Consider the following 144,179-nt stretch of genomic DNA (forward strand, 5'->3'; position numbering starts at 1 on the left):
TGCGCATGCGTCGGTCATACCCATGTGACGTGACGCACTCGCAATCTGGAGGGAAAAGTTCGCTCATGCGCAGAGGTGTTAAAATGGCCGCTTGTCACTAATCATGCTTCATGCTATCTTAAGCCGCTTTTGTCTATGCATCTTTTCTGCACTAACTCTTAATGCTATAAGTATTATAAAATAAGGAATTAAGAGTAGTTGGTCATGGTGTACAGTGTATTCATTTTATTCTGTGTTATTAATTTGTTTTCGCTTACTTTTCATGTACCGCGTAAATGAGGGCCTTGAAGTGGGGATGGGATCCATTTTGAAGCTGACGTATCCCTCATCACGTGATCAAAGATCTGGGACGTGCAGCAATGGAACCTGGCCAGTTGGCCATTGAAAAGGGGACGGTCCTTTCCAGGCGCACCTTCGCCCTTGAAGACCTGCTATTTTTATTCTGAAATGCGCAACAACGTTGCAAACCTGTTCTTCACTATTGTACTTTCCCACACGTATGCCTGGGAACCCAGATGTTAGGGGGAGGGTAATGTCACGTGAAATACGTAATAAGAATATAGGTGGTACCTATGTCCTAACCACCTCCCTGGACCAATCAGAAGATGGGACTTTGTCATTTTGCAACATTTATGGGTGGTCTTGGGGACTTAAACCTGTATAAATAGCCTAGCTTAGCTTAGAGAAATTGTCCGACTTGTCCGAGTAGCAGACCTGTCACTGACCCTACGAACTCTATAGGTGCCTGATACAGAGTGCTGCGGAGCATTCTGCCTGAAACTTTCCACAAACTCCAAGGGGTGGAAATTAGTTCTAAGTGCTAAGCGAAGCACTTTGCTGGGAGATTCGAAAACCCAATCGGGGTTATTGGCGGATTCCGTGCAGAAGAGGGGGTAGCGCTGACGTTACATCCGAAGCTGTGAGGGGTTGGTCGTGCCTTGGTGAACCCAGTCCTGACCCAGACCTGAGGGGTATCCTGTCCTGACTGTCCATGAGCTGTACCTGCTCACCTTTTGGTATTCCCTGAATCCTTAAGGGTCCTTGTCCCGTTCTTTCCCAACTGACCTGTGGCCAGGGTTAGTCCTCATTCTCACCTAGGTAAATATTGGCATAGGTGTCTGTCTATACTATACCCTCAACTTTTCCTCCTCTGATTAAAGCAATCTTGCCTGTGATATTCTCCATGTCTCTTTTGAAATGTAATTTCATGCAATTGATTATTAGTAAATGTTCCACTTTTACCCTTCCTTTAGGACATTGTAGAACCCAACTGTTTATTCAGATTGTTCCACTTATTCCCTTTCCCTTAGTATGGTTGCCGTGAAGTTAGAAAGATAGCATAAGGTTTAGGAAGTAGTATAAAATTATTAGGTCACACATTAGGTCTTCCTCACGTCCTTGCCCTAGATTAAACTGTATTAGATAAATGTTCATTATGATTCATGCCCTATAGTGTTCCCTTTTACTCTATGATACTCACTCTCCTTCATAGTTACATCCTGGTTCTGATTTTAATCATCGATGTATTGCTTTGCATTTGCCTACTTGTAATGGCATTTTCGTCCTAAACATATACTATATAAAACCCTTAAAACCATCAAGGTGTCTGTGGTCATTATACATTAAAGTAATATTAAAGGTATTAAATGTGTAAATTAGAATTTTCTCCCTTTTAGGAAAACCCTTATCACCTGCCCACTGCTAGCTCCTGATCCGTCAGGAGTAATGTGCCTGTGGTAAGTCAGGTACATGAATAGTAAGTGGTGTAAGAGTCGCCCACCCGATTACTGATAGTAGCGTGATAGAGGTTTCACCCGGTTCATTGCAAACCACTGTCATCATATGCACGCCAGGGCCCAGTGCGTGGAAAATTTGGTAATCTAAGTGACCCGGGTGACCCGCGCGCTCTATCAGTAATTTCTGGTAAGCAGAGGAATGGTTAGGACTAGTAAGATAGGTAGATAAGATAGTTAGAAAATAAACCGTGAAAAATAAATGTGCTGCTAAAATTTTAATATTGATTATGTTACTTAATGTTTTATTGCGCAACTGTTTTTAAAATATTTTAATTGTTTTGAGATAATTTTATATATATGTATTGCTGCTAAATATTATATGTTTTAACCAATTGTGTGTGACTGTTGAGTGTTGTCTGAAATCCCCGGGGAATTGTATAACGGATGGTGAGTAGAATCCATCGCGTTCTGAGGTCATTTGTAGGGAGGAAAGGTTAGTGCATGGTTCAAGTGGAACTGGAAGCGCTAATTAGGTCTTTTTCGGAAAACTGTATGAATGACAGTGACGGGACTGCTGATAGAAACCTTGGTCTGATATCACCTAGTAAGGCTCACACTAAGGGAGTAATAGAGTCATCGAAGCTTGTATGATAGCAAAGGGAAACGCTGACGAACCCCAGGCTTAGTATATATCCCGGAAAGAAGTGGATGAGACTAGGTAATAGCAGGTTTTCTAATGCTTGCGTGAGGGTAGGCAAGAGAAGTCTATCCGAAGTGTATGAAAAGTAGACAGAAGTGGTTTACTTGCAGTAAAAGAAGAACTTTCTATCTCTTTAGAACACTCCTACACAATGGCGAATGTTACACGTTGTTGACTAAAATTAACAATAGCACCTTAGAGAAAATACAAAGTTTCCGTTAACTTGTGAAGGAGGGAGTCAGTCGAAGGGCTGCTCTGACGTCACTTCGTGCCGCGCTGGTATTGGTTAAACCAGCGGGTGTGTAGTGAAGCCGAAATTGTAAGGGAGGGGTGAGTGCCTGAGCGTGAGAACGCGTCTCGCGAAAAGGCCGCACACCCATTGGTCAAGAACCTTTGCAACCTCTGCACTGATTGGTTGTTGAGAAATTGGAGTCGCGCTAGCATTGGAAGCACAAACGAAGTAAAAATTTTCCGCACCGAGCTTATAGATTGTTACGAGCGGTGTATGTGGTACCCTGATTTTCTGCCTGATCCACGAAATCTAGGGTGTCATAAAGAGTTGATGAGCAGAGGCAGACCTCACAACATGTACGGAGGAAAGAGAAAAATGTCATTTGCCAGCAAAATAAAGAATTTCTTCAAAACTGACAAACCCGTACGAACTAGGGAGGGCGTGATCATTCCTCCGCCAAATACTCCAGCCTCTTTCATGATGTTAGAAAAAGGGTATCATATCTGTGTATGGTTAGAGAACTGGGTAAAGTACACTGCGGAGGATGGAGTTTTAGCTTTTCCCATTGATGGTACTTTTAACGGGAGAGTCCTATTTCACCTAAGGACCCGAATGAATGAATTACATCCCAGACCTAGATTAACTCAGTACGAAGCTTTAGAGGAATGGGAAATTGAGGCTCTAGAGCGAGACAGACCCCGGATGGACAAGGGAGTGACCCGATGGTATCCAAAAATGGTAAAGGAAACCAAGGAGCAGAAATTGAAACAGTGGAGACAAAATATGATGGTAGAAGGGTTATTCCCCATGTTCGGAGCTAATGAAATGACGGGAGGGAAGAAATGTACTGAGAAAACCCGGCACATGATGCCCCTGGGTGAATCGGAAGATGAGTTTTTAGAGGACTTATTTATGAAAGGTCCCCCGCCTTATAATGAAGACACCAGATCTCAAAACTTAATTACTCCATTAAGACCTTCAGGAAGAAGAAGCACTAGTGAAGCCGATTCCACAGGGATAGAACAGAAAAGAGCGGGAGGAGAGGGATTTGGTAGACCCGACCCCGTGGTCCCAAACTACAAACCCTTTGGCGAGGAAAGATCAGTTTTATCCACTCCATCTGCTCCGAATATATATCCTTCTCTAGTACCCCAAATGATACAGGATCCCCCCATGAATCGAGTATTACACGAGCAGGAAAGGGATGCCCTGAGAGGACAGCGGAATGATCTCATACATGCCATAGCTCAGATAAATCCAAATCCTGAAGCCCTGACGATTCCAGTAACCATTGGTCCAGTTTTTCCTCTATATGGGGACAGAATGAATACTCCTAAAACTCCAGTCATAACCCCGATGATGCCCCCGCTCAGAAGGGAACCACTCATTATTGATGACCAAGCAAGTGAATGTGAGTCCATGGCTTCCTTGATGGATCTGCCTAATAGGGAGCAGGGACCTAGTATGTCTCGAATGGGAACTCAGACTGGGAACAAAGACGTACTAATAGAGTCTTCATCAGGAACTCAAAGTGCGACAGTGGTAACTCCCGAGGAAATAGAAAGATGGACTCGAGAATTAGAAAAGGGAACCCCTCATCCGAAACCACTAGATATTTATAAGCTAAGAATAGAGCTAGAGGAACTGAGTGCAGGGAATGTGGGTTTAGAACGATTGAATGTCCGGGAAGAAGATGAGTTGTTGTTCATGTGCAAACACCTTACTCGGAACGCAAAAATATACTATGACAAATTAATGGACACGGCAGTATGTATGGGAATAGATATCAGCAGATCCAAGGTACTACAGAAATCCTATAGGGTAGAATTTTCAGACAAAGATCTAGAAAACCTGAATACCGCAGGGAAGAAGACGCAGATTAAAGAACTGATAAACTTAGCACAGAAATGGGGAGATCTAGACAAGTGGAAAGCCAGGTGGGCAAAGAAAAAGGAGGATAGCAAGGAGAGACCACGGACTGCTGAGTACGTCCTACAAGAAGCTGACAAACCAGAAAAATTATGTCCCATGAGAGAAGTCCCAGGGGGAAAATATGTCCATGTCCCTTGGTCCAGACAAGATATAGTATCATTTACCAATGACTTTCCAAAATTACGGGAGAAACCAGTCGATTGGTACCGACAGGTCGAACGCTTCATAAAAGTTCAGAAATGTCTTCTGAAAGACCTGGATGGTTTTTTCGACATTGTGGTCCCTGTAGATTTGTGGCCCGACTGCAAAATTGAAATTGATTGGCCTAGCGAAGAATATGCGAGAGACGAGAAAACAGGAGCTCCCGCACCTGAAGTAATGAGGAAGTATGAGCAAGTCATACAATACCTCAAGAAGAAGGTGCCCGCAAAAGAAACAGATTGGACCCGCATAGATAGAACTACCCAAGAGCGTGATGAATCAGTCCACTCCTATTATGAAAGGTTACTGCAGGTCTTCAAAACTTACAGTGGAATCGATAATGTGGACATGAAGAATATGACACATTTCTGTTATCGATTCGTGTTAGGATTGAGACCTGAAATATCCCAGTGGATTAGGGATAACAAAATCAGTTGGCAAGGGAAACCCATTGATGATGTTCTCAAATATGCCAAATACTGCGAAGATGAGATCGAGAACAAAAAGAAAGCCCTAAAGGAGAAGGTAAGGTGGGCTCAGGTGAAATTAGCTGAACAACAAGAAAAACAGTTAAGTAAAATGACTAATACTAATAATGCACCAAATCCGAATACTGGGGGTGGAGGCAGGCCCCGGGTAAAAATGAGTAGGGAAGAGGCTATGGAAAAATTCCCCTGTCACGGATGTGGTCATATGGGGCATTGGAGAGATAAATGTCCGCACTTGCAGGCTGGTAATGCCCCCGTAAATGGTTTAAATCCACAGGTGCAGAAAGAGGGGATCCGAAAGACCCAACAGCAGGTAAATCAACCCCCGGTGCCACGCGCTCCTAGACAGAATTTTAGGAATCAGGGTCAACAGAATGAAAGGGTCGAAGTGTGGGAAGGAGAGAATGAAAGAAATGCACCCATTCCACAGTACCTGTTAAATGATACTTTTCTCTGCGATGATCAATACTGACGGGGCCTGAGAGGGGAGGACAAGTAGTGCGTGCTTGGTGCCTCCTTACCGGTAGACCAGACTGGACCATACATTGAAGGAAAGGTTGAAGGGACAGATGTCACCTTTCTGTTGGACACTGGTGCTACCCGTTCCACTGTGAGAACAGCGGACGTTCCTAACCTACCCCTCTCGGGAGAAGCTATCCAAGTAGTGGGAGTTTCTAATCAAATAATCAGTACTCCGGTAACAGAACCTACGGAAATTTCCATAGGAAATTTCAAGGAAATGCACAGATTTGTGGTCTGTGATTCCAGTCCTGTAAACCTATTAGGACGAGATTTGCTGTGCAAAATGCGTTGCACCATCTTTTGCTCACCAAATGGTGTTGAAATTCAGACCCCAGATGAAGATGGCCTATATAAATTGATGTTACTAAGGCCCGACACAGAAATTAAGCCCATGTCCATTGAAAGTCTACCTGAAGAACTGCAATCAAGCGTAATACCTGAAGTTTGGGATTTTACTGGAAAAGATGTAGGCTTAATGGCAAATGTAGACCCAGTTAAAATAACTATAAAAGCAAATGCTGTATACCCAAATACCAAACAGTATAAAATGAGTGCAGAAGTGAAAGAAGGAGTCGCAAAGGAATTAAACAGATTGCTCAAAGCAAACATCATTCAGGAAGTGAAGAGCAGTCCCTGTAATTCACCCATACTTGGAATTAAGAAGCCTAGCGGAAAATATAGGGTAGTGCAGGACCTGCGCAAGGTAAACCAAATTGTCGTACCTTGCTGTCCCATAGTGCCTAACCCCGCAGTAATACTGTATCAAATTCCTTGGGATGCGGAATGGTTCACTGTCATAGACTTGTGCCATGCGTTCTTTTCCATCCCATTGCATCCAGAAAGCAAATTTCTTTTCAGTTTTGAATTCAACAGCCAGGTCTATGACTGGAATCGTGTCCCCCAGGGGTACACCGAAAGTCCATCGATTTTCAACCAGATTCTAAAGAAATGTCTTGAATCCTTAGTACTGCCTAAAGAGTCTGTCCTGGTACAGTACATAGATGACCTGCTGGTAGCATCTAGAAGTCAAGACGACTGTGTCACTGATACCATTGCCTTGCTGAATCACCTAGGAAAAGGAGGACATAAGGTCTCACCAGACAAACTACAGTTCTGCAAAACCTCAGTAAAATATCTGGGGCACCAGATAGAGAAAGGGATCCGGAAAGTCACTACAGAAAGAATTAAAATAATTCGAGAAATGTCACTACCAGTGACCCAGAAAGAAGTAAGAATGTTCCTAGGAGTTGTTGGGTACTGCAGACAGTGGATCGTGGGTTTCGCGGCTATAGCTAAACCCTTGATTAACATGACAAAGAAAGGAGCGGAAGACCCAGTTTGTTGGAATGATGAATGCATGACTGCTTGGGTAACATTGCGGAATTGTCTGTGCACAACTCCAGCCTTAGGAATGCCTGACTATTCCAAGAACTTTGAATTGTTCTGTGACACGAGAGACAATTGTGCGCTCTCGGTCCTAACCCAGGAACATGGTCTGATTAGACGTCCCGTGGCCTACTTTTCGGCCGCCCTAGATCCAGTGGCTGCTGGATTACCTGGGTGCCTGAAAGCAGTAGCTGCTACCTGTACAAGCCTAGAGCAGAGTGAGAACATTGTGATGGGACATCCTGTCACTGTATTTGTTCCACATTCAGTTGTGATCTTGCTCACCCGAACCAAGACACAGTATCTCACCCCTAGTCGGCTGACTAAGTATGAGAGGATTCTCATTGGTGCAGAAAATGTAATAATCTCCCGATGTAATACTCTAAACCCCGCCACTCTATTGCCCCTTCCCATTGATGTAGAGGCAGGAGATGAAATTGACCATAGCTGCATAGACTTGACTGAATTTAGCACAAAACCCCGTCCTGATATCAGAGAAGTAGCCTTGGTTGATGAAGACCTAAAAATGTTTGTGGATGGTTCATGCTTGAGACATGAGAATGGAGGTTTGAGTGCTGCCTTTGCTGTAGTCACTTTGGAAAAGACCCTGGAAGCTTCCTATCTTTGCGAAGTTAAATCTGCTCAAGTAGCGGAGCTCATTGCTCTAACAAGAGCTTGTAAAATTGAGAAAAACAAAAGGGTAACTGTTTATACTGACAGTCAGTACTGTTATGGGGTTGTTCATGACTTCGGCCAGCTCTGGTTGCAAAGAGAATTCATGACTTCCTCAGGTTCTCCTATCCGAAATGGAAAACCAGTACAAAACTTACTAGAAGCCATCCAATTGCCCAAAGAATTGGCTGTGGTCAAGTGTGCGGCTCACCGATCTGGAAATGACGAGGTGACAGCCGGAAACAGATATGCTGACCAAATTGCCCAGTACTGCGCCCGACACAAAATGTCCCTCCTAATTAAATTATGGGGAGGTGAAAGCAGCTGCCAACTGATGTTGTTTGAAAGATTGGGAACATGGGATGAATTGAGAGAACTACAACAGACCACAGACAGGAAAGAAAGGGACATGTGGAGGCAGGATGAATGTCGACCAAGGGAAGGAGATGGTGTTGTGGTCCACGTGACTGGTATGCCTGTACTACCTGAACGACTGGTTACCGCAATGGCACGGATAATACATGAACCAACACATATTGGGAGGGATGCCATGTGCCGTATGTTTGAAAAGGTGTTCTACAGTCCAAAATTCAGGAGCACAGCAGACAAACTTTGTCAGAGGTGTTTAGTGTGTCAACAATTTAATGCAGGAAAAAAGACAGTAGTGGAGCAAAGTACCATTGGGAGAGCAGAAGGTCCCTTCATTAGGATGCAGGCAGACTTCATAACAATGCCCCTGTGCAAAGGATATAGATATGTCCTGGTCATAGTTTGCTTGTTTTCCCGGTGGGTGGAGGCTTACCCAGCAAAGAAGAATGATGCCCTGACGGTAGCTAAATTGTTACTTAGGGAACTGATCCCCCGCTTTGGAATTCCTGAGACAATTGAAACAGACCAAGGTGGACATTTTTCAAACGAAGTCCTAAAAGAACTCTGCAAAGCATTCAAAATGGAGCAAAGGCTGCACTGTGCCTATCATCCAGAGGCTTCTGGAATAGTCGAGCAGATAAACGGCACTCTCAAGTCCAGGCTGGCAAAACTGTGTGACCCCACAAAAATGAATTGGATAGAAGCTTTGCCCATGGTGCTGATGAGCTTGAGAAGTATTCCAAACAGAAAGACAGGCCTGAGCCCCCATGAAGTGCTGATGGGAAGAATGATGCGACAGGCATGGGTACCTGGACACAAACTGCTAAGTATTTCTGATGATATGGTGCTAGAGTACTGCAGGCAGTTGGGTGACCAAGTGCGTTCTATCTCTCACCAGATTGGAGAGACTGCTGTCGAATGGCCTACAACTCCAGCACACAATCTGAGACCAGGTGATTGGGTGGTGTTAAAGAAACACACCCGGACGAGTTGCCTTGGACCGAAGTGGGGCAGGCCTCGACAAGTGATCCTTGTCACCACAACTGCTGTGAAGTGTGCTGGTGTACCAAAGTGGATCCATGCAAGTCACACGAAGAAGGTGACTGGAGAAAACGCGACTGAAGCCGAAGGTGGTCCAGCTGAGGAGACTCCAGAAGAGGGTCCGGATCCCGCTGACATCGAACTACCAGGCACAAGTCAAGAAGTTGAATGGTTTCCTGCAGATGACCAGGTTCTTGATCCACTAAGAACCAGAAAATACTCTTACCTAGGTAGTGAGTGGGACAGTGCGGGTGAGTCAGAACAAGAAGGAGAAGGTCAGATCATCAAAGCCATCATAAAATCTGATCAGGGAATAGGCCAAGTAGGGACAGACCAAGTCATCGACACTCCTTCTGAGACAGAGGAGACTGGAAAGGGACAGATAGTAGTCAAAGCAGAAGTTCATGCGGAAGAAAATCAAGAGATCGAAGAGCATGAACCAGGCCAGTTAGTAATAGATGAACGTGTTCAGGAAGAAGAGTCCAGTGAATCACTCACAAACGAAGATCAAATACAGTCTAAACCTGAACTAGGTCAGCTTAAGAACCAGGCAGAAGAAATAGATGAAAGACCTGGAACTAGTCAGACAGGAAGGGAAAAAGACACTGCTGAAGCAATAGTGCGACAAAGAAGAAAAAGCAAAAGAGTTCACGAGGAAGAGCAAGTTTCCTCGACTACAAACAGGATCCAAAAGAAGGATGAACCCCGATATGTAAAAAGACTAAGAATAAGAATAAAAAACAGTCGAAGAAAAATTAAAGGACCGAAAAAGGGCTGAAAGTGAAGGAAAAGAAGCCCGAGGAAAGTCCATCCGAAAGGGCGGCAGAGTAAAGAAACAGAACAGACTGTATCGAAGCCCTGAGTGGACCTATTTGGTGTTGGAAGAAATTGATGAACCCGAAGCCTGTGGCAAAGGCGACGAAGGGTCCATTACTGAGCGGAGTTCTGACGAAGACCCTCCTTGAGGTGAAGCAAAGTAAAACCTCTGCTGAGAAGAAACGACGAGGGGTTGGAAAACGCCACCTGTAAGATAAAATGTCTGATTCAAATGTCACTGGAAGGTCCAGATTTAGCTGTTGCAGAACTTGCTGTAAAATATGCATCTGTAGTGTAGTGGTGCTAGTAATGATATGGATAGGATTAACAGTGTTTATACCTTTTATGATAAGCAAAGACCCTAACATATATCCTACAGACTTGACGACACAAGACGCAGAAGTTGTACATACTGAAGAAACACCACGAAGAGTAGAAAGACGTGACAATGCAATGAGTCTGAGACATACACGACCCGACTTAGAAGCATCAGATGAGGGAGAACTACATTATCACCAAATGAAGAACAGGACGCACTTAAATGTTTTCGCAAACCTTTTAGTGCACTATATAGAAGCTATGGAAATAGAAGATTGCTATGTCTGCATGATGCTACCTACTTCAGTAGCTGAAGGCGTGACATACCACCATTTACCCCTGACCTATGGAATTTCCTGTAGTATTTTAGCTAGTTTATTCTATAGAAGCACTTTACAGTATTATTACACAAACACTGACGTTATCTTTTCAGAACTTCCTATTAGAGGGAATCTGAACCTTGTACATACCCTTGGTGGAGTGACTCGCTACATGGGAGAATACTTCCTGACAATAGGTGACATAGATCTGAATGAAGCTCGTAGAGACAACTTGACGTGTTCCTTACATACACAAGAGAAAATGTTCTTGAAGATGGCAGAGAAGAGAAGGGAAAAGTTTCAGAAAAAGGCAAATGACGAAAAGAACAGAACCCCTAGATGGGCAGAAAACATGGATAACACCTCACAAAGCGAAGTTACTCCTGCTCTGTTGCTGGATTTTGAACGGAAAGGGAAACTCTGTCTTCATAGAGAGAAGACTAGTTATTATAACAATGTATTCATTGGTTCCAGCGAGTGTGAACATAATTACAAGGTAATTGGAGGTTGGGGTTTCAAAAATGGGTCAGAACCTGTGTTTCCAGGAATTTATTATATATGTGGAAACAAGGCTTATTTCAAATTGCCGGATCACTGGTATGGAAGCTGCTACTTTGGCATTGTCTTTCCGAAAATATACCATGTGAACAATGCAGCTGGAAGCAATGAGATTACTAATGGCTTAGTGCGTAGAAAACGTGAAAGTGTAGGAGAAATTATAGGTGATATTTTTAGTGCACTGATACCTGGAATGGGGGTAGCTCTGAATACTCATAGAATCTGCAAATTATCTACAGTAGTGGATCGGTTATCAACTGACACTGCTGCTGGATTTCTGATGAACAATACCGAAATGGTTGCGATCAGATCAATGGTTTTACAGAATCGCCTTGCTCTTGATACCTTATTGGCAAAAGAGGGCGGAGTCTGCAGGATGCTGAGGGCACAACATTGTTGCACTTACATTCCTGATAAAAGTGTCGAAATTAAGAAGTATATAAGAAACATTACTAATTTGGAAAAAGAACTCAAACCATTAGAGGTTGACAGTGCCTGGAAGAGACTGACTGATGGTCTCTCCTCTGTAGGTAGTTGGTTCTCTAACTTAGGTAAAAGTCTTATATGGAAAATACTGATGCCACTAGCTGGAATAGGTTTGATTGTTCTGATCATATTCATCTGTTGCAAATGCCAGAAATGCAGAAAATATATAGTGAATAAAAGAGGAAAGCGAAAGGCTGAAGAATTAGAATTAGAAGAATTAAGAAACCAGATATATAAGAAAATAAAGAACAATCATACACACAGAGAGGCGGAGAGAAAGCTCAACAATAAGTTCATTGAGATTGAGATGGATGAATTGGATGAATGAAGTTGGCATCTGTTTTCATGTGTAGTGATGATAGTAAATATCATCAAAGAGGGGATTGATGGAGCAAGGATTCGCACGTAACGCGACTTGCTCTCTTTCATGAACCTCGCCTTAAATCATAACGGTACTAACTCCGATTGTTTGTCATTTATTTGTATTTCCCCAACACACGGGTGTGCCTAGGAGGCTTGCCTATGTGTTTTTCATCGTAATCAAGCTTGCACATTAATAAAATGGCCGCTTTGCAGAAATTCAGTCTGCGCATGCGTCGGTCATACCCATGTGACGAGACGCACTCGCAATCTGGAGGGAAAAGTTCGCTCATGCGCAGTGGTGTTAAAATGGCCGCTTGTCACTAATCATGCTTCATGCTATCTTAAGCCGCTTTTGTCTATGCATCTTTTCTGCACTAACTCTTAATGCTATAAGTATTATAAAATAAGGAATTAAGAGTAGTTGGTCATGGTGTACAGTGTATTCATTTTATTCTGTGTTATTAATTTGTTTTCGCTTACTTTTCATGTACCGCGTAAATGAGGGCCTTGAAGTGGGGATGGGATCCATTTTGAAGCTGGCGTATCCCTCATCACGTGATCAAAGATCTGGGACGTGCAGCAATGGAACCTGGCCAGTTGGCCATTGAAAAGGGGACGGTCCTTTCCAGGCGCACCTTCGCCCTTGAAGACCTGCTATTTTTATTCTGAAATGCGCAACAATGTTGCAAACCTGTTCTTCACTATTGTACTTTCCCACACGTATGCCTGGGAACCCAGATGTTAGGGGGAGGGTAATGTCACGTGAAATACGTAATAAGAATATAGGTGGTACCTATGTCCTAACCACCTCCCTGGACCAATCAGAAGATGGGACTTTGTCATTTTGCAACATTTATGGGTGGTCTTGGGGACTTAAACCTGTATAAATAGCCTAGCTTAGCTTAGAGAAATTGTCCGACTTGTCCGAGTAGCAGACCTGTCACTGACCCTACGAACTCTATAGGGGCCTGATACAGAGTGCTACGGAGCATTCTGCCTGAAACTTTCCACAAACTCCAAGGGGTGGAAATTAGTTCTAAGTGCTAAGCGAAGCACTTTGCTGGGAGATTCGAAAACCCAATCGGGGTTATTGGCGGATTCCGTGCAGAAGAGGGGGTAGCGCTGGCGTTACATCCGAAGCTGTGAGGGGTTGGTCGTGCCTTGGTGAACCCAGTCCTGACCCAGACCTGAGGGGTATCCTGTCCTGACTGTCCATGAGCTGTACCTGCTCACCTTCTGGTATTCCCTGAATCCTTGAGGGTCCTTGTCCTGTTCTTTCCCAACTGACCCGTGGCCAGGGTTAGTCCTCATTCTCACCTAGGTAAATATTGGCATAGGTGTCTGTCTATACTATACCCTCAACTTCTCCTCCTCTGATTAAAGCAATCTTGCCTGTGATATTCTCCATGTCTCTTTTGAAATGTAATTTCATGCAATCGATTATTAGTAAATGTTCCACTTTTACCCTTCCTTTAGGACATTGTAGAACCCAACTGTTTATTCAGATTGTTCCACTTATTCCCTTTCCCTTAGTATGGTTGCCGTGAAGTTAGAAAGATAGCATAAGGTTTAGAAAGTAGTATAAAATTATTAGGTCACACATTAGGTCTTCCTCACGTCCTTGCCCTAGATTAAACTGTATTAGATAAATGTTCATTATGATTCATGCCCTATAGTGTTCCCTTTTACTCTATGATACTCACTCTCCTTCATAGTTACATCCTGGTTCTGATTTTAATCATCGATGTATTGCTTTGCATTTGCCTACTTGTAATGGCATTTTCGTCCTAAACATATACTATATAAAACCCTTAAAACCATCAAGGTGTCTGTGGTCATTATACATTAAAGTAATATTAAAGGTATTAAATGTGTAAATTAGAATTTTCTCCCTTTTAGGAAAACCCTTATCACCTGTCCACTGCTAGCTCCTGATCCGTCAGGAGTAATGTGCCTGTGGTAAGTCAGGTACATGAATAGTAAGTGGTGTAAGAGTCGCCCACCCGATTACTGATAGTAGCGTGATAGAGGTTTCACCCGGTTCATTGCAAACCACTGTCATCATATGCACGCCAGGGCCCAGTGCGTGGAAAATTTGGTAATCTAAGTGACCCGGGTGACCCGCGCGCTCTATCACCGGGGACCAGTTTCTGGCATTTCAGCCTTCTTCGGCCCGGCTTGCTTGAATCCTGATGGAGCAGTGAGAAAGGGCCTCATGTCTGAGTATACCCTGCCACACCTATAGTGGCCAAAAACGATTTAGAAAAGGGGGTGGTGATGAACAGAGTGTCTGAGTTAAACAGACCACTCTTACCCAGTCCAAAGATCAGGGCTTGATCCATCACCGTTATTTATCTCACTGCCCCATCCCAGCTCAGAACCTGGCTATATGCAAATCAGTCTGTCCCTGGCCCAGTGCATCATGGGAACAGGGCAGACTAAACTACCAAGCCAATTCTTCACCAGAAAGGAGACAAGCTACCGGGGACCGGTTTCTGGCATTTCAGCCTTCTTCGGACCGGCTTGCTTGAATCCTGATGGAGCAGTGAGAAAGGGACTCATGTCTGAGTATACCCTGCCACACCTATAGTGGCCAAAAACGATTTAGAAAAGGGGGTGGTGATGAACAGAGTGTCTGAGTTAAACAGACCACTCTTACCCAGTCCAAAGATCAGGGCTTGATCCATCACCGTTATTTATCTCACTGCCCCATCCCAGCTCAGAACCTGGCTATATGCAAATCAGTCTGTCCCTGGCCCAGTGCATCATGGGAACAGGGCAGACTAAACTACCAAGCCAATTCTTCACCAGAAAGGAGACAAGCTACCGGGGACCGGTTTCTGGCATTTCAGCCTTCTTCGGCCCGGCTTGCTTGAATCCTGATGGAGCAGTGAGAAAGGGACTCATGTCTGAGTATACCCTGCCACACCTATAGTGGCCAAAAACGATTTAGAAAAGGGGGTGGTGATGAACAGAGTGTCTGAGTTAAACAGACCACTCTTACCCAGTCCAAAGATCAGGGCTTGATCCATCACCGTTATTTATCTCACTGCCCCATCCCAGCTCAGAACCTGGCTATATGCAAATCAGTCTGTCCCTGGCCCAGTGCATCATGGGAACAGGGCAGACTAAACTACCAAGCCAATTCTTCACCAGAAAGGAGACAAGCTACCGGGGACCGGTTTCTGGCATTTCAGCCTTCTTCGGCCCGGCTTGCTTGAATCCTGATGGAGCAGTGAGAAAGGGACTCATGTCTGAGTATACCCTGCCACACCTATAGTGGCCAAAAACGATTTAGAAAAGGGGGTGGTGATGAACAGAGTGTCTGAGTTAAACAGACCACTCTTACCCAGTCCAAAGATCAGGGCTTGATCCATCACCGTTATTTATCTCACTGCCCCATCCCAGCTCAGAACCTGGCTATATGCAAATCAGTCTGTCCCTGGCCCAGTGCATCATGGGAACAGGGCAGACTAAACTACCAAGCCAATTCTTCACCAGAAAGGAGACAAGCTACCGGGGACCGGTTTCTGGCATTTCAGCCGTCTTCGGCCCGGCTTGCTTGAATCCTGATGGAGCAGTGAGAAAGGGACTCATGTCTACCTTACCTGATCGGATCAATCAACCTCACTCGCTACAACTATGCAGATGACATGTAGATTATTCTAAAACTAGGAGACCCTACAAGCGTCAATAGTCTGATGTTCTGTCTTTAAGGCACTTTACAGTTCCATAGAGACCTTCAAGGGGAAGGCACACAGTAGCTACAAGTGAAATTCCAATGGTACAGAGAAGAACACTACTGTTGAAACTACCACCTCAGCTCATCACATCTGCTAATTAAAAAAAGACCACTGGTGGAGCTACATTCTCAGTACAGGTGGAAAACACTTGACCTTCTTGCCAGCAAAGATATGAAATCTACAAGTCCACCTTAATTTCAGAAAGGGAGTAAAAACCTGTTTCTTCCAAAAATGAAAACGACAATAAACGGGTCCCCTGACTTCAAAACTAATTAACAGGACAGAAGAGAACACTTTAGTCAAGCATTCCGAAAGTCACAGAAACACCACCATTAGATTGCATGAGGGGTGTCTGCACACCGCGCAGGGTACATGAGAATAGTCCTCAGGTAGCACTGGAGTCTGACGCAATTTGATTCTATCACTGCTGAGTGTAATGATTGCAGGCTGGATGCTAATTATACTCTCTCAGTGGTGCCAAAATGTCACAGGACCATAACCATTGCACTGGCAGTTGGAGACTGAATGGTAAGTATACGGATTGCACATGGTGATAAATCACTTGTAGTTCAGCTAAGTATTACCATAACAGATTGGAACTGCAATTGGACACTGTCTGGAAACCACCAATCCACCGGAACCAAACCACTCAATACCAAAGAGAACATGCGCCTAATGCGTGAAGAGATCTGCCATATGTGGCTGCCATCTTTGAAGACTTTAAGATATTCCTTCCAACCAGAAGCTTCACCCTTCCAGTCATCACTGACTCATAGGACATGAATGATAATAAGCAAACCAACCAGGCAGATCTCTTTCTTTGCTGTCTTTTCTTCCTCTTTACTAGACATACAGGATTAAACTAGGTTACTGAATTGCAATTAGGCTTTTGTTAATTTAAAAATGCCTTTTTGCATTCAAAAAAGCTTTAAGAGTGCGGAAGACCTAATTGGTATGCTCAACAGAGGAAGTTGAATGAAAATTGTTTGTAATCACCATATTCTACACACTGGGCTTCGAGAGTGAATTGTAGCTTTCAGCTATTTATAACAAAAGTCCTGTGCCTCACTTACCCCTTCTCTCTTCACACTGTAAAGAGCTGTGACATAAGACACCATAAGAGCATTATTCTGGTCACACACACAAACATGCTGCCCACATAGGCTCATAGAAAGCACATCCTTCCAGCCAAGCACTCCCCTATAGTGTTGTGTGCTACTCATCCGACATTGCAATATGGCATCCTAAAGGGCATGAAGCGCCATATAAATGCAGCTTTGATTTAATGCAATAGAACGCACTGTCTATCCATGTGGCACAAAGTCCTTGCACCATTTATTTATATGCCTCAAGCTACATCTTATCTGTCCTTGGGTGCAATGTTTATGTGGTGTGTGTGTGTGTATATATATATATATATATATATATATATATATATATATATATATATATATATATATATATATATATATATATATATATATATATATATATATATATATATATATATATATATATATATATACATATATATATATATATATATATATATATATATATATATATATATATATATATATATATATATATATATATATACACACACATACATACATATATACAGGAAAGTGACAACATTTTGGAACAGGGCAGTGGAAGATTTTGAAAATAAAATCATGGTAACCGATTTTCTCCTCTGACTACTAATGAAGCAGAAACAATTTTAGGAGTGAGACAGTTGAAATAAAGCCTTTTGGCTTTAAAATCTAGAGCCTCTCGCCTGAATCGGGTCGATTCTGTAGCATGCGTTTAACAGTTAATTCCATAACTATCTCTTCAATCCATGTTCGCTAGACAAACCACAAACAAATCACAGAATTCCCCAGTGTATTATATGAAATTTGTGTACTCTCGAGAGTGTTTTGCTAGTTGCAATTTGCTTTAAACTTGATATTAAAAACGTTTTTGTAAGGATGAAAGGCTGGCTGCTGAGGATGCCGCTCTGTTAATGCAGCCTCTTGCAAACAGGAGTTGGCACTCCTCGTTATGTGCGTGTCAAACACAAAACAAATATCACCTTACTGGTGCAGGTCCAGGGTACTGCTACTGCATTGCTCATCCTGTAGTCGACCCTGTGCTCCTCACACTGTAACGCATTGCCAGATGGAGGTCCTCTATTCATGAGGGACCCAGGGCCCTTATCCTCCACTGGCTCCGAATGTTCCCCTATGTTATTGGTTGAAAGTACTCTTACTTTTTGAGAGGCCTTGCTTGTTGCTCTTCCTCGTTTCCACATTGGTCCAGACTCTCTTGTGGGCAGGACAGCAGCATTCAGCAGGGCCGTCATAGGTAGCGCTCTCGCGCTATAGATGATTGACAGCCCTGCTCTGCTGCTAAGTTAGGGAGCTACAATCATTTGATTGGTGGCGGCACCGCCTCAGTCTACATTTTGCGCGCACAGGGCAAAATAAAAGCCCATGTTTCTGCATTTTGCCAGGAGAGTTATTTCCCCGCACAAATGGGTAAAGTATCGCCCATTTGTGCATGAACTAGCCTAGCCTGGAAATACTGTTAGAGGCCCGGGTGGGCTGCCGGCGGAGACGGCGAGGCCCGGGCTTGGAGACGAATGATTTATTAAGAGGCTGGGGCACCATTTAGGCTTGCTGTCTCTGCTCAGACTGAGGGGCCCCCAGGGGGCCCTGGAGCGCAGGGGCCCCCCCGCACCGCGTGGGCTGCGTGGGCCTGTGTTACGCCCCCGCTCCTGATCTCTCAGTTCACGGACGTCTTACAGCAGGACATCTTCATCCTGACTTCTTGGCAGAATGCCTTCGCTGCGCCTTTATGGCGGGTCAGCATTCCGGCGACCTGTTGGCAGGTCGGTAATCTTCTTTTTCCTTCACGGGCAATCATCTGGGTGATCGGCTTTTGCATTGGCGCACTTTTGTCTGTGCGTCGGCGCACTTCCTTCTGCGCTCTTCTTATGCTTTGCAGGTACCGGAGGGTTACGTCACCTCTCCTTGACTCTTCTCCCGTGGGCGTACTTGTCGCACGCGATTCTGGTGAGGCTCTTTAGCTTCTGGGGGCATTGACTGTGCGTGGTTTCTTTTGGCTGCGGGTAACTTTGCGTCACTCTCCCATTGCACGTCAGTGTGCATTGCGGTTACAAGTTCTTGCTTCACTTCGTACCGGGCGCGGTACATCTTCAGTGTAGCTTTGCGCTTCTTTAGCTCCTCTGGCGTTGTCGCTCTTCCACTTGCGTGTCGCACTTCTTTTCCTTCTTCAAACACTTGGGTACTTGCCTCGCACGTCTTCTGGTGCTTTGGGAGTGGCTTCCTCTCAGCTAGGCGCTGTCCTGTACCGTCCGCGTCCGGGGTACACTTGTGCGCTTCCAGTCTGTTGCCTTTGAATCTTGCTGCTTGCGGTGGACGTCTTGACTCTCCCTCGCCGTCCAGCGTGAGGTTGTTTTCTCTCCTGCGGTTGCAGTGAGCACCTGTGACGCCCAGGCGTCACCTCACCAGTGATGATGGGTCTTGTTCTTCGTCCGCATCGCTGCAGGCTTGCTTTCCCACGTAGGCTTGCCCTTGTGTTGACTTGTGCTTGTTTGCTGATTGGTTCTATTCCAGGCTGTGATTGCTGCAGGTTTGTTTTACTCTGGAGACCTTCCTTGGTTTGTCCAATGCTTGCTTTCTTCTTGTGCCTGCAGTTTTCCCCAATGTCCACTAGATGGCAGGGTAGGCTGTGAGTTCCCTTCAGCAGTAGCCTATTTCTTCTTGGTGCTTTCCTCCCATGTTGTCTGATTTCCTCCTGAAGTCCCGGGCTTGCAGAATCTGCTGTCTTCCCTGGAGTGTGTAGGAGAGGAGGGGGCCTTTCTTTTTGTTGACATTGGGGCTTTGTTGTGGACAGGGGGAAGACAGTCTCTCCGCATTGTCCCATTGATGCCCGACAGCTCTACCCACGCTGAGGGCCTTTTCCTCATTGCTGCCCCTCAGGAGAGAGGCTCATACCTATTTGAGCTGAGTGGGGTGAGCACCCACCAGCTCAGTTGCAGTGCGGCGGCATATCCTTTCACTCCTCCCGCAGGCTCTCAACACATGGGCTGTGCAGGGGGTTTAGACGCTGCCTCCTCCCCCTTCTCCCCGGTCGATGTTGTCCTCCGAGGAGGGGATTTCGCTGGTGCCGCGGGCCACACGCTTTCTCCCCTTGAGCTCCCCTCTCCCTTCTGCCTTTCTCTCACCCAGCCATCGCAGCCTCACACCCCACATGCTGCGCGGCGGGGGACGCTGGAGGCAGGCCGTGGTTAGCTCGTCCTTGGGTCTCCTTCTGTATCTCTCCTCTGCCGCCACCGCTCTTCTCTCCCATGCGGAGCGGCGTGGACAAGGGACACGGCGGTCAGGCTGCGGGTGGGCTCCGCTTGCCGGACTTTCACTTTTCCTCTCCCCCCCCACGGCAGCTTCTCTGCACACCCGCTGCGCAGGGCGGGGGACGGGGGACGATTCAGGCAGGCTGCGGGTGGGCTCCGTTGGCGCTGCTTTATTTAATGTTTATCTTTGGCCGTCTCGCGCCCTGGCCATGCGGGTGGGCTCCGCTTGCAGCTCGACTTCCTCACGTTGCGAAGGGGGTCGGGAGGCGGTTAGCTACTCCGCTCCCTCCCCCTCATTGTTCTTGCAGTCACGGAGGCGGGGTGGACTCCCGCGGACCTCCGGTCAGCCCCTGATGATTCCGGGTAGCCTACGGGCTCACCTCAAGTCCGGCTGGTGTCACGGCTGTCACGGGTGGGCTCCGCAAAGCCTCTTCTTGGCGGGGGTCAATGGTGGCCAGTGCAGGTGGGCTCTGGCCGGTCCGCTCCTTCTCTGTGGATCCTCCGGCGGACACGGCAGGGCTAGAGAGGTGCGGGGTGGGCTCTCGATCACCTCCTTATCAAAGGCTAGGCCCAGGGCACGGTACACACACCGTGGGCACTCGACGGCCGGCACTGCTTCCTCTGGGGATGCCCTTCGCTCGGGCAGGATTCTCTCCCCCTTCAACAATGGCTGTAGCACGCCGGGGCTCAGCCACTCCTCTTCGCCAAATGTTGTGATGCTAATGACTGCGACACGGACACCAGATGGATAGTGGGTTAGTGAGCCACGAGCACGTGCGCTCGGCTCCTTTTATTGACTGTGTCACGTGACTCGTGACACAGTGGTGGGTGGGTGTTAGGTGTATCATTACATGCAGAAAACAACTAGACTGTGTCTGCTAGGACACAACAGGGGACAGGGCTATTGCTTGCTTACATCAAAAGGTTCATTGCTCCGGCGTGATTAATATGTCCAGCGAGGCTTCCCACTATCTATGGGCCCTTGGGGTGCAGATGGGCGCTGAGCGCTGCATGTCAGAGTATAGTTGTGTAATCAGTTTGCGTGGTGAGGGATTTGTCAAGAAATGCTCAAGCACATGGAACGTTGGTGAAACTGCAGGGAAAGAAGCTATGTTATCAGGGAATGATGCACGAAGTTGAAAATAAGTCATTTTCTCTAAAGCTGTCAGTTCTACAACATTGCGCACCAGATGGAGCTCTACAAAGATCCCGTCTGAGAATGCGTCATATTGTATCGAATCATTGTAGTGAATCAAGCCTCCGCAGTTACGCCTACACTAGAGAGAGCTAAGCAGGATGCTTGGGCCGAGGGAAATAGGGGGTATACAGCATTTCCAACCCTTCACTGCAACGCAGTGCATGCCTTGCCCACACTATACATCTCTCACAGTGTCGAACTTCGATAAAGGCTGGACTTGCTTCAATCAATCAAGTGATTATAAAGCGCGCTACTCACCAAGAGGGTCTCAAGGTGCTGGGGGAGAGGTGTTTTGGGTGGCGTTCCATATCAGTCGAAGAGCCAGGTCTTGAGGTACTTCCCGAAATTTTGCAGGGTGGGGTAGTGTCTGTTGCGGACTTGGAGCTTGTTCCAGGCCTTTGCTGCGACGTAGGAGAAGGCTCTACCACCCGCTCTGGTTCAGCAGATGCATGGGGTCTCTGCCAGGGCGAGGTCGGAGGAGGTTCCTTTTGGGTACGTGGAAGAAGGCTCTTTCATTAAGGTATTCGGGTATGCGTGGATGAGTAGCTCGGATGTTACTCTTTTCTCGATGGGGAGCCAGTGGAGGTCTCGTGGGTACTAGGTCATGTGCTCGAGTTGTGGAGTTCCAAGGATGAGTCTGGCTGCGGTGTTCTAGATGGTCTGGAGCTTGTGCAGCAGGGTTTTTTTTATTTCTGGCATAGAGGGCATTGCTGTATTCCAATCTTCTGGTTATGAGTGTGTGGGTGATGGTCTTTCTGCATTTTGGGGCATCCACATGTAGGTCTTGTGGAGTATGCAGAGTAAGTTGTAGCAGGTGGAGGCGACGGCTTTGATCTGGTGGGTCAAGGTGAGGGAGGAGTATAGAATGATGTTGAGGTTCTGGGCGTGGTCCACAAGGGTGGGTGGGTTTCTGAGGGCAGGGTGCCAACAGGAGCTGTCCCACTCAGTGGTGGAGGGTCCAAGGACGAGGACCTCTGTCTTCTCCGAGTTCAGTTTTAGGCAGCTGTCACTCATCCAGGCTGCAACGTCTTACATTCGTTCTTGAAACTAGAGTTTGGTGTCTTCGGAGTACTTCGAGAGAGAGAGGATGAGCTGGGTGTCATTGGCAGAAGATACTATGCTGAGTCCATACTGTCTGATGAAGGTGGCGAGGGGGGCCATGTAGTTGTTGAAGAGTGTGGGGCTGAGCGAAGATCCTTGGGGTACTCCGCAGTTGATCTCAGTGGGTTCGGCGAGGAAGGAAGAGAGTCTGATCCTTTGGGTTCTGCCGGAGAGAAAGTAGCAGATTCAGTCGAGGGCGGTTCCCCGTATATCGGCGTCGTGGAGTCTGGCTGCAAGAGTGTGATGGGAGACGGTGTCGAAGGCTGCGGAGAGGTATAGTAGGAAGAAGGCCACAGTGTGGTCCTGGTCGAGTAGCGTCGTGTATTGAGGTGTTACCTGATCCTGTTCAGGAGCTGTGTGTGCCATGAACTGTGTCGGAAACGCCCAGTGAAAACCAAACTGCGCCTGGTCGCAGTAATAATAGTGGTTGAAGTCAGGTGTGGCCAGACCACCCTGTTCTAAAGGTAGAGTCAAAGTTTCCCAGGAGATTCTGGGATGTCTCCCAGCACAGGCCAGCGAGACCATGCTGGAGCACAATCTGTATCTGTACCCGGCTTTGAGTGTAAGAGGGAAATTGGCAAAGAGATAAAGAAATTTCGGTAGGAACAACATTTTTACCTTGGCTACACGGCCCGTCAATGACAGTGGCAGCCTTACTCAAATACCAACGCGGTACGTGAGCCAGTCCATTAGTCGACCATAGTTGGATCTACATGAGTTCATCCATGGTGCAAACTGGGCCATCTGCCCACTGCATTGGGAACTCTGCAGGCCTGCTTTGCAATGACCCATAAAGTCGAGAGGTGGGTGACTGAGCCCTCATTGATGGCAAAACACTCAACTATTGTCTGTCTGATGGAATCCCTGAACACCTGGTCATGCAATGCACCAGCCAGGAGCCTCCATCGAAATGCCTCAGTTATATCATCAGGCTAGTTCAGCGTGAGCAGCACAGGGGAGCGGTCAGACAAAGTGAGGGGCATATGCAGCAACATCCCGTGAGGTCAATCAGTAGTCGATTCCTGACCACAAGGGCCCAGCCGATGACACACAGGTGCCCTGCACAGCACCAGGTTTCCTGCTATGCCAGACTTCCACCAGACCAAAGTTCGCCATGATGGACTGTAAAAGTGTGGCCGCTCTGGGGTTGCGCCGGCGTTAGTTGGTTGATTGATCTTGAGCACGATAAGGCATAACGTTATAGTCACCCCCTCCCCCCAAAGTATCGCACCCGGGCCAAGGGAGTCCGCTAATCTCCAAATGTCATTCTGGGTCTTCAATGCTAGGCCTGTATATTGAGTACACTTTTACGGGGTGTCCTCCTATTATGCCTGCAAGCATTACATATCCTCCCTGTGTATTGCACAGTGCTGTGCGTGTGCACCAGTGCAGACCCTTCGGCAGGAGTATGGCTACTCCATGTGCAAAATTTGAATAGCAAGCTACATGGTTCTCGCCAACCAACCCCGTCCACAGGTGCTCGCGCATGCGCTCCGTGAGATGAAGTTCCTGAAGAAAACAAATGTCTGCCCCATGGCGCTCAAGGTGAGTGACAGCCTGTCGTACTCTGAGCCAGTTGTGTAGACCCCACACATTCCATGTGATGCATTTCAATTTAGTCATATCTTCTCACTGCTAGGTTTCCAGCCCTACAGAAAAAAAAAAGAAAAGAAAAGTCATACGTGATCGGGGATAGAAAAGAGGAACATCCGTGAAAACAGTCAAAAACAAATGACCCCACACAGGAGCCCACCCGCCGCCCACTCCAGCCCCCCCAAATCGGCTGAATAGTTCCACCCATATCCCTCTCTGCCGACTAGTGTAACTTAGGGTTATGAAAAAGTAGGGAATCATTCCCGTGGGGATGCTGGGAGACCAGCAAAATCCAGCAGGCAGAAGCTGGGTGGTAGGACAGGCTTGTGCAAGGAAGCAGAGATGCCTCCTAGCTCATAGAGCGGCTTCAGCTTCGTTGTCTACTGGAGATATAGATGTAGATGAAAGCACGGGGGGAAACACTGTACTGTGTACCACCACCCAGTTTCTTGACCAAGGTGAAGAGGTGTCACCACCGGCCCCAGCGATGCAACCACTTGATCAGTCAAAAGCACTGGCCAATGCTACAATTCGAACCTAATTTTAAAGGCTTTTCTAATGATCTTCCTCTCTATGCCTATGTATGCAAAAAAACATCAACGACCCCCTCTGTCATGTGAAATTAGAAAGGTACCATTCCTTGTTTGAACTGCAATGACTGCAACAATATTATAGAAGGAAACTACATAACCCATCCACTGAAAGGCCATAAGATCAATATACACACTACAGCCGGTTGGAGTCGAAGAACGTTGTATACCTGTTAAAATGCCCTCGTTATTTGATTTACGTTGGGAAAACAGAACGCAATATTAAAATGAGTCTGAGTGAACACAAATGTAACTTCAAAACACACAATGCTAAATCTATCATCGCTACTTCTTCTTTGATTACAGCTGTCCTGTTTCGTATTTCGTTTTGCACCTTTTTTAGCAATTAGTGTTTTCTATCTACTCATGCTCCTCGTTGAATAGTCCAAAATTGTGATTGATTTTTCAACACATCGGTGCTTTATCACTAACCACACTTTTAAGTTTCTTTTACATTCTATGTCCATCCATTTTTCACTGTTTACCATTTAACATTTCAACATGGTAGTTCTTTCTACGTTTGATAAACACGTCTGATTTCCACCTTTAAGTGCGCACTTTTTAACTTCTGGGTGCTTTCAACTCTTATTGCCAGAGTACAAGCGAGGCGCTGGGTCACACGCTTCTAAGTCAGGTACCCCGGTTCACAATTCTTGTGGTTTCAGTGAACTGCAACGTGCAGCATATAAACATGCCGAAGTTCACGTGAAAGTCGCCTGCATTAATAGTATCACCTTCACTGAGTTGGGTCATATATTTTCATACACACTGCATTTCTAATACTTTTAGGCACTTTAGGAACTCGCATCGCTTTGTCTTTAATATTTCTGACACGTCATTACCATTCACGGAGTTGTGATACGAATATGCATACATACAGCGTTTCTGCCACATTTTAGAATTTTCATGGCAAATTCACTACAACATTGTTTTTTATACATTCTTTACTCATGTTTTCAGGTATCTAGGTACTTTTCTGATTGCTCTTCACTCTTTTAATATGGCTCTTATTCGACTTATGAACATTCTTTTTGAGCAGATAATATCCCTTCGAATTGCATCACAACACTTTAATACGCCTTATTCTATACAGCCGTTTCATTACTTTACTTTACATTTCATTTTAGATCTAGAACCCCTGATGAAGGGAAAATGCGGCCTGAAATGCATTGGGATAACTAATATTAGATGATATACTTCACCACTGCGTTTGTGGAGATATCAAGAATATGATATAACCCAGTTCTTGAATGAATTAGTCCTTGAATAAAAGATTGTTTAACTACAAAATGTTCTATAAAGGTACTTTTTGAATGAGTATTGGCTTTCATTTGATAAACCAGAAAACCTTCTGTCATTCAGCTGTCATTCAAGGGACAAACCCAATGGGGGTACCGTTTTTATAATTTTTTGTGAACCATAATACAAAGTATTCAGGATTTATGGCTAAGAAAGCAAGGAGCTGAGGTGAGCCAACCTAACATGTACACTGTAGATGTAGTGTGATAGCATGAGACTTGTGACTGCTAAAATATTGAACTAATATTATTGATGAGACTGTATAGGACAATCTTTTAGAACTAGATATATTTTCACATTAAATGTGGGTTTATTAATCCGCTTTCATGAGACTTATGACAGTAAAAATGTGCACTAACTTCAATTAAGCTATAATATTGGTTAATCTGTTTGAATTTGATATATTTTCATGTTCAATGGGGATTTATTAATCCCCTCAGGTTCCTTTTTTTATATATTCCTTTCGGAAATGGTTTGTAGTACGTACCACCAAAGGAAACGGTTATTGTGGTCTATTAATTACATTATGATATAAATTAATTGGATTCAATTGTAAGTTTTGAACATATTTGAAATTGTATACTGGGTGTGTGTGTTCCTGCATTTGGCGGTGAAGTCAGTAAAACATTATTGGCAACTGTTAGGCTGAGACTATCATAGTGGATTAATGTTTTGGGAAATTATAATTGAATTAAATTATGCTTGATGAAGTAAAACTTACTATATGTCGTGCAAAAAATAATCATAACTTTAACAGGCTAATCTTGAGGACATTACTATTAATCATGAGTGCACCATAATTGATGCAGTTAATGGGGTGGATTGAGGCACATACCTAGAAGTTGGTGATCAAATGCATCATGTGATTAGAATATCATATACAATTCATCACATAATAAGTAAAGTCTAATTACGATTTTTAATATATGGTATAGAAATATGAATAGTATATACTTATTAAAAATAAAGTGTTTTTTATTTCACATTGTTAGCATGATATGATATTGTTGTGCCTGAAACATATCTGTAATCTGCTTCATATTTGAATATCTTTTTTTAAGTTCAAGAAAAGATTTATATGATCATAAAAACAATACTTTGTATACGCAGTTATTTGTTAATACGTAAATACATGAAGATGTAATAAATAACAATATTGGTTTATAATATCCATTAAAATAGTAAAAAGGATAATATAGAAGATGATATGAATACAATATAATCACAGGTACATAAAGAGCATAAATAACAGTACATGTCCCCAAAAATATATTACATAACACATATTTAAATATCTTATTAAACAATAAATCTACGGTTTTCTGATTTTTCCTTAATTTATGAAGAAGTAGAAAAGGGTAACATTCTAGCATAGTAAACAGTAACAAACATTTTTTTTTTTTTCAAACTTTATTTTTGTTGCAGGAGGAACACGGATATCACCAGCCCATAAACTACATTTCCAGTCTGCCCATTGTACACTGATACATATTATAGTTGGTATCACGGCCCATCAGCCCACATCCCGGAGGCCGGGCGGCACAACTTCAATCAATCAGCCGAACACTATTTAGACATTATCATTCCGGGCTTTCCATGTCAAGTCGGAAACCTGCATTTTACTATTCAGTATCTTCCCTCCCCTCCCAACTGCGTCCGTTGTAACTGAGATAACATTCCCCAACATGTTTATTGCCACATCATGTCCTTTTTGCACCACGATATTTGTTACATCTGCCCTATGGTAGTAGTTTCGCACCACGCCACGTCCCCCCTCCCAGCACTTCCCCTCAGAATATTGCATTTCCAGTCTCCTCTTTTAAATTTTTCCTTGATGTTGTACACCTCCCCCCTCATTTCTTTACCAGGTCACATTTGGTCTCATTCCTAACGTTGGCCCTCCCTACTTGGCCTATTACCCCTCACTGCCCTCCCTCAAGACCATGGTATTGCCTCCATTTTGCCCATACTCTCCGAAACTTCTTTGGGCATCCTCTCACCTTATATGTTACTCTTTCTGCCACCATGTAGAGATCCAGGCCCCTTCTCCATTCCTCTATGTCTGGTGTCTCCGCGGATGTAATGGCTGGATTTTCTGAGTAGGTGGGATCAGCCCCCAGGGGCCCCTCCAACCCAGCCAGAACGTACTCACCTTCCCTCCTCAGGACCACCTATCCAGGCACCTGGTACCTACCTGAGGATGGGGAACTCGCAATATACAAGCTCATATTATTAAGAACACCACTAAATCTATAGGGATACTAAGAATACTCACTGATTACTAGGGATATCCATACCCTACACCACACTTATTTATATCAGTTGGTCTCGCGGCCACCCTGACCCAGACCGTTCTACCCTAGGGCAGATATGACACACAATCCGGTGCGTCTACACACGGGCCTGCAGAACCCAATGCTCCCTTTTCCAAACTGTTCGCAATCCTGCGAAACTACACACTAGTTCGACTACCTAGTGCTCTCATTTACTCAAGCCACAATCCAGTGGGTATCCACACTGATCTCATACTCAGTGCTCTCACTAACGCCGCATATCAACGACGACCACATTCCTATGAACACCTATACATATACATATATATTGGGAAGTCTCTTCACTAAGGGTCTGCTACTACAATATTAGGAGTTAGCCAATTAATATCGTGTGTTCCCTATTCTTGGCATCAAAGGTCCACTCACTCCCTATTTATGTGATCACCACTTACCTGATTGGGATTACTCATCCATTCACGTACCTAGTAACTACCTAGGAGATACATTTACCTTCAGTGAACAAGAATAGGAGATACACACCAGTTTGTTATAAACTGGGGGGTTATTTTATTATAACAATATAAACATTTACACAGAACTGACAAAGACTATAGGTAGAACACACCGCTGAAAGAGGAAAGATTAAACATAACAGGAACACTCCGCTGAAAGGGAAAAGATTAGACATAAAGTGTAAGTGTAACTAATGTGATGAAAACAATATCACCTGATTAGTGTGAAGTCTTGTTCTAGCTGTCATCTGGGTTCCTCTCTCGTCTGTGCCTTGGCTCATCTCAGACTCTCTTTCTCTCCTGCACTCTTGGGTACACCTCTGCGCTGATCACTCTGTCTCTGGACTCCTCTCCCCCACACGAACTGTCTCCACCTTCCATCTTCAATCTTAATGGTTCCTGCCGCTCTGATCACCGTTCATTCCACTAGCTTATTCACTCTGTCTCTGCGCCAATGTCCAATTAACTCCATCTGCTCCCATAGGTTAGTCCACGATCTCTCCTCTGTCTCTTCTAAAAGGCATTACTTCAGACTCCAGCTATTCACACCTCCTCCTGATAAGCAACTGCTTCTGACTGCTTCCTTCAGTTCCAGCTCACTATTCAACTCAGCTCTTCTCCAGCTTGAACCCTCTCTCTCTCTGCCAACTCCACTCCACTGCTTTTCACTCCTCCACCTTAACACGACCCTCTGGCTTCGCCACCTTCACTCGACTCCCTCTCTGCTTGACTCTCTGGCTGACTCACTGACTCCGCCTCTGCACTTCACTGATATAGAATGCTGTTTCCTCATGGAAATTTCCAGCCAGCAGCTTCCTCCCACCAATCCCATGCACCAGGCTCCTTGAGCTAGACGCTCCCACAGTGACCAGTCTGCTTGTTTCGTCTAGAAACCTGAGCCCGGGAACAATTCCTGATTAGATTCAGCTCTGGCCGGTTCTCTCCGGTCCGCTTAGGGCGAACAACAGTTATAACTATAAACTTTGCCTTTGCCCTGAAAAGCCTCTCAGCTTCATCAAGATGGAGTCCCTCTAGCTCTAGGCCTGTAGGCCTGAAAGGGGTGAAATGCTCCTTAGCACTGTCAGAATACCTACATAAACCATACCAATGTGTCTAATATGTCAAAGCCAATAGGCAATAGACAGGTTAAAGTCAAGAATAAAGGCATATTAAGCAGCTATCCTCTTCTAGGTCTGGAAAAAGGGCTTAAAAGGGCCAACACAGGCTATGAATACCTATACTAGATGCGAGCAAGATTAATGATCTATATCACTGCTAAATAAAGCCAAAAACTCTGCCATTACAGCGGCCCCCCAGTATTTTGCTATGTCCCTCTTGGCCACCACTAGTGCTAGGACCAGAAATATAAGTTGGTTGCATGGTAGGTCTACTTCGTTTGTCATGCCCAACAACGCCAATTTCGGATCTCGCTCTAATTCTATCCCTAGGACTTCCCCCAGTTCCGTGAAGATGTGTGTCCAGTACATTTGTATTTTGTCACACGACCATATAGTGTGGTAAAAGTCTCCTGGTTGTTGTTTACATCTAAGACACATGGGGTCCGTTATTTTCCCTGTTTTGAGGAGACGTACTCTATCGAAGTATGTCCTGTGGAGCACGTTTAGCTGAATGAGTCTCAACCGTGACCTAATCGCTACCTCGCGTGGGTGCATCAGGACTATCTCCCAATCTAAATCTTCCATCTCGCCCACTTCCGCCTCCCATAAGCCTCTTAGTTTCGTTAAGTCCCCCAGCATATTGTTGGTCAGTGTCTTGTACGTGAGCGAGACCGCCTGATGTGTTAACTGTTCCTGCAGGAGCCTACCTTCCAGTGGTGCGTATTCTGGCATGTCCGTGAGTGTGATGTTTTGGGCTCTCCATGCATGTGCTAATTGTGTATGTTTGAAAAGTTGCGAGCGGTGTAGTCCGTATTCCACTTGTAGCCTGTTGAACGACTTCAATTCCCCTTTGTATATGACATCTCCAATATGTGAGATGCCAATGTCGTCCCATCTTTGGAAGCCCTTCAGCTTTTTTAATTCCGTTAGCCAATGGCAATGCCACAACGGCGTCTGTCTAGTTGGTCTCCCATCCCACCCCATACATTTTGTCGCTCGTGTCCATGCCCGAATTGTGATCAGTGTCGCCGGTAGGAGCGACCTCCGCATCTTTCCCCCATACAGATAGTGGTACACATTATGCGGTGACAACTTTTGCCGTTCCAGTGCGTATGTCGGGTGGTCGGCCGGGGCATGAATCCACTCGTTTATTTGCGTTAGGTGTTCCGCCCAGTAGTACGCTTCTAGATTGGGCAGGGAAATCCCCCCGTTGTACTGGTGACGTTGGAGCGTCTGAAGGGCAATACGTGACTGTTTCCCCAACCACAGGAAGGAACGTAGGTCAGCGTGTGCTTTGGGTAGTGCACTGGCCGGGAGTGGGTAATACTAATTTTGAAGTGCATAAAGGAATTTGGGGAGGGTTATCATTTTATACATTGCTGCCCTTCCTAACAGGGTGAGCGGCAGTTGCCTCCATCAATTCATGTCCTCTATCGCTTCGGTCATGACTCGCTCTACATTTCTATGGAACGAGAGCGCCCTGTCCAGTGTAACATATACCTCCAAGTATTGAAACCCCTCGGTAGTGGTGAGCAGTTGGTCGGGCAGGCTCCCCCACCCATCGGCCCCTTGTGGATCGTAGAGCACTGATTTGTTCCAGTTAATGGTGTGACCCGCTCTTGCGCCAAAGCCCTCCAGTTCCCTGAATAACTCCGGGACCGAGACCTCTGGTTTGGTAATGTACAACAGCACGTCGTCTGCATACAACGATATTTTTTCCTGCGTGTCACTAGACGCCTCCCCAGAGAATCCGTGGATTTCAGGGTTTTGTCTAACCTTGGCCGCCAGGATCTCAATTGTGAGCGTGAATAGTAGGGGGACAGTGGGCACCCCTGTCTCGTGCCTCTGGACACCCGGAATTCTCTGGATAGCCTGCCATTCACTCGAACCCGGGCTTTCGGTGCTGTATAGAGTAGCTCTATCCATCCCTGAAACTTTGGGCCTAGGCCGAACCTTTGTAGCGCTGCCTAAAGAAAAGGCCAGTGCACTGCATCAAACGCCTTTTCCGCGTCTAAGGATAAAAACCAGTGTGGTTCCACCCTATCTTTGACCTCTTGCAACCAATTGTGTGTGCGTCTCAGATTTAGTTTAGTCGCTCTGTCTGGCAAGAATCCAGATTGGTCAGCGTGTATGAGATCTGAAATCACTGACCTCAGGCGTGTCGCCAAAACCGTTGCCAATATCTTCACCTCAATGTTAAGGAGGGAAATGGGGCGATACGAGGCATAATCATCTGTAGGTTTGCCTTTTTGTGAATCGGGACAATGGTGGCCATTGCGAGGTCAGGTGGGAGGCATCCTTCCTGATAAGATTCATTATACAAGGCTTTCAGGTGTCGCGTCAACAGATCTGCTGTGCGTTTAAAATTCTGCTGGGAATCCGTTGGGCCCGGCGTTTTCCCTGTTTTAAGTTTGCTGACAGCCTCAGAGATCTCATCGAGTGAGATATCTGCTTCCAATGCCAAGCTGGATTCAGTTGCTAGTACGGGTAAATCCACTCCCTCCATGTATTGTAAAGCCTCCTCAACCGTCCCGAGGTCCCTTGCTGCATAGAAACCTTCATAATGAGCCGCAAAGGCGTCAGCTATCTCCTGTTCAGTGCACACCAGGTCGTCATCTGACCGTCTAATCTGTTCCACCTATCTCGCTGCCCTTTTCTTCCTGCTCAGCCAGGCTAGGAGCTTGCCTGATTTGTCACCCACATCGTATAGTCGATGCAGGGTTGCCAGGGATTGCGTCCGCGCTTCGTCCAAAACTATCTCTCTATATTCCCGCTGCATGTCCAATAAGCATCTTAGAAGACCTTCGTCCTTGCGTGTCTGGTATTCCTCCTCTAAATGTAATATTTTGGCCTCCAGTTCCGCTATCTCTGCCTGTTGTTTCCTACGGTCTTCCCGTAACCTACTCTGTGCCCTATCTCTCAGAACCGTTTTCATGGCCTCCCGAAAGGTTACTCCGGAGTCAACCGCACCTTCATTTTCTGTCACGTAGACTTTGACGTCAGCCCTGAGTCCTCTCATTATCTCAGGTTTCTGGAGATCCCAGGCTGCCATTCGCCATTCTGAGCCAGTCTTTCCACTGTCTGCCCCTACCTTTGCATATAGTGGTGAGTGATCCGAGATTCCCCTTGCCTTATATGTCACTTCATCCCCGGTAGTAAGGTATTGCCTAGCTATGAAAATATAGTCCAGTCTCGAGAACACTCTATGTGCCCCGGAGTAAAAGGAGTATTCCTCTCGAGTAGGGTGTCACCATCTCCATATGTCTGTGAGACCCAGGCTGGCCATGTATTGTGATAGCATTGTCCTCGCCCCTCCCCTACGTGTTGGCCCTGTGCGGTCTAGCTCCTCCGACATAACGTCGTTAAAGTCACCCCCCACTATTTGTATTGTATCGGCCGTGTCCATGAGGATCGCCGCTATCGCTTTGTGTGTGCGTGCCTGTATTTTCGGTGGTTCAGAAAAGGGGTGGTGATGAACAGAGTGTCTGAATTGAGCAGACCACTCTTACCCAGTCCAAAGATCAGGGCTTGATCCATCACCGTTATTTGTCTCACTGCCCCATCCCAGCTCAGAACCTGGCTATATGCAAATCAGTCTGTCCCTGGCCCAGTGCATCATGGGAACAGGGCAGACTAAACTACCAAGCCAATTCTTCACCAGAAAGGAGACAAGCTACCGGGGACCGGTTTCTGGCATTTCAGCCGTCTTCGGCCCGGCTTGCTTGAATCCTGATGGAGCAGTGAGAAAGGGACTCATGTCTGAGTATACCCTGCCACACCTATAGTGGCCAAAAACGATTCAGAAAAGGGGTGGTGATGAACAGAGTGTCTGAATTGAGCAGACCACTCTTACCCAGTCCAAAGATCAGGGCTTTATCCATCACCGTTATTTATCTCACTGCCCCATCCCAGCTCAGAACCTGGCTATATGCAAATCAGTCTGTCCCTGGCCCAGTGCATCATGGGAACAGGGCAGACTAAACTACCAAGCCAATTCTTCACCAGAAAGGAGACAAGCTACCGGGGACCGGTTTCTGGCATATTGTATTTTCGGTGGGGCATAGACCGAGAGAACTGTGTATCTTTACCTCCTCCACACTCCCTGTACACCCGCATAAGTCCCCTGTGGGTCACTCCAGGTACGTATTGTTTTAAACGGAAATGCTTTGTTTATCAGTATCGCAACTCCTCTCGAATCTTGAGGGGAACCCTGCATGCGCTAAGACTGCATATCTCCCTCTTGCTATGAATACACATTTTTCGCCTCTGAGGTGTGTCTCTTGCAGGAGGGCGAAGTCTGGCGCCACCCTCTTAATGTATGCGTTCACTAGTCCCCTCTTTATTCTGGAACCCAAGCCATTTACATTCCATGTGAGGATCGATACCCCCCTGCCATCCTGTATTGGTGTATTCAGTGTACCTGCCATGGTGTGGGGTGGTGCTCATGTTCTGTTAGCGTCTGTGCTGTACGCCATTGGTGGTGCTGTGACTCATCTGAATGTGGCTGTTCCCCCTCCCCCCTTCCTCCCCTGCCCCAACTTGTGCAACTTTTCCCCCCCGGTGCTCCCCCCCTCCCCACCACCCTCCTCATCCAGACTCATCCTCGCAAAGGACCGAGCTTTCAGTAGGAGTCGGTCTGTCGCCCGCCCTCACCCGCCCACTATTTAGTTATGTCTCGCTGTTCCTGCCGCGGCAGGATGCGATATAACCATGCAGCTGGGCTGGGCTGTACTCCCAGACGTAACCTTGTCCCGTAATTTGAAACTTGAAGAAGACTGTAAACTGTTAATAACTCCCCAAACAATAAGAATACAAGAGTAAAAGAAAAACAAAAGGGGTGGTGAGAACTTGCGTGCTGCCGTTCGCTCCGGCCGACTTCAGATCAGTTCCACTTCAGCTGTGTTCAGGAGTGGGAGTCTTGTGTAGCTGATTCTGACCCACTATTCTTGTCGGAATTTTCTTGTTTCATGTCTCGTATCACAGTCACTAAGGGGTGAACGGAGCTCTGATGATTGTCCCTGTCATCTTCCTCTACTTCAGAGTCTCTAGGTTCGGCTTCATCCTCGCCCTCACCTTCCGAACAAGTCTGTTTGTGCGTCCCCTGTAGTAGTGGGTCAGCTGCCCCGGATGCTCTCGGTGACTCCGACCTCCCCCTCCTACCTCCCGTCGCTGTGCGTGCTCGGTATGGGGTTCCTGAGGTACGAGAGAATATCCTTCTGGATTTTCTTCTTTGTGGTTTTGGCAGTCCCCATTGTGTCTTTTCTCTAACAGTTCTTTCCAGTTCCTCACGCCCCGCTGCTTCCCTGCCGTTTAGGATCGGTCTCTCTTCGAGCCATTGCCATGCCTCCTCCGGGTGGTTAAAACAGATAGCTTTCTCCTTGTAGATGGCTTTGAGTTTTGCCGGGAAGAGCAACATGTAGGTGATGTTCATAGCTCTGAGCTTGGTCTTCACTGAGTCATAGGACCGTCTTTGCTTCTGTACCTCCTGGCTATAATCTGGGAAGATCATGATATGGGTATTTTCTAGCCGTATGTCGCCGAGCTTCCTTGCTTCGCGTAGAATCAGGTCCCTATCCGCAAAGTTGAGGAACCGTGCTATCACAGGCCTTGGTCTCGCACCCCCCGGAGGTTTCGCCAGCAGTGCTCTGTGGGCTCTTTCAATTACAAAGCACGTCGAGAATTGTGCCTCTGGGAATGTCTCCTTGAGCCAAGTGTGCAGGAATGCCGCCATGTTGTTCCCTTCAATTCCTTCTCTAAATCCTACGAATCGTAGGTTGTTGCGGCGCGCCCTATTTTCGGCATCATCAACCTTCCATAGCAGTTGCATGTGCGATGCTTGAAGTTCAGCCATGTCCTTCCGAATCGTTGTGATCGAGTCCTCGGCCCAAATTCGTGATTCTGTCTCCGTTACTCTGGCTGAGAGGTTCCTGAAATCCTGGCGCAGGAGGGTGACCTCAGATCCCACCTCTCCAATTTTCACTTCCAGTGCCGCTCGTGATTCTTGAATATCCGTTCTCGATGCCTGGATTGCTGCGAGCAGTGTCCCTGCATCTATGTGCCCTTCCGCCGATAGGTCTGGGTTCCCCTTGGCCTGTCCTGGAGCTGCAAAACTATCCATAGGGCCTCTTTGCGATGGTTTAGTCAGCGGGTCTTTTTTCCCCATGCTTGAAGTTGTGGATCTATATCCCCCGGCCATGGCCGTGTGTGTCCCGCTCTAGTAGAGCAGTCGTGGCGGACCTCCTCCTCCTGGACCCACCGATCCCTAGGTATGTCCGGTGTGTTTCCCGGGTTCCTGTCCCTATGGTCACCTTGCACACGTCCTCTCACTATTGCTCGCCACGGTGTGGGGGGCTGGCGATGTGTCGCCTCCGCTCCGACTGGTATGGGTCGTGTTACACCAGGTCCGGCAGGGCCCACCCTCCACGTGCCTCTGGTGTCGGCGGAGCGCAGTCGCCGCCCGCTATGCGTTTTCTTTGCCCGGGCTGTCTGGGGGAGCCCCTCGTGCACCTGTTCCGTTATTTTAGGGACCTGACCCGGCGACTCCCACAGTTAATTGAGGATCAGTACCTTCGGACTCTGCTTGCAGTCTCTCCCCCGCCGTTACTCGCCGCCACCGGGTCTGTCCTCCTCACAGCTTTGGCTGTTGCTTGTGTGTGTGCCTGTGAGGTTCTGCCTCGGGTTCAGCTGCCCGTGTCCCCAGGGAGGCGTGCATCACTCACTTGCTCTGTCGTGTCTGTAGCTCAGTTGGGTATTTCCCGCCGCTTGTGCACAGTCTGTAACTTCCCCCTTCACCCGTGGGGTCTCCCCCACCGCCGATTGCCTGTCGATCGTTCAGGGGCCTGCGATGTGCCGCCTCCGCTCAGGCTATGGCGAATCGCTGCTGCTTGGGATGTACTGCAAGCCTGCAGGTCAGGCCCTCCCTCCACGTGTGTTCAGTCATCCGCGGGGCTCCGCTACCGCCATGTTGGTGCAGGCCTGCCTAATAGTACCTGAGGGGCGGCTCCTCACCCGCTGTTTACGTTAGTTAATCACACACTAGCTTAGGGGGCCAATGTGGGAGTCCCTCCAACGTGGTGCAGACTCGGTGCCTTGTTCGTATGTCCCGCAGGGTCTCCCCACCGTTCGTTGCGGCGCTCTGATCAGGCCGCCATCTTGGTGCAGTAGTCCGTGCTGTTGGCGGTTGCGTTAGGGATCAGCGCGCGAGACACTCAATCCGGTTTGTGTCCCCCCCTATGTGCATCCCAGGCACTCCGCCTACCGCTGTCCGGTTCTGCGACCCCCGGTGAAGCCTCCACTACCTTCCGTTCCGCCGGGTCTGGGCGTCCGGTCAGTCCGCCATACTCGTGCAGTGATCTCCGGGCTCCGGCGCCGCACCCTACCAGGGGATTCCGTTTCTCCGAGCCTTTTCGCGTTTGTGTTGTGGCGCCGATCGGCTCCTGCCCGGGCGCACTGGTCAATGCGGTCTCACACCTGCCGCTGCTCCTCGGACACCGATCTAAGCATGAGCGGATTTTGCGGATTGGCAATCCGCGAATTTTGCGGATTTGCGGATTCGCAATCCGCAAAATCCGCGAATTCCCGCGAATTTGCGGATTTTTTTTTTTTTTGTGTTCGCCCGTGTTTCTGCCAGTTCGCGAGGGTTTTTACAATTTCGCAATTTGCGAACTTACCTGTCGGGTCGCAAGTTTTGCGAACTTGTTGTTTCTACGTGTCCAGCCTGTTTGGGACACTCTTCTTCATCACTGCCACTCTCTGTCACCACTGCCACTCTCTGACTACTCATGCCACCCTCTGGCCCACCCATGCCACCCTCTGTTTCATCACTACACCCTCTGGTTGTCCAGTGTACATTATTTTCGGCAAAGCAAAGCACACCTTCCCTGCCTCAAGTGACCTGAATTAATTTGGGGCTGATTAATGTGTCACAGAATATTTTTTTAGCTGGCACCTGCTTCCTTAGTGCGCCCTGATTAGTGATCTTTTGCACTTGCTAAGTGCTTTCATTGTTGCAAAATTAGTTACAACACCTGCCCTGCCCCAACTGACAATAATGAATTAGGGGCTGATTAATGGATTTTAACTTCCAGCCTGGCTCCTGCTTGTCTCCCTTAGCTGTAATTCAGGACCTTTGTGGCATATGTGTAACTATTCTGAGGTTCAGAGCAGGGTCACATAATAGTTTCAACTGGCAACTGAACTCTGGAGGGGCCCCTCAGGAAGCCCTACAGGAAATGGCTACTAATGATGTGCCTGAACTTTTGAACCTGGTAAGTAGTTACTTTCAGTTTTGCCAAGATCGTATTTCTGCAATTTCGCACTTATTCGCGGGGCGCGAACTCACGCTAACAGTGCGAGCAGCGCGAGCAAAATCCGCTGCTCGCGGATTTGCGGATTTTGCGGGAAATTCGCAAATCTCGCGGATTGCGGATTTCCCGAAAATCCGCAAAATCCGCGAGCGGAACGGATTTTCCGCCCACACCTACACCGATCTCACAGTGCGGCCGCCATGTTGCCTCCTCAGGTCTCCCCACAGCCACCGGTCAAACTCCCTTTTTCAGGCTCCGAGGATATCGGAGCTTCCGTCCTCCCTGCACGATAGACTCCTGGCGGTCAGCTACACGCTTCTGTGAATTTCAGCGCGTCGTGGTAGTGTATAAAGTCGGATTTCGCGTTAGCCGGCCGGGAGCTCTCGCGCCACACGTCTAGCCCGGCATGCTGTTGGCCACGCCCCCACAAACAACATTTTTATGTAATTGAGTCCATGTTATGTTTATTGAATAATACATTTATGATTGGCTGTGGTACTTCGATTGTGATGTAAAGACCATAATCATTATCAAATGCTACATAATGAATAGTGAATTAAGTTTATAAGAAATGTACTTGTTTCATGCAGTATTCTTTGTAAATAATGGATTGTATGAGGGAAATGTGTGTTATTTTGTCCTGGTTGCAGAATTTTAAAATGGTTTTACATTTGAGATATATGTATGTGTTTTGTGGTCCTGAAGAAATCCCAGATGGGATATAACACGATGGCTTTGGCTACAGCGAAATTACGTTTTTAACAGAAGGTTAAGAATAAAGGAATTAACTTTTAAAGAAAAAAACTATATGAGTCTTTGCATTATGTAGTTCTGTTTGAAATAATTTAGAAGGTATTGTAAGATTTATTTACATGTTACTAATATAACTACAAGATAATTTTGAGTGCTGCTACATGTATGTTCCAAATATTTTAAAATAATAGAACATAAAATGTATAATATATAATGCATTACTGTTTTTAGGTCTCGCCTAAGCTACCGCGTTAGCGACACTTTGGCGAGATATAAAGTAGGGGCTTTCAAAAGTGCTCCCAAAGCTGGCGAATCGGGTACAGTGCATGTGCGCCGGGCGCGCGCACCATTTGTCTGCCTGAAGATCACTTTCACGGCCGCTTTGATGTTCTCAGTAAGCCGCGTGGCCACTGAGAACATCAAAGCATCCACGAAAGTGCTCACCATATGCCACCCCCTTCCTTATCCCACTTCCTGCTTGTTACAGTCTGGTTTAGCATTCTCTTTTGGTCCTCTAGGTATGGTGCAACTCAGTCTATTAAGCTGTAGTCTTGCCACATAGGTTTGACTTGCGAAACGCTCACCGTGGCTGAGTTTATTTCCTTTTCAAACGGTTGCTTGACTCATGGCCCCCTACTGCTCTCTATACTTTGGGAGTTTTCTGTGAGTTTGCTGTTTTTTTTGCCCTCCTCCCCCGGTGTTCTGTTAAGTGCCTAGACGCTTGTCTGAACAAATATATTTAGCGATCAATTCGAAATGCCGGGATTCATGTATCCACTCATAATTTATCTTCGCAGCAGTGCGAGAGCAATTTGTTGTGCTAGTTTGATCTCTACACCGCCTCACAACTTTGTTTATTGATGAGACTCCCACCTACACAAGTGTATTGGCAAGTTATTTAACTTCTAATTGCTTTGAATTATACATTTTTATATAAACATGCTGTGGCCTTATCTATAAGCGCCAACATTGTCCTTGTGTAAGCTGTATCGAGTGTACATGTTGTTTTCATTCTTGCAACTCCAATCTCTCTTGCTTAGTTTGTATTGAGATCCCACTTGCACAATCCGGAAAGGGACCCTGCACTAAATAATATTTGCAATACTCATGTAATATTCTCACCTTTTCTTCTTTATTGCTTCATTGTATCTTCACCTCATTTCACTTCCCCTTTCACTCCATAGTACTTTTCCTCGCTTGTTCTTTTCCTCACTCCATTCCTTCTAGAATGTATCCCCTTGTATCCCTCTCATTCGTACCCTGAGCCCTGTAAGGTTCTGTACTCTGCTGTGGGTCCTTATACATTGTATCATGTTTTCCGCTAATAAATGCTTTACGCTACTGAAGTGAATACAGCGGCTCCTCATTTCTACGTTGCCCCTACACTACAACTCCACAGTGCCTTGTGGACCACGGTCTGTAAAAGGTAGGGCCGATTTTGACCGCTAACCTTTCAGTATTGCCCGGCGTTAGCCGCCTCTCATACCACTCGAGATTATCAAACAAAGAGGCAGGCGCTGGAGACTAACAGCAAACAGGAGTTTATTCCGACGGAGTAGAACACGTCAAATCAGACAATCGGGTATCTTCTCGAGGTGCTCGAACCGCATCTCTGAGGCCTGGCCTCTTATACACAGGTTTATGGTCTTTATTACAGTTTATTGCATGTGGCACATTTCTGCAAATACTTTGAAGTACGGAAAGACATCCTCGGAATCCACGCTTCAAGCCCGTTCCCACACACATTTACAGTAGTAGTCCCCACCCCGATCTCAGTAGGTGATGACTGTTGCGCGGCTAGACATTCCGCCGGTTCCCGGAATGTTTGCGGCTGATCGGATCTCATGGGGTGGGGGCTTTGATCAGTTGTAGATCCTTTGAAGAGGGCAGATTCCTACTGTATGGGGCAATAAACTGCATCCGCAGGGCCAGGTAGTGGCCTGGGATCGAGCCGGACAATCGGGCACAGAGGAAAGGGGGTTCATCAAAGGATGTGTGATCATGAAAGGGATGGAGGGAGGTGTTAGCTGGGTACCGGATGTGTCTCCAAGGCAGGGTTGCGCTGAAGGGGAGGTTTATGGCCCAAGCATGTGAGAGCAGGGGCTGTCAGCGTGCGGGGGATGCTTGCGAGGTTAGAGGGAGAGAGAGAGAGACGCGCTGGCTATCGGCAGTGGGCAGAGAGGCCATGGCATTCAAAATGGCTGCTACTTACGCGCACATATGAGCCTGAAAAAGGGACAAGATGGCGCCGATAATGTTGATGTCGCAAACTAGATTTTAACAATCCTCCCTTTTCAACATATCTTGCCAGCTTGTCAATCTATATTTATCCCCATTATATTTCTAACTTCAACTTCATACATAGCTCTCATGCGTTCGGCTTCAAAGTCCAAAGTCTTGGGGCAGATACAGTTAGTGCAAAGTGAGCACAGGGGTGGCAAGCATTGAACACCCAGGCAGAATCCACATATTACGACAATCGGTATTAATACGATCATAAACAACCTCCACCCCCAGTCCTTTACAGTACTCCAGAACCAACTCCCAAGCGACCATTCTTCTTGTTCCTGATGAACTTCTGAGGAAAGTCTGTGGAGGTGTTCAATGGCTTTGTACACTGAGGTTGAATTGTCCGGTATGTAGGTGCAACAGCTGGACCCAATGATACGGCATGCTCCTCCACGAGGACCACATCTAGAACAAGGCGGTTCTGAAGAGCCACCAGGCGGACCGCCTGAAGCTCGGATGTATTGTTTGTGAGGATGCCAGCTGTAATGTTCATTGTCGTTTCAACTGCCTGGGTCAAATGTCGGATGGCACGGCTGTTCGCCATCGGACCCCAGAGTGGAACAAGCCCCTTCAGTGCATCCAGGAACTGTGCTCCGGTGGAGTCGGCTTGCTCAATGTCTTTTGCTCGCTTTTGTCATTGATGGTTTGCTGGAGCCACATAGGTCGGAGGAAGGATGAAGGCAATGTAACAGGTACCCCCCTGCCTTTGGGGAGCCAGGTGTAGGCTTTCGTACCACATACAAAGTACATGTTCGGAGAAGTGACAAAAGAGGGTGGATCAGTTGAGTCCAAAGTTCTGATGATGCGGCAAGCGCTGTGGCCTACCAGCTGTGTCCCAAGGCCTTCCATGCATACAAGGCCCGAGACATTGACGACAGATAGGGCCACAGTCAGGGTGGCAGCTGTTCGTTTCCGGAGATAGGAGAAGGTGTGTCTGGCTGGGTTGTTGAACACCTGCATCTCAATCTGTTCTTTGGCAGGGATGTCCATATGAATAGAGTCGTTGGATGTCAGAGGGCAAAAGGGGGGTAGCAGTTCTTCCTGTTTTATTCTGCCAGACCCCATGATAAAAGTGTGCCATAGTCCTGCTGGAAGTGGCATTATCCCTGTCGCTATCTTGCAAGAGGATTAGCCAAGCAAGGCAGGAACCGTGAACGGAGAAAGCTGAAGGGATGAAGGGGATGGAATGTCCAGTGGCGTGAGGGTGACAACCCACAGATCCAGCAGTTTGTGGCATTGGCGGCAAGGTTGTGTTGGTGCAGCAACTGCACGAAGGAGTTGTTCCAAAACTCCTTACGTCTTTCTCGGAGTTGAGGTGAAAAAGAGACCAGGTAGTGTTCTTTCATTGTGGTAGGCTGTGCAGTGGTTAGAAATGTCTTATGAGCTGGTGCGTTCTCTTCCACGATCCAGAGGGTGGTCATGAGGAGGAGGCAGAAGAGAAGGGCGATAAAGAGAGCAATTGTCTTTGAGCTGTGTATTTTGTCCGTTTTTGGGTTTCTGTAGTGGGTCTTCAGATGTCCGGTTGCTTCCATCATTTTCATGTCGGGGGCCTCCATCATCTTCATATCGGGCGCTTCCATCATCTTCAAGGGGCTCGGTAGCGGGCAGAACCACAAACTTCGTTTTGCTTCTCTCCTGGCAGCCATAGTAGTGTTAGGCCACTGCTCTGAGAACTGTAACTTAGTCAGTGGTCTGCTTAGCCGAAGCTCCCTCCTTTCGTCGCAGGTTGTACCCTTCTCTGGATGGCACAGTGGGATCGGGGAATTCTGCCAGTTCAAGTGTCTCTTTATCAGGGTAACAGCTCAGGGATGGTCGATCTTTGTTCAGGAGCGCTTCTTGGGTGGCCACGTCTTCGGTCGTCGTCAGGGTTGAGGAGATTTTCTTACAGTGGTGTGCATGCAGCCAGTTCTTCTTTCCTTCCACTCGAAGAGCTGTTCGGGTGGTGATCAAGACTTGTCAGGGGCCCGTCCACTGGGGTTCCAGACTCTTTGCACGCTGGAAGTTATGTATTAACACGTAATCGCCGGGTTGGATGTTGTGTCCTGGGCCCCTGGAAGCATCAGGGATGGCATGCAGCACCTGTTGATGGATAACAGACAGTGTCTTAGTCAGATTGTACAAATAATCAGACGTTAGGACGTCCGGGACGTCCTGAATGGAAGTCGGTTTCATTGCGGACCAAATGCTCATAGGTCGGCCGAAAACGACCTCGTAAGGGTTCAAATGGTGTTTGGTGGGGGTGGAACGCATTGATAGCAATGCCAGTGGGAGAGCGTCTGGCCATTTCAGTCCTGTGGTAGCCACTATCTTAGCTAGTTTGAGCTTCAGTGTGGCATTATGTCGCTCAACTAGTCCAGCAGATTGGGGGTGGAAGACTGCGTGAAATCTTTGTTTTACGCCCAATCCCTTTAAGATGAGCTGGATAACCTCGGCTACGAAGTGGGGGCCATTGTCGCTCCACAAAATTCGACAAAGGTCGTAGCGAGGGAAGAATTCTTTCAGTAGTACCTTTGCAGTGGTAATGGCAGTGTTGTCGCGAGTTGGATAGGCTCCCACCCACTTGCTAAATGCGCACACGACAACAAGTACATATTTCAGACCTTGGCATCTTTCTAGTTGGATGTAGTCCATCTGTAGGACTTCAAATGGGTGATTGGGGACCCCAAACCCTCCCCGGGGTACTACAGATCCTTTCCCAGGGTTGTGTTGCAGGCATAACAGACATTGTTGAAGCAGACGTTTAGCTGAATCTGTAATCTTGTCATTGTGCCAAACTTTGGAGACAAGTTCGGCCATAGGGGCAGATCCTATGTGTGCAGGGGAGTGTGCCATGGTCAGTATGGGGATCAGGTATGAATTGGGTAGCAACCATTTGTTCGTGTATTTTGTCCGCCAGCAGCCTTCATCGTCTTTCAATCCCACCCGTGCCCATTCAGTCAATTCGTGTGGTGAGCTGGCCATCTGGATGTCCCTAATGGTTTCCCTAGCGTCCGTCCATTTTTCTGTTTGTGACCTGGTCACATACATGCGTGTCGCTGTCCTATTCTCGGCTGTGGTCCGGGCAATGATGTCGGCCAGTGCATTCCCCTGCCCAATGATGTCTGTCACCTTTTTGTGTGCCTGGCACTTGATTACTGCAAGTTGTTTAGGAAGGAGGACCGCTTCAGTCAGGGCGGAGACTAGATCTCCATGTAAGATGGGTGTGCCGTGTGAGGTCAGGAATCCCCTCTCCTTCAACAGGAGCCCAAAATGATGAACCACCCCGAAGGCGTACTGGCTGTCGGTGTAAATGTTTGCTGTGGTTCCTGCTGCTAGGATACATGCTCATGTGAGGGCAATCAGTTCTGCTGCCTGTGCAGATCGTTGTGTGATGCGGGCTGTTTCTACTACAGTTCGGGCTGTGGTAACTGCATAAGCAGCTGAGGTGGTGCCGACGGGGAGTTTTATGCACGAGCCAATCACCCACAGCACTCCGTCATCGTCTGGGAAGGCAGTGTCTCAGAGGTCAACCCTACTCCTAGTCTGTTCGTCCGTGAGGGTCACACAGTCATGTATAGGGGACACATTGGGGTCGTTCTCAGGTAGGGGCAACAAAGTGGCCCGATTCAGCGTGGTGCATCTTTTCAGTGTGATGTGGGGTGCAAGCAGAGTCAGTTTGTACCCAGTCAGTCGTGCACTAGTCAGATGTTGCGTCTTAGTCTGGTTCAGGAGGGTGTCGACCGCATGGGGTACTAACACCGTGAGGGAGCGCGAGAGTATGATCCCCTCACTTTGTTGGATAGAGATAGCAGCGGCAGCTACAGCTCGAAGGCAGGCAGGCAAAGCTCTAGCTACGGGGTCAAGAGTGGCAGAGAAGTAGGCGCATGGGCGTTGCTTTGGGCCAATGGACTGGGTCAAGACGGACAAAGCGCATCCTTACTTTTCGTGAGTGTAGAGGTAGAAGGGCTTTGTGTAATCGGGGGTTCCTAGGATGGGAGCTGAGCAGAGGGCATCTCGTAGTTCTTTGAAGGAGGATTGGCATTCAGGGGTCCAAGGGAGCGGGAAAGGTACATCTTTAGCCAGCAGGGAAAGCAGTGGTTTTTTCAATGAGGCTGAAATTTGGCAACCACTGTCGGCAGAAGGGGGTGAGGCCTAGCAGGGAGTGGACTTGTTTCTGGGTTTTAGGGACAGGGGTTTCTAGAATGGTCTGAATTCGATCGGGTGTAAGCTTTCTCCCGTCTTTGGACAAGAGGTGGCCTAGATAAGTGACCTGGGGTTGGCAGAATTGCAACTTCTTCTTGGAGACCTTGTGGCCATTTTCCGCAAGGAAGTGCAGGAGTTGGATGGTGGCTGTGACTGCAAGTGGAGTGGTGTCGGCTGCCAAAAGGATATCATTGACGTACTGTATCAACACCACTCCATCCGGTAACTGGACTGCGTCCAGTTGTCTCTTGAGGTCCTGGCTATAGATGCTGGGACTTTCAGTGTAGCCTTGGGGTGCTCGACAGAATCTATATGAGCGGGCTTTTAAGGTGAAGCCGAAGAGATATCGGCTGTCTGGGTGGATGGGGATAGAGAAGAATGCGTTCTTGAGGTCAATGACAATGAAGGTGGTGGCAGTGGAAGGAATCAGAGTCAGAATAGTGGTGATGTCTGAGACTACGGGGTACTGAGGTACAACTACTTTGTTAACCTCTCGTAGGTCGATGATGAAGCGGTATGCTTTCTCATCTCCCTCACCTTGCTTCTTTATAATGGGTAGGATAGGGCTGTTGCAAACATTGCTAACTACTTCCTCTACCACTCCTGCATCTATCAGGGACTGGGTAATCTTTACCAATGCCTTCTCTCCCTCGGGCGATATCCGATATTGTGGAAGTTTTGGGAGTATTGCGTCTTGTCGGACAGTTATGTGTACTGGGTCGATCATCATTCGTCCTACGTCCGAGTCAGTTTTGGCCCACAGATATGGAGGTAGAGTGTCAAGTAGGGACAAGTCAGCATCAGTGATGGAAAACATGCGTCGGGTGGGACAAAGTCTGAGCAGAGTGAGGTTATCATAAAAAAAGACTCGAACTCCGTCTTGCGAACACCTAATAGTAGCTCGGAAATGCTTCAGTAAGTCAAGTCCCATAATGGCATCGGTGGTGTTGGATGAGAGCAAAAACTTTGTGTCAGTGGTGTTATTTTCCAAGTCAAAGGAGATCGGTGTGGACAAGGGATTAGTGGAGGGCGTTCCATCGAAACCTATTGATGTTACTTGTGAGCTAGACAAGGGTGCCCTTCGAATCAGTCGTTTAGATAACGCACTACGTGTTGCGCCAGTGTCTACCAGAAATGGAGACTTTGTACCTAGGACCTTAGCGGTGACATAAGGACCTTGCTGGTCAACATGGAGCTCGACTGGATCCCTCCCTTGCCCTTGGCAGTCCTATGCGAAGTCGTGGGTGTCGTCGCAGTCAGAATGCTGGTACTGGTTCTGTCGGGGACGGTCAAATGTGTTCGGTCTGCCCGGCCTGTCGTTGTTGGTGTCGTTTGTGGACCCTCGTCCCGTTTACTATCTTATCGATCCCTGCTCGCTCATCCTTGCTCAACCTGTTCATTCTAGTGGAATCTTTCTTTCGGGTCTCAGGGTTATCTAATGTTGCTACCTGTGTTGCGTCGAGTACAAGAGGCTCGGCCGGCGCGGAGGCCGTGAGGACCGAGGCCCTGGCACCATTCTCACCTGTACTTGGGGGCTGCGGGTGCTGTACTAGGGGTTGGGAAGGGGAATACGGAGGGGGCAAATAGATGATTGGGGGACCTAGCAATAAATCATCGTTTGCTCGTTGTTTCGAGGGTAACTCGGGAAGAGCGTAGAGGGTGTTCTAACGGGACACTGGCTCGACGTTTCGGACTCTTGTTTCTGCTTGGCTTCCTCTCTCTCCTTTATCTCTTCCTCTAACTTTTTGGCAGCTAGGTGAGCTGTTTTACGTAGCTCTTTCTCTAATCTTACTTCGTTTCTCTTTTTCCGTTGCTCTGCTTCTTTGCGCCACATGCCGAGGCTATCAAGCATAGTGGGCGTTGTCTTATTGTTACGAAGGGCTGTTTCCAGCCCGTTTATTTTATCATCATCGAAGGATCCTATCAGTGGCCACTGACTTTCCCGATCCTTTCTTGTATACTTGTGCCATAGCTTGCTATAGGCTACAGCGACTAGTCCATACTTTGTGAACATGTTCTTATTAGGGGTGCCTCCAGTGGAGCTGGATGGCTCACCTCTAATAAGCGGTCCGGGCTGAACCAACTACCAATCAGTGGGGAGAAGATAGGCATGACAGATTACAACGGGGGACAAAGGTCCGCACTACCTATCCTTGCAAAGACTAGACAGAATATTTCTATTCTACGATATTTGCAAACAGAGAATATCTCAAAGAAGCAACTTCGAACAATCAATGTTAGGACAATCAATCAATCAGTGGAGAGAAAAATAGGCACGACAGATTACAACGGGGGACAAAAGTCTGCGTTACCTACCCTTCACTATCTGCAAAGGAAGAGAGAATATTTCTATTCTTTCCCGTTTGCAGGCAGAGAATATCTCAAAAACAATCAATGAGCAATACTAGTATTTTCAAACAATCAAACAATCATTTCGCAATTTGTCATGTTACAAGACTTTACCCGGACCGCATGGACAGCTTCTCGTCTTCCGCTTTCAGTGCCCAATCGTCTTCTATTCTCCGTAATTGTAGCGGGACTCCTGATGGTTCCCAGTCAGGACCGTAGATCCCTCGAGAGAGGTCTGCTCGGAACCGGTGAAGTTCGGATGATCGCTGCCAGACGAGGGTCTATCAGGCAGGTGCACTCCCGATCGTTGCAGTCGTTCACTCTGTCGTCAGGACCTCTCCCACTGGATCCACGTGTCGCTGATGGGCCCCACGTTTGGGACACTAATTTGTAAAAGGTAGGGCTGATTTCGACCGATAACCTTTAAGTATTGCCCGGCGTTAGCCGCCTCTCATACCACTCGAGATTATCAAACAAAGAGGCAGGCGCTGGAGACTGGAAGGCAGGAAACAGGAGTTTATTCCGACGGAGCAGAACACGTCAAATCAGACAACCGGGAATCTTCTCGAGGTGCTCTAACCGCATCTCTGAGGCCTGGCCTCTTATACACAGGTTTATGGTCTTTATTACAGTTTATTGCATGTGGCACATTTCTGCAAATCCACGCTTCAAGCCCGTTCCCACACATATTTACAGTAGAAGTCCCCACCTCGATCTCAGTAGGTGATGACTGTTGCGCAGCTGGACATTCCGCCGGTTCCCGGAATGTGTGCGGCTGATTGGATCTTATGGGGTGGGGGCTTTGATCAGTTGTAGATCCTTTGAAGAGGGCAGCTTCCTACTGTATGGGGGCAATAAACTGCATCCGCAGGGCCAGGTGGTTGCCTGGGATCGAGCCGGACAATCGGGCACAGGGGAAAGGGGGTTCATCAAAGGATGTGTGATCATGAAAGGGATGGAGGGAGGTGTTAGCTGGGTACGGGATGTGGCTCCGAGGCAGGGTTGCGCTGAAGGGGAGGTTTATGGCCCAAGCATGTGAGAGCGAGGCGGGGGATGCTTGCGAGGTTAGAGGGAGAGAGAGAGACACACTGGCTATCGGCAGTGGGCAGAAAGGCTATGGCATTCAAAATGGCTGCTACTTACGCGCACATATGAGCCTGAAAAAGGGACAAGATGGCGCTGATAATGTTGATGTCGCAAACTAGCTTTTAACAGGTCCCCTTTCTACTTTTAAATGCATCTTTCTGCACCACACATCTCTGTGATATAGGCGGCTTATTTGAGGCTTGAGTGAGTTGAACTATTACGTTATGGGTAAGATTACTCTTCTATCCTCCATCACTAGTTTGTATATTGGTGACAGGCATGGATGCACTGATTTAGACATGCCTACACATTGCACGTCAGCAGTAACTTGTTGTCAGGTTGCCTGAATGCTTTTAAAATTAACCTTGTTCTTCACTGGTCAGAACCACAGTGGACATTTTGACCTATATATGGTGTGCCATCTCATGTACCAGGTGGTTTACCTCTGTGAGGCCAGTATCTGATTTTACTATACTTGCAGAGTGACTGATATTACTGTGGTCCTGACCAATGCCCCTGAACTTTAATCGGGGTCATCCCCAGGGAGAAACATGTTGAACCACCTAGGAGTAGTTTTCCAAACTCACTCTCTTTGCATTTTAACACTATCCACAGGAGCCACCAGTATTAAGCTGACTTTCAGCGCACCAAGAGATAGTTTTATCGATACCATGTTTTTGTTTTGCTTACATTCTGAGGACTGACCCTGTTACTGTGCCGTTACTTTTCATATTAATTTATGGGGCTTGGAGAGTACTCTTTTCTTATTGTTGGCCTGCCTCTGCTCGTGTCCTGCCTCTGCTTGTGTGTGTTATCTCTACTTAAACATGCTGAAAGGTACCTGGCTCAATCATTAACCGGTACTTCTGCTTCACCGCTGATACTGATGTCATTTTTTGTTTATTTAAACGTTTACACTCTTCCCCAGTTACCTTTACTTTTCAAACATTTAGGGGATGCTCAGAACACAAGCTTTGCAGTATGTTATTTTTATTTAATTAAACGTTCACACGCTACGCACAAATGTACTTGTATTTTTTTTTCACATACTCAGCGCGCCAGCGTATTTATTTGACATTCGAGGACGGGTGCTTTGACTGTGGCTCTAGCGATCCATCCTTGCAATTGAATAGTGTTTGGTGTACAAATATGACTTCAGCCACACAGACTGTACTGTAGCTTGTAATACGTAATTGCGGGGGTCGTACGGTGTGTTGCAGAAAGAAAACCCCTCAAATACTTTAAACTAATACACAGCGGGGTGCTAAAATCCTGCGTGTGTAGTTGCACTAATTGGATTTGTAACACCAAGCTATGATGGAGAAAGGTTTACATACATGATGAACATTTCTTTTGCCGATGTTTTTTAATTATTAGTTCTTGTTCCTGGGTGACACGCGTAATTTACTGATGGTGTAAAAAGCGTTAGTGCACATGCCCACCCGTGTGCTGGGCAGTGGTAATGGTAACTTGCGCCACCATTACCGTGTATGGCATAATTGCCCATTTTGGTGTGAGATATAAAAAATATGTCTTCAAAGGAAAGAATGTCAGTCGCATTGTTATGGTCCGAGAGTCTGGCAGGAAAATGGAAACTGGAATTGTGCTGCCCCTTAGGATTTTCTAGCAGCGCCAGTGTTTGTATTCGGAGTTTATAAAAAAACTGTATAGTTATGATAAAATAATAATTGCAGGCAATAATTATTCGCTTATAATTGCAGGTACCACAGCACGTTCGTATCGCATCTCTTGCAAAAGATGTGTTATAGGAGGGGTTCGGTTCGGGGGGGGTGGCCAATGATCTATATAATTATTCATGCTCCTTAGGTGAGTCATTTGTAGTGTTTCGCCTTGAGCACGCACCAAGGACAATGAACACTAAACACATGGAACAGTCTCCCTCCTGTCATTCATTCTTGCAGAGGCTGCCTCATCCCTGGTGGTGGTGTGCGAGCCAGTGGCCAGAGAAATGGCACAGACAGGGCATCACTGGTAATATCACATCTTTAGAACTTTCCCCAATAATAGTAGCATTGACAATATGGAAACAGGAGCTAAGAGACATGAAGCTGACCCTGTGGTCTGACAACAAGGGGGTAGTACAGGCCAGGGGGGGGAGACCAGGAGGGGGGAGGCTCAGGGGCTGGCGCCATAACCCGTGCCCCAGTGGAAAACCGGTTCTGGACGCCCTAAAGCGCCCAGAAGCCAGCCAGAGGGAGATGCCCACCCGCAAAAAGAGCGCCCAGTGGCGCCGAAAGATGACCAATGGGCAAGCAGCGCTAGGTTTGAACCCTTCCCCCCAATCAGGGGGCTCCACCTGAGCGCTAAAGGGATGAATTGGGAATATAAATCGCCGCTCTGCCAGGTAGCTCCTAACTTCGTGGAGCAGGGAGTGCAGAGCACCGGACGGAGTTCTGCAGGGAGGCCCGAAGAAGCTGTGCAAGGCGGAGCTCTGTTGGAGAGGACGATCGACGTGAAGTGCACCCAACCAGCGGATTGGGCAGCCAGGACTACGGTGCGCCTGCCGGGCGAGCGGTATCCCCCCTTCCACCGAGGACGCCCGACCTACCCACGGAGCCGGAGACCCAGTCTCGGATCTTCCCGCGCTTTGGCACAGGCGGCGGGAGGCGCGGCTCAGGGGAGCAGCGAGGTGTGCGACGCACCACACCTACGGGAACCCCTATCACTAGCTTGTTTTGTTCATCCAGAGGCGTCGCTCCAACAGGATCGGCAAGTGTGCGGTGAGTCCGGAGCGCCAGACGGAGCAGCGAGCTTCAACAGCACCCCAAGGCCTGTCTCCCCCGCGCCCTCGCTCGCCTGCACTGTTGTGCACACCTGCCTCTTGGTCCGAGGCCAGTAAAAATCTTTGGCTAAGGGCTCTTGATTGAGTCAAAAAAAAAAAAAAGGAAACAGACTGCCAGGGGGTTAGTGATTCACACAGCGAAGAACAGGGCTGCGAGGCTGCACTCCAGGGGGCATCGCGGACCGAGCGGCAGAGAGCCCTCGGCCGGAGCAAGCACCCGTTTAAGTAACCCCCCCACCATCTGCTGCGTGTGAGGGCACCGGCTCGGGCCTTCCTTCATCCGCAAGAGGCGTGCTGCCAAGAGTTGAGCCCGACGCCGCGATCAGCTGTTGCTCCCGATCGTCAGGGAGAGCACGCGAACAGGCTACGGTAGTTGCAGAGGGCAGGATGAAAGCCTCCCGAGTTGCCCCTCCGCGGGAGATACGCCAGGGCCGAAAGGATCGGTCTTGTGGAACGCCGCTCAGGCCAGCTGATCCAAGGACCAGCAATCAAGCAGCACAGCGTCCTGGGCACTGAGTGACACACGAGCCTCTGGTCAACAGGGGCATAAAAGATAAAGAGACCTCTTTCATCCCTCTTGGTGCATCCAAAGGCGGCAGCACCCTGCCAGGAGCTATGGATGAGGGTCAGCCAGAAGAGCTTGCAGTGCTACTCAAACACATCCGCGAAGTGTCGGCAGTACATGCAGTGCCTGGCTGCAGCCACACCTGGATCAGGCGGGAAGCGATGGCGCAGTAGCCCAAAAGGAGAACGAGGTCGGCCCTTCTTCGCTAGGGTGACCAGGCGTCCCCGTTTTGCCAGGACGGTCCCCGTTTTCAACCAGCTGTCCCAGCAAATTTCAAGAAATTTAGCTCATGTCCCGGTTTTTGGAGAGGGTCGACTGAAAACGGTGGGAGGTGTTTTTTATGTTTTACAAAGCAGGGAAAGTTAGCAGTTGTTTCAAGAAAGCAATTTAATTAACAGGCAAGCTACTGGGTTTACAAATTACATTTTATGTATCTTCTTACTGCCTGTTCTGTAATTCTCTGCTGAGGAGCGCTCTCATCGCTTGAAGTAAAATTGTAGTCTTTCTTCTATTTTTGTGAAATGTCCCGGTTTTTGGCTTAAAAATTCTGGTCACCCTATTCTTCGCCCAAAAAACGCAGGATCAAACCACAGAAGAAAGCTCCCAAGAAGAAGCCACAGAGGAGAGAGCGGCCGCCCGGGGGCCTACCAACAAGGGTAGATGATCACAGTGAGGCTACCAGCGGATTAACGAGCTGTGAGCATATTAACAACATTGTAAAATAATGTTTTAAATCCATGGCTCCCCTGTTGTTTAAAGGTATAGGGCAAGGGGCAGAGGGGCCAGAGGAGCAGCGCGCAGATGAGGCATCAGGTATGCCCTGTTATTGTTGGACCCAGAATGGGCGCGGCAGGCGAGAATGCAGGGACAGGTGGCGCAAGCTGCACAGGGCGAGCAGGGATCTCCAGTGGCAGCAAGGGGATACAATAGTAATGCAAGTACCCCAGCACTCGAGGGACCAGACACCGATCCATACACCAGGCCATCACCTGGCCCGGCGTCATTGACCACAACAGCCACTGGGAAAGCCTGTCCCATCCCTCTTGCAGTCAAAGAGAGGATATGGCGTAAAGAATTTATAGATATGTTCTCCCTGCTTGACATTCAGCTTGAAGTGTTAGACCTCACAACTTGCGACAAGAAGGATGAGGATAGAAGGGAAAGGTGCAGCGCTAGAAAGGAGAGGAACTTTGACAATTGGCTGGTGCATTTAGAATTAAGGCATGCATCATAGTTGAAAGATTCCCGCGCTGCGCTGCAGATTTGTGGCTCTACGAGGCCAATATTCATTGGGCACAGAGGCAGTTTCCTGGGGATACCTGGCTGGAATATGACAAGGGTTTCAGGGTTAAGATGCAGAGACATCCAGAAATGGAATGGAATGAGGAGGCTGTTTCTGGTTTTATACATAAGATGCTAGTGGCCAAAGAGGTAAAGGCTTGGGCGGGAAAAAGTGACCAGTCCTTTCGGAGCTCCTACCATAAGAGAAAGGCAGGCCATTTCACAGGGTAAAGCACAGCGCAGGAAAGCCCCCGTCCCCCAATGGAGCCACGGCCATATGCTGGAAATACGATGCCGGGGATTGCTCATGGGGCGCTGCCTGCAAATTCCAGCACACATGCTCAAGCTGCGGGGGAGGGCACCCAGTGGTGGCATGCCGGGGCAAGCTAGAGTAAAAAAGGGACAAGAAAGACAAGAAAAGGAAGCACTAGATCCAGGACAATAGTTGGGGGGCATTAACAAGACCTGCAAAATTGCCAGCTGGCCAGATCCCCAAATTGTCACACAACAGCTGCGCAGACTAACAAAGCGGACACCACTGTCTTAATGCGTGGTTTTAAGGAAGGTTTTGTGATCCCATTCACAGGCCCTCTACCTTTAGAGGGGGCCAACAATCTGAAATCTGCAATGCAACACCCTGAGGTGGTGCACGCCAAACTGGCTAAAGAGAAGTCCCCTCTGGGGTGGTCCCCAATAAGGAGCCAGGCCAATTTAGACTGATCCACCATCTATCATACCCTGAAGGGTCCTCCGTGAATGACGGGATCGCCACAGAGGCTTGCTCAGTGGGCTACGTATCAGTGGACAACGCAATTGACCTAGTAAAGGAATCAGGAAAGAGCCGAGACGGACATTGAGTCCGCATTCCGCCTCTTACCTGTTCACCTCTCCAGCTTCCACCTGTTGGGCTTTCAGTGGGAGGGGGACCTTTTTATTGACAAAGCAATGCCCATGGGTTGCGCCATATCATGCGCATATTTCGAGCACTATGCCACCTTTCTGGAATGGGCCCTATATGACAGACACCCAGGGGGTAGGAAACTGCATTATTTGGATGACTTCATGTTTACGGGCCCTGCAGGGTCTCCCATGTGCGGAGACAACCTGGTGGCTTTTGAAGAGCTGGCAGGGATACTGGGGGTCCCCCTAGCATCCGAGAAAACAATGGGCCCCACCACAAGACTTACATTGGAGAAGTGTGGCTCACTGGTTAGATGAGGCATACCCTGAAGCTGAGGTCAGACCCGGGACCAGGGTTCCATTCCCGACCCGGCAGGGTCCTGAACCCAATTGTCCACGGACTTGATAATTCTCGCTTCGGTGCCCACTCTAAGCACGAGTTCACACTATGCAGCTCTGGGCAACAAGCTTGCTTAATCTCCACAATGGCCTCCCGCGGCGGGATGCCTGGCTTTCACCTTGGGGATGCCCAGCACGGGTGATCTCACAGGGAAAAAACCAGGACGGGTTCCCAAGGCAAGCGCCGACATGCTCAAGGGTACATCGAGCGCTATATAAGAAAACACATACATACATACATACATACATACATTCCTGGGCATAGAGCTGGACTCAGTTGCTGGGACGGCCAGGCTGCTTGTGGAAAAGGTGAGGGATTTGAGGGAGGAGGTCATGAGCTTGTGCGGCTGGAGCAAGACAACACTCCGCGAATTGCAAAGGCTGATTGGGAAGCTCAATTTCGCGGCCCGGGTCATCCCGGCTGGGAGAGTTTTCACCAGGTGCTTGACACAGCTGACATAAGGCATCATTCACAAACACCACCACATCCGGCTAGGGGTTGGGGTCAAGCAGGACCTGCTTATGTGGGACGAGTTCCTCAAAAACTTTAATGGCATTTTGACATGGAGAGAAGGTTGGGTGACAGACAGCCCTTTTCACGGACGCTGCGGGGAGCTTGGGCTTTGGGGCAATCCTGGGTACAAGGTGGTGTGCGAGCCAGTGGCCAAAGAAATAGCACAGACAGGACATCACTGGTAATATCACATTTTTAGAACTTTTCCCAATAATAGTAGCATTAACAATATGGAAACAGGAGCTAAGAGACATGAAGCTGACCCTGTGGTTTGACAACAAGGGGGTAGTACAGGCCATTAATAAAGGCGCAGCGAGGTGCCCTGACACGTTGAGGCTAATGCGACAGTTGATTAAATTGCAGCTGGAGGGGAACCTGGAGCCGAAGGTTCGCCATGTGCCAGGGGCGGGGAACACGGCAGCGGATGCCTTGTCACGATCTCAGATTAAACGATTCAGAGAGCTGGTGCCAGGGGCAGACAAAGAGATGACCCCTTTTCCGGCATATCTGTGGGACCTGGAGGGATAGATCTATCCACACTGGTAAATCAGGCACTGATGCCAGAAACAGCTAGAAGGTACAACAAGTATGCAGCCACAGTAATGAAAGTTGGGGGCATACAATCGCTGAGCGACAGGGCCAGGACACAAACAGCGGTGGGCATTCAATAACAAAAAGACAAGGTCATGGACGCAGGCCCATTTGGCAGCCATAGCCCATTTCATCAAGATTCACATGGGAGAAGATCCCACAGCATCCCCATACCTCAAGGCAGCACTGAAAGGGTGGAGAAGAAACGAAGGGGTAAGGGTGGACACCAGGCGCCCCATTGATTTTAAAAAACTGGGCCAGCTACTAGAAGCATTGGTATGGGTTACAAAAGACATTTTTGAGCTCCAACTCTTCCGGGCGGCATTTGCCACGGCATTCTTTGGCACCTTTCACATCAGCGAATTGGTGGCGCCTAGCAAGCGGGGCTCGGCCCAATGGTGCCTCCAGGCCACGGACGTCAGACACAGTAAAGGCAGTGGAGATACTACTAAGAAGGTCAAAAACTGACAAGGCAAGAAAGAGCACGGTTATACGGCATTAATGCATTCCAGAGAGCAGGTACTGCTCAGTGTGCTGTCTAGTCAAATACATGGTGACCCGCCCGGCGGGCGGAGGACCACTCTTCAAACACCTGGATGGGAGCAACCTAAGCAAGTTCCAATTCACTGCATTAATGCGCCAGGCCCTCGCGAAGGCCGGGCTCCACCCAGAGTCCTTTGCTCTCCACTCTTTCAGAATCGGCGCAGCCACCTCGGTATCGCAGCATGGCATGCCAGAGGAAGGAATTCAGGCTGTCGGCAGATGGCGGTCCCGAGTCTACAAGACTTACATCCAGCCTAAGCTTTTGTAGAGCAGCAAAGGCGATGAAGGGGGGGCTAGTCAATTTGGGATGCCGCATGGCAGGGTAATCATCAAGCAGGGCAACCTTGGGATGCCGCACGGCAGGGTGTCAGAGAACGTCCCCCTTCGCCCAATACTGCAGACAAAGGACCCGGTGCTGCTGCAGGCCACCTTATTTTTGCAATTCTTTTTCAGCAGAAGGATGCCCCCAGCTGGTATGGGTAGTGGGCCACTCTTTCGTGTCCAGAATGGAGACATTGTGGCAGCGATCGGGCCACAGGATAGCAAGCAAGCCCAAAGCTACATGCAACCACTGGGTGGGGCAGCTGGGGATGAAATGGAACCACCTGCCAGCAACACTCGACAACCTACTGGGAGACTCTGCATGGCATCCAGCAGTCCTGATCATTCATCTCGGCGGCAACGACCTGGCCCAAATGGGATGCAAACCATTGGGGCAGGCCATTCAGACGGACCTCACCAATCCCCCCAATCATTCTACCGAAACAGCACTGATCGAACTTTCAGATTCAATAAAGATGCTGCAAGACCAGAAGAAGAATGCCATCCTCATTCTTCTTGACCTCACCGCGGCGTTCGATACTATCTCCCACTCCATCCTGATTAGTAGACTGACGGACATAGGGATTTCTGAAGTGGCCCTATCTTGGATAAAATCCTATTTAACCGACAGATCCCAAACTGTCGCTCTTGGTCCTTACCACTCCAAAGAGAAGAGGGTTTCCTTTGGTGTCCCCCAGGGGTCCATCCTGAGCCCCCTCCTCTTTAACATTTACCTTATCCCACTTATATCCCTGATTGAGTCATTCGGCATACCTGTAACATCGTATGCCGATGACACGCAACTCATCGTACCCTTAGAGGAAAACTCGACCAAGGCAGAGCTAAACCTCAAAAACTGTCTGGAAGCTGTCTTCCAATGGATGGATATTAACCATCTTAAATGCAACTCCAGCAAAACGGAGATCCTCCCCATTGGAAGAATGGAAGAAATACCATCTTCTGTCCAGCCCTCTGGTGGCCGGAAGACTCAGTTGCCCCCCCTCCCCCCCCCCCCCCCCTCAGACCGTAACAACTGCAAGGAATCTTGGCGTCCTGTTTGACACAGACTTATCCTTCGACCAACACGTCAGGACTGTAGCGAGCCGATGCTTCGGAATTATAAAATCTCTAAAAAAATTCTTCGACTTTTTACCGCTAGACTCTAGGAAAACCGTAACAGTGGCCCTAATAATCTCACGCTTGGACTACTGTAATGGTCTCCTTGCTGGAGCTAAAAAGGCTACACTCAATAAACTCTAAAGTGAACTTCACACCGCAGCCCGACTGGTTCTAAAGCTGCCCAGAAAATCATCAATATCCGCAGCTCTAAGATCCCTGCACTGGCTCCCACTTCACAAGAGAATATTTTTTAAGATGTTGATTGTCGCCTTCCGGGCTTTCAATAAATACGGCCCTAAATACCTTACCAGACGCTTCCCCCACTACAACCCGAGTAGATCCCTCCGCTCATCCCATGATAACCTCATCCTTCCAGTCAGGTTCAACATGAAGACATAAGGTTGTAAAACCCTAAGCTGCCTGGCCACAAAAGCCTGGAACCTCATGCCCAAAAATCTTAGACTCCAAACTCAAGAAAAACCCTTCAGAAAATTGCTAAAAACGTGGATCTTTAAACTTCCAGATGACTACACCAAGGCAGCCATCTAATTCCCACAGCCACTACGAAGTGTTTTGATCCTCTACCTGGAAATTCAGCGCCATGATGCTCCTTCCGGAGCGACCGCTGCGCTCTATAAATACCCCCACAAACAAATCAAATCAAACCAAGGCAGCTACATGGTTCGGCGAAACGACTGTCATATGGTCCGAGATGGTCAGCAGGAGGCATTGGGGGGTGGCATAGTCCAACAAGGCGGTGGATAATGCCAGGAGAAAACTGAACATTGCAATGCACAAATTCTGCAAGACCAATGGGTTGGAATCCATCAGACATGGTCTAATCCACCCAGGATGCCCGGAACTGTATGGTCCAGACGGGGTCCATCTTTCTGACGAAGGGCTGAGAGTCTTTTGGGACAACTTGTGGGGCGCAATGGCTCTCGCCGGTGGCAGATAAAAAAAATTATAATTAAAAAAATGTAAAAAAATTCTCGTTGGGGGAGCCGCAGAAAGACGTTAGCCTCGCTGCGGCGTGGCGGAAATTGGTACAATGATTGGCTAAGGAGACACGACGACGGGCGGTGTGTAGGATGAGGGCCACTCACTTTTGGATGCCGCACGGCAGGGTGAGGTGGCCGCACCAAGGAGAGGAGTAGCAAAAGGGGACAGCACTCGCGGCCCAGACCCGGCCGGAAGGCAGGGCGCAAAAGGTAGCGAGCTGGGGGCCTTACTCCAGGGAGAGAAGCTACCCTCCACTACACGCAGAGGGCGTTGGTGATCAACCAAATGGTGGTCCCAAAAATAACCGACAAAGAGGACTACCAAGGACTAACTAAAGGAACTGGTTTGGACGGGCCATTTACGAACTGAAATGTACCACAAGAGTATCAGCCTAGGATGGCTAATGACATGTATGATTTATGACCAACATATGGCAGTTCACAAATGACAAATGTATGACCAGCATCTGTACAATCCTAATAAAACTGCGGCCAACAACGACCACAACATATACACTCATTGTTGGCTAACTTTATTGGGATGACGGCAGGTGGGCGGGGGGCATAGGTATGTCTTCCACGGAATGGGCACGGTGCGAGGGTTATGAACCTAACCTTTAACAAGTTATTGAAAACTCACCTTTTCCTGTCGTAAGCCGGTGCCTTCTCTTTACCTATTAGCGCCAGGACACCCTTGGGTATGCTTGCAGCTAAGGACAGGAGTATTGACTGTGCCAATGCTGGTTTACTTTATGCGGTACTACTGTTGAAGTTCTTGTAGCAACCGTTTTTGCCTCAAAACAGAATCAGTTCTGTTATTTAAATTTAGATAAGAAGCCATGACGAAGTTGTGAACTAGTAGTTCTATCTAACCAAATATTAGGCACCAGGATTGAAGCGCAGTTTAAGTTTCAATGGTCACACTGTCCATCGCACTTAAAGTATTAGCAGATTCATCACAATGCAAACCTACAAATGGAAAGAACAAGAAGTGAGGCAACGCCCAACAAACATCTCGCCAACAGAGAGTTTAATTCAATCAAAGGCACGCCTTTCACTCTGTATAAATGCAGCCCGGCAGGCCTCAGGAGCGAAGTGATTTACAGCTGGGCTGGGCGGGAGGTAAGCTGGTGAGGAAAAACGGACCGCTCAATGATGAGTCTTTAAGACGCGCTCGCTCACCAGGGCGCACCATGGCAATCATTTGGGTGTGATAAGTCGCTATCATCAAGCTGTCTTATTAATGTGATATGAATGTACAGATAACACTCTCTCAAATTCATCTAACTGCACAGTGTACGTCTTTATTGCCTCCTGGATGGAACTTTATACATTTTAAACGACTTTGGCATCCGAGGTGAGACCGATAGAAGCAACGCAAAGGATTCGATATTAATTTGTAGAAATTACGGGGCATATTATCAAGGACCAGTGTTAAAATTTTTGCTGTTTTATCGGCAGGAAACTGCCGATAAAACGGCGATAATGGGCTTGATAATACGCCCTTGTTAATTCCCATAAAAGCCCATGTCCTGATGTTAACATGGGCTTCTATGGGAATTAACAAGGGCGTATTATCAAACCCATTATCGCAGTTTTATCGGCAGTTTCCTGCCGATAAAACAGCAATAATTTTAACACCGGTCCTTGATAATATGCCCCTACATTGCTTTACTTTCGAGGGGAGAGTAGCCTGTGATATGAGTTGAATCCACTTCTGACAACCTTCCAAGTTCTCATCTCCGAAGCGGGTGAAGCTGCCGCTGTCCCGTGCTGAGTTCTCCCACGGAGTCACCTCTAGGCGCTATTTACCATGGAAGTGTCTCGTGAAATATTTAGTCCTCACTCTCGTGGTGTCAACAAGTTTCACACACATGATACTATTCACAGGTCATAATCTCACCACGGATGTCACCATGTTAATTTTCTCAATGTGATACTAGCCTGCATTGCTTGTGATCAACATGGGCGAGCTGACCCCACGCCCAGGGCGCTGGCGTTCAGAGGATCGCAGGAGCTGCCTGAATTTCTCTCCTTTGCACGTAGCTCCAAAGAAAAGCGTGTTTGAACACTCTTAGGAAGGCTGTGGGTACCAGCGCCCTCATTTGTTTCGGTTTGCTTCTGGTGAAGCCCCTCAACACCCCCTCCCACCCACGCCTCCTCTTACCCCTCCAACGTTTGTAATACACAGATAATTAAAGGCCAGAGAGATAGCCCCTTTGCTTCAGCAGAGGCCGGCTCGGATCAGCAGTCCAGTCTGTATTTTATTGATATGATTCATAAGTCTGTGCTCTACTAGAGTTCATAGGCTGCACTCTCATATTCCCACCACAGAAGTCATCACACACTGCTTTACCGTGTTTTCATTCACATGGTATTTTTTTTATTTTTTTTTATTCTTTGTCCTTATTTGTTTCTAGCCCTTTTGTAATTAGGAGATTTTTGAAGTAAGAACAATGCAAAGAAATCAGCAGTGGCCGGAGTTTTCCTATTGCCTGTACCAAGGCACTCCAGGGTAGAGACCCCTGAACACTCTGTTTACAGAGGAGATGCGGATTACCTTCACACACCGGGGCCTCATTCCCCCCAAGCCTCGCAATTCTGCATGCTCCCTGTAGTAAAGGGCTGGAGACCACAGGTGAACCACAACTGGTTTAATGCAGGAAAACAGAAGGAAACATCCTCGACACAAGCTGGCCAGGCACAAACTGTCACCACCTAGAACACTAGGAGGAGGCAGAGCCATCTACATTCTGGAATGCATGACACAGGTAAGAACCACTGTAAGGCATGGAAATAAAGAAAAGATAAATATACAACACATCTCCTCTCGTAGAATAAAAAAAAAAAGAAACATGTCATGGAAAGGAAACTTAACACCTATATCAACCATGTCATGAAAGGAAACTTAAACCAAAACTAAAGAAGGTTAGCGATATCAATTGAGCAATAATGATGGAGAAGAGACAGCTATCAACTTTTCAGCTTGTCTCTCAGCTGTAGCGAGCTGGATAAACAATAACTGTTTGCGTCTGAATGGAGACAAAACTGAGGTGTTGCTCATTGGTAAGGCTCCTTCAGTGTGGTCATCAGACTGGTGGCCAGCAGAACTTGGTCAGACCCCTGTTCCTACGGATTCAGCCAAGAATTTGGGAATGATACTAGATACCAAACTCTCGTATGCGAAGCATATCGAAAAGGTTACTGGTAAATGTTACGCAGTTCTCAAAATCCTGCGTAAGGTCCTGGACCTAGTACCGATGAATACAAGGAAATCCCTTGTCCATGCCTTAGTCACCCCACATCTTGACTATGGCAATGCCCTACTTATAGGGCTGAGCCAAAAAGGTCTGAAACAACTACAAAGAGTCCAGAATATGGCTGCCCGCCTAGTTCTCAACCTCCCACGCAGAGCTTCAGGAAAGGATGCATTATCCAAATTGCACTGGCTTCCTATAAAGGAGCGTATACTTTTCAAGGCCATGTGCATTTCCCATCGAATTGCACAAGGGAAAGGACCCCTTATCTGAACAAGCTCCTCAGTATCCACCGCCCAAAACGTCACTTAAGATCATTGGGCAGTATGCTGTTTTCAGTTCCACGCATTTTTAAAGCCAAAATGGGCGGCCGTTCATTTTGTTATTTAGCGGCCTCCTATTGGAATAAACTACCCCTTGAATTGCGGATGGAACCCTCCGAGAGGAGATTCCGCTTGAAACGAACAAGGGAAGAGACAGAAGAACTGCTGGAGAGGGCCATTTGAACAGTACCTTTCACCAATCTATTTAACCGTTCACAAAGACCATTCCCTTGGGGATTGTAGAGAGAAGTCCTGTGGTGAGAAACACCACAATCAGCCAAAAAGGCTTGCATGTCATGCGAAACCAACTGTGTTCCATTGTCAGTTATAATGACACTTGGAAAACCCTCCAAAAAGAATACAGATTTCAGGTGTTTCATGGTAGTATCCGTGGTGATATCCTTTAGAAACTCCACGGACAACCATTTGGAATGGCAATCTACAATGACCACAGCAAACCTCTGCGAAGGAGGCAACTCCGCCATGGGACCTATGAAGTCTAAACAGATAGTATGCCACGGGACTTCAGGAAACTGCAACACACCCATCTGGGACCCCACAGAAACCTTCAGTCTCTTCTCACCCACCTTACAAGTATGACAGTCCTCAACCCAAGAAGAAACCATAGAGTCCATACCGGGCCACCAGAAGTTCAACTTGAGACGCTGTTGCGTCAGGGTCTGGCCAAGGTGACCCACATGGGCTAAAGAAATGAGTTTGGATCTCAAATCAACAGGAGGCACAAATTTATCGCCACGCATTATAACATTGTCATTACATACGGACAGATCATCAATGACCTTTAAGAAAGGGCAAACAGAAACATGAACACAGCTCTCCCTGCGGGAACCCAGTTTTATCAACTGGATGACTTCCTGTAACACACTATCTCTAGACATAGCATCCTCCCACTCAGACCGAGAGAAAGAGCTCTCAGTTAGCAAAAGAACATCATCAATCCAAGCAACATTCTCATCGAAACCCTCTAGGCTGAAGCCAACATCAGCACCAGACGGAACAGCCAACCTAGACAGGCAATCAGCCTGAAAATTCCTCCACCCAGAAATGTGGGAAATGTCAAAATGATATTCCTGGAGTTTGGAAGCCAACCTTGCCAACCTCGGAGAACCAAAGGCCCCCCCCCCCCAGGAGAAAGGATGCGGATAAGGGGTTTGTGATCAGTCTTCAGGTTGAAACGAATGCCCCATAAGTAAGGTCGAAAATGGTGAGCACACCACGCAGCAGCCAAAGCTTCCTTCTCGATAACAGAATAGTTCTGTTCACATTTTGAAAGGGTGCGTGAGGCAAAGGCAACCGGCCTGTCACCGTCTTTATGGGACTGTAACAATACGGCACCAAGACCATGAGCGCTGGCATCCACCAAGAGAGTGGAAGTCTTGGAGGTATCGAAGGGTGCCAGCACCTTAGCACTGCAGATAGCTTCCTTGATATCATTGAAACACATTTCCAGTTCAGGCCCCCAAGTGAATTTGCAACCCTTTTTTAATAAAGCCCTCAGAGGCAAGGTCTTCTCCGAGAACCTCTCCACAAACTTGGAGTAGTATTCGATTAACCCCATGAATGACCGCAATTGGTCCTTATCAGACGGGCAAGGGGCTAGACGTATTGCGTCAAGAAGGTTCCTCTTTGGCTTAACTCCGTTGACTGAGATTTCATGTCCCAAGTACTCAATGTTCTGGACAAGAAAAGAACACCTCTCCTTACGCAAAGTAAGGCCAGTGTCCCAGATTCTATGCAAAACATTTCTCAGAACATGATTGTGATCTGCCACAGAGTCTCCAAAAACCAAGATGTCATCTTGAAAGAACACTACGTTCTTTAGCCCCTTGAAAATTTCGCTGACCAACCTTTGGAAGACACTCGCTGCCGATATCAACCCAAAGGGAAGGCGAGTAAACTGGAAAATCCCCTCAGGGGTGATAAAGGCAGTAAGGTGCTTCGAGGATTCATGGAGCTTGACCTGATGGTAGGCACTCTTCAGTTCGAGCTTAGAGAAATATCTAGCCCCCTGAAGAGTGGACACCATCTCAGCAATATTAGGTAAAGGGAAGGTGTCCGCAACAACACACTTGTTTAGGGACCTGAGGTCCACACAGAACCTCAATTTTCCATCTGATTTTTTAGAAATCACAACAGGCGAAACCCATGCCGATGCTTCTGTTGGTTCTATTACCCCGGATTGAAGCATCTCCTCAATAAGGAGTTTCACCTCATTGCGAATAGAAATGGGAATCCTCCTTACGCGATGTTGTACAGGGAAACTATCCTTCTTCAACTTAATAAGATGAGCATACCCACGAAGCTCACCCAACTCCTCCCTGAACACAGACCCAAATTCAGAAAGAATAAACTCAATAGAATCATCATCTACTACCATTATTTGATTCTTTGCCCTAGGGTTGATAACTATGTAGAGGTCGTATTGATGTACCCATCCCAGGATGGGAGGGCCATCAATGGAAACATAAACTTTCCCAAATATAGACCTCTTCTCGAAGACAATCTCAGACTCGAAGAAACCAAGGATTTCAATCTTCTGGCCATTAAATCCCTTAGGAGAAATGTCACTCTCATGTAAATTCACCCCCTCCCAAAAAGTGTCAAAAGTAGCCTTAGGGATGATGGTATGGCGAGAACCTGTGTCAACCATCAACAACACCTCATGGGAGTCAATCTTGAAAATGGCTTTGGGTCTGTTTTGTCTTGGATCATCACAGATGACATCCACATCATCAATGACCAGGAGTCTTTCGGGCTCAGCTACAGTGTCATCAACATAGTCATCTACAATGGCTACTCTTTGTCTAGCTTTGGCTTTGCACATTTTGGAGAAATGTCCCACTTTGCCGCACTTCAAACACTCCTTGTTTGCAGCAAAACAAAACCTTGCGTCAGATGAATGGCTACTACTGCCACACCGATTGCAGAATCTACTCGTGGAGATCTTTTTAGCAGGAGGTCTGGGTCTGTTTTTTACTACCGCAACATTGTCTCCACAGCAATGTTCACACTCCGCCACACTACCTTTGTCAGAGACAACAGAGACCTCTTGTTGAGGACACGACTTATGTGAGTCTAGAACCTTCATGCATTTGCTGGACTCCTCAATAACTTTAGCCAGGTCAATTGCATCTTTCAAGGACGAGTTCTTAGCAGCCCATAACCTCTCTTGAATTTTCTTGCTTGAGCACTGGACGATTAATAGGTCTCTTATAAGTTCGTTGTTCATAGCACCGAACTTGCACTTTATGGATAACTCTCTAAGTCTAGCCACAAAGTCGTCTATTGTCTCTGAATCTTTTTGACGTTGTGTATAAAATTTATAGCGGTTCATAACCAAATTCTCCTCCTTAGCGAATCTGATCTCCAGACGTGCAACCGCTTCTTTAAACTCATCAATGTCCTGGCCATTAGCTCTTAATGTGATCGGTAAAAATCTAAAAACCCTCTGTCCTTCCTTGCCAAGAGTGCTCAAAAGGATAGCTTTTTTCCTTTTTGCAGAAAATTCCTGTCCGTCTAGGGCCTCGAGGTAGTTGTCAAACATTATATACCAGTCCTCCCAAGGTATCTCAGGAACCCCAGGCTCGGGTAAGAACTGAGGAGGTAAAGTAACTACAAACTGTTGTGCCATGTCCAAAGTACAATGAACTCAATTAAAAAAAAAAAAAAAAAATAGAAGAAAAATTGCACAAACAGGTAAAGTTGTAATTACAGTAGGAACATACCTCTCTTCCTTGAAGATCTGGCAAATGTCCGAATAACGAAGTTTATATGCTGTGACAGGATAAGTAATGAGGAAGGGTTTCTCCGATGTAAAATCGCGTTAAAACAACTTAAAAATGTCCGCCACCGAAACTCGATCGAAATCGAGGCTTGGCAAGCAAACAAACAAGAGCTAAAATGGCCGCCACCAGGACACAGACGAAAACGAGGCTTGGAATTCAACCTATTGAGGCTTGGAACGCACGTGGATGGAGCGTCGTCAGAGCCGGCCGATGAAGCGTCTCCTAGGCAACAGCAAAGAGACGATGACGTCGGAGCGCTGAAGGCTTATGATTGCGCTTGTGCTTCGCTCGCCCATGAGACGATGACGTCGGAGCGCTGAAGACTTATGATTGCGCTCGTGCTTCGCTCGCGCAAGAGCCAAAAGTACTTACAATTTCACCACGGGGGCATCTTTAGGCAGAATTGAGACGCACCAAGTGGAAATTGACGAAATCCACACGCAACAGGTTCGTTTCTCTCGAGGATGTTCCGCTGCACACTGCTCACAGGAACGATGTCTGGAACGAGTCAGGCATCAGCTGGAGGTCTTCAGAGGGTACTGGCCAGCGTTAAAACGTGGCAAAAATTGTATTAAAGGGCTGGAGACCACAGGTGAACCACAACTGGTTTAATGCAGGAAAACAGAAGGAAACATCCTCGACACAAGCTGGCCAGCCACAAACTGTCACCACCTAGAACACTAGGAGGAGGCAGAGCCATCTACATTCTGGAATGCATGACACAGGTAAGAACCACTGTAAGGCATGGAAATAAAGAAAAGATAAATATACAACACTCCCCTTCAAATGTTCTCCTGTCTTAAAGGTCCTGCAGATATCTCTGCCTCAGGAATTTCGGTCCAACCCACAATAGGCTTTTCCTGGCCTGTTCGGCTACCAACATAATCATAGGACTCTTACATAGGGGTATCTTACATAAGGGGGCTCTCATGGTGTCGTGAGGCTACACTCTGGTTGTTTCATAAGGTTTCCCAAGGGTTTACTTTCATCAAGTCGAACACACACAACAGAACATCAGCGCCGCCTTTGGAGTTAGAAGTGCCTGGTGCGACAATCTTCAATGGGCCTCCCCCACCATGAACTCCTCCTTCTCCACAAACCCCCCCCTCCGCCACCACCTTCCATCAATGCCACTCATCTCTCCACAACCCCTCTCTCACGTGCATTTATTTTGTTTTATAGCGCTACTCATACCATCCCTATGGGTGTCAGAGCACTTTATATTGCACATGTGTTGTACTGAGGGAATGAATCTTACTTGTCTAAATACGTCTATAGGAAATATTACACAAAACAATAAGGATTAATATGCATAGTACACCTTCTTTCAAAGGGGCATATTAACTCCCTGTTCCCGTTTTATGGTATTTATTTATGGTTATTTTTTTTTTTACATTTCTGTATGTATTTATCCATATCTATTTTTTGTCCATTTTATCTGTATTTATCCATATTTATTATGAGTTTTGTTTTGTGAAAAAAATAAAGCTGACACTGGTATATTTTGGCTTTTATTTAACCAAAAAATATGCTGTCCTGCTTGAAAGCCTGCCAGGTTTCAGTGATATGAACACCTGCAGAAGATAAATCAATGCACTTATATGAAAATATGCACATTTCAGCACCAGCCTTTTGCATATCTACTGCTGTTTAAGCCTTTCTACTAAAATTAATTTCTTTTTTAACCCCCTTATCTGTAAAACACAGTTATTGGATTGGCAGTCATGGGCACGTGTATTTAGATTGACTCAAAAAAGCACACAATTTCCGTTTGTTTTCCACATTTAACAATAAAATACAGACAGGAAATAAATGTATTTCTGTCCCTATTTGTTAAAATCAATAAAAACGGACAATAGGGGGCCTTATTTATGAGTCCAAACTGCCAGTAGATAAAACTCCCATCTCTCACCTACAGAAATGTTAAATTACCGTTGACATTTTTATTGTTGTCTGAAAACTGCTAGATGCAAGGAAAGAGCAAGTGCTTTCAAAACCAATGGTTATTTCTGTACATGGCGCTTCTCCCAAAGTCTGCGCCACTTAACCTTCACCTACATGGCACTCACCCTTCACCCCTCAGGCCTGGCAGTCACTCCTCGCGCCTGGCACTCACCCTTCTCTCTCTCTGGCACTCAGCATTGGCTCTGCGTGACACTCAACTGTCACCTCCCTGACACTCACCCATGTCCCTCCTGGCATTCACTACTTCACCCTTGGCACTCACCCTTCACCTCCATGGCACTCGCCCTTCATCCCCCTGGCCTGGCAGCTACCCTTCACCCTGTGCACTCACCCTTCCCCTCCCTTGCACTTACTCTTGACCCTACTGACTCTTACGTCTCACCTCCATGGCACTCATCCTTCATCTCCCTGGCACTCACCCTTTATTCCCATGACCTGGCACTCAACCGTCACCTCCGTGGCACTTGCCCTTCACCCCCATGGCATGGCAGCTACCCCTCACCCCTGACACGCATACATCTTCCCCTCTCGGCACTCACCCTTTCCCTCCCTGGAACTCACCCTTTACACTCCTAACTCTTACGTCTCATCTCCCGGGCACTCACTCCTCACCTCTCTAGTACTCACCATTCACCCCCATCGCCTGACAGTCACCCTTGTACCTCCTGGCATTCACTACTCACCTCCCTGCCATTCACCCTTAACCCCCTGGCACTAGCCCAGTTAAAAAAAATACACCCATCATACCACTCAGTACCATACAATTACAAACCACATATTTACACACTAATCAATGCAACATAAATAATCCCCAAATCATAACACTCAATACCACATAATCACACAACACATATTTACAACATATATTTACACTCAACTCAATACAATATAACTACACTCAACATAATACCACCTAGTACCACATATGCTTGTTTCAAAGGTCGTGGTCAGTTTAAGATATCCTACTGCAGTTAGTTTTACGTACTGTGATCGGTATCAGGTATTGTGGCTGATTTCAAGAACTGTGGTCTGTTTTATGTTGTGAAGTTAGTTTGAGGCAGTCAGGTGCTAGTGTTGCAATATTATTAGCAATGCCAACTACGCAAACTTTTATAATGCTTTATTTGTGCTATAACCCACACCTACCCGCATTGATGGATGCACCAAATGTCATGAGCCCTGCCGCCACTACAACCATCCCGGCTTACCTGCTAGCGACGCAACGCCACTGTCTCCTGTGACTAGAGAGCGGCCGCACATGGCGACACTCAACAGCTCAGGGTAGTGGAAAGGCGCACACAGCAACAAATAGCGCACCATAGCACACCACAATAGGTGCGCTCGGTAATGCGCCAGTGACTCTGTGGGGGCTTGCTAAACCTACCCGCACTTGGGACGCCAATATTACGACAGGCGGAGAGGGGGCCTACAGCTCTTATATATAGCAAAGCAGGGGATACTGCCGCGCCCTGCCGCCTGTAGAAACCTTTCACCCACATGGCCCCTGCATGTGGGGGCTGCCATCCTGCGTGGCGTTTAGCTGAGGGGCTTATCATCGCATCCTTAATCCTCCACATCACCACCTAGTTGGAGGCAGCAGCTGGGGTCGTGGTCTCTCCTAAGCCTTCGGGCTGTTGACGGCACTGGTGATTGTCCTAGGCTGATACACAGGGCCGGCCCTAGGCATGGGCAGCGTGGGCAGCGGCCCAGGGCCTCGCAGCCAGGGGGCCTCGCGCTTTCAAATGCTTCAGAGTTTGGAGGCCCAGGGGGCCCAGGAGGCCCAAGGGATTTAATCAATATCTGCCTGCTTTGGCCTAATCACTGCATCTGCATGAGGATAGCAGCGATTAGACAGGTCATTCAAGAGCCCTCACCTGTGAAGTGCGCCCTGCCCCTGGTTGAATAAGAAGCAGGATAACCTGCAGGGCGCTAAAAGAAAGATAGAATGACGGCGCCTCACACTGAAAACAGCTCAGCTCATCCAGGACTAGGGAAAGGGAGCACAGAGTAAATGAAAGGGGTGCGAAATACGGAATCAAGTGAGAGGGGGCGGGGGGAGCAGATAGGTGTGATAGCAGCCAGACAAGAGGTGCAGGAAGAGTAGCACAATCAGAATGTTAAATTGGCTGGACTAGGGCTTTCAATGTGCTAGGTCCCTCGAGTCTTTACCTGGTGGTAAATTAAAATCGACATTGAAACAGGCCACTACCGGACCCTATATTCATGTCCTTTACTTTACCTACAAAAACAATGAACCTGTATCAGCACAATAATTGTATAACACAGTGGCCGGGTTGGACATTAGGGCAATCAGGCAGTGTGTAATGGTCCAATCTGCCAGGTTAGTATTTGACCTGTTTTTTGGGCTGTTTGTTTGCCTGCTTTATGGTCAGATGAACATGTTTTTAATGTTGATTCTCATGATATTAAAACAAACATTGCCTGCAGCAAAATCAAATTATGCAATCTCTCATACCTTACAAAAAATGTAAACGGCATGTCTTTACAAGTTAAAAACAGCCCTAATTTTGACACTTTTCTAGCTAACTAATTCACTAATGGGGGCCACTTTTATTTTGGTGCTGGGCCTATTTCCTGACCCTATGAGGTCACTTCCTGTCAGGGGAAATCTTATGCAAATTATAGGGGCCTCGCATGTTCCTATTCTGCCCGGGGCCCCACAAATCCTAGGACCGGCCCTGCTGATACACGGTGCGGAGAGGGTGACCGGGCACTGAGTACCCATCGGCTGGCTAAAACTAATTGTCCTATGGTCCCAAATTGTCACTTATCTGATGCACGCTGCCAGGAGGCTGCTTCTAAAGGATGTTTGCATCCAATGACGTGTGTCGCTGCGTCTTTACGTTGCCACCAGTATCTCAGCTGGTGGCCCTGCCTAGCATTCATTGTCAGCTACTCTGTGGCCGGGGATCTTCATCTAGGTGATGAGGTCGGCGTGGCAGAGGAGTTGATGCAAAGTTTTAGGCATTTTAAAAAGTCTTCCACTTGGTGTGGCTTAGTAAAGAATGTCTGCTTGTGTTTGTAGGTAACTCAGCAGATGCGCCCGGTACAGGAGTGCGTAGTCGATTTGGGCCTCCTGCAATTTCTTTTTTACGGACATGAAATTGTGCCTTTCTTCCTGCACATTTGCTGTGAAGTCCGGGTGAATGGTAAAGTGGGTTCCTTCAAAAGTTAGTTGGCGCTTCTCCCTAGCTGCCTTGTGAGCAGTCTCTTAGTCCCGATAATTCAAAAGCTCGGCGATGATGGGGCAAGGCGTACTTTCCAGGGGAGGTCTGGCCCGAGTGACCGGTGCGCCCTGTCAAAATGAACTGGGACGAGAAGGATTCAGCACCACTTGTGTCTCGTAGCAGCTTGTCTATTTACACTTCCCTCTTCCCAGTGTTGGTGCTCTCGGGAATACCAAGGACCCATATGCTATTCCTTCTACTTGGCGCTTCTAAATCTTCATTTTTCGCTGCGATGATCTTGATCTGCTTGTCCATGTGTGCCACGTTTGCCTGCACACAACCTTCGCATATTGCTTTTAATTCCCCACAATATCGATTCAGACCTGCCGCTTGCGTCTGTGTTTTTTAGATGCCACTAAGGCGTTCAACTGCATCGAATAGGACTACTTAGTAGGCATCCTGCAACGGAGGGGCTTTCCTCCATTTTTCCTCTCCTGGATCAGGTTGCTCTATCGACTTCCTACAGTCAAAGTCCTAATTATTGTTCACTTATCTCCAGATTTTCATATCTCTAGGGGCACCCGGCAGGGGTGCCCACTTTTCCCCCTGCTCTTCGCCCTAGCGGTAGAGCCATTGGCAGCCAAATTACGGCAACACATGTAATATAGGTCAGATATTGTTATCTCTTTATGCAGATGATATCACCCTATATGTTCGTTACCGGCAACCAACATAAACCTACTTCTATGAGAGTTCATTGTTTTTGGGATGTTAGCGGGGATTCACATAAACTTGGGAATGTCACAAATATTTCCTCTCACCTCCGCAGCCACGCCATTCCCCCATGATTTCCCACTCGAATGGCTCCACTCAGACCTGTGCTACCTAGGAATCAGCATCAACAAAGACAGGGTGGAACTCATGCGCCTAAACTATGGTAAAGCTCTAGATCACATCACGGACATTGTCACTTGATGGATTTCTCTGCCTCTCTCTTTAGTGCGCCGCGCCTCCTTGATCAAAATGGTGGTTCTCCCATAATTGTTGTATCTTTTCCTTAATATCCTGTATATTTAAGGCATTACGAACAGGAATGATCAGGTTTGTATGGGGTGGCAAACAGCCGCAATTACAATGGAACATACTCACCAGGCCTTACTCGCAGGGAGGCTTTGACATTCCGAATATTGAACTCTATTACACATGTGCCCAAGCGCACTACGCTTATTATTGGTTTCACCCTCCCTGCTAGATGCCACAGGTTGCGGCAGAACACTGGCTGGCCGACCCTATACCCCAAAAGGGCGTATTATGTGACAATCGCCAACCACGAGACATCATGCCAACCACAGTTACATGCACGGTCAACGCCTGGAATCGCATCTTAAACATATGACAATGCCCCATGCTCGACTCCCCACTGCTCCCATTATCATACCATCCCTGCATGCAGCTACTACAGGAAATGGGATTCCACAAGCTCCGAGAACAGACTAAAATCACAACCTGGGGCAACGGGCAGTTACGGACACTAAACTAGGTTTTCCACAAGACCCAGTCATCCCCTCTCCACGTATTCCTCTATGTATGACTACGACAGGGCCTTCGCTCCATCACCCAGGAGTTTCCCCATGAGACCCCCATTATTGCCCTTCTGTAACTGATGCAACATGCGCCTTCTCATGGGCATATGGTTTCCACACTTTACCACACCATACATACGACACAGGAGACACCACCATATCACTGCCAAGTGCACTGGGATTCGGAGCTCGGCTACGAGCTCACAGACTAACAATGGACATGTTAGAAATGGGGATTTCCGGTTGGCTGAGGCTTGCGCCAGAGCAAGGCAGAAACCACCATTCTACGTTAGTGCAAGGAAGTCACCCGCAAAGATAACCCCTGCTCACCCACTTGGTAGTGTGGCACGAGCAGTCAGGCTTATCTCAGAGGCACGGTGTAAAGCGTTTGCGCGCACACCCAGCAACAACACCCAAGGACCACCACAAAAGAAACTCCACACAAGGTTATATATAAAAATAGCCTTTGTATTATACCAAACACATTAGATAATAAACACACACTTTACAATGTGCCAATAGGCACGGGCAGAATTTGCAGAGGATTATATACACGGGACAGGGCCACATGGACCACTGTCAGGAATAAGCACTTTTAGAACTAGCACTTGGTAGAATTATCACTTTGTAGGAATAACACTTAGAACATAGAACATATACTAACTGTAGCACCAAATAGCAAATGTAGCACACAACCAGTAAACACTGGTAAAAGGAAACTACCAAACACGCAATTCTAAACACCTTAGGCAAATATCACGCAGGGAATCATAAACTCACTAGCATAACCTATACTAGGAAAAACAACTTCCTAAGCATAAAAATACATTTAGGGGTATAGACATGAAGCATTGCATAAATCACATTAGGCAAGTAATTACACATTTGCGCCAAAATGCACATAGAACTGACCCCAGGCCAACCTGGCCTCTCCGGGGCTGAAACGCCCTCTGTCCAGCAAAGTCAGGGCAGGCTGCGCAGGCAGCCAAAGGAGAATGCGCAAAGCCTAAACGAAGCAGTTGCCCACTAAGTGCTGGGCAACTGGAGAACTGAGCCTGGCACCAGCGTGCCTCCTGACTCTCCTGTGGGGCTCTGAAATGAACAATAGCGCCAAAAACGATGTGGGAGCCTTGCAGGCTCTAAAACAACTGTGACCCAACACGTGGGAGCCTTGTGGGCTCTAGAAACAAAATGCCCAAACTGGGGGAGCGGCCCGCTGCCAACCGGGGCCGCTCTACCCTCATAAATGCCCCCAACAATGCGGGTGTGGGACCCTCTCGGGCTCTAAACAACAATGTGCCCGGGAGCCTCGTGGGCTTGGAAGAGCAATGCCCCCTTTGGTGGAGCCTCGGCGGCTCTAACCAAACTGTTGCCCGGTGGAGTCTCGTGGCTCTAAACAAATGCCCTCGCGCTGGAGGGGAGGGGTGGGCACCGGCAATGTGCCCCGACGCCCTCCTCTTCAATAATGAACACCGGGCCCCACTTACCGGGTCTGCAGGACTCCTCCGGACTCTTCTGGCTGGTCTCCTGGGCGGACTCTGGCGAGGAGAGCAGTGCCTCTCCTCTTACCGCGGCGGGGGCAGGCACCGGCAATGTGTCTCGGGCCCCCTTCGCCTCACCTCCACAGCTGCTGCCGGACACGGGGATCTTTTCCTTCGGAGACCCTTGCTCTTGGGAGCCCGGGGGGGGGGCTGGGGGAGATGCCGGCTTTCCTTCTCCGGCGCAGGAGCACGGGGTAGACTCCCGTCTGCTTCCTGCTTGGGGGCCAATCACAGCGCGAGTCGCCCTGCGAGCCTCCCGCAGCCTCAGCCAATGGCAGCGCGGCTTCCCGGGTGACGTCAGCGGCCCGGGCCGATGGCGGTGGACTTTCTCAGGCAGAATACTGGGTGGGCACCCGTTGAACAGATAATAATAAAAACGGGGTGGGCACCCGTGATGGCTGTAGAAAGTAGGCAAATAAGCGGGGTGGGCACCCGCTCCGCAAAACTTGGCCGACTGGCTCAGCAAAATGCAGGGTGGGCCCCTGCCTTAAAAAGGGGGGAATCCCCACGCCGGGGAATCCCTTGAGGCCGGGGATCTTAGCACCAGCGGCGTAACACGCTATTTCTGGAGGGGGAGATCAGCACTCCCCAGGCGCTGCAGGTCCAAGCTCAGAGACAGGGTCCCTAGAAAGGAAAAGGGGGGGCAAAGGCTGGGCCCAGGGGCCCGCTCACAGGGCCCTCCAGGCAGGGAGGCAGTCTCAGTGGCGGTCCTCATGGCACCCAGCAGCATCCGCAGGCCCCCCTCAAATTAGGATCAGCAAGCACACCTTGTATGGGGTCACAGCCCCTTTTTATACACCTAATTCCTTTGTCTGTGTCTGTAGGGTGGGGGGAAAACCAGTCGCAGCTGGTTTTGGAGCAATCTTTTATGCTCAGCCCCTCTCCCCATTCACTAGTTAGGCTAGGGTCATCAGTTACACCACAGGGGGTGGAGCCAGCATTGTGTGGGGAAAGCCCAGCCCTATTGAGGTCCCAGGTGCACTCCTCCCTCACATCAATCATGCAGATATCTCCACTCACCACCGGGGCAGACCCATCCTGACTCCTGGAGCCAGGCTCACCAGCCAGCTCCAGCCAATCACAATCCAGACAGCCAATTCACATAAATTACACAGACAGGCCAACTTCTAGAAGTGGCACTTCCACACTAGGTACATTCACGCCGCGCACATCAACGCGCAGCATTCAATCTCACGAGTCTGCACATACCAAACTCGAGCCTGTACTCCACACGCATCAGGAACTAACATGGACACATACATTCCCCATGCATTCCTATGGGACGGCAGGCCAACCTCACTACACACACGCACTTTACCCTGGGATACAGTGGGAAAGTGCGCAGAAGCCATAAATCACTAACACCAAGTCACAATTAAAAGCAAAAAAGTTTAGGGATGAACCTGCCAGAAGGGCCAAGTCCAACAGGACATATTGTTGTTTACAAACGGGGGGAATTTCAGTGAGCAATAGACTCCGTATCACACACTTTAAATGTTTGCACCGTTTGTACTACACTCCAGTAAAAATTTACTAGTACAAGTTGAGGGACTCAGATAGCTGCGACAGATGCGGCACCCCGAAGGCCGATTTCCTTCACCTAGCTTGGGAATGCGTAGGAGTGTACGAATACTGGGAACGAGTGTTCAATGCCCTAGATCAGATGACGATGTTGTCTTTGGACCGTACTCCCCTGGCTGCCTTACTTGGCTACACAGAACTTATTGCCAAACCATATCGTTGGTACCTCGCCATTGCCTTACTAATGGCCAAGTGCTGAGTTGCCTGTAGATGGGGCAGAGGGCGAGCACTGAAATTCAACGACTGTCTCACTGATTTAATATATTGCCAGGAGCAACTAACTAATTATGCAGAACTGCTTCTCCGGGCCTAATGTCCCAAAGACATATGGGACCCTCTAAAAAGTTACCTCTTCACACATCCTTTGAACGCGCCTGTTGCCACCCCAGCGGTATCGACACCATAGCTTCGTTACCTCCAGAAGCCCAAACAATGCACACACCTTACACCAGAGGTCTTCAAACTATGGGGCGCGCCCCCCTGGGGGGGCGTGGATGGGTTCCCAGGGGGGCTCAGATGCCACTGCAAGTATATGTAAATGAAGAGGGCCTGGAAGTGCGAGCAATGTTTATTTGCTGCATTCCCAGGCTGTCTTCATTTATTCCGAGCGGTGATTTGAGTGCCCTGGGGGCAGGGGTCACTGAGTTTGGCTGGCAGGGTCAAAGAGATTAATAAAAAGCATTTGTCTCACCTTTGCCGGAATTTAAGCTACTGGCTTTGTAAATGGCAATGTCTTTTATTTATGTTTTGAAAACCAAAACATAAATAAAAGGCACTGCCATTTACAATGCCAATAGCTCAAACTCAAATAAATGCGAGACCTGTTGCATTGCAAATGCTCGTTCTTTCTTCACGTTTAGATTTCATCTATTATTCACGCCACTAATTTCAAGTAAGGTTTACTTAAATATGCAGTTACTTGGTTGGGGGGCGGGGGGGCTATGATTAATGCTGCAAAGGAAGGTGTCGACAGGAAACCTGGGCGTTGCAGTGCTTACTGTTCACAATTAGCCTTTAAAGACCATTCATGAATAGACTTTGAAACTCCCTTGAAATAATGCATATGTTTTATTAAACAGACATACTAGAAGAACTCTCAGGCGCGCATACATTTCCCAAATTGGAATAGCAGTGTATTAAGCACAACACAAGTGAAACTCATCAGGGGCTGGGACACGGAATATTTTCACTGGTGCAGAATTACATCAAATCTACCTTCACCATTGCTCATCTTTCTGCTCACCTAATGCAGCATACATGAAGAGGTATTGATAAGTTCATGTTACATAAAGGTTTTGGTGCCAGGGTGAAATGAAGAAACAGCATGAGCGTGTTTATTGACCCCTGTACATAATTTTTTGTGAGTTATAGACATATTATCAAAAAAGCTCTGGTCTATGAAAGACTCTCAACAAAAACAGAGGAACCAATTTTGTGGTGTTTGCAATTTGTGTAATTATGAATGGACAGACTTATTTTGCCTGAAACATGTATATTCTCTATGTTTCAAAAAGTAAAGACTTCACAAATACTTAATGTGAAATCAGTTTGAGGTGTGTTAGTCCTAGTGAAAACTACATTTGTTTGAGAGTTTGTTTGAATATACGTTTTAACTGTGCAGTAATAACTACAACTTTTGTACTTTGCGTTTTCCCACATTTATATTTTGGTGCTTTTGGTTGTGTTTTACGAGGATGAGTATTGCTGGTCAGTGTCTTGGTTTTGAGCACGAGGAGGGATTGCTCGGTTCACGGATGTCATATTATATTATGGGATGAAGAGTTAATAATTTTTTGTTTCAAAAATGTTATTAACATTTAACATGCGCATATCAAAGAGTGGGTAGTTCGAACATTCGGTAGGCATGTCATGGGTGCCTGAGAGCTACCGGACCTAGTTCAAGACTTGGCGAGCGCCTGTAGCTCATACGTTCCTAGAATGCTTAGCTAGAGGTCCAGGGTATAAGCAAGGCCACTGGAATTATGCGGCAGAAGAGGGAAAAATTATGAGACAGAGTTGAGTAAATGATGCGGCAAGAATAGGCACATTTTGCGGCACGTTTTTTTAATAGTATTGCTTCGTTCTTTTTTCATTTTAAAACTTGGTAACACTGTCTGGGCATTGATTGCACCTCATTATGACCAGTTTAATACCGAAATATAACTATAAGCAACACAAAGAAGACCAGGCCAGCTTTGCAAAGTGCCTTCCACCGCCCAGCACCATTTGTTAGCATTTTTACTAACTTTGGAACCGTTTGACCTAGAACCATTTTTTTGTTTTTGGTAATATCCGCGGATGATGTGGCAGATGGTGGATAATGTGTAAAATCCATAAAACACCTAAATACAGCAGTAAGCAACTACAAGATTACCAGTCAGTCTTTGCAAAGGGCCTTCCAATGCTCTGGAACACTTTGCCACGTTTTAAGTAAATTGTGTTCTGTGTGAGCTAGAATAAAGTTTCCTTTGTTGGAATCTGCAGATTGTGGATTATGTAGCAAATGCGGTGAACTCAATTATGTTTAAAACGCTGCTGCTGCAGAAACTCATAATTCCAGTGGTCCTTGCTTTAAGCAACTCAATCAATTAACAACTGGTTTATTTTTTAACTTTCTGCACTACCTCAACACCCTCCGCCTTCAGGCATAGGCACCTCAAAGTCAGCATTAACCATTCAGGGGCAGTTTTTTGGTGAAAGCTGAGTCCATGAGGTGGCAGGTAGAAGGCCAGCAGGATTACATTGAGATGCAGAACCCTAATCCTCTTGACCCCTGGGGACTCACAGTAATGGTCTAAGAGACAGATGAAAGGAGTGAGATTCATAGATAATGTCAAAGAGAAGGTCCAGAATAGGAAGCACTGTATGGGGACTAATTTTTATGTTTACAAATGTCTAGAGACAGATTTTTCTGAGAGATTCCCCAAAGAACGGGACAATATAAGTGTTTTTTAATTATTTTTTTAAAAGGTTCATTCATTAGTGAAGCTGACGCTGCTGCCAGGATTGTAAGTGATTCAGAAAAGGGGGTGGTGATGAACAGAGTGCCTGAATTAAGCAGACCACTCTTACCCAGTCCAAAGATCAGGGCTTGATCCATCACCGTTTTTTAGCTCACTGCACCATCCCAGCTCAGAACCTGGCTACATGCAAATTAGTCTGTTCCTGTCCCAGTGCATGATGAGAATAGGGCAAACCAAACTACCAAGCCAATTTTTATACTGGGAAGGAAACAAGCTTCCGGGGACCGGTTTCTGGCATTTCAGCCGTCGTGGCCCGGCTTGCTTGAATCCTGATGGTGCAATGAGCAAGGGACTCACATCTGAGTATACCCTTCCACACTTATGGTGGACAAAGTGATTCAGAAAAGGGGGTGGGTATGCTCAGACATGAGTCCCTTGCTCACTGCACCATCAGGATTCAAGCAAGCCGGGCCGAAGACGGCTGTAATGCCAGAAACCGGTCCCCGGAAACTTGTTTCCTTTCCAGTAAAAGAATTGGCTTGGTAGTTTGGTCAGCCCTGTTCCCATGATGCACTGGGCCAGGGACAGACTAATTTGCATGTAGCTAGGTTCTGAACTGGGATGGTGCAGTCAGCTAAAAAACGGTGGTGGACCAGGCCCTGATCTGTTGACTGGGTAGGAGTGTTCTGCTTAATTCAGATACTCTGTCCATCACCACCCCCTTTTCTGAATAGGATTGTAAGTGGCCACTGCTGATTATCATTAAGGATGCAGATGCAGCAGGACTGGGGCCCAAGGGTTTGGGGGGCCCACTATATCACACTTATGACTGTCTGCCTTTAAAAAAGGGGCATGGTACCTTTTTTCCTTTCTAGCATTAGGACCGAGGTGAGGGTCTGTCATGGTGTGGAAGAGGTAAAAGATGCAGAGGAGTAGCCTGCTACTCAGGACTACAGTTATCATTAGTGCAGCAGGTGTAGTTGATTTGGGGTCCAAGGGTGGGAGAGGCTCACACCACCCCAATTATGGGCATATCTATGTTTGAGGTAATGCAAGTTTTTGTTTGATGCATTTGCTGTTTTATAAGACTCATATTTAGTGCAGTTTATAAGCTATAGAAAAAGTACTCCGGAAATCAACTCATAAGACCTACCACTTGCATGCAACTATCTCCCTCCTGCTCCCTCAATCCTTGCCATAAAGTTTTGGAGGGGGGCCCGGCCTCAAAAATGTTGCTTAGGGGGCTCAGAGTAAAAAAGTTTGAAGACCTCTGCCTTACAGCTTGGGCCCCTGCCTCACCCCCATCCTCCATCACGCCACGGAATAGGAACTAAGGACTGAGCATTAGTACCGAGTTGTCGCCGGGAAATAGCTAGCACTCATGACAAATGTGCTGATGTGAATGACATCCAGGTTATTTACTATTGTAAAATGTGTTGCAATGCTCTGTGGCAATAGAGGGAAGGTTATAATCACATTATGGACTTGGACGATGTTTTCATATGCCATGAGTTACGTTTGTGTAGAAGGAAGTAGATCTGTATCTTGTTAATCACATGTCTGATTATACATATTCGATACTGTGACTGTAATATCTTATTGTGACAAAATCAATAATCACAGTAAAAAAAAAAGTTTTGGGGTCATGCAGGAGTGCAATGCGCATTTAAGTGAGAAGGGGTCCCTCGCTCCCTCCAAGAGGCCGTGCAGCCTCCCTCCCGAGCCTCCAGGAGGCTTTGGGGACAATATCCTACAGGACCATCTTCATAAAAAGGGAGCGGCCGCTCCACCTTGAGCCATACAGTGGTACCAGGTACCCCATTTCCTGGAGTCGGCTCAGTGATGGTGTGCCGGAGTCTCCAACCCACTGGACACCATCTTTTTCCTTGACAGTGTGTGCAGACAGCAGTACTTAATTTGTAAAATATGAAGGGCAGGTGCTCACAGTCTTTAACGAGGCCACACCCACTTTCCAAGCTCCGCCCACTCCCTCCAGTGGCCCTACCCACTTCCCTTTATTGGCTCGCCCCACATTCACAAGCCTCAACACATTGTAGTCACCTTCTCTCCTATTGAGTTCCGCAAGAAGATGAAGGGCTGGCTCTTCACAAAAGCAACTAGGGCACCTCACACCTACACACCTGCCCAAATCCCTGGATACCCTCCTGGGTGATTAGTGCGCTCTACAAATCAATATGACATAATATAACACATTAGAAGCCTATGACAAAAACTTAAAAGTGAACTCAAATTAGAGAAAGGTCATTTGAGGACTTGAGGCAGCTTTGCAAACAAAAGAAAATGTTCTTGCCCTGCGCTGTTTAAAAGAAAGAAAAGAATGAAGGAAGGCATATATTAAATAAGGCAGTAACAAATGCAGGCAGGAAGAGGAGCATTGGAGTAAGGAAATAAATAAGTAATGGATGAAAGAAGGAGGAAATAAGAAAAGAATGTGAAAGGAAGAAATGAAGGGATAGAGGGAGAAACACACCATGTATGTTTGTGAAGCACATATTCACTAGAGGGGGCCTTGACACCAAATTAAAAATGTTGTTATCCAGCACAATTGCACTAATTTTATCTAAAGATGAAAGACTGAGTGGCCACACCAAGATTTCAATTTATGACCCTGATATAGAACACAGATTCCTGGAGTAGATATGAACATATGCGAAAGAAGGAAAACATTAAAAGGGAGAGGGAGGGAGGAGGAGAGAACTAAAGGTAAGATAGATGCAGTAGACACTGTGAAGAGAAATGTGGAAAGCAGAGATTGGGATTGCAAGATTGGAGTGGAACGTGATGAGAAGGAAAAGTGAAAAGAGGAGAAAGGCAAGGGAAGAAAAGCGGACAGTGGGGAGGGTGTGAGAGTAGAGTGGAAGGGAAAGATGGAAAGGTGAACAATGACAAGCATTTAATGAGGGGAGGTGGAGATTAAGAGAAAACGCAGATGTAGGGCAGAAAGTGAAGTAAGATTGGAGAGAAGTGAAGGAGTGAGGCGTGAAGGGGAGGAAGAAAAGCAGATAATGAGATAGAGCAAGCAAAGAGTACACCTCTGCTTTATTAAATACACAGTCATTAATTATGTAAAGTTGAGAGGTGACAGGAGTGTATCATTCTTCGCCTGTCTTATCAATGCACAGCAGTGTAGTCCAAGACACACAACAGCGATTCTTTAACTATGTTAAGTTTTATGCCATAAAAAGATGTTTTGTTATGTCACAAAAGGTATTCCTGATAAAACATAATAAAGTGTCAGTTATACTATTGGGATTACATACTGATGGAGAACCACACTCTCATGCTTCAAACAAATAGTTCTATTACATGATCAGACTATAAGTCGCAAAATCCCACTGCCACCTATTTTCAAATAAAGTCAGACATTCAACTCCATTCAGACAGCTTTTTAAAACATACTTTTTAACTAATAAAGCACAAAATTCAAATGAGTCTGCCGCCTGTGCTATATTAGAATTGTAATTTATGATCAGCGAGTAACAATTGGACGTCTGTGACAAAAAAACAGTAACCCACTGAGCTATCCACATAAATACAGTTCTGTCATTTGCATGGTATGTGTTCTACATTACCCCTCTGTGCTACAGTCAAAACTTAAAATAGACAAAACTCTGAGCTCTCTCCACCAACAGGGACATAAGGCTGTAAGTATGCAGCAGGGGTTTACGGGACATGGTTCTTTGGAGGAGAACAGAAGGTGTGGGGCGATCGATCTCAGCAGGCTTGTGGGTGTGGGGGGAAGTACAGAGCGCCCAACACAGCCTAGCCCCTTTGATAGCATGTTTTGAATCAATGCTACTTTTCTCCAGGTCAAAGCTGAGAAATTTACTGTGCATCATCTCTCTGGTTAGGGGGTAATTGGGAAAGCCTCCTGGTTCGAGTGGCCAAGACTGAGAAGAGCTTTACGGTCTCACATATGGATACTCAGGGCCCAGTGCAAGCTGTAATACAAAGCAATGGAGGGGAGGGGTGCTCAGAGAGTGAGGGAGGGAGCCAAGGGGTACTGTAACAGGAGTGTGCGAGTGTTGTTGCAGGGAGTGGCATTGTGATACAGAGGGGAGGGGGACTGTAAGCAGACGGGCACTGAGATACAGGTGAGAAAGGTACTGTGGAGAGAGGGGCACTGGGATAGTGGGAGAAGGCCACTCTGGAGAGAGGAGCACTGTTGGTGGTAGCGGTGAGGCACAGTCACAGTGGCAGGGATGGGAGGTGTTCTTCAAGGTGCTTGTGGCTGCAACAGTGCCCATTGCAGAAGGGAGAGGATGGGTGTGATAGAGACGAGATGGCACTGGGATAGGTAGGAGCGTGGTACTAATACACTGACTGGCAGGAAGGCATGTTTTCACTTTCGGACCACCCTCAGTTGCTTCCCGTATTTTGTTATTATGCTGTAAGGCCTTGTTGCGGTTCCTGAGGCAGGCAGCTACTGGGCAGTTTCCTGCGGGTGCCACTGTGCAGGAATTTATCGATGTTGTCCCACGGCCAAGCACTATTCTGTCACCTGTAGGATAACAGTTGTGTGCAAAATAACGCACACACCTCACCTAACCTTGCAGCTTTGGCTACACAGGAAAGCGCAGACTGCTGGGTAGAGCAGCTGAAATTATGATCCCAGTTCATCGTTCATGCAGTTTATACTGCGCATGACACAACACACATGCCCTTCCCCCACGCTGAAGACCAGGCACTGGTGCACACCAAAGCAAGCACAATAGCAGCATGCACCAAATCTAAACGTACAGCTGCACAAGCCTCGCTTGAGACTGGGGCTTTTTAATGAGCTTTGCACAGTGCTGGCTGTGCATGGGAGCAAAAATTAAATAGACCCGGCCCTGAGAAATAGGTGCCGGTGCTCAGTACCTGAAAGTACCTGCACAAATTAAGCACTGGCAGACAGGGAAAATGTATCGTTCTCTCATCAGGCGGGAGCACTTAGCTGCTACCGATCGGTGGCAGAAGACTTTACCCTGCCCACACTCTGGGCAGGCAAATGCTTTGATTTCTCCCACCCTCCGGGAGCAAAAGAAGACTGTTCTGCTGTGTTGGAGCAAATCAGGCTCTGTCTGCACCTGCGATGTGTGCAAGCAGCGGAGCCGGCAGGGCCGTGGAGGCCTTGGACGTTCCCCTGCCACCCTAAATGTGGGATGAGCTGTGGGGTACACCCCATTTAAAAACTGTAAAAGGTAGGGCCGATTCCGACCGAGAACCTTTATGTATTGCCCGGCGTTAGTCACCTCTCATACCACTCGAGATTATCAAACAAAGAGGCAGGCGCTGGAGACTGGAAGGCAGGAAACAGAAGTTTTATTCCGACGGAGCAGAACACATCAAATCAGACAACAGGGTATCTTCTCAAGGTGCTCTAACCGCATCTCTGAGGCCTGGCCTCTTATACACAGGTTTATGGCTTTATTGCATGAAACACATTCTTGTCAATACTTTGATGTACGAAAAGACAACCTCGGAATCCCCGCTTCAAGCCCGTTCCCACACACATTTACAGTAGAAGTCCCCACCCCGATCTCAGTAGGTGAGGACTGTCGCGCAGCTGGACATTCCGCCGGTTCCCGGAATGCGTGTGGCTGATCGGATCTCATGGGAGGGGGGGCTTTGAAGAAGGGCAGCTTCCTACTGTAGGGGGCAATAAACTGCATCCGCAGGGCTAGGTGATGGCCTGGGATCGGGTCGGACAATTGGGCACAGTGGAAGGGGGTTCATCAAAGGATGCGTGATCATGAAAGGGATGGAGGGACGTGTTAGCCGGGTACGGGACGTGACTCCGAGGCAGGGCCGCGCTGAAGGGGTGGTTTATGGCCCAAGCATGTGAGAGCAGGGGCTGTCAGTGCGCGGGGGATGCTTGCGAGGTCAGAGGGAGAGAGAGACGCGCCGGTTGCCGGCAGTGGGCAGAGAGGCCATGGCATTCAAAATGGCTGCTGCTTTTGCGCTCATATGAGCCTAAAAAGGGACAAGATGGTGCTGATAATGTTGATGTCGCAAACTAGATTTTAACAGTACTCCCTTTTCAACATATCTAGCCAGCTTGTCAATCTATGTCTATCCCCATTATATTTCGAACTTCAACTTCATACATAGCTCTCATGCGTTCGGCTTCAAAGTCCAAAGTCTTGGGGCAGATACAGTTAGCGCAAAGTGAGCATAGGGGTGGCAAGAATTGAACACTCAGGCAGAATCCACATATTACGACAATCGGTATTAGTACGATCATAAACAACCGCCACCCCCAGTCCTTTACAGTACTCCAGAACCAACTCCCAAGCGACCATTCTTCTTGTTCCTGGTGAACTTCTGAGGAAAGTCTGTGGAGGTGTTCAATGGCTTTGTACACTGAGGGTGAATTGTCCGGTATGTAGGTGCAACAGCTGGACCCAATGATACGGCATGCTCCTCCACAATCCGCTAGAACCACATCTAGAACAAGGCGGTTCTGAAGAGCCACCAGGCGAACCGCCTGAAGCTCGGCTGTATTATTTGTGAGGATGCCAGCTGTAATGTTCATTGTCGTTTCAACTGCCTGGGTCAAGTGTCGGATGGCACGGCTGTTCGCCATCGGGCCCCAGAATGGAACAAGTCCCTTCATTGCGTCCAGGAGCTGTGCTCCGGTGGAGTGGGCTTGCTCAATGTCTTTTGCTCGCTTCTGTCGGTGATGGTTTGCTGGAGCCACATAGGTCGGAGGAAGAATGAAGGCAATGTAACAGGTCCCCCCCAGCGTTGGGGAGCCAAGTGTAGGCGTTCGTACCACAGACAAAGTACATATTCGGAGAAGTGACAAAAGAGGGTGGGTCAGTTGAGTCCAAAGTTCTGGTGATGCGGCAAGCGCTGTGGCCTACCAGCTGTGTCCCGAGGCCTTCAATGCATACAAGGCCCGAGACATTGACGACAGATAGGGCCACAGTCTGGGTGGCAGCTGTTCGTTTCCGGAGGTAGGAGAAGATGGGTCTGGCTGGGTTGTTGAACACCTGTATTTCAATCCGTTCCTTGGCAGGGATGTCCATATGAATAGAGTCGTTGGATGTCAGAGGGCAAAAGGGGGCAGTAGTTCTTCCTGTTTTGTTCTGCCAGACCCCATGATAGAAATGTGCCATAGTTCTGCTAGAAGTGGCGTTATCCTTGTAGCTTTGTTGCAAGAGGATCAGCCAAGCAAGGCAGGAGCCGTGGACTGAGAAGGGTGAAGGAATTAATGGGATGGAATATCCAGTGGCGTGTGGTAACAACCCACAGATCCAGCAGTTTGTGGCATTGGCAGCAAGGTTGTGCTGGTGTAGCAACTGCACGAAGGAGTTGTTCCAAAACTCCTTACGTCTCACTCGGAGTTGAGGTGAAAGAGAGACCAGGTAGTGTTCTTTCATTGTGGTAGGCTGTGCAGTAGTTAGAAATGTCTTATGAGCTAGTGCGCTATCTTCCACGATCCAAAGGGCGGTCATGAGGAGGAGGCAAAAGAGAAGGGCGATAAAGAGAGCAGTAGTCTTTGAGCTGTGTATTTTGCCAGTCTTTGGGTTTCTGTAGTGGGTTTTCTGATGTCCGGTTGCTTCCATCATCTTCTTGTCGGGCGCTTCCATCATCTTCCTATCGGGCGCTTCCATCATCTTCAAGGGGCTCGGTAGCGGGCAGAACCACAAACTTCGTTTGGCTTTTCTCCCGGCAGTCTTAGTAGTGTTAGGCCATCGCTCTGAGAATTGTAACTTAGTCAGTGGTCTGCTTAGCCGAAGCTCCCTCCTTTCGTCGCATGTTATACCCTTCTAGGATTGTACAGTGGGATCGGGGAATTCAGCCAGTTCAAGTGTCTCTTTATCAGGGTAACAGCTTAGGGATGGTCGATCTTTGTTCAGGAGTTCTTCTTGGGTGCCCACGTCTTTGGTCGTCGTCAGGGTCGAGGAGATCTTCTTACAGTGGTGTGCATGCAGCCAGTTTCGCTTCCCCTCCACTCGAAGAACTGTTCGGGTGGTGATCAAGACTTGCCAGGGGCCCGTCCACCGGGGTTCCAGACTCTTTGCACGCTGGAAGTTTCGGATCAACACGTAGTCACCAGGCTGGATGTTGTGTCCGGGGCCCCTGGAAGCATCAGGAATGGCATGCAGCACCTGTTGATGGATAACAGACAGTGTCTTAGTCAGATTGTACAAATAGTCAGACATTAGGACGTCCGGGACGTCGTGAATGGATGTCGGTTTCGGTGCGGACCAAAGGCTCATAGGTCGGCCGAAAACGACTTTGTAAGGGGTCAAATGGTGTTTGGTGGGGGTGGAACGCATTGATAGCAATGCCAGTGGGAGAGCGTCTGGCCATTTCAGTCCTGTGGTAGCCACTATCTTTTCTAGTTTGAGCTTCAGCGTGGCATTATGTCGCTCAACCAGTCCAGCAGATTGGGGGTGGAAGACTGCGTGGAACTTCTGTTTCACACCCAACCCCTTCAGGATGAGTTGGATAACCTCAGATACGAAGTGGGGGCCATTGTCGCTCCACAAAATTTGACAAAGGCCGTAGCGAGGGAAGAACTCCTTCAGTAATACCTTTGCAGTAGCAATGGCAGTGTTGTCACGAGTTGGATAGGCTTCCACCCACTTGCTAAATGCGCACACGACAACAAGTACATATTTCAAACCTTGGCATCTTTCTAGATGGATGTAGTCCATTTGCAGGACTTGAAATGGATGATTGGGGACCCCAAATCCTCCCCGGGGTACTACAGTTCCTTTCCCAGGGTTGTGTTGCAGGCATATCAGACATTGTTGGACCAGACGTTTGGCTGAATCTGTAATCTTGTCATTGTGCCAAACTTTGGAGACAAGTTCGGCCATAGGGGCAGATCCTATATGTGCAGGAGAGTGTGCCGTGGTCAGTATGGGGATCAGGTATGAGTTGGGTAGTAACCATTTCTTCGTGTCTTTTGTCCGCCAGCAGCCTTCATCGTCTTTCAACCCCACCCGTGCCCATTCAGTCAATTCGTGTGGTGAGCTGGCCATCTGGATGTCCCTAATAGTTTCCCTAGTGTCCGTCCATTTTTCTGCTTGTGACCTGGTCACGTACATGCGTGTCATCGTCCTATTCTCGGCTGTGGTCCGGGCTGTAATGTCGGCCAGAGCATTCCCCTGCCCAATGATGTCCGTCACCTTTTTGTGTGCCTGGCATTTGATTACTGCAAGTTGCTTGGGAAGAAGGACCGCTTCAGTCAGGGCGGAGACTAGATCTCCGTGTAGGATGGGTGTGCCGTGTGAGGTCAGGAATCCCCTCTCCTTCCACTAGAGCCCGAAATGATGAACCACCCCGAAGGCATACTGGCTGTCGGTGTAAATGTTTGCTGTGGTTCCTGCTGCTAGGATACATGCTTGTGTGAGGCCAATCAGTTCTGCTGCTTGTGCAGATCGTTGTGTGATGCGGGCGGTCTCTACTACAGTTCGGGCTGTGGTAACAGCATAAGCAGCTGAGGTGGTGCCGTCGGGGAGTTTGATGCAAGAGCCATCCACCCACAGTTCTCCGTCAGGGTTTGGGAAGGCAGTGTCTCGGAGGTCAACCCTACTCCTTTTCTGTTCGTCTGTGAGGGTCACACAGTCATGTATAGGGGACACATTGGGGTCGTTCTCAGGTAGGGGCAACAAAGTGGCCGGATTCAGCGTGGTGCATCTTTTCAGTGTGATGTGGGGTGCAAGTAGAGTCAGTTCGTACCCAGTCAGTCGTGTACTAGTCAGATGTTGCGTCTTAGTCTGGTTCAGGAGGGTGTCGACCGCATGGGGTACTAACACCGTGGGGCAGTTTGAGAGTACGATCCCCTCACTTTGTCGGATAGAGATAGCAGGCAAAGCTCAGGCTACGGGGTCAAGAGTGGCAGAGAAGTAGGCGCATGAGCGTTGCTTTGGGCCAATGGACTGGGTCAGAAACGGACAAAGCGCATCCCTCCCTTTCGTGAGTGTAGAGGGAGAAGGGTTTTGTGTAATCGGGGGTTCCTAGGACGGGGGCTGAGCAGAGGGCATCTCTTAGTTCTTTGAAGGAGGACTGGCATTCAGGGGTTCAAGGGAGCGGGAAGGGGACATCTTTAGCTAGCAGGGAGAGTAGTGGTTTCACAATGAGGCTGAAATTTGGCAACCACTGTCGAGCAGGGAGCGGACCTGTTTCTGGGTCTTAGGGACAGGGGTCTCTAGAATGGCCTGAATTCGATCGGGTGTAAGCTTTCTCCCGTCTTTGGACAAGAGGTGGCCTAGATAAGTGACCTGGGGTAGGCAGAATTGTAACTTCTTCTTGGAGACCTTGTGGCCATTTTCCGCAAGGAAGTGCAGAAGTTGGATGGTGGCTGTGACTGCAAGTGGAGTAGTGTCGGCTGCCAAAAGGATATCATCGACATACTGTATCAACATCACTCCGTCCGGTAACTGGACTGCGTCCAGCTGTCTCTTGAGGGCCTGGCTATAGATGCTGGGACTTTCAGTGTAGCCTTGGGTGCTTGACAGAATCTATATGAGCGGGCTTTTAGGGTGAAGCCGAAGAGGTATCGGCTGTCTGGGTGGATGGGGATAGAGAAGAAAGCGTTCTTGAGGTCGATGACAGTGAAGGTGGTGGCAGTGGGAGGAATCAGAGTCAGAATAGTGGTGATGTCTGAGACTACGGGGTACTGAGGTATAACTACTTTGTTGACCTCTCGTAGGTCGATGATGAAGCGGTACGCTTTCTCATCTCCCTCACCCTGCTTCTTTACAATGGGTAGGATAGGGCTGTTGCAAACATTGCTAACTACTTCCTCTACCACTCCTGCATTTATCAGGGACTGGATAATCTTTACCAATGCCTTCTCGCCCTCGGGCGATATCCGATATTGTGGAAGTTTTGGGAGTATTGTGCCTTGTCGAACAGTTATGTGCACTGGGCCGATCATCATGCGTCCTACGTCCGAGTCAGTCTTGGCCCACAAATACGTGGGTAGAGTGTCAAGTAGGGACAAGTCAGCATCAGTGATGGAAAACGTGTGTCGGGTGGGACAAAGTCTGAGCAGAGTCGTGTTATCATACGAAAAGACTCGAACTCCATCTTGCGAACACCTAATAGTAGCTCGGAAATGCTTCAGTAAGTCAAGTCCCATAATGGCATCAGGGGTGTTGGATGAGAGCAAAAACGTCGTGTCAGTGGTGTTATTTTCCAAGTCAAAGGAGATCGGTGTGGATAAGGGATTAGTGGAGGGCGTTCCATCAAAACCTATTGATGTAATGTGTGAGCCAGACAAGGGTACCCTTGGAATCAGTCGTTTAGATAACGCACTACGTGCTGCGCCAGTGTCTACCAAAAATGTAGACTTCGTACCCAGGACCTTAGCAGTGACATAAGGACCTTACTGGTCAACATAGAGCTCGACTGGCTCCCTCCCTTGCCCTTGGCAGTCCTATGCGAAGTCGTGGGTGTCGTCGCAATCAGACTGCTGGTACTGGTTCTGTTGGTGACGGTCAAATGTGTTCGGTCTGCCTGGCCTGTCATTGTTGGTGTCGTTGGTATACCCTCGTCCGTGTCCTCTATTTCTTGGCCCACCCGCTACATCTCTTGTGTCCCTATTTTTGTTCATTTCTAGCAGGACCAGACACTGGGACTTCCAATGACCAAATCCTTTACAAAACGCACACTGGTTCTCATTGATGTCTTTACGACCAGTGTAGGGTGCGGATGCATGGTCCTTAGGGGGTGGATTTCTAGGGGCATTCGACTGGTAATTTACCTTGTACTGCTCTCTTCCTATAGTCACCCCCTGCAACTGCGCAATCATCACCCTTTCCTTCAGGTCCTTTTTCTTTTTCTCAGTTGCCTTATAATTCTCGTTCTTCTGATGTTCATAATACTGGGCCATCTGAAGGATAGCCGCAGGCTTGGAGGCCGCCCAACTACTCTCGCTAGTCTGTAGTTTCTGTGAGACTTCCTGCGACAGGCCTTTAACATAATTCTGGACAAACAGATGATGTCCGGTTGCAGTGGTCATGTCTGTCTCAAACCGGGAGAAGTATTCTGATACGTCTTCCTGGGGTTTCTGGCGGCAGGCCGTTACTATCGACCAATCCACCTTCTTCTCTGGGATCAGGGTTTTTAATTTCTGCACGATCTTATCTGGGAGTTCTAAAATGGATTTCAGAGGTTTCTGTCCAGGCTCTCGTTGTCTATCTATGCCATCGAGTTGTGACCAGGTATGTCCAAACAGCTCAAGGTGGTCGACTTTCCGGATTTTATTCCACACATCAGCTGGCAGACATAACCCGAAAAACAATTCCATGTCAGCTAGGGTCATGATCGTTGAACCTAAGGCGGTACCTAATTCAGTGTAAAAGGCAGTGGGGTTCTTCCGTAAATCAGGCAGGGATTTTCGGAACGTCAGGATATCTTGGCGATCCCATGGTTGGTAGACCCAGTTATACACTACCCTCCCTCTCGCATCTTGATGGTTAACGTCATCATGCGTTCCCTGTCCTCGTGAGGGAACCCAGTAAGGAGCGGCCTCCCTTATAGGCATCATTGTATTAGTTTGTTCTATTCGGGGTTCGGTCGCTACAGGAGTCGCAGTTTTAGCTTCCAACCTCTGTTGAGTGAGGTGGCAGAAAACTTCAAGCGTACCCGTGAAAAAGTCCTTCGTGTCACACTCGCCCTCATCCCCAATGTCAACTTTTCTATACAGAGTCATTAGGCTCTCGGGACCTTTGTCTTGGTATCGGTCCTCATAAGCATTGAGGGTGTGATAACAAAGTCGTACGACAAAGTGTCGTCTGTGGCTATCGGCATATGAGTTGTACATATCCGTTACGTATTCTTCGTTCTCCTTCCGTTCCACCAGTGTCTTCACTATCTTATCGATCCCTGCTCGTTCATCTTTGCTCAACCGGTTCATTCTAGTGGGATCTTTCTTTCGGGTCTCAGGGCTATCTAATGTTACTGTTTGCGCTGCGCTGAGTACGAGGGGTTCGGTCGGTGCGGAGGCCGTGAGGACCGAGGCCCTGGCGCCATTCTCATCTTTGCTTGGGGGCTGCGGGTGTTGTGCTGTGGGCCTGGAAGGGGCGTATAGAGGGGGCATGTAGATGATTGGAGGACCTAGTAAGAGATCATCGTTCGCTCGCTGTTTCGAGGGTAACTCGGGGTAGAGCGTAGAGGGTGTTCTAACGGGACACTGGCTCGATGTTTCGGACTCTTGCTTCTGCTTTGCTTCCTCTCTTTCCTTAATCTCTTCCTCTAACTTTTTGGCAGCTAGGTGAGCTGCTTTTCGTAGCTCCTTCTCTAATCTGACTTCGTTTCTCTTTTTCTGTTGTTCTGCTTCTTTGCACACCATGCCGAGGCTATCAAGCACAGTGGGCGTTGTCTTATTGTTCCGAAGAGCTGTTTCCAGCACGTTTATCTTATCATCGTTGAAGGATCCTATCAGTGGCCACTGACTTTCCTGATCCTTTCTTGTATATTTATGCCACAGCTTACTATAAGCTACGGCGACTAATCCATATTTAGTGAACATGTCCTTATTAGGGGTGACTTCCAATGGAGCTGGATGGTTCATCTCTAATAAGCGGTCCGGGCTGAACCAACTACCAATCAGTGGGGAGAAGATAGGCATGACAGATTACAAAGGGGGACAAAGGTCCGCACTACCTATCCTTCACTACTTGCAAAGACTGGACAGAATATTTCTATTCTACGTTATTTGCAAACAGAGAATATCTCAAAAAGAACCAACTTTGAACAATCAATGTTCGGACAATCAATCAATCAGTGGGGAGAAAAGCAGGCACGACAGATTACAAAGGGGGACAAAAGTCCGCGTTACCTACCCTTCACTATCTGCAAAGGAAGAGAGAATATTTCTATTCTTCCCCGTTTGCAGGCAGAGAATATCTAAAAAACAATCAATGAGTAATACTAGTATTTTCAAACAATCAAACAATCATTTCGCAATTTGTCGTGTTACACGACCTTACCCGGAACGCATGGACAGTTTCTTGTCTTCCGCTTCCAGCGCCCGATTGTCCTCTATTCTCCGTAATTGCCGCGGCCCTCCTGATGGTTCCCAGTCATGTTATGTTATGTTAATGTTATGTTATGTTAATTGATTTTTTGAGCGCACAGCTGCCCCAGCAAAGGGGCGTCCCGGCGCTATAACTGAGAAGGTAACATAACTAACAGAAAAAGAGAAAGTAAGGGAAATTTTAATAAGGCAGAGGGAAAAGATATGTTTTAACAGCTTTTCTAAAAACAAGAAGATCTTCTAAAGATCGAATATGCACAGGAAGCGCGCTCCAAAGCTTAGAGGCCAGCACAGTGAAAGAACAACCACCTAATCTGCATTTTTGGAAGCGTGGAACAAGTGCTAGATTTTGACCTGCCGAGCGAAGGCTGCGTAAGGGAGTGTACAGAGTCAGGAGGTGCTGGAGAATGGTAGGGGTGCCTGTTTTAAGGATTTTGAACGCGAAGCACAGAGTCTTAAACTCTATGCGTCTGATTACAGGCAGCCAGTGTAATTTGGAGATTGTACTACGGGCAGAACAGAAACGTGGTAAGCCTACCAGAGCCCTGGCGGCTGCGTTCTGAACCCGTTGGAGTCGCAGGACCTCCGCCTGATTAGCGCCCAGGAACAGTGAACTCGCGTAATCAAGCCTTGATGACACACTGGCTTGAATCACCATCTGGCGAGTGGAGGCATCAAAAAGATTTGAGGATAGGCCTCAAACCACGAAGAATGCCGAAGAATGTAGATGTCACCTTCTTAGTATGACACGAGAAGGTTAGTTTAGAGTCCAACCAGACGCCAAGATTTTTAAGTTCAGAGACCGGTCTAGGGGGGGGTCCAGCTCATTAGGCCACCAGCTCGCACCCCACAGATCAGGATGTTTTCCCAGTACCATCACCTCAGTTTTGAGGGCGTTGAGCTGTAAGCAGTTGGAGGTGAGCCAGCCAGCAACAGCCCTCAAACCATCGGCAAAGTTTGATGCCAGTTGGTCAGAGTCCCCATTAAGAACCACCGCCAACTGGGTATCATCGGCGTATGATACCATAGTGAGACCCCAGCTCTTCGCAACCGCCGCCAAAGGTTGAACATGTAAGTTGAAGAGAGTGGGGCTCAACGCCGAACCCTGCGGAACTCCTTGAGTGATGGCATGAGGTTTAGATCTAAACCGTGGCACTACTACCTGAAATGATCGTTACGAAAGGAACGATTGGAACCAATCCAACGCCCTGCCCGATATGCCAGCCTTACCAAGTCTGCGGATAAGAATGGTGTGGGATACAGTGTCAAAGGCGGCACTCAGGTCTAATAAGACCAGTGCTGCCGTTTGACCTGCATCCAGTACAAAGCGGAGATGTTCAACCATATATAGGAGTGCCGTCTCTGTACTGTGCCCAGATCTAAAACCATTCTGTGTGGGATCCAGTAGGTGTGCAGAGGTCAGATGTTTCGATAAGATGTTATTCACATGAGCCTCTGTGATTTTAGTCACCCATGGAAGAAGGGAGATGGGTCGATAGCTCTCCGGCTTCACTGGATCCAGCCCCGGCTTCTTTATGATGGGCATGACACAGGCCGCCTTGCAACTAGGTGGAACTAGCCCGGTGGTAAGGGATTGATCCACCAGTTGTCGAATCGGTGGGAGGCAAATGGATACCGAGTCCAAAAACTGGGCCGGTCTCAAAGGGTCATCTGGCGAGCCAGACTTAACCTTGGCCGCTAGGAGATTGAACTCCTGTTCCGATGGAATGGGAAGCGAAGCCAAGCACTGTGAGGTACGCAATGTAAAAGTCGTACTGTCAGGGTCGACTTTGGGAAAAGAACGATAAATGTTGTTTACTTTCTCCACAAAGAAGCCAGCTAACGACTCACAGTGAGCAAGGGAGCAAATCTCCGTGACAGGAAGCCTGCTCGCTGTGAGCTCCTTCAAGACTTTAAATACCAGTTTGGACGGATTGGAACTCGCCTGGAACTCTCTGGCATAGTAGTCAGCCCGAGCCTGGCAGAGAGCCCTATGATATATCTTTACCTTAGTCAGGTAGCATGCCTTTAGATCTCTGTCATAGTTCTTCCTCCATGCTCTTTCGGCTTGACGGCAAGTGGCTTTAATCCGCCTAAGTGCCTCCGAGTACCAAGGGTTAGACTGAGAAGAACGGTTTCTGCTCCAGCTGGCCGGGATTAATACGTCAAGCGCTTGGAAAATCCAAGCGCAGAAGATGTTGTACCCAGTTGTAACGTCATCCTTAAGAACCAGAGGAGTGGTGGCCAAGACACGGTGGAAGTCCTCCAGTTTGAGCTTTTTCCAGGGTCGCCTGAAAGATGTTTTATCGGGCTTCCCGGTAGCACGCGTTACCATTGTGACAAAAAGCTCAATGAGAATGTGATCACTCCATCCCATAGGTCTAGGGGGAGAGACCTCGGCCAGTTGGAGATTAGTAAAAACCGGGTCAAGAATATGACCACCCTCATGGGTCGGGAGACTAACCAGTTGGGATAGTTGCACTGCTTCAAGATCGTCCAGCAGGCTTCTAACCACTTGTAACTCCGTGGCATCAAAATGTATGTTGAGATCGCCGATAATGGTAATGTTGGAGGAGGACAGAGACAGAGAGCTGACCAGCTCAGGAAGAGCTTTCCTGAAAGCACAGTCACTCCCTGGGGGAAGATATATCAGAAGGCCTGATAGAGTTTGTGTCTGCCCAATGTTGATAGAAAAATGGGCACAGTCAGCACCAATCAAGTCCATGGGCTTCCAGGTACAAGTGTAGCAAGTTTTAAAAGCCACAGCTATACCTCCTCCTCTCCCCTTGCGATTTAATGTGTGGCTGGCATAGCCCGGGGGAAGGGCCAAATTGACAATAGCCACATCCTCATCGCCTAGCCAGGTCTCCGTCATAAAGAAGGCATCAGGGCCTTCCAACGAGATTAGTTCGTATATGTCTCGGTGATGTTTCGGCAGAGACCTGACATTTTGGTGCCAGAGTTTAATGGCACTGGGAGGAGGAAGTACCTTCTTCTGATGTAATGGTACCTGGCTGAGAGCCATAGACGGAGCAGTTAGTTCCCACCAACCACATGGGCAGGTATGGGGACCACACAGGGGATGCTGAGCAGATTGCGAGCAGATGGGCAAACTAGATCTAATCCGGCGAAGGGCCTGACTGGAGTACTGGAGAATCATGATGGCGACACAACAGGGTCCTGCCGCAGTCCGCGCGTCCTTAGCGCGGACGAGCGCAGACGGGCAGGACTCTGGCTTGACTCAGGCGCGAGCAGGCGCTACCGCTGCGCGAGTAGTGTGAGCTTTAAATAGGAGCTCACCTGAACTCCTGCGAAGCGCTAGAACGCTCAGGCAAGTGGCGCGTGATTCAATAGTCACCCCCAAGATGGCGACCGACGCCACGAGCAGGCAACAAGAAGGTGAGAAACTCCGCTCAAAACGCGGTGGGGGGCACAATTATGGTGTAAGTATAGGGCCAGAACAAGATGCGGATTAAAAACAGGGGAATACAGAATTAATTAAACAAAAATACAAAAACGGGATTTTTTAAAATGAAGACAAGCACAGCGCGCTGAAATTCTAACAGCAAGAATGCACCTAATGGCACCTTTCCCAAGGGAGAGCAGCAAAAGTGCTCGCCTTAAATAGGAGCTCACCTGAACTCCTGCGAAGCGCTAGAACGCTCAGGCAAGTGGCGCGTGATTCAATAGTCACCCCCAAGATGGCGACCGACGCCACGAGCAGGCAACAAGAAGGTGAGAAACTCCGCTCAAAACGCGGTGGGGGCACAATTATGGTGTAAGTATAGGGCCAGAACAAGATGCGGATTAAAAACAGGGGAATACAGAATTAATTAAACAAAAATACAAAAACGGGATTTTGTAAAATGAAGACAAGCGCAGCGCGCTGAAATTCGAACAGCAAGAATGCACCTAATGGCACCTTTCCCAAGTCAGGACCGTAGATCACTCGAGAGAGGTCTGCTCGGAACCGGTGAAGTTCGGATGATCGGCTGCCAGACGAGGGTCTATTGGGCAGGTGCACTCCCGATCGTTGCAGTCATTCACTCTGTCGTCAGGACCTCTCCCACTGGATCCACGTGTCGCTGATGGGCCCCACGTTTGGGACGCCAATTTGTAAAAGGTAGGGCCGATTCCGACCGAGAACCTTTATGTATTACCCGGCGTTAGTCGCCTCTCATACCACTCGAGATTATCAAACAAAGAGGCAGGCGCTGGAGACTGGAAGGCAGGAAACAGAAGTTTTATTCCGACGGAGCAGAACACATCAAATCAGACAACAGGGTATCTTCTCAAGGTGCTCTAACCGCATCTCTGAGGCCTGGCCTCTTATACACAGATTTATGGCTTTATTGCATGAAACACATTCTTGTCAATACTTTGATGTACCGAAAGACATCCTCGGAATCCCCGCTTCAAGGCCGTTCCCACACACATTTACAGTAGAAGTCCCCACCCCGATCTCAGTAGGTGAGGACTGTCACGCAGCTGGACATTCCGCCGGCTCCCGGAATGCGTGTGGCTGATTGGATCTCATGGGGTGGGGGCTTTGATCAGTCGTAGATCCTTTGAAGAGGGGCAGCTTCCTACTGTAGGGGGCAATAAACTGCATCCGCAGGGCTAGGTGATGGCCTGGGATCGGGTCGGACAATCGGGCACAGTGGAAGGGGGTTCATCAAAGGATGCGTGATCATGAAAGGGATGGAGGGAGGTGTTAGCCGGGTACGGGACGTGACTCTGAGGCAGGGCCGCGCTGAAGGGGTGGTTTTTGGCCCAAGCATGTGAGAGCGGGGGCTGTCAGTGCGCGGGGGATACTTGCGAGGTCAGAGGGAGAGAGAGACGCGCCGGTTGTCGGCAGTGGGCAGAGAGGCCATGGCATTCAAAATGGCTGCTGCTTACGCGCACATATGAGCCTAAAAAGGGACAAGATGGCGCCGATAATGTTGATGTCGCAAACTAGATTTTAACAAAACTACTCAAGTTGTGGCGTGCCCTGGGTGGGCACTGAGGCATGCCACTTTAAACAAAAAAAGTAACAGAACAACTTCTGGATTGCCATGGGTGGGCACCGTGGCACTCCCGTGGGCTGCGGGGGCCCTGGGGTCCTCCCTGCAGCCCAAAAAACAAATACTGGATTTAAACGCCCCAGAGCTCCCTGTGGAAAAAAAGAAATGCCTGCCCCTTAGTGGAACCAGGACATCCAGAATGAGTTTTTTTTTTAAAGCCAAAAGTGAATAATAAATGAGGTGCCACAGTCACTTATTTATTGTTCATTGCTACCTCAAGGAGCATCCCATAATGCCCTTGAATGGCTGCTGACATATATTTTGTTTTTGGTGCTTCCCTGAAAGGACAGACACATTTCCAAAATCATTTTTATGTTGGGGGGTGGAGGGGGACTGTTGGGAGAATTTCAGCTGCCCATCAGCACTAAAAGAAAATTGTTTCCTGGGCTATTGAAGCCATGACTACAGGAGAATTTCTTTCTTAAGCAGTAATGGTTGGGTGCATTTGTTCTACAGCAAGGATTGCAGTGCCACCTAGAGGCTTACAGATATAGCACATAATATACAAGCTCTTGTAAAATGTGAAAAGGTAAACAGACGCATATTTTTTTTCTTTTGGTTTCATAAAGAAAACAAAATATATCTCTGACTATTTATTTTCAAATTTTTCACCACCAAAATGTAATAAAAAACTATGTAAAAAGAAATAGGCACACTTATGTAGTTAAATACAAATGTCTTAAATATTATTTAAGTCATTAATGAACTATAGGTTTGATTACAATTATTTTTTGGGACAAAGATGATAGAAGTGCTTTATATGTAGGGTGAGCGTTGGGTGTAGAGCGGGTAGGGGAGGTTTTGCTGCCTTTGGGGGTGAACGAAGGGCCTGGCTGCAGGACGTGCACAGCATGGTGTTGGCTATCAGCAGGGGTTGGCTGTACATATGGTAATAAAATATCACTGACGTTTAAAAAAAGAAATTCACTGATAAAACCAAAGGCTAAAGAAATATTATACTTAGGTGTAATTTTCAGTAACAACGTAATGTTTTAAACTCTAAAAAAACACAGAAATTCAGCAGTTATAGTTATCTTAAGTAACAACAACTTGTGCCGTACGGTATCTATAACTCGCACCCTACCTATGCACTGCTAATCACTGCACATATTACATCACTCGTGGCATCTATTATGACGTTAGTGATAATATCATTGTAACAACTGCAATGAAATTATAGATGAGAAAACTGTGCATGAGGAGTGTGAGTTATAGTTACCTTAGAGTACGATGCCCAATGCAATGCATTTTACATTGACATTTTGTATCAGACGTAAAGCAAAAACAATCAGTCGCATTTTGATCAAATTTGGCAGGATTGAAAATTATGATGTGCAGATGGTCCTTTTTGTGGTTGCAACAAAAAAGGGTAAGTAGTTATTAGCATTTTAAGCTTAGTGATATCAGTTAGTGCAGTAGCTTTTGAGGAAGTACCGTGGTACATAGAGAAGACAAGTCATTATATGGATGGATAATGACTGTCTTTGCAAAAATTGTAGGCAACAATGTTGTTTTAAGGCCACTTTGCCCCTTTTTATCGTGGAATACTTCTCTTCGGAAGGGGTGAGAGCTCTGGAGGCATGTGCAATGATGACTTCTTTACCATTCTTGGTTCTTTGGATAAGAACAGCACCAAGTCCTTTTGCGCTAGCATCTGTGGTAATGATATTTTGCAAAGAAGGATCAAAACAAGAAAGTGCAGTAGCAGAACAAATAGCATTCTTCACATCACTAAATTCTTTCTCACACTCTCCTGACCACTCAAAAGTAACCCTGTTCTTAATTAACTGTCTGATGTTAAATGTCCTACAAGAAAAATCAGGTACGTATTTAGCATAGAACTCCACTAGCCCCAAAAATGACCTTACATCATCCTTAGACTGAGCAACACAATGCGCGAGATAATAGAATACACACAGCGCCCAAGAGAAAGGGCACGTGTATACATAACATATAGGCTCTGTGTTGGGACCCAGAGGGCAAAACTATAAAAATTGGCTTTTAACATGATCCACCCACGCCCTTCCATTTCATTTTAAACTGTACTTTTGTAAGAGGTTGAGTAGCTGGTTGGCAGGGCAACAGTGGGCTCGTGAAGTGGTCTCATGTTATGTACATTTATTTAGCAGGCTTTATTGACAGAAAAAAAGAATGGACCAAGCCTGACATTACCAGAAAGGTATCTGCTTGCCTCAATAATTATTTGTGACATGCTCACTATTCTGCATTGTCAGTTAAACCGCTGACCCTCACATTCACAATGCATACATTCCATGAAGCAGAGGAAATGTGTCAGTTCTGCTGGATTCACAGAGGCTGGTGGAGAACCTACAGCCCACTTCCAAGAGTAGAGGATTGTGGCGGCACTACTTGGCAGAGTAGTCTCACAGACGGGTCCAGGTTGAGATGCAAAGTTGTTGGAAACCTGTTTTATCCCTGAGGCTTCAGATCAGGAGGCCAGCCAACTAGCCCTTGGAGTTACTCTGGGTACAAGAGATGCAAGTCCAGTCCTTCTTACTCAGGCCAGAGAGAAGCAGGCAGAATGTTAGCACAACAGGGCAGCTGTCCTTAGGAGCAGCAGTCAAGCATAGTGGCAGTCCTTTCAGAAAATGGTCCTTCTTCCTGGCAGAGTATGCACAGGTCTAGAAATATACTGAAGAGTTGGTATCTGTAGGAAGGTGGCTACCTGACTATGGTTACCCCAGATTTTTTGCCTTGTGTTTAGCTGGTTTTCGACTTAGTTGGCCTGGTTCCCTGCTAATCAGGGCCCCAGGCTATCTGCTCTCTCTGTAAAATGGATTCCATGTACCCTAGGTGCATAACTAGATTGGCTTGGGTCACCTTATCAGCCCCTGTACAGAGCACTATAGGTGCCCAGGGCATAGGTGCATCCAAGGCCTACCAGGGGCTGCAGCATATCTTTTGCCACCCCTGGCTGGCTATCTAAAATTGACACAACTGGCTGATCACTCAGCTGGGGCAAGGTGGTGTAATCACCCCTTGCTTAGATATAGTATGCCTATATCTAAACCTATCTGGACACATATAAACCTGTGAGCCACTCCTATGGCAGGCCTTAACAATCCTGAAGGCAGAGTGCGTGGTTTAATGTGAGATGGTGCTCTAGCATGAGCTGAGCCTGTCTGCAGCTGTCGGGACCAATTCCCTTAGCTGTTCCGGGATAATGCCAAACCATATACTATTAAGTGCATTATAATCCTCGCGGTTATATGTCAACTTTGGTTTGGCTTTATCAAAACATGTCGTGTAAGGTGTCATACGATTTGGAATACTACCCCCTCGCCAGTCCTGGCGACGGGGGTAGCATTCCACCCCTCTAGAGGGGACGACATGTTACTTTTGCTAAAACGCGGTTGATTTAAAATGAGCCTCAGATCCACAAAATGGATGCCCCTGCCACAGACACGGGTCTGGCCTCCTGCTGCTGACCGAAACCCGGCAGAGGAGGCCTGGACAAAGAGTTTCCTGTCACAGGGCGGTGTCAAACCACCCCAGACAGGAGATAGTGGATTGGAGTAGGGAGGTTTCAAAGAAACCAGACACTGCCTGGGGAGCACAAGGCTGCCCCTTGCATAATCCGGCCAAACCGGTTCTGGGGCCTCCCAGCCCCTGTCCCAGCGTGGCCAGGATCAAAGGAGAGGGGTGTAACCACCCCCTTCCTGGGTCCCACCCATAGGAGGGGACCTAGCAGGATGTCCAACCCCCCAGATTCGAATAAGAGGGGGAGCAGTCCCAATGCAACTCAGATCATCCTGAAATCAACTTTAAACTAAGAAGACGACTGGACTTCGACATTCTGATGATAGAAGACTGAAGAGCATCTCCCTTGTGGCCAAGGAGGGGCCACCCTGTGAACACAGGCATCACCCAGCACCTCGACGTCTGCTTTGCCGCCACCTCCCGCCGGAGCCCGAGTGCAGAGCCTGACAAGACCCAGCTTCCCAGACTTCTCCCAGCCCGATCCACAGTCCCTGCAAAGAAGGGACCCGTGGAGGCACCGAGAGACGTGGGAGCGGCCATCTTAAAAGACCCCCGAGACGCTGACTGCGCAGCACCCAAGGCACCCTCGACTCTGTGCTTTGGGGTTTGAGAAGCCCCACAACCGAGCAGCATTTGCACCAAAGATCAGCCCTCCAGCATCTCCACGATCTGCGTGGGGCCCTTTTGTTTTGTGCCACTCGACTCGCCATCCCGTCCGCTTGTCACGTGGTCAGCGGCCATCTTGGCAATGAAACCTACGATTTACACTGTGGGTCTGGTTGCTCCAGACCTGCCCTCGCTCCTGTAGAAAGGAGTACCCGCTCTGACCTTGCTGGTCCGAGTAATAAGCCTTTTTCACTTTCCCCGTGGCTTGCATTAGCCAAGGCTTGGTTGCTTTAATCGAGTTGCCGACACCGCCATCAGCTAGAGCCTTCGAGGGACAGCTCGTGATCGACTCCTGGACATCCTTGACCTCTTCGTGTCCACGTGGCTGCAGAGAGAAGCAACCCCTGTTCACCTGTTTGCACCCGACTTTGCCTGGTTCCAATCTGGTTCCACGGTGGTCACTGGTCAGTGACTTTGAACATTGTCCCCTCTGCTTTCAGGTCTTCACCACTTCAGATCCACCCTTGGATCCACCGGACACTTCTGCTTCACCTCGCCTGCAGCTGCAACAGCTTCAAGCACCAAGAGCCTGCGTGTCAGAACCCGACGCCACTTCGACCCTGTGCACCCACGGCCTGTGGGTGAGGTAACATTGCAACGCCGGTGTTCCCACACTGGTACACACCTCTAGGGTCTGTGTCTAAAGTTTTGTGTTCCTAGGTTCAGCGGAAGTATCTTTTAATTCACTTTAACTGACTTTTACGCACCATTGACAGTGCATTGGTGCGCGCCGCACTTTCCGTGCTGCACCCGTCTCCTGTGGGCTACTCCCGACTTCATCATTGCTAGTCCTGACTGCTCCCAGCGAATCTCTAGGCCCTAGGCCTAACCATTGTTCGATAAGTGTTACTTATACCACTTTTTTAATATATGGTCTGAGTGGCCACCCGCCCTCATCCATAATTGTGCAACTTTATATGTGTAACAGTGCTTTTGATTTAACGCTTGTGCCCCTTTCCTCATAAAGAGTACTGGGGAGTAATTTAGAAATAAATACATATATTTTTATAATATATACTTGTGTGGTGTCCTTTCATTTGATTACAGGATTGTATGTGGTAAAACAGCTCGCTTAACACGACCTCTTAAGTTAAGCCTTTAAGGCTGCTTAGTCCATGCTACCACTAGGATAGCTTGTCTAACAAGGTTGACTTACAACCTGACATCTTTGGGGTTTGTTTGGACTGATACCCAGTGGTTCCAGAATTGGAAACACTACATATCAGGCCAACTTCTCACATTGGTGTGCAGCGGTGCGGATTTGAGCTTGCTGTTTGTTTTACCATTGCAATCTTTATCAAATTGAAAGATCACATCAAGTACCTCTAGGTACATATAAATCAAAAGCTTAGCATATTAAGTTCTACTGAACTTAGTAGTTGTAGATAAAAGGGATTAGCACACCCTGACTACAACTCACTAGCAAGGTACAGTAGGAAACCACTTAGTGTAGGTAAGTGCATCACTTACACCTCACTAGCAGTCATGTCTGATACAGGTAGAGCCTCAGGCTCTGCTCCTGTAATAGTTGATCCTATAGGGACAACATCCAGATATGACAACCTTAGCCACAAAGACCTGAGTGCCTTGTGCACAGCCAGGGGGCTAAAAAAGGGCAGAGGCCCTACCATTCCTTCCCTAGTAGCTCTCCTGGAAAAGGATGACCTAGATAAGGTGAGCCAGGCTCCCTTAGAATCAGGTGAAGGGATAAACTCCCCTGAGAATGAGGATCTTCCTGACAATGAAGTAGTGGAGGAGGAGGAAGAGGAAGGCTCTGATTTAGAAGAGCCTGAAGATCAGGATCAGAGGGGAAACCAGGTACAGGTTGCCAAGCTTAACCAGGCCAACTTGGACCTACATGAGAATGGAGAGGGCCAGCACCACTCTAGATCTCATAACCAAATTCTCCCAGGTAACAGGAGGGTGAGATCTCCATCAGGGGACTCTCATCTTTCTAGTGCCTCAAGAGAATCTCAAAGAGGGATGACTTCCTCCCAGAGAAAAGAGCATAGGGCCAGAATGAGGGCTGTCCAACTCCGGATAGAGAGGGAGGAGGTAGCTCTGGCTCAAGCTAAACTTACCTTGGCTCAAGCTAAACTTACCTTGGCTAGGGAACAGAAATTAAGTGGCTTAGATGCCACTGGTGGCAGCAAAGTTCCTAAAGAAAAAGACAGGGCCTATGATAATAGAAACCTGACAAAAATTGTGCCCCCCTACAAGGAAGGGGATGACATCCACAAATGGATGACTGCTCTTGAGAGGGCCTGCATGGTACAGCAGGTCCCTGAGGATCAGTGGGCAGCAATTTTATGGTACTCCTTTTCTGAGAAAGGGAGGGATAGGCTCCTCACTGTTAGACCTGAGGATGCCAAAAACTACTCTGTCCTGAAGAGTGCTCTTATTGAAGGGTTTGGCCTAACCACTGAGCAATACAGGTTGTTGTTCAGAGACACCCAAAAAGCACAGACTCAGGACTGGACTGATTTTTTTGATTGTGCAACTAAGGCTCTGGAGGGTTGGCTAAATGGCAGCAAAGTACATGACTTCACAGGATTGTATAATTTGATTATGAGGGAGCAGATCCTAAGTAATTGTCAGAACCAGCTCTTACACCAGCACCTGGTGGACTCAGATTTGACCTCTCCCCAAGAATTGGGAAAGAGGGCAGATAAATGGGTCAGAACCAGGATTAGGCCTAAGAATCAGGACAATAACCAGAAGAAGGAGTCTACCAAGCCTCAAGATAAGGGTGGGGATAAAAGTAAAGAAAACACTTACCCAGGGCCCCAAAACTCCAAGAAGGGGGGTGGGCCCCAAGACACTTCTTCAACAGAGAAAAAGCCTTATTGTCATGCCTGTAAACAGGTGGGGCACTACAAAACAGACAGCTGTTGTCCCAAGAATGGCAATAAAGAAAACATTCCTCCAAAGCCAGCTCCAACACCTCCTGTTACTGTCAGCAGTAATCCCCCAGGAAGTGGGAGCACACCCAGGAATCTGGGTGGGTTTACTTTTGGAGCCCAAGGGGTCCCTGGCCTATCCAGGTCCCCATCCCCAAATGATCTTGTCTATGAGACTGGCATGGGGTTTGCCAACTTCTCTGTTTGCCCAAATACCTTGAGCAAATATAGACAAGAACCCATCATCAATGGTTTGAAAGTTGAAGCTTTTAGAGACACAGGGGCTAGCATCACCATGGTGGCTGACTGTATAGTCCCCTCTAAGCAACTTTTACCAGGTGCCACATACCAGGTAACAAACATTGATGGCATCCAAACAAATCATCCCATGGCAGTAGTAAGTCTCAGCTGGGGAGGTGTCATTGGCCCAAAGAGAGTGGCAGTGTCACCAAACTTGCCTGTAGACTGTCTACTGGGTAATGATTTGGAAATCTCAGCCTGGGCTGAGGTTGAACAGAAAATCCATTCTAGAATGGTAAATTCCAATGGAAAGGTTAGTGGGGCTGTACTGGCTATAGCCCCAATTCAAGATGTCCTTCCTGAAAAGGTTGGTAGGGCTGAGCAACTCTCTGCCCCATCTTTACCAGAAGCTCTTCCAAGACAGAATAGCAAAGCTGTTATGATAACAGCAGAAACCCAAACTGAGTCTCCTCCTGAAAAGGTTGGTGGGGCTGTGATGGCCACAGCCCAAACTCAAACAGATATGTGTGTTGTGAAGCCTGAAATGATGGATCACTCCACCCAAACTGAGAGCATGGAGGAGGAAGAGAAATCTCCCCCTCACCAGACAGTAGGACAGGATCAGCCTCCTCAGGGAACTGATCTTACCCCTGATGAAGGAACTGCCCCAGAGGTTGTTAGGCCTGGCCTGACAGAGCCTCTGATGGCAGTGGACCCTTCTCAGGTGGGATCCAGTCTGGAGCAGGTAACCTGCCCCTCTCTACCTTGCCTCAGTCAGCCCAGGGCTGCAGAGGACAAGAAGGACAGTGAGACCCAGAGGGCCCCCTGTCAAATAAAGCACCCCCATCAACAGATTAGGGGCACCAAAACTAGTAGGCCTAGTAAGGTGAAAACTTTAAAAACTCCTGAGGGAGCCCCCTTAAAAACAGTTAGGGACCTCCCACAGATGGATTCTGTTGGGCACAGCCAAACCTGGGACCCAAAGGGCCCAAACCTGAACTGTCCCTCCAGCAAGCCAAACAGAGGAACCCAGCCTCCAGCTTTAGGTAGCCAGAGGTTGACCCTGAGAGCTCAGTGCAACTCAGTTGAAGAAAGAAAGGCACACATGGTGGAAGATAATTGGAGGAAGTTGAGCCCAAAAATAGTGGAGCCTCACTTCAATACTCCATATCCAAACCAGCCTTTAACTTTGCATAAACACACCCAAGGTAGTGATTCCCTATGGTGGAGACCCTCTAATACCCCTAGGGTGAGGGACTGCTTAGTGGACCATGAGACAGGGGGTACCCATGCTAGTGCAGGTACTTCCTTATATGGCCACTCAGGCAATAAAGGCTTACCTGGCCAAGGATAGCCTTATCTCCTTTCGTTTGGGGGGGGGGTTATGTAGGAAGGTGGCTACCTGACTATGGTTACCCCAGATTTTTTGCCTTGTGTTTAGCTGGTTTTCGACTTAGTTGGCCTGGTTCCCTGCTAATCAGGGCCCCAGGCTATCTGCTCTCTCTGTAAAATGGATTCCATGTACCCTAGGTGCATAACTAGATTGGCTTGGGTCACCTTATCAGCCCCTGTACAGAGCACTATAGGTGCCCAGGGCATAGGTGCATCCAAGGCCTACCAGGGGCTGCAGCATATCTTTTGCCACCCCTGGCTGGCTATCTAAAATTGACACAACTGGCTGATCACTCAGCTGGGGCAAGGTGGTGTAATCACCCCTTGCTTAGATATAGTATGCCTATATCTAAACCTATCTGGACACATATAAACCTGTGAGCCACTCCTATGGCAGGCCTTAACAATCCTGAAGGCAGAGTGCGTGGTTTAATGTGAGATGGTGCTCTAGCATGAGCTGAGCCTGTCTGCAGCTGTCGGGACCAATTCCCTTAGCTGTTCCGGGATAATGCCAAACCATATACTATTAAGTGCATTATAATCCTCGCGGTTATATGTCAACTTTGGTTTGGCTTTATCAAAACATGTCGTGTAAGGTGTCATACGATTTGGAATACTACCCCCTCGCCAGTCCTGGCGACGGGGGTAGCATTCCACCCCTCTAGAGGGGACGACATGTTACTTTTGCTAAAACGCGGTTGATTTAAAATGAGCCTCAGATCCACAAAATGGATGCCCCTGCCACAGACACGGGTCTGGCCTCCTGCTGCTGACCGAAACCCGGCAGAGGAGGCCTGGACAAAGAGTTTCCTGTCACAGGGCGGTGTCAAACCACCCCAGACAGGAGATAGTGGATTGGAGTAGGGAGGTTTCAAAGAAACCAGACACTGCCTGGGGAGCACAAGGCTGCCCCTTGCATAATCCGGCCAAACCGGTTCTGGGGCCTCCCAGCCCCTGTCCCAGCGTGGCCAGGATCAAAGGAGAGGGGTGTAACCACCCCCTTCCTGGGTCCCACCCATAGGAGGGGACCTAGCAGGATGTCCAACCCCCCAGATTCGAATAAGAGGGGGAGCAGTCCCAATGCAACTCAGATCATCCTGAAATCAACTTTAAACTAAGAAGACGACTGGACTTCGACATTCTGATGATAGAAGACTGAAGAGCATCTCCCTTGTGGCCAAGGAGGGGCCACCCTGTGAACACAGGCATCACCCAGCACCTCGACGTCTGCTTTGCCGCCGCCTCCCGCCGGAGCCCGAGTGCAGAGCCTGACAAGACCCAGCTTCCCAGACTTCTCCTAGCCCGATCCACAGTCCCTGCAAAGAAGGGACCCGTGGAGGCACCGAGAGACGTGGGAGCGGCCATCTTAAAAGACCCCCGAGACGCTGACTGCGCAGCACCCAAGGCACCCTCGACTCTGTGCTTTGGGGTTTGAGAAGCCCCACAACCGAGCAGCATTTGCACCAAAGATCAGCCCTCCAGCATCTCCACGATCTGCGTGGGGCCCTTTTGTTTTGTGCCACTCGACTCGCCATCCCGTCCGCTTGTCACGTGGTCAGCGGCCATCTTGGCAACGAAACCTACGATTTACACTGTGGGTCTGGTTGCTCCAGACCTGCCATCGCTCCTGTAGAAAGGAGTACCCGCTCTGACCTTGCTGGTCCGAGTAATAAGCCTTTTTCACTTTCCCCGTGGCTTGCATTAGCCAAGGCTTGGTTGCTTTAATCGAGTTGCCGACACCGCCATCAGCTAGAACCTTCAAGGGACAGCTCGTGATCGACTCCTGGACATCCTTGACCTCTTCGTGTCCACGTGGCTGCAGAGAGAAGCAACCCCTGTTCACCTGTTTGCACCCGACTTTGCCTGGTTCCAATCTGGTTCCACGGTGGTCACTGGTCAGTGACTTTGAACATTGTCCCCTCTGCTTTCAGGTCTTCACCACTTCAGATCCACCCTTGGATCCACCGGACACTTCTGCTTCACCTCGCCTGCAGCTGCAACAGCTTCAAGCACCAAGAGCCTGCGTGTCAGAACCCGACGCCACTTCGACCCTGTGCACCCACGGCCTGTGGGTGAGGTAACATTGCAACGCCGGTGTTCCCACACTGGTACACACCTCTAGGGTCTGTGTCTAAAGTTTTGTGTTCCTAGGTTCAGCGGAAGTATCTTTTAATTCACTTTAACTGACTTTTACGCACCATTGACAGTGCATTGGTGCGCGCCGCACTTTCCGTGCTGCACCCGTCTCCTGTGGGCTACTCCCGACTTCATCATTGCTAGTCCTGACTGCTCCCAGCGAATCTCTAGGCCCTAGGCCTAACCATTGTTCGATAAGTGTTACTTATACCACTTTTTTAATATATGGTCTGAGTGGCCACCCGCCCTCATCCATAATTGTGCAACTTTATATGTGTAACAGTGCTTTTGATTTAACGCTTGTGCCCCTTTCCTCATAAAGAGTACTGGGGAGTAATTTAGAAATAAATACATATATTTTTATAATATATACTTGTGTGGTGTCCTTTCATTTGATTACAGGATTGTATGTGGTAAAACAGCTCGCTTAACACGACCTCTTAAGTTAAGCCTTTAAGGCTGCTTAGTCCATGCTACCACTAGGATAGCTTGTCTAACAAGGTTGACTTACAACCTGACATCTTTGGGGTTTGTTTGGACTGATACCCAGTGGTTCCAGAATTGGAAACACTACATATCAGGCCAACTTCTCACAGTATCTGAGGTCCAGTATTTGTACTGGCACAACTGGGTAGTTGTGCCATTGAAGTGGCAGAGGTAGGCCTTTAAAGTACAAGGGTGCCCTAGCTTCCTGGCCATGGCTCTAGAATAACTACAAGGGGTATGCAGCTTTTTGTGTGTAAGCAGGGCTGAGCCCGGGTCCTGCCTTCCATCTTACCAGTGATGGCCCATCCAGGCACACCTAAGCTCCCTATTGTGTGTGCCTGTATAGGAGTAGTACATAAAGCCCAATCGTACACTACACTCAGTCATGTGATCTAGCAACAGGCTGCAGGAACCAAATGACCAAGGCAGGAAAATGCCAACTTTCTAAAAGTTGCATTTATTTTTTTTTTATTTAAAATCTGACTTCACCATAAGTTAGGATTTGTAACTATATTTACAAAGACACCAAACATGCACTGTAAAATTGTTCCCATTTGAAACTTACACTTATCAAATATAATAAGGTAACTCCCATGTTACCCAATATGAGAGGTAGTTCTTGCATTACTGAAAAATGAATTTAAGAGTTGTTCACTACCAGGATATGTAAAACCTAATAGTACATGTTCTACTTTTTGAAAAAAATTGTTCCCTAGCCTCTGGGCTTTCCTGGGCCTACCATATGGGTGACTTATATATATTAAAATAAAAGGTTTGAGCCTACCAGGTCAAAATGGCAGTTTAATACTACACACACACAGGCCACATGTTTAAAGTGCCACTCCAGTGGGTGGCACAATCAGTGCTGAGGACCCTCTAGTAGCATTTAATTTACAGTCCCTGGGAAAAGATAGTGCCACTTTACAAGAAATTTGCAAATAAATTAAATATGCCAATTAGGAATAAGTAAATTAAAGTGTGCAGAGTCCTAATGCCAACAAAAATGAAGTTAGCAAAAAATTGGAAGGGGAAGGAAAAATGCCTGGGGATGACCTTGCAGAAAGGCCAACTCCAACACTAACTGTGTAATGTGGATAGAACTATAAACACATATATAGAATACTAATTTACAAAATGCAAATCCGTAGTTGTAAAGTACGAACTACTCACCCTTACGGGTCTCAAGGCCCTGGGGGCCATTGTAGAAATTATGTGAGCTATTGCCCAGAGTCACATGGTGCTGAGCTGAGCTGCCGCCGGGGATCGAACCGTGAACCCTGTGCTCTGAAGTCAGCTGCCCTGGCCGCTGCACCACACTTCTCAAAGAAATACAGGGTATGCTGGCGAAAACACACACATATTAAGAGAACATACACAAACTATAAGGATGTGTCCTGGTTAACTATCCTGGTTAACTGTGGGTCCCTGGCTGCTCCGCATGGTGCCGCCCACCTTAGCTATGTTTTGGCATCTGACTTACCCTTTTCACCCAAACGCCTTTTCTCACAAATCCCTCGAGACACACTCCCAGCATACTGTCCATTTTCCATCATATGCAGGTTCTCCAGGCTTTGTAAAACACATTTTGGAATGCGTCCCCACCTTCTGCATATTTTCACCACACTAGACAAAAACATGGAAAAATTAGACAACCACTTTCCTGACTAAAGGATTCTGGGGCATATTATCAAGAAAGCTCGATACATTATCGCCGCTTTTATCGGCAGGAAACTGCCGATAAAGTGGCGATAATGGGCTTGATAATATGCTCTATGGAATTCCAATCGAAGCCCATGTTAGATGTGAAGTCATCTAACATGGGCTTCGATTGCAATTCCATAGAGCATATTATCAAGCCCATTATCGCCGCTTTTTCGGCAGTTTCCTGCCGATAAAAGCGGTGTCTATTTTCAAGTCTCACTTTGGCCCATTTACCAACCATACATCCAAACCCCTTCAATATACCAGATTTTCTTGTCTTTCTTTTATTACACGGAGCATGTTTTACTGACTTTCAGTTTTGCCTAAGTGTTAAATAGAAATTTCTTCCATACATAAGTTTGTAAGACATCTCTCCCGTGGCCTTGTTCAGTGTAGTGCGATCATTTCCTCATGACCCTACACCAGTTTTTTCCTCACATAAAGGCAACTGTACACCTTCTATCAACACTTACAGACCAGACTAGTCCAGGCATTTCTTCATGTAATGAACACTAATTTTACACTATTGTGAATAATCAGTTCTGCAGGTACTCCTTTTCTTACAAACAACTCCTCCAAAAACACGACATCATTTCTCATTTCAACAAGCTGGATAAACGTATGTTCAGAACAACATGAATAATAGTTTAAGACTACCACAGTGAACCTTGATCGCAACGTTTGTAATGGTGCAAATGTATTCCACTGATTAGTTTACTGGGGAAGATACATGGTTGTTTTTTTAGTCTTCTCACTCCACATGAAAACCAAACAATGTCTTATCATAGTCTCTACATCCTTCTTCACCCCTGGCCAACATATCCTCACTCCAACATGGTACTCATGAGACATAGCTATAATTCTTTTTCTCTTTATCAGGAGAATCACAAATACTACCCACTTCTAGAAAATCCCATCTAGCCAAACAACTCTATTTTTATATTGTCATGATACATCTCTTCCTCCCCAAGGAGATTTATCCTAGGCCTTCGTGTGTGCTCATACTCCCCAATCTTTTTCAGCACTCCATCTTTCTGATTTTTCCACTCAACCATCACACAACCTCTTTGCTATATGGGGAGTTGCTTTGCCAGTACCTTTCGAAATTAAATACATCCACTAATATTCTGTGATCAGTACGGACAAGAAAATTCACACTCTCACACACTGCTTAAAATATGTAATGCCTCATGGGAGATGCTTAGCGCGCATCCAAGATGGTCGCGTGAGCAAAGGGCTCCCGAGACCCTCGCTGCCTCCCGCACCTATCCTGTCACTGATCCTGATATAAACGACGGGTTCTTATGGATATGACCCTGCTGACATAGAAGCTCTTTTGGAAAATCGATTTCGCTGCCGGGAACCGGATTTCCTCCACTCCGAAAGTTGCGGCCTACTTCGAAGAGCAGCCCGGGACTCGAGTCCCCGAGACATCCAGGTGGCAATTGAACAACAACGGCCTGTGGCAGCCGACTGATGCCCCCGAAGTGCTTTCGGTTTCGTTTTTGGTCCTCTTCTCTTGCGACCTGTTGCTTGCAACTAGCCACCATTTGACTCTGTTGGCCCGTGCTTTAACTTCGGGCGTGTGCTCGCCCGCTGCGCCTCGTCTCTAGACTTTGCAAGTCAGACCTGTGGGGAGCCATTCTAACTCGATCCCAAAGGCCCCTCCGGGGCGCGTCGCTCAATATGGCGAGCAAGTCGGAAAGCGAGAAGCGAACCGCCAAAGTTACGCACCGAGGGGGTGCCGCCCAAACCAATATCATGGATCGCTATACTCGTCCAAAAGGATCCCCCAGTGGTGTCAGTAAAGCTCTGGAAGGGACCGGAGATGGTTCCTCAATAACGGAAGAACTGACCCTGAGAGACGTCATGGGCGCCATTGCCAGCATGAAGGCATCCATGGGCCAAGCAATACGAAACATTGGCTTTAAAGCTTGACACAGTGGTGATCGATGTCAACTTAATCAGAGCTGATCTGGGGAAGACCAATGAACGGGTCAAATCTTTGGACATCAAGACCACCAGTCTCACAACCGACATGTCCGATCTTCAAACAGAAATCCGTAATCTGAGATCCTCTAACGACTTGTTTGCCCGTCGGCTGGATGACTTCGAAAGTCGAGGTCGGCGCAACAATGTGCGTATCATCGGAGTACCGGAGAAATCCACTGAACTTACGACGGATCTTTTTGTGGAGGACCTGATATTGAACCATCTGGCCCCCAAGGGCCTCAGTAACTTTTTTGCGGTCGAGCGTGCTCACAGAGTCCCAGGCGGGAAGCACAAAACGGGCGCCCCTCCGCGGCCTATAATAGCCAGAATTTTCAACTTCAGGGACAGGGACGCTATCCTGCAGACGTCGCGGGCCAATGGCCCCACGAAATTTGAGAATGTGACTATTGGTTTCTACCTAGACTTTACACAATCTGTACAAAAACAAAGGATGGGATTTATGGGGGTGAAACGGAGACTTAGAGACCTGGGTTTGAAATATGCTATGCTTTTCCCTGCTCGACTACGGATCGAATACAATGAATGAGCGTTCTTTTTTGACCGGCCCGAGGACGTCAGTGACTGGTTAGATACTTTACCAACGCACCGAGACCGCCCGGAACATTCGGGGGGCGTTGATGGTGGTCCATTGGAACAGGAGGAGTGACCGTCTACCGGCAAGCGCGCCATATGGACTTTGCAGCAGTGGTTTGATGACTTTTTTTGAGTTTGTACATATATTTGTAGATACCCTGGGGCGGTAGGGGAACTGGGACTCTTCCTCCTTCTGGGGGTTCTTTTCTCTCTCTTTTTATAGAATAGTTTAATGTTAGGGCGACAGGCACACTGCAAGTTGGGATGGCTTTTTGGTCTAACGCAGGGGTGCAGGGTGGGGGGGGTGTTCAGAGGCTTTCTTTGGGGGTGGTGGGGGGAACTTTGTTTGGTATTGGTTTGTTTCGAGGCTACGTATTGTTGCATATATTGAATCTGGTGTCCGTTTCGTTGTGGGAGGGAATCTGTCTTCTCTTTTGGGATGGGGGGTAGGGGGCTGAGGATACTGAGTTGGAATGGTAATGGTCTCGGGGACAGGATAAAACGGGATATAGTATTGCAGTTTTTGAAGCGTCTTTCCCCTGATGTAGTGTTGCTACAGGAAACTCATTTGATAGGGAACACATGCCATGCAATGAATAGGCGAGGATATCGTCTAGTAGCGCACTCGGGTTTCACTACTGGGTCGAGGGGGACTGGCGTTTTCGTCAGGAACTCACTCCCCCTGGAAATAGACGATACTATACTGGACGATAGGGGACGATATGCTGCTATCACTGGCAGGTGGGAGGGGAAGACAGTCTCCATACTCTCGGTGTATGTCCCGCCAGGTTTACAAACTACGACGTTTTCTGACTTGGGAAAGGTGGTGTTGGGGTTCCCCGAAGGGATTTTGGTAATGGGTGGAGACTTTAATTCTGTTGTATGTGGCAGAGAGGACCGCAGCCCCCCCAGGGATCTTACGGGATCACAGTCTTGGCTCGGTAACTTCCTTGAGACACTGGGTTTGGGGGATTGTTGAAGGTTAATGCACCCCGGACAGGCACAATATACCTTTCATTCAGGAGCACACGGGAGCCTTGCTAGGCTTGATTACGTTCTCGAGCCGGCGGCGCAGGCCGTCTCGGTGAGAGAAGTCAAACATTTTAGCCAGGGGTATTTCGAACCACTCCCCGCTGTGGCTCTCCATCGACATACAGCTGGGGGCGGGGGGTCGAGTGGCTCCTATTAATCCCTGGCATCTTCGTAATCCTAAAACCAGAGCGGGTGTGGTTCAGTCTATTGATCGTTATTTTGTTGAAAATGTGGGGTCGGTGTCTTCCTCTGTTTCATTATGGGAAGCCTTTAAGACGGTAATCCGTGGCCAAACTCTGTAGTTGATTGCTTGTGTGAAGAAAAGTAAGAATGAGGAGGTTGTATGACTTGAGACTGAAATTACAGACTTGGAAGCGGAGCTGCGGTCTGGTGACACACAGGATAAACTACATGCCTTGTCCCTTAAACAATTTGACTACAGAGCTTTGGTGACTGATGCGGCCAAGGCAATGAGTCGTGAGCAGCAGGGGGGACTGTATGATGTTGGAGATAAAGCGGGGAAACTGATCGCCTGGTTAGATAAAAAAGAAAGACTGAGTCGTGTTGTGCCTGTTATCGAGAGTGCGGATGGAGTGCGAGTTGTGGATCCTGTTGAGATAGTAGAAAGTTTCGCACATCATCTCCAGGGGGTGTATGCGCCGGTCTCGGATAGGCCGGAGGAGGACTCGCACTTGCTGCTCAGAGATATCACACTGCCCTGCTTGTCTGATTCCGACAAAGAGCTTATGGAGGCGGAATTTTCTAACGATGAAATAGCGCTCCCCATCCGCTTCATCTGCTTGGGAAAGGCCACGGGCCCAAATGGCATCCCCATTGAATTGTATAAGCTGCGTCCTGACAAAATGGCGCCGTACCTCCGTCACATGTTTCTGGAATCGCGAGATGTCGGGTCCCTTCCCCGAGACCAGAGGCTGGCGTCCATCGTTGTTATTCACAAAGAAGGGAAACCCCGGGACCTATGTGCGTCTTATAGACCGATATCACTCTTGAATGCCGAACCCAAGATTTTGTGAAAAGTTCTGGCAAACCGGCTAATAAGAGTAATCGGCGACCTAATACACCCGGACAAGTCTGGGTTTATTCCCGGCCGCAACACCGCACTTAACCTGTGTCGTCTTCACGGCGTCCTAGCGGGACGTTGCGTGAGACGGCCATCTTGGTTTCCTTGGATGCCAAGACGGCCTTTGATACCGTGGAATGGCCATATCTGTGGGCAGCCCTAGCGAAATTTGGTTTTGGTCCTGGGTTTATTGGTTGGGTTAAACTCCTGTACGAGAATCCGCTTGCTCAGGTGGTGGTTAACGGCAGGGTCTCGGAATCCTTTGTTCTTGGGAGGGGTGCACGACAGGGGTGCCCTTTATCACCGTTGCTTTTTGCACTTGCTTTGGAACCCCTTGCTGCCTGGCTGCGATGGGAACCGTCGCTTAAAGGCATTAGGTGGTCCCCTGATTTTGAAGATCGCATATCGTTGTACGCAGACGACATTCTGTTATATCTTACTTCCCCTACAAAAGTCATTGGGGGTGCTGTTTGATGTGCTTAGTTCGTTCGGGAAAAATTGTGGTCTTGTCATCAACTGGGCCAAATCTAGTATTTATTCGCTTACTGGGGAAGTACCCTCCCTGCCGCGTATCTGCCCGATACCGGTCTCTCGGGCCGGTTTCAAATATTTGGGGATCTTTATATCGCTAGACCCCGCGGTTCGGTACGAACTGAACCTGCTTCCTCCGCTTCTTCGGCTCAAATCCGACGTAACGGCTTGGTGCGGCCTGCCACTGTCCCCGGTTGGGAGGGCCGCTCTTTTCAAGATGATGTCCCTACCCCGATTTTTGTATGCCCTCCAGAATACGCTTGATTTTGTACCGGCTAGTTACTTTCGCGAGATAAAGTGCCTACAGAGGAAGTTGATATGGGCGGACGTCCCCGCATTGCCCTAGCGAAGCTGACTTTGCCCTTGTACGATGGAGGCATTGCGCTGCCTGACATGAAACGTTATTACTGGGCATCCCAATTGAGCGCAATTAATCATGCCATGTACGGTTCTGTTCCAAACCCTGCATTCGAAATGGATAGATGGCAGCTGCCGGGAGGGAACTACAACAGGGCGTTGTATTCTAAATTGTCCGGTAGGACATTGACTGGACCCACCGGGGTCGCGGTGAGGGTATGGCCCAGCGCAAATGCAGCCATGGGGTGGTCGGACAGATTGACTAGAGCGACCCCGCTTTACGCTTCGGAAAGATTGGGTAGTCTTTGGACTACGAAGGGCTTTGAGAAGTGGGACCTTATCGGTATTAGCAGGGTTGGGGATCTCTGGGTTAAGAACAGGGTCAAGACGTTTGACGAGCTTAAATCGGAATATGCGCTTAGCGACACAGAACATTTCGGGTATATTCAGATCCGCCATGCGCTTGATTCGGTTTTCCCGGCCTGGACCGTTATTCCGGAATCTTCCCCTCTTGAGAACAGAGTACTTGACGGACATGTCCCGGATAGCACTATTTCCCTCATATACAAAAAACTTATTAACGATCGATCAGACTTGCTTTTGCAGCTTCGGGGTGCTTGGACTGGCGATGGACTGGAGTTGTACGATGAAGACTGGCAGGCTGCGATATCATCTCCTAAAGAGGTCACGATCCCGGCCCGTCTCCAGCTTGTGCAATTAAAAATCCTACATCGTATTTATATAACAGGTCCCCGGTTGCTGCGTATGGGTTATTCTGTGGATGGGTTATGCAAGCGTGGGTGTGGTCTGATTGCCACTTTCCTCCATATCATATGGGAATGCCCTGATGTGGTGGCTTTTTGGAATCGTGTACATGTCGTCATGGAGGAGGTGACGGGAGTTGCGTTGTTGCCGGAGGCCCGGCGCTGTCTGTTGAATGTATGGGAACCAAATGAATATAATGTGACAGACGCAATGGGCTACCCTTGGGAACATGGTAGCTAAAAGAGACATAGCTCAACTATGGGGGTCCCAGAGAGCGCCCACGATTTCAGCCTGGAAAAAAACAATGGACTGGTGCATGTTTAGGGAGAAAACCGTATATGTTGCACAGGGTAGACCTAAGAAGTGGGGGAGAATATGGAATCAATGGAATCTATACCGCTGGGAGGTCTGTACCGCCGTCCCAGTAGCCGAGCATTCCTCACTTAGTTTACAATTCTTATTTTTGTCGTTGGGCTCACTCGCCTCCGGTCCCCCCCTTCCCAAGATCCTATCTACCTACATTGCATACATCATTCGTTGACACGACTTTCCCCCCCCTGGGACGGAGACTCACTGTATAGTCCTTTCTTGCCTCGTTTGTTCTTTTTGGTTTAATTTTCATTGTTTACTTTTATATATCAAAATGTGAATTCTCGAAATCATCCTGCTTATCACCACAGGCCTCTTAAGAATAATATATTGAATTGCTGCCGGGCCCCCGGGCTGTCGGCTGAAGAGCTGTGTAACCATGCAACTTTGAGTTTCTGTCTCGCTTCAGTGGCGGCCGGCCCCTGTGGTTGTAGGCCTGCAAATGTGTCTTTCTATCGAAATAAAGGTTTTAAAAAAAATATATATATATATATGTAATGCCTACCATCAGGCCAATGCCCCTTTCTTCAGCACTGAGTAACTGTGTTCTGCCAACCTCAATGGAATTAACACATGGACCATTACAACCTCCCAACCACTTCTCACTTGCAAGAAAACTGCATCCAGATTGTAGTCGCTAGCATCTGTAAAAATGAACTTGTTCATATTTTGGCAGTACCCATATCTCATATCCTTTTACAACACCACCAGCTCAAGAAATGAGTAAAGTTGCTCATTATTCCTTGGGATTTACTTGGTGCCCTCCCCAGACTTCCTCTCAGCCTGGTGCATCACAAGGAATATGACGGCCTAAGTTATGTACACATTTGGTACCTAACCTTAGCTTTTGATATTTAATTGTGAGACCGCTAGCGTCAATAATAGTAAAAACGCACACCAATTTGAGCATCATTTTCTAAAATATTGCCAAAGTAGAGGCCAGACCGAAGGACACATGACAAAGCATAGCAGTGCCTTCAGGTGCGATAAACAAATGTTTGGAATTCTTTTCCAATGTGATCTGGCGGGAGGCTGAGGAGAGATCCAGCACTGGAAACACTGATGCTGCCTTAAATGTCCGCAACATTTCATTAATGTTAGATAAGGAATGCAATCAACCCAGTTGTTTTGGTTGAGGTCCCTTAGATCGACAAACTTTATTATGCCTCCAGCCTTCCGCGCTAGAACCACCCTGAGGCTTCTAAGGGATATTTGATACTATTGGCACCCAACTTATTACTCAGTTCTAATGGATCAGCTATTGTTCCCTCCTGCAATATGATTCTATATTTGGATTTCTTCAAAGACCCAACTTGTCACTAAAGATATTTTTTCTCCATGCATTGTATACATCCCTTGTTTCCTCCTCACATACACTCAATGCTCCCATTTCTTTCTATTGGGGTCATCCCAGTAAACACTGACCATCCTTAGACACATAAACTTTGGTGTATACCATACACCCCTTGTGCTCAATTGCCGCTTCACTACATCCAAGTATCTCCATGGTTTTCATTCTGTAGTAATAGATTGTAATTTTCCTGCTAATGATGTTGTACATATGTTAGCCTAATGTGTCATAAATTAATATGCAGTTACAGCCTATTATTCATGTGCTGCAACCCACTGAACTATTTTCTTTATATGCAAGCTTCATTTGGATAGAACTGTTTCTGTAATGGTTAAGCTTTTGTTTTATTTTTTGCCTTCTAAGTTAGAAGACTTGCTGTAGTACATTGCCTTCTATCTGTTAGGGTCCCATTGTTGATAATTTTGTATACTTTCTTATAATAACAAGAAGCTTGCCTATGACAGGCAGATTTCTAATGCTGACATTTGCTCTGCAGCTCAATGTCTCATGGTACAGTTTTCCCCCCTCCCTTATGAGCAGAAAGTCCCTGTTTCAGCATTTCTTTCCTCAGAGCTTCGGCTCTGTGTCCTTGAGGGCTGATAACAGTGTTGCCTTCGCAGGTGCAGATGCCTCATGTATGAGTTCATTGTTCTCCCTCAGCTGAGCCCAGTACTTTTCCAGTCTGGGCGTGGTTTTACTCTGCCTTGCTATGTGATAATGTACTGCTGTGATGAAGAGAGGCAGTCCTCTCATCTGACTCTTAGGAGTGAGATTAGACAGGGCCCTCTCATATGGGAGTTTGTGGCCTAAATAAATGTATAGTTTATTCTTCTCCACTGTCCGGCTGACTTCTTACAGAGTTACTATAGGTGAGTGCGGTAAGTCACTCAGGTGGATTTGAGCCACGCTTATCAGATGGCACCCCAGATGGGACCCCGCGATAAAGATCTTTCTCACCCGTAAGGGGGTAGCAGAAGACCGGGGACCCGCTGGTCGGCACGGTGGGCCCGGGTACCCATCTGATGCCGAGCTTGGTTCTCGCAGCGCTGCCCCACCCTGCTGATCGGGAGAGGTCCCGGTTCGGATCTTACGCCGGGGTCCAGAAGGCGGAACCTGGAGCTGACCGTGTTGGTCCTGGCAGCCGGAGGTGGAGAACGGTAGAGGTCGGTACCGCGTAAGGTGAGTGGTCCACCTGTGATTGTTTGAGGGGCTGGAGTGCTCCGGGAGACTAGGGTGTCTCAAATGGTTTGAGGAGCCGGTGCGCTCCTGGGGCTAGTGTGCTCCGGGGAACTCAGGGTGCGAGTGGTGCTCTGACAGACTTAATGGAGGTTGGGAGGACATTTGATTTTGGTCATCCGACCGGGTGGTACTGTGGTGGAGGCGTGGCTCATTGCGGGTGGGCTCCGGAACTCACCCCGAACCCCTAGGGTGGCGGTTCGGCGGGAGTGGGTCCTGGGTCCCCTGTGGTAAAGTGCGCAGCGATCTTTAGTGCCACCCGGGCGGCAGATGTGTTCTCCATCCTCAGAACAGTTAGTGTACTGTTCGGTCTGCGGTAGGGTCCAGGTTCCCCAGGACTTGGTCGACGGGCCTTGTCCCATTATGGTAACACGTGTTTGACAGGGACTTAATGCATAGGATGTATGTGAGTTTGGTGGTGTTTGATTGAGGGTGCAAGATGCCGCGTTTCAGTAAGTTGCAATGTTTTAGGTGTTGGTGCAGTTCAACTGATGTCAGATTGGCCGAGAGCCAACGCGCTCCTGTGAAAGATTCTTTTAATTCTGAGATGTATGTGTAAATGGATTTATCCTGAATTTGTTTAATATTTTGATGCAGTTAAGATAGATTACTTGCAGGAGAGACTGTTCGCTATGTACAGCTGTCAGAGCATGTTTAATTCCTAAGGGTGAAGATGAGGGCTTCCTGAGAAAAAAAAAAAGCCTGTAAGAAAGTACGTATGGAAATTAAGTTGGCCCTAAAAGAAAGGGTTGTGGCCGAGAGAGGTTCAGCAAGGACAGATATGAGGACTTATGATAGCTTAGAATATGGACTGATCAACAGTTTAGTTTTAAAGGAGAAAAATGTGTACATTTGAAGGTGCAAGGTGTTCTTATTTAAATGTGCTTGTATTGGCTCAGGGGCAATGTGAGTAGTGATTAAGAGGAGTGGGTAGGTAAATAATAATAATAATAATAGAGCATTTATAAAGCGCATGGCTGCACCACTGTGTATCCCATGTAATATGATTTGGTTAAAATTGGCCCGGTTTGAGAGCAGTCTGTGGGTTGCCTTTTGTTTGTGTAAATGTTTGTTTGAATGAAGTGAGTGCATCTTTTTGCATGAGTTAATTGTCTGGTCCTTGTGAGCTACCTGAGATGGTTGCGCCTGGCTATCAGTGTGTTTTTTTATGTAGTGTAAAAGTGCATGCAGGGCTGTGCTCTATGAAAAAAATGTTGGTTTCTTTCATCCCCTTAATTTGTGAACAGTAGAAGATGAAGAAAAGAATGAGGATTTGATTACCAGAAATTAGAATGTATATTAATAAGAATGTAGAAAATGTGTAAAGTTAGGAGGAAGAGAAATGTATTTTTTAAAATATGGCATGTCGAAAAAGTTAGGAAAGGCTTCTTGGCTTTGTCAGCGCCTGAGCGACGAGCACAGACTGCGAAGCAAATTTGGCCTTGGTGCTGAACACCAGGGGAGGGCTAGGAAGGCTGGCGAGCAGCCCAGAATTCTTAGCTCTTGGAAGATGGTCGGGTGGAGTGTGAGATGCATTTTTCTGAACGACAAAGGAAGACTGAAAATGAATTTGGGACTCTGGGCTAGGAAGATTTACTATGGCAGTGTGTGAATTCTATTCCGTTCTGGAAGGGTTAAATAGAAAAAAATAGAGAATGTGAGCAGGGCTATTGTGAACATTTAGACGAGCAGAGCAGCAGTGACCTTGTGTGATAACAGCATTCCAATGGGTTCGCAGAGCACAGACAGAAGATTATGGGGGGGGCTAGGAGGCCCAGCTATTGGCACGGACAGGCAGAGATACACAGTTGGAGCCATGTAAAACGTGAATTTAGAGCGATTTTGCATAATAATTAGTGCAACATGGATTTGTATGAAGGAGTTGATGAGAATACATGTGATTTAGTATAAGGAACAAATTATGAAACATTTTCCACAGGTTACTCCATTTGGACAAGTCAAAAAAAAAAAAAGGGATTGTCTTGAGAAAAATTAATTTACACGATATTCTGTTTCACTGTTGGTCCATGTCATAGTATACAGGTTTTCTATTTGAATAGATATTGAGTTGAAGGGGGGTCTCTCATGGGCATACTGATTAGTGTTTTTGCTAGTGGATCCCTAGTGGAGAGAACTGATCATGTGAGGGTAGGTATCTATTATTGATTGTGTTGCTCATAAAAATGGTCTGGTGGGAATGTATATATGCATGTGATTTTACCGAGAAGTAAGATGTCTGTGCAGAAAAAAAAAAATGTGGTACCTTTAATTACAAGAATAACAGTTTTACGCATGGAAAGCACATGTATATCTTTTGTCTTTTGATGCTGCCTTAAATGTTATCATAATTTAGTCATGTGATTTTCAATACTGCTACATGTTTTGTTCTTTTGGCTGGACATTGGGGATTCGTCCTGTCTAAGACAAAGAAATAGGTTTTCTTTTTTTACATTGAAAGGATGTGAGGGTGTGAATGAGCTCCGGGAATGGGTTTAAGGTGAGTATTTATACAGGGTATTTTTTCTAAGTGGTTGTTTTTTTTGGTCCAATATTTTGTGTGTTGTTTTTTGTGGTTTGATTCGTTTCGTTTCAGGGCAACGGGAAATATTATCTCTGTGTTATGGTGAGTATTGATGCAACTTTGTGTTAAAGATGGATTACATGTGCACTGACACCACACCGCATGATGCATGACATGCATGAGAAGGATATAGTCCTCTGAGTAACTAATATTGTGTTTCCCGTTTGTGGTTTTTTTGCGTTTGGTATATGTATTATTGCGTATTATTTTATGATATACGCATGTGAATATTGTGAGTTTTATGTTTTCTTTGGCTTATTGTGCATTGTTTGTTCTGTTCAGCGTGGTAGGTATGTTGATGGACTTTAAGGCTGACACAAAATGCGTACTGGGTTTTGAGCTGCATGCATGGCATTGTGTTCTGTGTCACAGCTCCTTTGCATGTGTGGCTGGGATTCGTCTATGTTTTCTGTGCTTGGCACAGCCACTATACTTGCTGCTTTGGTATGTTTGTTTCTGTTTTGTATTGTTTTGACAAATTCATTTTTGATAACAAGTACAGGTTCCTCTGTGGGGAATTTGTTCTGGCCCTCAAATTTTATAGACAGCACTTTTAGCAGTGTATGTCCATTTTGTTACATGGTTGTTCCTTTATAGATTTCCCTTTTGCCGCCATTTCCCTAATGAATGGCGCATAGTGCCTGGTTATGGGGGATTTTTTTTATACTTTCCCTTGTCCTTACTCCTTAATGGGAATAGAAGGTCTCAATAGAGGTTGTGTGTTTTGCAATGGATAAATGATAAGAATGAATTCCCGATATTAATAGGCACACACATTATTTTATGGCAATGACATTTGTACATGTGTTTCTAGCCCTCTCAAAAGTGCTATGTATCTCCTACAATTTTGTTTCTGCCCAGTGCTACACTCAGGGGGGCAGAGGGGGTTGATGATTTTGACTGAAGAGAAATACGTTTCAGATTTCCTTCTGTCAAAAATGGGGGTGGTAGCTAGCGTTCCGCTAGCTCTCCTATGAACTAGAAATAGGTAATGCTATAAATTAGGAATAGGTAACATGTATATTGCTCCCTCCTCTTCTCCAATTTTTATTAGCCTGTTCTGCTTTGCTCTAAAAAGGGAATTTGATGTTGGTAGTTTTGTTTTACAAGTGTTGGGTTTTAAAGTTATGCGGGCACACTGCTAGTTCTTTATTAGCTAGTCTGTGAAAATAAACTGATAGTCTTTATTAGAGAAGACGCCCCAGACTAATGTTTCCTTATTTGACCTTTGAAGGGAACAATAGTTCTGTACTTTTTTTTCTTTTATTTTTCAGAAAGACACACATTCACTGGATGATGTCATCAGTGATGTCATGAGTGATGTCACTGACCACGTCATGAGTGATATAATATGTGATGTCATCAGCAGTGCATTGCAGGCGCGCGTGTTATAGTTAGCTGAACTAACTATAACGGGGGAATTTCAATGGCTTTGTATGACTGAAATATTTTTTTAGCTAGGATAGCTACTCCTCTTGTCCTACTATCCTGATTTGTATGAGCAAGAACATCATACCCCATCTGTTCCAGCATGAATTTATCCTTCCCCATAAAATGAGTCTCTTGGAGACATACCACGTCCAGCCTTAACATCCTTAGCATAGCTGCAGCCGTCTGCCTTTTCCCTCCGTTATTCAGTCCACATATGTTAAAAGAGGCCACCCTTAACGTCATGTATATTTACAAGGATTTTCCATACTACCTGCCAGCTTGAAACTCTCTTCTCTCATTATGTATACCCAAGCTTCCTCTTCTTGATGTGTTTTGTCATTTTGTGTTGTTTTCTCCACCCGACCATCACAAGACATGGTCTACATAGTGAAAAAGGTGAAAGATACTTGTTTGATCCTCAGCAAAATATCCTCAGCAAAATATTTTTTCTGTTGCAATTATAGCTTTGTAGAAGTTAGTTTCCTGCTGCTTCCCATAGTACATGAGCATGGTCACGAGTAAAAAAAAAGTGAATATTAGAAGTGTTTGATGTTTTGCACAACAGTGAGGGTTCACAAAGTAGACGCTGTGTGCATGCTATAGGAATAGCGTTTTGAAATTCCTTTTTTTTTTTTGAGGATTCTCAAGGAAATGTTTTGCGGGAATACAACATGTCTGTGTTGTTTTATTTTTTCTCTTCTCTTAGAATAAATGCGTACGTCCGACCACAGGTAATATAGTGGAACAGTCAAACATGTACTATATTACATATTGTTAGCACAAATTTATTGATAGGCCTGAGATGTTTTCTTCATTCAAATGCACACCGCCCAGCAAATGTTTGTGGCACTTTGAGATAAGAAATTGTTTTGACCCTTTTGTATGCTTTGACTAAAGATATTCGTTCTACTCATCAATAGGTAGCAGACACCCTGAAGCTGTTGCCGGAGGGGCCTGAACATTTCATCGACGAGCGGAAATACTGTTTGGAGCCCAGATGATTGGAACAACGACAGGTGCTACTGACGACGTGTACCGCACTTCGAGTTGAGTGCAGGAAGACGTGGACCCATGCGTCGATGTGTCGCATGTCGAGGAGGTCCCCCTGCCGTTACCCTAATGCAAGTGGGTAAAAGAGGGTGTTGTTGATGAAGAACACGAGCAATTGCCTAGCTCCATCCCTTGTTTTAATGCCTCACTGAGGGGAGGGGAGCAAAGTGAAAAGTAACGTGCAGAGCCAAGTGCACCGGAAAAAAAAAAAGAGAAAGATTTGCAAGCTCCGATACTCCCGTTGATACTAGTGGTCAGGCATTAAAGGGTCCAGTTCATGTTACAGATACACCCGTTTTGTTCACTGACCCTGAAGTGCGAGGGAGCACTCGCTATAATCTGCGGCCCCGGAAAAGGTAAAGGTGTACTGGACTGAACACTGGAAGAAGGGCTTAGTGGAGATTCTGTTGAAAAAGAAGATTTAGTGATAGGGATGGACTTGTAAGGGCCCTGGTGTTTAGCCGAAGATTCTGTTCTATGAGACTATAGAGTGGTGTGGGGGCCCAGATTAAGTGCTCCTCTGTTACAGCTGCCGTGTGATAAGCGACGTGGGATTAAGGTATGGACGGTAAAAGCCTGCCTGTGAGGCTTTGACGGACACAGGGAGACGATCCCTTTTCAGGGTTGAAGAACCCCTCTGGCCGGTTGTAGGACTGTCTGGGACAATTTTTTATAGTTTAGTTTCTTTTTCCCATTTTTCCTTTTTGCTTTTTGGATTTTTGGTTACGTTCCCTTTGGTCGTCCTATCCCCGATGAGGAGCAGCCCTTTGCGGCTCCTCGTAGACCTGAGCCCGCTTCCCCCTGGTTGGCCTCAGTGTGAACTGTTTTTTCCCTTAGTTTACTTTGGTCTTTTAGCTAGGAAAATGAGTCCCTTTGAATGTTCCTTTTCCCCAGGAGGAGCTGCCTCTGTGGCTCCTTGTCCAGATGCCCCTGCCCATATTTGGTTCACATGGTCTACAAATGTAATAATGTGTTTGTTTTTGGGAAGTTCATTAGGATGATGTAGTATTCTATTGTTGCACAAGACACCTGTTACTTATAGTACTGCAGATTATTGGGTGTGGGTCGTTGCCTTAAAACACACAAGGGTGAAAAAAATGTTGCTTTTATTCTTGCCCTATGGAAGTAGCTGTCAGGGTTAGTATACTTTGAGTAGTCTAGATGCAAGTGAACACTGAGTATATGGTTCAATTGGGTGTTTTCTCTGATCAATATTATTGCATTACTTCCTTCTCATGACTTGAACTGTGATGTCTTTTTAAGTTGTCCAATAATGACATAATGTTATAGAGCAATGGTGCACCGGGAGAATATGCTTAGATTAGTCAAAAAGGAGGGTGCCTCACACCCAGAGAATAATAATTGTTTTAGTAGGTATTGCAGGGGTTGTTCTTTTACTAGTTGCCTCTGCACTTCCTGTCCTATAGTATGTTGCGCTACTTCTATGATCATGCTCATCCTAGTATTTCCTTTCCCGACATTTGATAGATGAGTGATGCCGTTCTCGTTCTCTCCTTTAGAATTACACAGTCCCTACTTTGAGCAATAAAGGATGCACTTATGTTAGCCACATTAGGCTAAAAGGAGGGTCTGATAGATTGTAATTTTCCTGCTAATGATGTTGTACATATGTTAGCCTAATGTGTCATAAATTAATATGCAGTTACAGCCTATTATTCATGTGCTGCAACCCACTGAACTATTTTCTTTATATGCAAGCTTCATTTGGATAGAACTGTTTCTGTAATGGTTAAGCTTTTGTTTTATTTTTTGCCTTCTAAGTTAGAAGACTTGCTGTAGTACATTGCCTTCTATCTGTTAGGGTCCCATTGTTGATAATTTTGTATACTTTCTTATAATAACAAGAAGCTTGCCTATGACAGGCAGATTTCTAATGCTGACATTTGCTCTGCAGCTCAATGTCTCATGGTACAGTTTTCCCCCCTCCCTTATGAGCAGAAAGTCCCTGTTTCAGCATTTCTTTCCTCAGAGCTTCGGCTCTGTGTCCTTGAGGGCTGATAACAGTGTTGCCTTCGCAGGTGCAGATGCCTCATGTATGAGTTCATTGTTCTCCCTCAGCTGAGCCCAGTACTTTTCCAGTCTGGGCGTGGTTTTACTCTGCCTTGCTATGTGATAATGTACTGCTGTGATGAAGAGAGGCAGTCCTCTCATCTGACTCTTAGGAGTGAGATTAGACAGGGCCCTCTCATATGGGAGTTTGTGGCCTAAATAAATGTATAGTTTATTCTTCTCCACTGTCCGGCTGACTTCTTACAGAGTTACTATAGGTGAGTGCGGTAAGTCACTCAGGTGGATTTGAGCCACGCTTATCAGTAGGACATCAACTTGATAAATATTCACCATGCTTTCCAATCAAAGCATATTGAGGGTCAGAGTTGACTATAACCCGCACAACGTTAACATTCAGCCTCACATAGCAATATGGGGGCGCATGACTCCATAAACCTGCAAAATACATTATTCCTCTATCTTTCTTTCATTGTTATTTCCTAAGCTCCCCCTGGTTTTCAATTATTTATACATCCCCTAATTCCTTCCCCTCAGCCTCTAATTGTTCTATGTCCTGAGACACTAATTCAAAACGTTCTATGGCCCGAGTGGATTTTTCGCCAACATCAATTCTTCTTCTCTTCTTTTACTAGCAATCGTCTGCACTTGTTGGTCTTGTAGTGTTTTCTCACAGCAAGTCTAGGTAAACCAGCCACAAAGTGGTCCACGGGTTTCAGGAATTCATTTCCTCTGCCCAGAAAATGATGCCTTCGCACAACCTCTAATGTTCTTCTCTTCATACTTGAGACCCTCTTGCTTTATGGCAGCCTCATATTCAACAAACTCCTCTTGCTCTTCTGAAGGATTCGAGAGATGTTTCAAGATTTTCTTTCTTTATGCACCTAAAGAGTGCACAGGGTTGGACTGGCATACAGGGTAATTGGGCATTGCCTGATAGACTGGTCTGACAGGTCACTGTGTGGGCTGGTTTTTAGGCTGTTTGTGGAGCTGTTTTATTGTCTTTTATGGTTGACTTCCATGATATCAAAACAAGTATTGCCTACAGCAAGCACAAACCCAATTCAATTTGCATAGTCAAGACACAAAGACATCCATATATTTACGCCTTGGGTCCCCACCATTACAGCAGCCCCATGTGGACGCTCTTCTGACTAGGAGGCTTCCTTTTCGAGGCTGGTCCAAGTCTCTAATGCAGAGCTCCTTCTAATTCTGCTCTCCCAGGATTTAGAAGTTCTCTGTGAGAGGATCCCCGGGATCCTCTGTCCACACATCCTGCCACTCGGGTCAACCTCACTCATCATAAATTACAGGATCATCTATTATCAGGGTTAACATCTCCCCCCACTCCATTAGGATATCTCCACTCTCTCATCCGTTAGGATCTTGTATAATCAAGTTCTTCTGCGAGCTCGCTCCGACACATCCGCACACCACTTTGATAGCCTGGGCCCCCTCTCCAACAACCAGTGTATGATATGTGGCGTTTCGCCAGGAGGAGTCTCCGAGTTGCTCTACTGTGTGATAGTTTCCCTTGTTTGGGTTTGAGCAGAACACTCAGTGGACAGTGATGTATCAATGACAGTTTGAGCAGAGTTACCACTTCTTCCCAGTATCCCACTAATGTATTCAACGTCCAGATCAGGTGCTTGAAGGTGGCCTCCCTCTCATTGAATTTAGTGCAGGATGAGGGTCTGTTAGAGTATATCCTGTGTATTCTGCTCGGCCCAGAAATTTGTGGTGCAGATAATTGAAGTGTGCCATCTTGAACCTGTGCACACGCCCTAGTACATCCTATGACAGTCAGGGGGTCTGCAAATCTGTAGCCCAATACGGCCCTGGTCTCAGAGGCCACAGGCATTGCTGGTCTATCCTCTTTAAATACCTTATACATTCATGAAACAAGCTACCAACTCCATTTTGAGAAAGGCTTGTGGTGTGGCTGGGAAATAAGTGTAGACTTCATTAGCAGTGTGTGCCAACCTGGCACATTGTAAGAATCGTCCAACAGAAACCAAAAAGGTCACCCCACTGTCATCAAAGGTTAAAAACCCATTCCCCGGGTAAACATCACCTAGCGTCAGTCAAACCCTATTCCTCCGGTCAGTCAGGGCCATCACCTCGTGGGTCCGATAAAACGGTTGCAACCATTCAATCAGCAATGATCTACTCAAAGATGACTCCTCAGTACCAGCTTGACTGCTGCATCTGTGTCATAGCCGCCTGCCATACCACCTAGGAAGTGCTGTCTTCAAACTGGTTTGTAACTCTCATCAAGTCAATTTGAAGGTTGGCCTCCTCTATGGCACCCACAAGGAGTCTTTGCTACCAGTCTAGTGTCTCGTCGGATCACTGAGCTGCATGCTGCAGCTCGGGAGCGATATAGTATAGCTCCAAGTCTGGGTAGACCAGAGCTCCCTTCTCTCTGTCCAGCCTCATTACTTCCAGACAGACTCTGATCCACTTACCCACCCATACCAACAAGACAAGCGAGCCGTCTATTTCTCAAAAGACAGTACTCAGTATTGGGTGCATGGCGTTTTGCAATACATATAGGGGTAAAAGCACTCTGAATGCCAATACCACTATTCCCATTATATAGAACGGGAGCATGTTGCAGAAATCTACTGAGGTCCTTAGTCCCTGCAAGACCTTGTCAATGTTACATTGCCAGTGCATCATGACAATACGAGTCACCCACACGCCCAGGTATTAATTTGAAATTCATGTTATTCTCATTGTATACTGTCATTTGGCAAATCCGATTGGTGAGTGTCTCCCAGTCACACCAAGGTGTATAATACAAACTTCTGTCTATTAATACAGAGACCTGAGTTCGCAGTGAAGAGATCCAGATCCTAAAGGAGAATAGGGTTGGATCACGGGCCTGGGTCAGAAGCAACAAGCTGTCACCAGCCTACATGAATACAACATGGAAGGTATCTCCCACTCTCCCATCCCCAGGGCAGCATCCTCTGAAGAAGTCTTATAACTAGAGCCCCATTGCTAACACAAAGAACAGCGGGGACAGGGAGCATTCCTGGTTTGCTCCCTTCTCTATTGGTACATTTCTGTGAGAGTTTCCACCTACTCTGACTTGTGTCAGCATTCTCTTGTGTAGGTAGTCAACTCAGTTTATCAGATTAGAACCAAACCCACCTAGGTAACGATCTCAAACATACATTCCAACTGAGGGAATCAAAGGCTTTTTCAATATCAAGCGCAATCAAGGCACCTTCCATTGGTAAGTCCTCCATACAGGCTATGACATGCATCTCAGACTCATCAACCTGCTGAGGCTTGGGATGAAGCCCTATTGGTCCTTGTGTACATGGGACCCTATTTGGGTAAAAGTCTAGTTATTAGTATTTTAGCTTTTGTATCCACGTTTAGAAAGCAAAGGGGGACCACTTTAGCAAGTACTAGTCGCTAAAGAGGCCAGTGTCATCGGATCCTTCTCTGGTTTTTGTACCATAACAATGATGGGCTCCCACATAGTTTCCGGTCGGGTTGACCTTTGGTAGTCTTCCAGATTAACCTCTAACAATCTATCCACTATTAGGTAAACATACATCTGGTAGAATTCCAATAGAAGTCCATCTCACCCAGGGCCTTCCCTTGTGGTAGCTAGCCGATGGTGGCCAGTACTGCATCCCTTGATATATCCAGTTCCAAGTCCACCCTGTTTACTTGGGCTAATCTCAATATCTCTAGGCTGTCCAAGAAGTTCTTAGTCTGTACTGCCTCCCTCACCCCTTGTCTCTTATGTAGGTGCGTGAAGTAGTCTGCTAGTATTTTGTTTGTGCTCACCTGAGTCACTGTCGCCATCCCATTATTCAGTGAAGGTATCGGGGGATTTCCCATTTTCAAAAAGCAAGCCAACAAACAACCCAATTTATCCCCCTCTCTGTGCAGTTTCTGCAGGTACTCCTCCAGTGACAGATTGCCTATGGTATCCCATGACGCCCCTATGTCACGGCTAATTTCTAGGAGGTTTCTCGTTGTGTTGGGCCTGTGCTCTCTATCTACAAGTGTGTCTGTTTTATCTCCTGTAGGTTCAGGGTTCAAAGTAGGTGCTGTCAGATGCCATATGTCTAAGACATACACTCCCCCCCTTAGCGCTGCCTTTAGTGACTTCAACTAAGTCACTCATGTGTCTGTATATACCCTATAGTGCTTCATATATGTTTTGAGGGCTTCCTTAACATCCCCAAAGAATGCTACATTACTCAGTGGGCCTCCGAGTTCAGCCTCCAAGTATGGTGCTGCTCAGTACAACCACTGCTCCCAGAACCTATCAGTAGGGTAGAGTGATCAGACAGCACAGTAGAGCATGCAGACCTACACCTATTCAAGTACTGCACTTTTTGAATTCAATAAAGGCCTGATTTACACTTTGGCAAATGGGTTACTCTATCACAAATATGATAGATAACAGGCCTGCCCTATTACAAGTGCCATAGGATATAATGCACATGTAATGTGGTGGATGGGTTATCCATTACAACAGCCAAACTCAAAATCAGGCCCTAAGTCCCCTACCATTCCAGAAGTTATATGAAGTGTTCCTAGAGCGCTATCTGCCATCACTAACAATCCTTGTCAGGTGGACTTGGCCTTGCTCCCTCCAGTTTTTAATAGGAGTGGAATCCAGCCCAGAACTCAGACATTCGTGCATGTGAAGTACTGTGTCCTAGTAATTTTCAAGCAAGTGTGAATCTCCATGTGCATGAGTAAATGAACAATCCTCTCCGCCCTCGGGGTAAACACCCCAAAAACACATAACTTGCTGCTTTCCTATAATTCTTTTATAAGAAAACGAAGTGTGAACTAAATGGTCAATCGAGGGAAACTCCTATGATGTTAAACTCCTACTGGGTATACCATTGAACAGGAGAGTAGTTGTCCGATCACCTCGCCCTGCTAACCAATTGGTCCACAGTATTCGTAGAGACCTGGACCCCAGCGTTCTGATTCGCTACTCCCAATACAATCATTCTTTACAGGGTCTGCACTGCCGAAGGGTATCCCCATCTGGATTAACATTCCACCCATTTAAGGTAACAGTAATTGTTGGGTAACTCCCCCCAGGGGCGTAGGAGACACTAAATTTCTGGGGGGTGGACAGGGATGACCTTTTGGATTTTCCAGTGTCCCGAGACAAATCGACCATTGTCTGGGAACGGTACACTCCGTTAAAAGAATACAATCGCATAGTTTTGTAGTGAAACATTGATAAAGGCAGGCATGTAGTCACAGTTTGCAAGTATGCTTTGATTCACAAAGTAATTAGACCAAATGTGAAAAAACATGTTTTTGAATCTCACATCTTCATGCACATAGCAAACAAAGATGGGACGAAAAAGGAAGAATAAACTGAATGCTCTTTGGGACATGTGCATGATTGTGAGGGACTGTACAATTTACTAGTGAGAAAGCACATCTTTAACAACTGGCAAAATCAGCAACTGCACCAGTACATGGTGGACTCAGATCTGACCTTTCCCCAAGCATTGGGAAAGAAGCCAGACTAGTGGGTCTGTACAAGAGTGCAACAAAGGTCTCACATGGTGGAGCTGCCCAGAAGAAGCAAGATTATTCTAAGGCCCAAGGGAATGGTGGGGAGCAATGTTAAGAAAAGAGTCTTCTGATGGTCCTGAAAAATCTTTCTCTGGGGGTAGGTCCCATTCCTGTTACTACTCTAACAAGAAACCTTGGTGCTATTTGTGTAATGAAAAAGGAAAAAGGGCAAAGGATGCCAATTGCTCAAAGTCTAGCACCAATACTGCTACTACTACTCCTAAACCGCCTGGTGCCCCTAGCAATAGCACTGGTAGTAGTACGGCCACCAAGAGTTAGCTGGGTTAACCTTGTGTACTAAAGTGGGTTCTGGCCTAGTCAGGATACCCACTCAGGCTGTTTTAGTCGGTGATGGTGGCACTGAGCTTGCCACCCTTATTGTAAGTCCCACTAACTTGGGCTAATACAGACAACAGCCTCTCATCAATGGTCAGGAAGCTGTGGCATACAGGGACACAGGGGCCAGTGTCACTATGGTGACAGAAAAACTTGTGTCTAGGGAGCAGATTCTACTTGGACAGATTTACCAAGTGGCCAATGCTAACAATACCAGGACAGATCATTACATGGCAGATTTCAATCTCAGCTGGGGAGGGTTAACTGGCCCAAAGAGAGTTGTGGCATCCCCTGACCTACCTGTGGACTCTCTACTGGGCAATCATTTGGAAACTTCAGCCTGGTCTGAAGTGGAATTCAGGGCTCATGCAGAAATGATGGGAATTTCAGCCAGTGGCTTTGCTGTCACTAGGGCTGAGGCCAAGAAGTTAGGCACTGAGTGAGCCCTGGATCCTGAAGAAATGGACCAGCCAGCTCCCAAGAGAAGGAGCAAGAAGGATAAGGATGTATCCTCCTCTCAGACTTACAATGAGAATCAGCCTCCTTGGGGAGATGATGTAAGTACTTGTGAAGGAACTGTACCAGAGGAGCTTGGGCCTGACAAGGCAAAGAAACTAGGGTCAGGGGTCCTTCCAGGGAAGACTTCAGTTTGGAGCAGAAGGCCTGCCCCTCTCTTGAACAACTCAGATAATAAAGCTGCCGCTGAGGAAGCAGGACATTTCAGTAGGTCCCACAGGACTTATCAGGAAGAAGGGCGCCTGTTTTCTGTAAGTAGAGACCCGAAGCCTGATGCCACCAGGAGGTTGGTCGTACCTAAGAAGTTCAGGGGGTTCTTATTAACCTTCGCTCACAATATTCCCCTTTACAGAACATCTTGGGCAAAGCAAGACTTGGTACAGGTTTGTCCCTTACTTTCATTGGCCCCACATGTCTGAGGACACCAAGGAGTTTTGTCAGTCCGGTGTCACCTGCCAAGCCAATGGTAGGTCAGGCAGCACTACATAGGCCCCCTAATCCCACTGCCAGTGGTTAGGGTTCCCTTTGAGAGGGTAGGGATAGACATTGCAGGTCCCTTAAACCCTCCAACAGCATCTGGACATAGTTTTATCTTAGTGGTGGTAGACCATGCCACTAGATATCCAGAGGCTATTTCCCTTAGGACCACTACAGCTCCTGTAGTGGCCAGGGCTTTCGTTGGAATCTTTTTCAGAGTTGGGTTCCCTAAGGAGGTCTTGTCAGACAGAAGTACTAACTTCATGTCTAGCTACATCACTGCTAGTCAAGTCAGAGAATTTATATAGCGCACTACATACCCAGAGGGTCTCAAGGCGCTTAGGGAGGGGAGGACGCTTACTTGTCAAATATCCACGTTTTAAGTTGCTTTCTAAAAGCTAGGTGGTTCTGGGTAAGGCGAAGGTGGGTGGGGAGTGAGTTCCATGTTTTAGCTGCTAGGTATGAGAAGGATCTGCCTCCCATGGTGGTCTTGTTGATGCGGGGAACAGTGGCGAGGGCTTGGCTGGAAGAACGTAGTTGGCGGGAGGGGGTGTAGAAGGACAGTCGTGAGTTGAGGCATTCTGGTCCGATGTCGTAGAGTGATTTGTGATACATATAAAAGGGGGTCCCCGTAGAGGAGAAGGGTGTATTGTAAATTACATACACAACAATTTATTTAGAAATCACTAAAGAAAAATTTTTTGTAAACAAATATCCGATTGGCATGTGTTATTTAATGACCAATGGTTTGTGAATATCACGTGCAATACAAAACTTGTGTAAATTAAGGGCCCCAAAGGGGGGGAGAAAAGGGAAAGGGGAGGGTAGTGCTCGGGGAAGTGTAGAAAGGTTATGACACAGTTATAAAGAGGTAACAATACAAATTGGCACAGATTATCAAAGGATAATCAACATACACATGTCCCAAATCAGGACTAGAAATTAAAAAACACATATAAACATTGCATTTCAACGGTCACATCTGATTGTTAGAAAATTAAGGGGTGTGCCGGAATGACAAATTAAGGAAGAACAGTCGACGTTTCGACCCCTATCTATAGGCCAAATGGAGTCCTTTTACGGGGTCTTCATCAGGACGTCAAATTAGGGAAGGGAGATGAGGCCATTCTCATGGTTGAAGACCCAAAAGGGTTCAATACATAAAGTGATTTGTGTGCGTGGGTTAGCAGTCGGAAAGTGATCCTCTTATTGACGGGTAGCCAGTGGAGGTCTTTCAGGTGGCCAGAGATGTGTTCGTTACGTTGAAAGAGTGTGGTGTAAACTATGGGCCCACATGCATCAACAATGCCATTTGCGATTCCTTATTAGCGAAAAATAAGGATTCGATAATAAGGAATTGCAAAAGGCTATGCATGAAGAAATCGCTAAAAAAATAGCGACTTCTTAAAATTCCTTAATTGCGACTCGCAAATTGCGAGTTGCAATTAAGGAATACCTCCCCATTCATTCCTATGGGCTTAGAGGTCCATAGGAATGAATTGGAAGACATTCTCAATTTGCGATTCTCAATTAGAGAATCGCAAATTGAAAATGCAATTTCAATGGTGCCAGGGTGTCAAAAGGACACCCTGTTGCACCCCTGAAATCTGCCTATAAGTACATCTTGCACACACACATGCCCCGAGGGCATGTGTGTGTGTAAAATGGAACTTTGAAAAATGCACTTTAGTGCATTTTTCAAAGTTTTTGCAAATTACCATGAAGTTCAACTACATGGTAATTTGCTCCCCCCATTAGCGAAATCGCTAATTTTTTTTGTTTGATGCATTGCATTTAAGAAATCTCAATTTGAGATTCTTTAAATGCAATCGCAATTTAAGTAATCACAATTTTGCGATTTCTTAAATTGCGAAAAAGTACAAAAATGATGATGCATCCCAAATGATGAAATTGCATTCGCAAACGGGCGAATTTTGCCATTCGCACCCTTTGCGAATGCAATTTTCAATGATGCATGTGCCCCTATATGTTTTCCACACCCTACCATCCACGGGGCAATGGGGTTGTTGAAAGTTTCAACCATATCCTCAAAGATATGATCAAGGGACTCCTAGAAAAGCTGATGTGAAAATGGAATGTCGTACTACCTTGCCTTCTCTTTCAATCCAGAGAGGTTCCTCCGAAGGGGTGGGCTACAGCCCATTTGAACTTCTGTTTGGACATCCAGTTAGAGGTCCATTATGTATGGTCAAAGACGGATGGGAGCAACCTCTCAAGCCTCCTAAACAGGACATAGTAGACTATGCTCTGGGCCTGAGTTCTCACATGGCTGAGCACATGAAGGCGGCCAGCCACAACCTTGAGACCAGCCAGGAGCTTCAGAAAGCTTGGCATCACCAAAAGGCTGTACTTACTATTTACCGTCCAGGAACAAAAGTGTGGGTGTTGGGCCTGTGGCCCCAGCAGGTCTCTAAGACAAGTGGGGTGGCCCCAAGTTGACCTAGGTACTCCAAGAAGTCCCCACAGGGTACTTCATGTGTACGTCATGTTCGCCCGAAACCTTTTGTTAACAGGGCTGACATGAGCTTGCTCATGAGCACTGAAGAGGGACAGGAGGAAGATAGTGATCTTCTCCCTCATCTCCTCTCTCAGGACCCTGTTGATGGATCAGTTGAAGGAGCAGCCTTGGCAGACAGCCTCACTGATCAACAGCAAGCTGATTGTAGACCGGTTTTCAGTTTTCTGGTCTCTTTTCTCTGACACCCTGTCAAACCACCTGGTGTACCCATGAAGTGGACACAGGTGACAGTATGCCTGTGATGAGTAACATTTACAGACAGCCTGACCATGTCAGAGACTGCGTCAGGACGAATGTCTGACATAATATCGACAGACAGAATATCGAAGTACAAAAATATCGGAACAAAAATATCGACATCAAAAATATCGGAATCCTATCTTCATAAAGGTAAGTACAAAAATATCGAGAAAAAAAATATCGTAGTACAAAAATATCGTATTAAAAAATATTGTTTTTTTTAATGTATTAATAATAATGTAAAAATAATTTTAAAATACATATAATTTAACAAATATTAAATAAAAATATTAAAACAAAATTAAAACTAATACATATACATTTAAAATAAATAAAACACTTAATAATTTAATGTAATTTTATTTTTTTTAATGTTATTTAATTGATTTAATGTAAACATTTTTTGTTTTTACCCTGTACGCCTGTACCCCAAAAACCCCAAAACTGACCCTGAACCCTAAAAATATCCCTGTACCCAAAAAACCCAAAACTGACCCTGAAACCTAAAAATACCCCTTTCCCCAAAAACTGAAAACTGACCCTTATCCCTAAAAATACCCCTTTACCCAAAAACTGAAAACTGTCCCTGAACCCTAAAAATACCCCTTTACCCAAAAACTGAAAACTTACCCTAAACCCTAAAAATACCCCTTTACCCAAAAACTGAAAACTGACCCTGAACCCTAAAAATACCCCTTTACCCAAAAACTGAAAACTGACCATGAACCCTAAAAATACCCCTTTACCCAAAAACTGAAAACTGACCCTGAACCCTAAAAATACCCCTTTACCCAAAAACTGAAAACTGACCCTGAACCCTAAAAATATCCCTTTACCCAAAAACTGAAAACTGTCCCTGAGCCCTAAAAATACCCCTTTACCCAAAAACTGAAAACTGACCCTGAACCCTAAAAATACCCCTGACCCAAAAACTGAAAACTGACCCTGAACCCTAAAACTACCCCTTTACCCTTGAACTGAAAACTGACCCTGAACCCTAAAAATACCCCTTTACCCAAAAACTGAAAACTGACCCTGAACCCTAAAAATACTCCTTTACCCAAAATTAATTAATATTATTTAATTACCAATAAATCATTAATTAACAATAACAATAAAGCAAATATATTAGCACATTTGCTGTAATTAATTTAATTTAATAATTAATATTATTTTTCCCAATTAATTAATTAAGAATAACAATAAATTATATATTAAAAAAATTACTATAATTAATGTAATTAAATAATTAATATTAATTAATTACCAACTAATTAATAATTATAAATATGTAAAAAATTATATTAATTAATCAACTAATTAATAGAAATTAATTACCAATTAATTATTAATTAAAATATGTACAAACATATATCAATTAATTAATTATTATTAAATTACTTCCCACCCTATTCCCCTATAAACCCATAACCCGCTACAGAACATATTTATCAATTAATCAATTAATTAAAAATAATTAAAAATTATTTCTCAATAAATAAATTAATAATTCCTACTAATTAATAATTAATTTAACATAATTAAATTACTTCCCACCCTATTCCCCTATAAACCCACAACCCGCTACAGCAAAAAATTATAATAATTATTAACTAATTAATAGAAATTAATTACCAATTAATTAATAATTAAAATATGTACAAACATATATCAATTAATTAATATTATTAAATTACTTCCCACCCTATTCCCCTATAAACCCATAACCCGCTACAGAACATATTTATCAATTAATCAATTAATTAAAAATAATTAAAAATTATTTCTCAATTAATTAATTAATAATTCCTACTAATTAATAATTAATTTAACATAATTAAATTACTTCCCACCCTATTCCCCTATAAACCCACAACCCGCTACAGTAGTAAAAGACAATATTTAATTAAATTACATGAAAAATAAATAATAAAACATAATAAATACAATATAATATACACTAAATTTATTTAAAAATTGATATTAGTAACATCGAAGTTATTAATTTCGATATTATTGACATCGATATTTACAACTTCGATATTACTGATATCATACCAATATCGATATTAAGACTGTCGATATTACTTACCTTCGATATTTTGTCCCATCGATATTTAAACTTCGATATTATTGTATATCGATATTTAAAAATCGATATTTTGTCTGTGTACCGTCAGGACAGTGGTCCAAAAGATGCCAGAGTTGGGAATCATTGAGGTTTCAGATAGCCCTTGGGCTAGTCTTGTAGTCCTTGTACCAAAATCTCACAGCTAGGATGGGGAGAAAGAGGTGATTTTTTATGTTGACTATAGAGGCCTCAATGGAGTCACTGGGGCTAATGCCCATCCAATTCCAAGGGCAAATGACCTGTTTGATACTTTGGCCCCAGCCAAATATCTCAGTACATATGACCTGACTGCTGGTTGTTTGCAAATCAGACTCAATGAGGATGCCAAACCTAAAACAGCATTTTCAATCCCCAGTGGACATTATCAATTTATTGTGATGACTGTTGGTTTCAAAAATGCACCTACCACATTTCAGAGGCTGGTGAATAAAGTCTTAACACGTCTGGAAGCTTATAGTGCAGCATATCTAGCATTTAGCTGTCAGAAGGCATTTGATGACCTGAAGCAAGCAATGTACTCTGCTCCAATTCTGCAATGTCTAGACTACTCCAAACCATTCATTGTCCATACAGATGCTTCTGAGATAGGGATAGTGGCAGCATTGTCACAGTTTAATGCAGAGGGCCAGGATCAACCATAGCTTTTATAAGCAGAAAGTTGACCCCCCAGGGAAAAGCGTTGATCAGCTGCTGAAAGAGAGAGGCCTTTGCTGTGGTCTGGACCTTGAAAAGGTTGAGGCCATACCTGTTTGGCACTCACTTCATTGTTCAGACAGACCATAAGCCACTCTCATGGCGTAAACAGATGAAGGGTGAAAAACTCAAACTTTTGAGGTGGTCTATTTCCCTACAGGGGATGGACTTTTCAGGGGAACATAGACCTGGGAGAAACCATGCCAACAAAGATGGACTTTCTAGATATTTCCACTAAGAGAATGAAGACTCAAATGGGCATGGTTAGCCTCATCCTTATGTTTTGGGCGGGCATATAGGAAAGTAGGATCTGCTTTCATTTATTTATTTATGGTTACCTTCACTTTTTGCCTGGGGTCAGTGTGTTTTGACTGTAGTCTGCTGGGATCCTGCTAATCAGGACACCAGCAACTGTGCTCTCTGCCCTAAATTGGCTCTGGTAAGTACTTTGGTACATCCACAATTGACTACTGGTGTACCATTATACTTCGCTAGTATATGCCACTAAGGTACCCAGGGCATAGGTACACCAGAGGCTCCAATGGGCTGCAGCATGTATGCACTTAAAAACTATGTCACCCCTATGGTAGGCGGGGTGCTTAGGTATAAATGTGAGGGTGCCCCTGCATGAGCGGGACAGCCCTACAGACCCAGGAGTTGAGTCTCCAGACTTTGTAAGAGCGATCAGGGATTTTAAGGTATATAGTGGACATCAGTTATTATAAGATATCTAACTAAATAATGGCTGCCCTGGACCTGGTTATGTTTTGTATCAAACGTGTTGAAATCATACCCCAACACTGACTCTGGTGCTAGAAGAATGATCCCAAGTACTGGGGGGCTCCTTAGATGACCCCCCGTACTCCAAGAAACAGCCTTTCAGGGTCTGCCGACCACAGACATGATTCTGCCCTCCTGTTGCTGAACTGAGCTTGAGCAAGGGAACCGCCGACACCAGTTCTCTAATATACTTCTCCCAACAGGGCACAAGTGCTAAAAAAAAAAAAGAAGTGGGACACAAACCAAGTTAGGCAGTATGTAAGTGACATCACAGCGCATTACATCGCAGGTGACATCACAACACATGACCTCACAGGAAATGATATCACTAAAAATCACATCAGATTCTAAGACCTCGCATATGTTAAGCAGGTCTATCATAAGTACATTTGAACCCATTACAATATTTAACAAATTAGAGTTTGCGTCGAAGTTGTGCCAAAAAGTGATGCAACCCTGGTGCAAGGACTAGGCCTTCACTTATACATTTATGTATTAAAACACTGCCAGAAAGAAATTGGCAACAAGGAGACACATGGCTGTATATCTGTTCTGCTTAATTGGTTAGAAAGTCTACATTTTAAAATATCTTATGGGCTTAAGGCACCTGGTGCAGTGATCTTTATGTACCCAGTAAATCTCAGAAAATAATGATAATAATGGTAAGATAACTCTGAAAGGTGAATGCGCTTGCTGGAGAGACAGCTGTTTTGTCTAGTCCAAGTTTTGAATCAATGTACCATAGAGGGTTAATATGTCTCACGCAAAGCACATCATGTGATATACAGATGATGGATTTTTCTTTTATGGGTTTTTGATTTTAACACAGAGATCCTTTATTTACTTGCAGTTCATGAATTGTAATCCTTATAATATAGCACACAGAATTATAAAGGAAAGGATATGTGACTCCTACACCTTGTAACCTTCACTAACTTATGTAACACATCCTGTAAATTGGTTTACACATATATGGTTTATTGTGAATGTAAAATGTGTACGTGTGAGTTAAAGCGCTCCAACACCCTGGATTGGATTGGGTAGCGCTATAAAAGAAATAGGACAAAATAGTGGTATTTAAATAGTTATTTGTGTAAATATTAGGACAGACCAACACATCTGACACAACATAATGCAAGATAGCATAGACTATGTTTGATGCTAATTTGTTGCATGTTCCAGGGCAAGGTTCAACTGCTCAAAATAAACATTCAAACAAAACATTAGGCTTTCAGTGGCGGAATTGCGCAGTGTGAAACAGTTAAATGAGGTAGGGTCTGGGCTGAGGAGGGGCAGTATGCAGTCAGCCAGGGCTGACTTTAGGGTGGTGCAACAGGTGCCACTGCACCGGGCACCAAACTCAGGTGGCGTCATTTGCCTCTGACCAAAATGCATGCGCTGTCCTATTCCATTTCCACAACATCTTGAAAATAGAAGATGGACAAATGCGCTCACGTGGTTGCGGATGAATGTACACGGACAATAAGTATGACCCACTGAAGATGCCTTCTCTGCCGCTGCACATGCAGCAAGCGCTGCTGCTGGGCCCCGAGTCCACCACTGTACCAGTGCTTGTGCTCTGCAACAACAGCTAGTGTAAGTAGCCGTGCATCCTCGGGCTTCTGACAACAAGCCAGAGGGCCCTCGCAGGGGCAACCCTCAGATACAGGAGAGGAACAGACTGGCCTTCACCCGCCCGTCCATCACAGAAAATTGAGGCAAAGCACTGTGGCTGAAAACACAGCTCCTGTCTTTTGGTATGTACAAGCCTTCCTTGTCTCGCCGTTTTTCATGCCTTTACGTTTTATTGTGAACAGTCTGCTTGTCAATGCTTTTACTTAACAGCCTGCCCCCTCTACACCGCTGTTCTGATCCATACTGCCTTACTTTACAGTGGTGGACAGTCTGCCTGTGCCTATTTACACTGCTCTCCTGCTACCAGAGGCCTATCAGTTTGTCATGGACCCCAGTGCAAGAAAGAAAATGGGCCCTTCAGGCCAGTGGGTTCCAGCGACCCTGTGTGCTGTGTCCAGTATGACCCCATCTTTCTTTATGCTACTCCTCTGGTGTACAGCCTACTTGTGTGTCTAAACTACTATCCATTATGTGAAGTCTATTTTTTACCCTCTTTACACTGCTGTGTCTTGTCTTCATTTAGACTGCTGCTCTGGTGTACAGTCTGCCCCGTACCAGTTTTCCGCTTCTGTAATGGTGTGTACAGTCTGGTATGGACTTTATTTTACGCCACTTTCCATGCATATACAGTTTGCCATCCGACTAATTCAAGTGGCCAGGATACCAGATGTGGCCTAATGCCTAGAGCTTCTGACTTTGCAACTGGGCACTCAGGTTAAAGTCCCGGCGTTGGCTCACTATGCTGTGACTCTGGGTAAAGCATTTCATTTCCCTGTACCTGGAAAAAGACACATGAATCTGACATTGTGTACTATAATCTCGTTTTCACATGAAGCACTGTGATACCCTTTGGCCAAGTGTGCGCAATATGAAAACTACAAAAGTGGATAAAATGGTGGGTGGACACCCTGGGACATGCCTGAGTGCCCAGACTTCCCCTCGCAAGCCAGGACCTCTGTCTTACAATCTACCTGCTAATACTTTGTCTTCGTGGAGAAGTGTGGCTCAATGGTTAGAGCGGCAGACCCTGATGCAGAGGTCTAGCGCGGGACCAGGGTTCAATTCTCCGCCTCGGCGGGTCTTGGACTCAAAATTCCATGGACCTGATAATTCTTGCCTCGGTGCCTATTCCAATCATTGAGTCTCACTCTGCAACTCTGGGCAATAGCTTGTTTAATCTCCACAATGGCCCCCACAACGCTAAGGATGCCTGGCCTCCACCTTGGGGGTGCCCAGGAGTGGATGCCTTACAGGGAAAGCCAGGATGGGTTCCACAGCGGTATTCGTACAAGCGCCTTGAGACCCTTGCGGGTGAGTAGTGCGCTATACAAGCATCAATTTACATTTACATTTACATTACATTACATTTACATTCGTATAGAGCATCTGATGTCATTTTCTTTTGCATTTTATTCTAGAAGTCTCATTAGTTTAAACACCGTGCACTATGTGTGCCGCACAATGCCTTGCAGCAGTGTGCGCCTATTGCATTCTGGGCACCTCTTTCTATTCCTTTACTTTGTGTGCCTCTAGTCTAAATACCTTTCTTTTTTCAGGAATGCAGTAAATAGCACATTTTACATCTCATGTACTCAGAGCGCCGTACATCTGAGTCCCTAAAC

Source organism: Lissotriton vulgaris, chromosome 2_2 (assembly GCF_964263255.1).
Source record: "Lissotriton vulgaris chromosome 2_2, aLisVul1.2, whole genome shotgun sequence".
In the NCBI taxonomy this organism is placed as follows: domain Eukaryota; kingdom Metazoa; phylum Chordata; class Amphibia; order Caudata; family Salamandridae; genus Lissotriton; species Lissotriton vulgaris.